Raw genomic sequence first — 144,179 nt, 5'->3', positions numbered from 1 at the left:
GGAATTATAACACTTAAAGCAACCAAACCTTTCAAACAAAACAATCAGTACAATCATAACTAGCCTAAAATTCACATAAAACATAGCTAAATTTTACAGAGAGATCCCTCTCTGAAGCTGGCAGGGCTAGATCCCAGCTTCCAAAGTGGTTTTGATGTTGTCCTATGTGTTTACACCCTCAACCTCAAAAAACCAGAACAACAACATAGTGGCGACCATACTAGGGAAGGAAAACTCTTTATATTGAAAAATCATTATTCCCTGGTATTCAACCGATATTTCTATAAATTGAAGCTTATATATCATAATGAAATACATGATCTGAGGTTGTTATTTTTTATATATTTTAGTTTGTTCTTGATTTGATTTTATGAAGTTGTGTGATGAATTTTAATAGACTTGGCTCCCAAAATAATTTTCACTAGAGCTCACCCTGATCCCAACCCTGCTGAATTTGTAGATAATCCAGAGAAATTGTTGAGAAAGAAAAGTCTTACAGAACTTCAGAGTAGTAATAGTCCTTTGTCTAGTTTTAATTCACTTTCTAAGAATAGCCCTTTGTCTAGGTCTAACTCTCTTCTAGAGAAATTTGAAACTATTCAGGATATAGAGTTTGACTTGCCTTTCCAGCATAGTTTGTTTAGATCAAAATCTGAGACTTTTGTAGATCAGACTATCATTGATAAAGCCGTACTGCAACCATACATACCCCAAACCAAGCTTCTTGAAATAGATCCTGATCTTCAATCCCTACAGCAATTTGATAAATTACAAGGTCTAGTTTCAGTTTTGGACCAAGCTATTGGAGAAGCCTATATTCAACAATCTGTTGAATTTTTTTCTTTAACAGTTGCAGCAACTTCTTTGTCGACCCAATCTTCCCAGTCTATTCATCTACAACCTCCCAGTCCTACTCATTCTATAGTCTCTACCTTTTCACCTATGATATCTCAAACTGTTATTCCTACTGTCCCTGTAGTTATCACAACTACACCTACCACAAGTCCATTTTATAGTCAATCTTCCAGACCAGTTATGGAAGGTAGGTATGCACCTTTGTTATTACCAGTCTAGCTAAATGTTATGCCTAGAGATTACCAATCTAAAATTGTGACCTTTGATAACACTGGTTCTCATACCTCTCAGCATCATGTGGATAAAATGAATGATGTGTTTGACCTTCAAGAAGTAGATGAAGCCGATGTAAAAATGAGATTGTTTTCTCAAAGTTTAGGAGGCAATGTGAAGAAATGGTTTAGGAAGTATAGCTAACCTTGATGCTTTCCATCAAACTTTCTTAGCTAGATGGGAAATAAAGAAAAATCCACTTCAACTCCTAAATGAATATAAAAGACTGAAAAGAAATCCAAATGAAAGTGTGGAAGAATACTATGAACGGTTTAACACTATTTACAATGAAATTCCACAAGACATCAAACCCTCCCCTGGTCTATCTTTGATTGATTTTCTTGATGGTTTTGATGTAGACATGGAATATAAACTTAGATAGAGAGAGCTAACAACTTTGGAAGAAATTCAAGCTAATTCTATCAAAGTTGAAGCTAACATCTTAGCCAAGAAGGCCAAACTAAAATATGAACGCAGGGTTACCATTAAAGAAGAGCCTTCCACTTCTGCCTCCGATCAAAAAATTTATAACCTAGTGAGGGTAATGGAAAAGATGATGCAAAGAGTAAACATAAATGATCAAGCTCAAATAAGAGAGAACCAAAATTCTCCTCAAAATAGAAACCAAAACTTTAGAAGGAATGTTCCCAAAATCAAACAACGAGAATAAAAGGGTCCAGACCAGTAGGTTCAGCCTCCCTTTCATGAAAACTACACTGATGATGAGGGTAATATTATTGATGATTTGGATGATAGTCAAATAAATCTGATGGGAATCAATGATGATGAAACAATTTTTCTCACTCAAGAGGAGTAAGAACTTTTTCTCCTAGCTCAAACTAAACTAGACTCTGAAGAATCAGATGAATATAAACAAGGTTTTGGAAATACCATCATGGATGTACATAGGCAGTATAACCTTAGGAACAAAAATATTTTAGACACTCTCAACACCAAAAAATCTAATAATCCTGCTAAAAAATCCTTTGAAATTGATCCTTGGAAAACCACAGACAATCTTCGTAAGAAAACTGTGGATAATTCTAGTAAAATGAAAGTAAATAGTTGATACTGTTTCTAAAACTACTCAAACATATATCCCAACCACCAGTCAACAAAAAGAGCCTATAACAAGACAAATCATAGATCAATCTAAACTTCCATCGTTCAACATTGAGAATGAATTAGCAAAACTAAAAATTCATATTCCTCTAACAGAGTTAATGAACAAAAACATGTACAAGCCCCAAGTAATAAAAATATCTAAACATAAGGGAAAACACAGACTCTATAAATTTGAATGATGACCAGCCTGAACTCTTATTTGGACTGGAAGTTGAAGGAAAACCACAGGAAGGGGGTGTTCCTCCATTCTATGTTAGCCTAAATATTCTTGATAAGATCCTCCATAATGCTATGCCTAAAGTTGTTATGGAGAAATTAGGACTTGACATTACGAGACCCTATAAAGACCTATATTCCTTTGATTCTAGTAAAGTAAGATGTCTAGGTCTCATCAAAGACTTGTGTGTTACTTTAGGTCAAATCCCAGCCAAAAGCCTGGTAATGGATACAGTGGTTGCAGATATTCCCCCTAAGTATGGAACGATGTTGTCACGCTCATGGGGAGAAAAATTACAAGGAACCCTACAGATGGATATGACCTTTTCCACCATATCAATTTTTGGGTAGCAAAGAAGATTATTTAGGGAAACCTTGATGAAATTCATGATGAGTAGTGAAGAGAAACCTCACAACTATCGTCTTTATTCTGTCCACTCAGATTTAGACTCTTTCATCCTTTATAATGATGGAGACATCAACACTCAGGTGATCAATACTGAAACTAAATTTCTAAAACAGACCCAACCCAAATACAAACGATTGAATCCAATACTCTTCCTAAACCTCTTTGGAACATGATTTTTGATGGCTTTTGTAGAAAATATGGTTCTGGAGTAGGAATATGGGTGGTAAACAAAGGAAACAATCATGTTGAGGGTCACTCATAGAGGCTAAATTTTCAATGTACCAATAACATAACAGAGTATGAAGCCCTTATATTAGGATTGTAGTTGTTGAAAAAATTAGGTGCCAAAAGAATATCCATTCAAGGGGGTGCTGAATTAATTATAAAACAAATTAAAGGAGAATATTCAGCTAAACACCCTAGAATGAGAGCATACAGAAATGATGTGCTTGATTTTCTAGATAGTTTTCTTAAATATGACCTTTCTGCAATTCCTAGAAAATAAAATATCATTCCAAATAATCTAGCTTTTTCAGCCAACTCCTATAAAATGCCTTACCCTTATCGAGAATATACAGTGGAAGTAAAACATCAACCAACTATACCAGATAATATGAGGTATTGGAAGGTGTTTGGAAATGATAAACAAATTGAAAGTTTTCTGCAATCTAAAGATGAATTTCAAGATGATAGTATTGATTTGGAATATGAAGTAGAAAATCAAATAGTTGTACATTCTAATATAGAAAGGAAAATAGAAAAATCAGATGTAAATACACCCATAGATAAAGTTGTAAATAAATTAGAATTGCTTGAAATAGATCCAAAAAAAGAAGAGTTTGAAACACTTCAGTTAAAAGATAGCATTCTACCTAGAGGTCTAGTTCCACTAGAAGAATTATTTGATTTCAATGATGTGGCAAAAAAAACTAAGATTGAACCCACAGGAACAATAGTTGAAGAATGTAATTTAGGTACTCAAAAAGATCCGAAAATCATAAAACTGTCTAAATCACTCCCAGTTGCTGAAAAACAAAAATACATTGCTTTATTCAAGGAATTTAGTGATGTTTTTGCCTAGAGCTATGAAGATCTTAAAACATATGATATACAAATTATATAACACAAAATTCCAATTAAAGAGGATCAGAAACCATTTAAACAAAAACTTTTAAGAATAAATCCAGTTATGATGCCTTTAATTGAGAAGGAAATTAAAAGAATGTATGACTCTAAAATCATAGTTCCTCTTAGGTACTCTAAATGGGTTTCCAATATTGTGCAACTAGGAAGAAAATAGGTGAAATTAGATTGTGCATATATTTTAGGAACCTTAATAAACTCTCCCTAATGGACAACTACCCTTTACCGAAAATGGATCATATTTTGCAGAAGGTAGTTGGGCTTCTCAAATTTCTTTATTAGATGGTTTCTGAGGTTATAATTAGGTTTTAGTTCACCCTCAGGATCAAGATAAAGCAGTCTTTACTACTCCATAGGGTACCTTCATGTATGTAAAGGTTCCCTTTGGGTTAATGAACACTGAAGCCACATTTCAAAGAGAAATGGGTATTGCTTTTGTTGATGAAATTGGCAGGTTTATTGTGATCTATCTAGATGACATCATTGTTTATTCTAAAACTGATGAAGAACATTTGTTACATCTGAGAAGAGTATTTGAGAAATGTAGAAGGTTTGGGATTTCACTAAATCCTAAGAAAACAATGTTTGGCCTTGAAGAGGGAAAGCTTCTTGGTCATATAATATCTAAGGAAGGTATTAAAATTGATCCTAAAAGGATTGAAGTCATTTCGAAAATCAATCATCCAAGAAAAATTAAGGAAATTCAATCATTTATTGGTAGAATAAAATTCCTAAGAAGATTTATCCCTAACCTTGTATAACTTCTCAGAAACATAACAAACATGCTAAAAATAGATTAATAAATCAAAAGGAACATTGAAGCTAGGCAATCATTTGATCAAGTTAAACAAGCGTTGAAAAAAGCACCAGTCCTAATCAGTCCAGATTTTACTAAGGATTTTATAATTTTTTCATTTTCTTCTGAACATACTATTGCAGCTGTCCTTTTACAAAAAAACGATGATGGATTTGAACAACCCATTTCTTTCTTTAGCAAGGCTTTAAGGGATGTTGCACTCAAATATAATACAATGGAAGAATGGGCCTTTGCATTGATAAAAGAAATTAAAGATTTCAGAGTATATATCCTTCATTATCACATAATTGATTATGTCCCAAATGTTGTAGTTAAGGATATTTTAACACAAAATGGACCAAATGGAAAAAGAGGCAAATGGATTGCCATCATTCTTGAGTATGAAATGGAAATCCAGCCAACCAAGCTTATCAAAGGACAAGGATTAGCCAAATTGATGGTTGAATCTAACTTTAATGCTTTGAATATTAACATTGTAGCTGCATTGGATGATCAAGAGGAACAAGCGACTCCACAATTAGATGAGGCTTTCATGACCTCACCCTGGTATGCAGACCTTATTTATGTTTTATTCAACTTAGATTCTCCTCCTTGTCTAACCAAGACAAAGGCTAGATTTCTCAAGTTAAAAGCAGTAAAATTTTGCATCATAGATAATGTTTTATATTAGAATGATGTTGGTGGTATTCTACTAAAGTGTTTGTTAAAATATGATGCAGAAAGAAAAATGCAGGAATGTGATTGTGGTGGACATCTATACTGGAAAACCACTGCTAATAAGATCCTTAGAGATGGTTTTTACTGGCCTACCCTTTTCCCCGATGTTCATAAGAAGGTAACCTCTTGCCATAAATGTCAAATATTTGAGGGAAAAAAAAAATTATTGCCTCTGCCTTTGAAGCCCATATCTGTTGAAAGTCCTTTCAAACAATGGGGATTGGATTTCATTGGAGAAATCCATCCACCATCATCTGCCCAACATAAATGGATCCTCACCGCTCCTGACTACTTCACCAAATGGATTGAGGCCACACCTTCCAGACTAGCCACGAATGTTGTTATCATCAAGTTCTTAGAAACCAATATCCTGTCTAGATTTGGCTGTCTAAACAAGATTATTACAGACAATGCTGCAACTTTTAGATCTAAGAAAATGATAGATTTCTACAAAAAATACCATATTACTTTGGGACATTCAAATGCTTATTACCCACAGTGTAATGGGTTGGCTGAATCTTCAAATAAAAGTCTAGTAAAAATTATTAAGAAGCTGTTAGCAGACAACAAAAATTCATGGCACAACAAGCTGATAAATGCACTTTGGGCTGACAAAATCACAACTAAGAAATCAATTGGCATGTCACCATACCAATTGGTTTATGGAATGGATGTTTTTTTTCCATCTTCTTTGGGAGTTCCAGTCATGAAGATAATTCAGGAATTGGAGGTTGAGCCCAATGACACTCAAAGGAGAATTGATCAGAGAATCTAATTGCAACAATCCAGGGAAGAAGCCTATAATAAGGCTTAGGTCATTTAGGATAATATGAAGAAGGTTTTGGATAAAAGAACAAAAGCAGATGATTTCACTTTGGGTGATAGAGTTTTAAAGTGGGATTCCAGAAGAGAGGACAAAGGAAAGCATGGAAAATTTGACAATCTATGGATGGGGCCTTATGTCATTTATGCTTTCAGAGAGCATAATGCATTCTTTCTCAGAAATTTAGATGGGACAAAAATGCCTGGTGGACCTGTCAATGGTAGAATGATCAAGCACTATTTCTCTGAGCAATAGAAATTTTTCTAGCATTTATCATTGTCTTTATTATTTGGATTGGGTGACCTATTAACAGAAGTTGAAGCCCGCAAAGAAGGCCCTAAGCTTCCATTGATATGTTACCATAAGTAATACAACAAAAGGAATCAAACGTGGATATTGCTGAAATAGAACACTCAAGGCTACTGATCAAATGTTCTTGGCACCTCACAGGGAGAGTGCCATCCCCAGCTGGAGCCACTGTTAGGGTCCTATAATTTATAGGATCTCAAGGTAATTGAGTATTGTATCTCTGGAATCTTATATTGTAAATACTTGTCAATCTGCTAAAGATTTCCAAATGAAATAAAAAATAGAATAAAAAATGAAAAGAGGGTATAAATAAGAAAAAAGAGAAAAAACAAGAATATTGAAAAAAAATGAAAAGATTGAACCCCACCAAAAGAAAGAAAAATTAAAAAAGGAATAATATTGAAAGTGTTGCAAGTCTAATGCCACTATTGATAGTTAGTTTTTTGCATCATTGTTAAATAAAGATTGTGTGGAGTTTGTTCAAAGTGCTGCAATGTCTAGCTACTTGTTTAATCATATAGTGTAATCATGGTTAAACTTCTTTAAATTTCTGTAAGTTAGGTTAGAGAATACATATTTGCCCAACAATTTAATCTGGGTAAATCAGTAGTTAGGTAGAAAATGACATTGATTCAATTGTTTAATCTGAATCAATAGGAGAAATAAGGGATAAAATTTAGATAGTTTTTTATTTTTGTATAAAAGAAAATAATGTGGGTTTGCTAGTCTAAGTGCACCCTTTAGAAAAAATAAAATGGTAGTTTAGTTATGGGTTGGTAGATTAGATGGTTTGATAAATATTTTCCTATGTCATTTTTTATCCAAATTTTTAATCATATGCTAAAGGGAAAATATGCGTGATGGGATAAAATGCTTTCCATGTCTTATTCCTAAAATTTTATCCTAAGTCTGAAAAGAAAAGAATAAAGTGCATGTGGAAAAATCTTCTCTAGCGTTTATGGTTAATCGACATCACTATCAGGGCATCGAGATCTATTCCCGCTCATCATCCACGACCCATGTTATTCTTTGGCCCCCCTCTCCATCCTGCCTTTACCGCTGCCGGGGGGGTCCGAAAAGGTTGTTTCCCCGCCGGGCCCCATCCCCTACGTGTCACCCTCTCTGCATTTAACACCCCCCAGACAAAATCACATACCACTCTCTACCCCCTCCGAAACAACCATCCCCTCGCCCTCTTTACCACGTCCCCACCACGACATCTTCACCTCTCACCTTCCACCACGTCGCCTAGCCGTTAACCAATTGGATGCTCTCCTAGCGAAATGACCGTTTCACATTAAATTCACTTCCCGGGTAACCATTCAAGTTTAACGATCCCACGCCACCTACAACGATTTTCATTTCTCAGTATTTAAAAATCATTTAAAGAATCTCCATTATCCTTTTCACTTCTAATTCTCTGATATTCATAGCTTGACATAACGATCGCTTTCACACTATTCTCTTGACCTGAACCTGATCTGAATTGTCATAATTTTGTTCTATTCTCCTGACGATTCCGTCAACCTCAGCTAATTCCCATTAAGCCATCCTTCCTCTTACTGTTACTTTTGGTTGATACACTCATGCCTCTGAATACCAAATCTCAGGATAGACCTGTTAATCCTTTGATTCCCCCCTCCATAGATCTAGATCACATCCCTTTAGCCAATAGGGATTATCGGATTAGTGAAGCCCAATGTGACTGTGACTTTCTCGAACTATACTATTGGTTAGAAGACAAACATGTAGATAAAACTGATGAAGTTGGGCTCTGGGAGTCCAATATTTCCGATTACATCTTCCCCTTAACCTTCCAAGCCCCTGAGTTTACCAGAAAATATCAAGCATGTTATGTCCTTGCTCAAAGAGTAATCATGGCCCCAATCAGGTGACATCCTCTTTACCATAACTTCCCAATCCATTGACCAAATAATGTTGGCTCCCTTTATGGAAAATAGTACTCCTTTCTCCTTAGAAGCCCTCACCCAGCTTTATCAGAAGTTGGATTTCGCTACTAGAGCCAAAATATTTGAGATCTTCTTGCCTGAGAATGCCCAATTACCCAAGAAGAATCCTCCATATCCATCTTCCCTGATCAAGCCAAACAAATTATATCCATGATTTCCTATATTTTGGGTTATTATTCTGATCAGTGGGTAGATGAGCCCATTTTAGGATTCCTCTCCATATTTTCCACAGACAGTAAACCATCCATTGTGTTCAATTTCAGGCAATTCTTGGTTGACATCATTCATGAGAAATTTATAAAGTTTCCCACAGAATAGGTGTTTAATTACACCTCCATTTTAATCTATATGTTCCTTTACTATCAGGGAGATAAGTTCAATTTTGCAATGCAGAAGCTTGATGATGCAGAAAATCAGTAGCTAGTGATCTTTTGGACCTCATTGGTTATGAAAGAACAACAAGAGTTCTCTTATAAGCAGTTCATTGAGGATTTTGTTCACCCAGCCATGAACATTCTTAATAGTGCAATACAACCTAGAATCAATGAAGAAATCAAGAGAATTATGCATCTAACATATCAGGCCAAGACTGGGGATTGGTATTTATAACAAAACTACACCGAGATCAGGGTTTATGGTTGTGAATTGGCACCCTACAAACTCCCTAAATACCTCCCTATGAGGATTTTTGCCTTGGAGTATATTAGAAAGATGTTAAATTTTGATGACATCCAGTTTGTAGTGGCCAAGAATAAATCACAGTTCCGAATAAAGACACACATGGGCCCAATTGTATGTAATACTAGGACAACAGGTGAAGAAGAAGACAAGATGCTTAAAGAAATGAAGTTCAGTCTTAGTTTTACATGGTCTTATGCCCGTTGTGGAATTATTTCAAAGCTCAGAGTAGAGAATAAAAGTACTCCTTACATCCATACTTCAAGGCCTGAAATTGAGAAGTATGCAAATCAGTTGGAATGGATAGTAAGCACCTTGCAGGAAGCTGAATAATAACTCTTTTCTACTTCCAGTTTGTAGACTCCAACTCCTCAATAGAAATCAAGAAAAAGACAGAGGGAGGAAGGATTGTCATCGACAACAGGAAGTGAATCCAAAGAGTTCAGGATCAGTTACAGGAAGAGGACAAAATTGACTCCCAGGAAAGATGTGGACAAAGATACAGAAGAACAACCTACCATCATAATCATAGATTCACCACCTACAACCAGCAAGTTTACAACATCTCCTATTGGACCTTCATCATCACATGGTCACAAGGAAACAGAACTAGAATCCCAGAATGTCCAAGGAGAGAAAGAGAAGACAGTTTTTGATAGGTACAGGGAGATTAAGCTTAAAAATGAGATTCTTAAAAATAGTACCTATAACCAGTTTTGGAAGCAAACCTCCAACTCACAAAGTAGATCATTGTCAGTTTTTGACACTGAGCATGGAAAGATGCAAATGGCCTTCCTTGAGGCCCAAATTCCACAACCAAAACCAACAACAGACTACAAGAGCACTACATTTGAGTTCAGCACCAAAGACATTCATCCCATTGATCAAATGGAGATTCACAAGCAAACTGGTGAAATGATATCTTCTACTTTAACTAACACTACTATGTCATTGTCCAAGTTGCAGGTTTCATTTGCTAATGTTCAGTCATGGTTGAAAATGGAGAAGGTGTCCTCCTTAGCCAAGGATAGTAGGATCAAGTCTTTGGAAGACTTGGTGCTAAAGATATGATATGATCCCAAAGATGTCAATGTTTTAGAGGATATTATCAAAAGGAAGAATCTGGACATTGCAGCGTTGAGAAAATAGCTTAAGGCGCCAACCACAAAGGGCCCCTTAACCAAGGACATTGAAGAAAATGAAGCACAAAAGGCTGACATGATGAAGATGATTATAGAGTAGAACATACAAATTAGAAAAATGGAGGCAAAGATGGAGAAGATGATAAAGGAGAAAGAACAAAGTCAGAAGATGGCCATTGTCCCCATGGATGCCATTCCCGTTTCTCAGCTTCCAGCAACAGGAACAACCACTGCAACAACTTCTTCCACTCATACTTCAAGCGCTAAACAGGTGACCAAGACACTGGAGAACATGTCACTCCAGTCAAAAGAGATCAAGACTTTGCAGGATCAGCTCAAATCTTTAGAAGTACAAAGGGACAAAGTTGAAGCCTCTCATGTTACTAAAATGCAAAAATCACAGAGACTATTGGAGAGGTTGCAGAAGGTAGAAAGGGACACCTCAATTTGTTAGACCTTGGCCCAAGCCAAGGAAACCATTTCGATGAATATTCTAGATTCTATGAATGAGATTTGGGCTTATATCCAAATCATCTTTGAGCAGAAGGAGCTGATAGAAAAATCGACAGAAAGCATTGTGCAAGGAAGGGAGAAGCTTGGAGAGATGCCCACAAAAGCCTCCAACATTATCAGATTCCTGAATTCTAAGTCAAAATATGAGCTTGAAGAATTAGGAATCAGTGATAGAACTGCTACTATTTTAGAAGTGAAGAAAGTTTTGACTAAGAGGAACCTTATTGATCAGTTGGAAGAAATATGTGAAACATTGGAGTTGCAAGTAAACATGTTTACTAACAGAATTGAAGCATTGATCCAGAAAGGACTGCACGATATTTATGTGATAAATGATAAATTGATCACTTAGGAAGACTATGTCCTGAAGATGAAGGAAATGGCCAAGAGTAGTATCAAATTCTGTGGGATAAAGGGTAGTATGATAGCCAGGGAATTTTTACAAACCTTGTCAAATTATTTCTACATACAGAATTAGGTAAAACAAGTTTTTACAGTGAAGTCAACTTTTTCCAAATACACAGAGGTAGATGAAATTTACCAGAGGGTAATAAAATTGACCGTACCAGATGAAAAGAGATGCGAAGAACTGATCGATTTACTAGATTAAAAAGGTAATTCGGGAGTAGTAATGCATCGGCCAGCACGATAGTCAAATCATCAATGCAACACAATTTCAAGTTGAAAAAGCAACCGAATCCATCAAAAGAGAGCCACCTTCCTTTCCAGATGTCTACGTGGCCTATTTTTCTACCAAGAATGAATCATATTGTTTGTAATTAGGCTAATAATATACTGTCAGTTTGATAGTGATTTTGTAATAATCAGTATAAATACATCACTGTTTGAAGTATTAAGGGTTGATTTATGAATGCAATTTCCTCTGCATATTGTAATTTTTGAAAGTGCTGGAGCATCAATAATATAAGGACCTTTCATAGGATTCATGTGGTGTACCAAATGGTGATGTGTTCCTTCTGTTTATTTGTTTAAGCATTGTTTTTCTTTCTCTGTTATTCTAAATATTTGAATTGCCTAACAGAAATTGTGATAAATAGGATTTGTTACTTAGAACACCCTGTTTTGGTTGTTGGTAGTTTTCATGTTTTTCACTGAAATCAAGTTAAAGAAATCTTAATTTCTCCTTAATTTCTACTGAACCTTACACTTCTGCTATTTCACAATTCATTTAATTTCTGAAAAGATCCAAATAGTGCAACCTAGCTTTCCCTGTGTAACTCCTCTAAAAATTGATGCAAAATCTAGTTTAATTTATAGACTCCATGGCCCAATGGAATTAAAACACTTAAATCAACCAAACCTTTCAAACAAAACAATCACTACAATCATAACTAGCCTAAAATTCACATAAAACATAGCTAAAATTTACAGAGAGATCCCTCTCTGAAGATGGCAGGGCTAGATCCTAGCTTCCAAAGTGGTTTTGATGTTATCCTATGTGTTTAGTACCTCAACCTCAAAAATACACAATGACAAAAAATTCTACAGTGGATGCATGAGATTTGGAGGTAATTATTTCTCTCCTCTGGTTTTTTTCTAGCACCTTTGGGATATAGGGAGATGCACTCTTTAGTAAGATAGGAAATCCTTGTATTATTAATTTATTTTTCCAAGGATGGTTCTAATCTCTTAATCTAGGGTTAAATGTTAAATGATTTCAGGCGTGGAACCTTTTTATTATTCAGCTAACAAAGGCACATATCGATATCAGGGAGGCCAAGAATCAGGTGGTTTAGATCTATCAAAACTATGTTGGAAAATACATGGCCAAATTGGGCTACCAAGTAATTTAGGAGTAGGGAGATGATGTTAGGTGGTGGTTCTATAATATTTGGAAGATTAAGGTTCCACCTAGGAATTTGTTTTATTTTGGGTAGTTCTTAGGAAAAACATTTTCACATGGGACGAGCTTCAACTATTGGGGAAATTAGGACCAATGATATTATTTTGTCTTGTGTATATGAAGAAACAAATTCTCACTTGTTTTTAGAGTTCCTATTCATAAATAAAGTCTGAATTAAATAGAAAACAAAATCCCTAAAGGATCTTCATGGCCACAACCAAGCTTGGAAAATTGTTTCCAGCTTTATTTTGACATAAGAAAGCTAAATGGTTTAGAATCTTATTATCTTGGTGGCATGGGGCATCTAGCTAGTAAGGAACACATATATTTTCAAGGATACTCTTTTTCTGCTCAAATAATATCTCAAAAAAATCTTAAACCACTTTAAAAGAAAAAAGGTTTGGGTGCCAAGGGAAATGATTATTAATAAGAATTGAGCATGGGGATTTTATGATGGGGTGTGTTGGTTATTCTTTCCCTTAAGCATGTATGAAATGGTGAAATAATCACTTTGTTAGATGGTAACATTCGATGGGATGATTGTTAGTATAAAAACTAGGTTAGATCCATAATCCATAAGACAACAAAAGCACACAGTTATTTTATGTAAAGAAAATAGACAAAGATATTATCTTATAAATGCAACCCAATTGAAAAGGCAAGTGCATTCAATACTCATCAAATTTACTATAACTTCACCTCATTATGTAAAAGGAAGAAAGGGGAGCATCTTGATCTCTCCCAAGGTGTTGTAGTGTTTTCTTCTCAAAGATGTACGAAAAGAACCCACTTAAAATTGTGGATGACAAACAATCTCAACAATATAAATGGCTGCTAAACATTGTAGATCTGCAGCAACTGATAGAAACAAAAATTGCCAAAATTCTCATCTATGCCACAATCATAGTTAAACAGCAAAAAGAAAGAGTAATAACTCCAATCATCCAATGGAAACCAGATATACGAAAATTAGTTTTATTATAACACCTGTGAAGGGAACAAATAAATGTTACCAATCCCTCTCTATGGGATGGGTTCTTGGATATCCTCAAACATCTTGATCTTGTGTGAAGTCTCTCTCCTCTATAATGTGTAAACCCAAAAAAATTATGGTGTGCGACAATGAAAATAATCAGAGTTACAACAGTGAGTGCAACAATGAAAATAATAAAAAATGAATAATGAATGGAAAACCCTTCTATTTATAACAAAATATTGACTTATCCTCGAATAATGAACAATAATAAAATATTATTAATCACATTCTTGGAATAACCACTTGGAATATTTTATTATATCTGGTTAGGAGGGAAAAAGTATTTAAAATTTTATTTAGAAATAATAAATAAATCAATGATTTATTTATCATCTCAAAGAATTAGTTAAGGAATAATAAACAAATAAGGATTTATTTAATTATTCCTAAGGGATTTAATCAAATTTAACAAAGAATAATAATTAATTATTCTTAGAGAAAAATAAGATAATTAATGATTTATCTGTTTATTTTTCATGATTGGGTCAAATATGACAAGGAATAATAATTGAACAACGGTTTAATTAATTATTCCTAGAAGAAAATCAAATAAATAGTGATTTATCTAATTATTCTTCATGGGTTTAACTATAAATTACTTAACAAAGGTGGTTTATTAAGTAATTTCTCACTGTGAAAAAAATTTTACCATTGTAAACTTGGCTTTACATGGTGTACTTCAATCCATTTAGTAAATTAGGCTAGATGATCAATTTTTTGGTGATAACAGATTTCCCGCCAACGTACAAGTGTTAGGAGCAAAATGTATGACCGAAGTACGTTGTAAAGACACAATCACTAGACAACATACGATAGTTAGAGAGAGATAGAGAGAGAGACCAATAAAGTTGAATTAAAAGAGGATAGGGACAAAGGGGGTGAGACTAATGCAAGTCTCCTTTTATTTTGTGGTACCGGACCTGAATGAGGTAGGGGAGACATACCCAGACCCACTGAGATAACTTAGTACAAAAATAATGGTTCACCCCGAAATATAAAACTGAGTAATGAAGTACATGTTGAATGGTACATGACATGCTGGAATAATAGAGCCAAAAAATAATACAATGTGTCCCATATACATAATACACCTGGAAAACATGAGCCAAGACTAAATACAATAATATATGAGTACATGAGATACAATGACCCTTCCCTCAAAAAATAGGTGGGAGGGAGGGTAGAACAACCAGAGAAGCCTTGCAAAACAGGGAAAGGCTCTGCAAAACTGAATGGATCATCTAAAGGAGACATGCATGCTATGAACACTGCGATCGATAGGAACCGAAACCATCAAATCTGTGGAAATTCATTTGAGGCTGTAGCATAATAGGAATGCATCTGGGCATGTGGGGGGCTACCTAAAGGGCCACCCCCTCATGAGGTCTGAAACATCTCACACACACCTTGGAATCACTAGTACAATCTGCTGCATCACTGGACCATCAAGTGTATGAATCACGAACATAAAACGACCAAGTCAAAGGGAAATAATGAGTCCCTTTGCTTGATCTGAGGCATCGAACAGGAATGGAATCTGGAACCAAGATACACTGCCCTCTAGGTCATTCTTTTGAAATAAATGAGTTGATGTTGACAGAATAGGGCCTACGATAGATGAGGCAATGAGGATCCTCAACTAAGGCACGAGGTAAAATAGTAATGTGACTGATGGACTGACACCAGGGATAATGGGAAATGTGGGACTGAGGGACAAACAGACGACTTCCCTTGTCAGAGCATAAAGTGCATGGTTGACCTGGCAGCGACTGACTCAACTCCGGAGGGGATGGGGACAGTATGGATGGAGGCCAAAATGGGCAACACAGGATAAACGGTATGCAAATATGGATGGAATACTATGACATGATATAATGGGACATGAAATATACTCCAATACTACAAGGGTGACTCATCGTGGATGCTCTGAACAAGCGTGACTCGATGAAGCTACCACACAGACTAGGCCCAATGGTGACCATCAAAACATGAGTAAATTATGGTTACTCATGACGAAAATAGACATACGGTGTGACAAGTATTAAGAGGAAGTGGACCTCAAAGTACAAGTGTTGCTTTATGACGAAATTCGATTTTGAAAGGCGACGAAGTGACCTTTCTTGAAAAAATGACTTCATGGTGAAGTGTCAAATCATCAAAAACTAAGGAAGACCCATTATAGATCTCGATGAGAGATTTTCAATGGTTCTGACACTTTGTCAAATTAAGCTATGGTTGGGTCGCAATGTATGATATAAAAACTGTGGGTTTTCTTATAGAAGGGCGTTTTCCCTCCAATTTGAGAGGAGGGGAAGGCCCTAAATCTCATGGAGATCGTAGCAGACAAACCGACCATTGGAATTAGGATCTACGAATTTCATGAAAGTGGCCTAACTTGTCTAAAGACAGCCTTAATACTTCTCGGAGCGATGGTCCCTGGTGAAGAATTAAGGGAAGATGAAAACGAGAATGAACTACTAGAGGAGGTCTAGAATCGTTCTCACCCACTAAGTCAAACATGGGGACTATGTGGACATAGAGAAGAATATTTGAATATATGGTATCAAACATCTACGATATGTCATGTGCATATGGCTCGCCGGAGAGGCTGGTAGGACAAACTATCCAAGGAATGGGAGGATAATTGACCATACCTAGATCCGATGTGATGTAGGCCGAGACTTATGTTAATCAATTGAGAAAATGGCCAGGGTAAAATCATCATGCCCCCAAGCATGGGATGTTGATTTGGTATGCAAAGGTGGGAATGATGCCCCCCTAGCAGGAGGAGTTTATGGAGTGCCATTGTGTTCCAAGTGCTCGAAAAAGGGATTCAAGTATCTCGGCCCAACTTGGCACGAGATCCTCCAAAGGAGATGTAGGGGCCTATGTGCCCCCCAGTATGCTATAGGCATACTGGATGTATTTAGAGTTATGGGCTCCAAACACTTATATGTTTTATGTGATACATAATATGATTATGCATTTTTATATGATGATGATGGTTCGCCATTTGTTTTTTTTATGGTTGTCTTCTGTGGTATACATGTGATAAATGCCAATATAGAATGTTGTTTGCAATGGTATCTACAAAGGTATTTTGGGTTCTAGGAACATTACTGAACATAATGGTTTCAAATTCACGTACCAACAGCTTAACTCGTAGATATTTTTTAAATAAGACTTGGTTATGCACATGATACACACCATTCAATTGCATGACAAGTAGCAAGGAATCTAAACAAACATGAAGATGAAGGATGCGATGAGCAAGGGCATCGACTAACAAACCTATCATTGCATCATATTCGGCTTGGTTATTGGTGGCAGATCCAATGCACATGTCGTTCGAAAGGACTAACGTATGAAAGGGGGTAAAAATGGCCCAAGCTCATGAGGCTAGATTTTGGGAGAAGTGACTTGCACTGTCGGCTTGACTGGTATACGGTGTGGATGATGGATCCATCTAAAAGGTGCAAAAGACAATGGATGAGATGATGCAATCTACCTAACTTATGGCAGAAATAAAGACACGCAAATCAAAGGGATATGTTATGAGTGAAATTTCTTAAGGTAGAGTGCACTACGAGGATTAGGAAGGAAATTGCCTTCAGAATCCTCCAAAAATATGCCCCCTTGCCTAGGTGCAAGGGTAATCAAGGGTAGACATAGCTTCCATGGTGTGCTCATTAGAATGGAAGATTGGTGGATGGGAGGAAGACTAACTACATGATGCGATAGTATTACGTGGTGCATCAACATGAGAAAGAAGTTTCACATATGCATCATCTTGAATGGTAGAGGACGAGTTGGTAGATGGAGGATCTACAGATGTTGAGACCTAGGATTCAGTCGAAAGAGGTTCAATAGAAGCTCGCGCAGAAACCTTAGAAAGGTTTGCCTATGAGGAACTCAAGGATGATGACAGGTAAAGGATATGGCCTGTGGTGTCTGTCATCTTGACATCGGGGGAGGGATCATGATGGTGGGACCAGAGTCCCCCTATTCTAGTTGACTAGGGGTACCAGAATCCACGGGTAGAGGAGTAGGGGTTCCACTACGAGTGGACTCGTATTTGTGAAGTGCTTCAAGGCAATCACAAAATTCATCGAGATGAGTGAAACAATGGGAATCATGACCATGATGATCACAAAGGGCACAAGGGTGATTTGTGTGCCACGTTTTGAGTTTCTTAGGTGGTCCCAGTAAGTTAAAATAGACTTCAGGGATATTTGACTTAGGGAACATTTCATGAACCAAAGGTTTAAGTTGAGGAAGCTCGAGATAATTATTGGTGGTGTGCCCAAGACCTTTACACAAAGTGCGCAAAGGTGACGACTTTGGGGCCTTAGGGGCTAGAGTAGCTTAGGGAGCCTTGTCCTTAGGTTATTTCCTCTTAGCTTTTCCCCCCTATCCATATTCTTTCACAACAGGAGTGGGTTCCTATTGAGATTGTGATGGAACTGAACCAATGGCAGAGGCCGTAGGGACCGGTTGAAATGGGGTCAAAGCATGATAAGGTCTTAGCTGACCAGGCAGAATGCTTGTAGGGGGGTCGATGTACCATACTAGGATCGCCAGAGTCATGTTAGGAAGGACCAGTGAATCCATGACAGGGACAAAAAACACTCCCAAAGGGGGGAATAAGAAAGGTATCTAGCCTGCAGGGTAATGTCATAGCGGAATAGCTCCTGGATGGTTGAGACCTCGAGGAACACTTCCTGGTGGAAACATAGGAGAGGCACCCACAAACTGAGGAGGTCATGGGGGGTGGATCCAAAGGGCTCGGCTGGGATTGCAATAGTAGGGTGCTGAGGAGCTAGTTGTTGATTGGATGTGCTAGACTACTTAAGAGCAACCTGTGACGCTTGTAACATGAAAACAATCATAGAGTTAGGCTCTAATATGGGAGGGGGAGGACCAGGGAAAGCACCCAAAAATGAGGAGTCTTTATAGACTCTGGGTGAAACACTGGTGAGGGGAGGTGAAGACTACTTATCGGACATTGATGAGATAATGGACTCGGGGGAGGTCACGAATGCCAGCTCATAGTAAGTCAACTGATCGATGGTAACGATCTTCCTTTCATGGGGGAAGCACATCTTGAAGAACACCACAAACGTGATGAATGACATGGCATATGTGTAACTATGACCTAAGAGAATGTCATAATCTAAAGGGGCATCAATGACTTCAATGTCGACATCGACAATCTTGCCCGTAAGGGTCACTGGATAGTTGTGGTACATGCTAAGGGGCTGGGAGGAGTGTCCGTCCCAAGCACACAAAGTGATGGTGGATGGGGACAACTAAGGTGACTTATGGTTTTTCCAAATAGCAGTGGACATTACACAGGTGGATGCACCTTTGTCAATAACGCATCGGGAGATTATGGCATTACAGACTCTAACTAGTATCTGGAAAGCAACAGACAAAGGCAATGGGGGATGTTCTGATGTATCAACTGGGAAGACAATCAGAAGGATATACTGCACCCAAGGTAGTTAGTAGATCTTTCTTTTGAGATGGGCATGACTAGAGGACTTCCAGTGTCGACATGGCAGCAGGTGATTGCGCCAAGTCGTCTACTACACTGTATGTATGTGCAGCTCGATTAGAAACAACATTACAGTGTAATGGTCCTTTTGGGATCTTGGGAATGGCCTCAATTTTAGGTTGAGGGATCTGTAATGGACCATTTGGTGTCGTAAGAGGCTTAGTAGATGCTTTGGTTTTGGACTCAGTGGCAGAAAAATTTGATGGCTTGTCATATTGATGCGACCGAGTTTGCAGGTTGATTTCGGAGGGATTAACCTCATCAGAATTCATCATAAGGATCTGGTAGTCACCAGGACCAGAAGGTTGGCGGGGATGGCTACTTGACCTAGTTGAGGTTGAGCAACAACAAATCCTTACTGAGGAAAGGATTTGTAAGCATTGTCGATTGAGATGGCGCAGGATTCTGAGGCGATTGTTGACCTCTAGAAGCTGCTTGAGCTTCCCACATTTGGCACATCTGAGGTAAGAGAGGACACTCATGTGTATAATGGCCATGTACACCACAACATGCACAAGGCTTGTTCATACGAATATCCTTGTTCTGCTTGGGCTGGGTGCTCTATTGTTGATTGTTGGTGTTAGGCTGGTTCCTGTGGGGTTCACTAGGTTGATTACCATGGTTACCCTTTTTACCCTTCCCCTTATTCTTTTTCTTAGAATTTTTGGGATTGGTTGCACTCTGCTATGAAAACACTTGACCCTGAAGGGGCGGTGGCTATTGGGGCTGAGGATGCATGGGAGGCTACAACGCTAATGCTTGAGGGGCTGGAATGCTTGGCTGTGCATAAGGAGGAGCAATAGTTTGGTAGACAGGCTCGGGCCCTGAAAACATGTTGCTAGCAAGAGGGGCATAAGTGTTGGAGGAACTTGTTCCCCCCTATGGATAGCCATAACTTTGTTGAGTATATGATGAAGGGTGTGAAAGGGTTCCAACGATATCTTCGGTGGCGTGAGATGCCCCCAGTGCATTGGCACTTCTAGGATGAGGGAGGTCTGGAATGACGATATAGACATAACCGGATTGCGCATAAATCAGGTCATATATTAGAGTGGTTTAGAGAGCTTCTTCCTCGGTCTGAGGAAAATGGGACACGACATCTTTCCCAATGGGTGATAAAAGGCTCCTAAGAAACCAATCTAGGTAGACACGATCTTCGAAGGGTGGAGCACGGTATGTGCTCCTCCTTCGACGCCACTCTTGAACATGGTCGAATAGGCAAGTGGCGGAGGACTGACAAAATGAGGTCAATAGCTCCGTACTAGTGTCGTAACAGAGAGGTAACTGGAAATATGAGAGGAACGCTTTAGCAAGTGTCACAAAAACGGAATGAGATGCGGCGGGCTGGTCTACATACTATTTTGCAGCATCTCCAGTGAGTGTGCGTTGGAGTTGGACAAACACCACATGTGGAAGGAGTGGACATGGTTGGTGGGATCCTCTCCAACATTACCCTCAAACTTTGGGATGTCTGAAGGAAGATTAGTCGGCATAGAAGGCCAACCAGAATCGTGGTGTATGGGGTCATTTATCAACTGGTTAAAATCCGGTAGACTTAACCCAGCGATAAAGGGCAGCATGGGGGTTGTCAAAACATTTCCTGAGACTGTTCTGCTTGATGTGACCACCGGGATAGAACTGGATCCAACACCAGGTTGGGTTCCTACACCAGCTGTGGGTCCAGACATGGTGATGATATGTGGTGAAGGAGGCTCAGAATCAGATGAGGAATCAGAAGAACCAGGACAAGATTTGGTATGGGGACTTGGAGGGCTATGAACTCGAACTCGACGGGGAGGGGTAATATGCCCAAGCGGAAACTAGGGGTGAAGGCCTAATAGTCTTCACGAAAAATGCCTTGGTGGTGCAATGGTGGTAAGACACACATGACATGGAAATGGTGAAGGGAGATCAACAATATTCCTTTGTCTCAATGAGGGGAGATAGATTTATTATGTTAAGTCTTGTCTTAGCAGTGTAAACCAAGTGCCTTCGCTTAAGGTGTTCTTTTGTGTGCAAGTGTATTTATTGATTAAGCCCAGATCGTGTTTGTAAAAAAGAAAAATGCTTGCTGAAAAAATAAACTGAAATTAACAATAGAAAATGAATAGCAAAACAATTAACTAAACCCACCCAAATTGGGTTTGCAAACACTGTGCTGGTTGTTGGCTAAATCGACAAAAAATACACTAAAATAGTCAAGAGATCAAAATTTCAGTGTGACTGGGATCAAGTGACACTAGGCTGCTAGAAAGTGGTGCAGCAACAACAAAAAACCAAAGAGGAAGATCGCTATAAAAATATAGGGAGATGGGTGTAATACCTAGGGCAACCAATGGGACCCTAAGGCCAATGACCAAACAAGTTTTAATATGAAACTATGGATGGTGACAACCTATCTTTATAGATCTAAAACAAAAGGGTACAGATCTGGAAAATGTGGCTGAAAGTGCTGCAGAAACTTAGACTACTTACTCAGCTAAACTCCTCCTATAAAGGTGGAAGTGTACTAGAAGCCCTAGGGGGATAAATTCGACTTCGACAAGTAAATCAGCGTAGATCAAGGACTAAGTGGGATGATACAGAGGTCAGACAACCCAACAGACAACTCTCTGCAAAACCCATAAACAAATCTGAGAAAAACCCTAAAACCCAGAAATCGCAAGTACTGACCTGTTTTTTAGGGGGATTGCACTTTTTGGGCCAAAAAGTGTGATTTCTGCTCCGAGGATCTCGGTCGGCAAATTTTGGAAAAAACTGTCATCTTTGTCGTGGCTGGTTCCTGTGACTTGCAGAAGAGACTAGAAAGCTTGCGGAAGTTAGAAATTTAATAGATGTAGGGTTAAAAAACTAGGAAACATTTAGAGAATTGAAAAAAGAAGAAACCCTAAGATGGATTTGAAGTATACAACCCAGCGGAGTCGCCAATTTTGTTGTAATGTTTTCTTCTCAAAGATGTATGAAAAGAACCCACTTAAGATTGTGGATGACAAACAATCTCAACAATATAAATGGCTTCTAAACATTGTAGATCTGTAGCAACTGATAGAAGCAAAACCTGCCAAAATTATGATCTATGCCACAATCATAGTTAAATAGAAAAAAGAAAGAGTAATAACTCTAATCATCCAATGGAAACTAGATATACGAAGAATATTTTTATTATAACACTTGTGAAGGGAACAAATAAATGTTATCAGTCCCCCTCTATGGGATGGGTTCTTGGCTATCCTCAAACGTCTTCAGCTTGTGTAGAGTCTCTCTCCTCTACAATGTGTAAACCCAACAAAAGTATGGTGTGCGACAATGAAAATAATCAGAGTTACAATAGTGAGTGCAACAATGAAAATAATCAAAAGTGAATAATGAATGGAAAACCCTTCTATTTATAACAAAATATTGAGTTATCCTCAAATAATGAGCAATAATAAAATATTATTGATCCCATTCTTGGAATAACCACTTGGAATATTTTATTATATTTGGTTAGGAGGGAAAAAGTATTTAAACTTTTATTTAGAAATAATAAATAAATAAATGATTTATTTATCATCTCAAGGAATTAGTTAAGGAATAATAAACAAATAAGGATTTATTTAATTATTCTTAAGGGATTTAGTCAAATTTGACAAAGAATAATAATTAATTAGTGATTAATTAATTATTCTTAGAGAAAAATAAGATAATTAATGATTTAACTGTTTATTTTTCATGATTGGGTCAAATATGACAAGGAATAATAATTGAACAATGGTTTAATTATTTATTCCTAGAAGAAAATCAAATAAACAATGATTTATTTAATTATTCTTCATGGGTTTAACTATAAATTACTTAACAAAGGTGGTTTATTAAGTAATTTCTCACAACGAAAGCAATTTTACTATTGTAAAATTGGCTTTACATGGTGTACTTCAATCCATCTAGTAAATTAGGCTAGATGATCAATTTTTTGGTGATAACACAAGGGGTACGCCTTTGTCTCTTTCTCTCTCTCTCACTCCTCCTTTCTTCTACACAAGAATGTCAACATAACCTTAGTCTGGATGTCTCCCTAAATTCCTTTTCCTAGCTATTCTTTTATAGAATTGAGTGGATAAGCTTTTCTAGAAAACCTTCCATAACCACTATAGATCATTCTAATGGAAAAAGCAAAGCTGGGGTCGATTTTTCCTTGACCAAAAGGAGGGAATCTCAGTATGTGAGACTGAGCATCAGTAAATACATCGACTAGATAGCTAAAAATTTGGAAACAACTATCACATGGTTTTTTCTACGATATTTGTGCAGCCATGTGACTTTATTGAAGAGCATACGTGTGGCCCCGTGCGATTAATCAAAAAGTTGTGCAATGAGTGAAATTCCAATTTATTTATGTCTATTTTAATATCTCAGGAATTTGTTTCACCATGGACTATTTTACTTATGTTTGAATATGTTTTTGACATGTTACTATTCTGCTAATGTCTATACAAAAGGTGTATGATATTTTTGTATAATAGTTTTCCCCTTATGTGTAAAGGGGGTGCATGGAAACATACATCCAAAGTGCATCAATCATTGACTTTGTACCTCTAAAGTTGTCAATGAGATAGAGAGTGAGAGAGCTCATTCAAATCCAAGAGTTTGAGTGAGCTACCACCTATGCGAACCAATACAGACAATTGACATATATCGATATTTAATTTCTTGATACAAACGAGGTGGGCATGTCACATGCTCATGGTAAATTTTAACATAAAGTACAAATTACAATAATGGTCATGCAAGGCCATGTACAATGATGAATATTTGAATTTGATGAAATGGATGATGTTGTAATTATTGATTTGAGTAATCCCAAGGGGTGGAGGACTGGGATTACTGAAAAAATCATGCTAATGGTGAAAAAGATCAGTAACCACAAGGGGCATCCCCATTGATGGGGGATATGAATGTAGTGGTTGTACTGAGGTCTTTAAATATTCATGGGATCAATCCAACTCATGGCCATGTGAACAAGTGTAGTTACAGTTGAGCATGGGTGGAGTTGATCGAATTAAGGAGCATTGATTTCTCTCCTAGGACGACCTAAAGCTTCTTGAACATTGAAGGTGAAAGGAGCCAGATAAAAAAGACCAATGGCAGGTGTGACGTATTTCCATGTCAATAAATTGAGTTGAGGTCAAACATTGGGTAATCAAGATGGATCCAGGGGCACTAATGTATCTCCTAGTCCACCCCAAGGAGAACCATGATAAGGCAATGACTAACCAAGACATAAATGATCTTCGACATATTATAACTTTCAGATAATGAAGGTTGACGACGATGAAATTTAACATCACATGAGGGATGTCCATAAATACAAGAGTAACAAGGACTTGTACTGACATGCTGACTTTGAGAAATTTTGGATGAGGCCATATTAATGAGAAGGGTGACTTCCCTTGAACGACAAATATACAATGATGGCTAACGTTGATAGCAATGACAAGGACCATTTGGGTGATGAGAGAGGAATGGTGCCATAATTTAAACTAAGGAAACTGACGCAATGAAATGGAAAAAGGGTGTCATGGGGGTATTGGTGTGCCAAGGATAATAATAGTCATACAAAGGGAGGCCATTATTAACGATGGTTGATAGTTGATCGTATGACAGATGACGCAAGTGGAAAAGTGACAAGGGGTACTAGGGAGGTTGAGGATAGTAAAAGTAAAACAACATGGAATAGTCTTAACAACAAGCTATAGTCTAACCTGCTGAGGTGACCTAACATAGATGCTCCAAACAAAGGCAACACAAGAGTTTTCTGGTATAGAATGGTGGTATCAAGTTATCAAGGTGTTACAAGGTGAAGAAGGTGTTATTTTTAGGGGCTTGAAGGTTTCTGAAAAGAAATGAACAAGTAATACAACCAAAATATATAGGTGCTGGAATAGACCCTTGGAGGTGTCTTCTAGGGAAGGTAGAGGAATCAAAGGAAAATGAAGGGCTCATAATCACATGGGGATAGAAAGTTGTGTGAAACTTCATATTCAAATCCTGATAAAACTAATAGGAAGGGAGTCTAAGGTAGATAAGAAAAGGAACAACTGAGAGGGAATATGTTGTTGGAAGGAACACATAAGGACTATACAAATTCCCAAGCCTACAAAAAATGTTGGCATGGATTCCAAATAATCAAGGGGTTCTAATGGGAGATCCATGTTGGGTAGGTAAATGTGGAGCAATTTCTTGCAATCAGATAACATTGTAGAGGAGCAGTTGCAGTGAACCAAAGTAAATATGAGTATTTAGTTCCAAGAGGATAAAAGGAAACAATGCAATGCATCTTAAGAGGGACACTAAGAACATTTATGCCAATTTTGATTCATTATTCCTGATGATACTATTGAATCCTCATTGATGGCGTGAGAGGTCATGCGGTGTCTATGTGCAAAATCTAGGTACAATTACGTGAGAGTACCACAAGTGAGAGTGCTCAATCATAATAAACTTGAAAAGGAAGATATGAAAGTGGTACACAAAGATGTGTGCACCTGTATAGGCACATGCTGAAATATCTCATGAATGGAATCCATTAAAATATGGAAAGGAAGATATCGTGATGAACGGTTCATTGCAAAGAATCCAATGGTGCAAACGGTTCTAGATTTGGACCAATGAATTGCTCAAATGGGTTAGTCAAAATTCAGGTCAAATTAATATAAAAGATAGTTGGCTTCTTTTTTACTATTTAATTTTACCATTTTAGTTTAGTGATTTTATGATCCCCTTGAGTGATTCTGAGAGTTTGGACAACTGGATTCGAATTGCATTTTTTCTAGGTAAGCCTTGGACTTGAACTATGGTTTTTCATCCAGGTAGCTTTTAGGATTAGGGGAATTCAAACCCTAAAAATCCCATAACCCTTATTTTTAATAAACCATGTAGGAAAGGCACAATTACCTATGCAACACCACATGAAAAAAACCACAGAAAACTGTGTCGTGCGTGTGTGAGTGAACGAAAGCTATGTGGTTAGGCCACACTTAAAATTCAATCAAATGCATGGTAATTGTGCACTTGTGAGTCAAACAAGAGCACGGTGAGCATGAAACTATGAGTCAAATAGGTGAATAATGGTGCACAACTATAGAGTGAATAGTTGCATGGTTGATCAAAGACAAACCATGCAACTTTTCAAGTATTTTCTGTGTGGTGACGCCACAAGGGCTTCACTCAATGAAGCTATGACATAGCACGTGCATTCATGGCATACTAAAAGATATCCCTAATTTGAATACATATTGGAAAATACCTTTAAAAAAACACTTTACTTAACCCCCTACCACTATAAACCCAATACACCTTCCCAATTTAAAAAACCCTACCTTCACTAGATATTATAGATATCCATTTTTTCATTAACAATTTTTATACCCCTTTATATTTTTTCATTAACTTTGAGATCCATTTTCTATACACAACATCTAAAAACCATTTACCCCCTATTATATGATCAATATATTATGTCATTTTTTCCTCAATATATATCCCCCAATATGAATGTATGTGGTATGGTATTCTCCCCAAGTGAACCCCACGTGGGTGACACATAGGAAAAGCGCAAACAAATGTGTGACGTGTAAGATTTTGAGAAAACTTGCGCAGTGGGGTGGGACTTAGTTTTAATAGTAGGCTATATTATTTTGATTCTAAACTAATGATATCATGTTGTTTTACAAATATTGACTATGGTGATCAGGGGGTGAGAGTGATCCTAGGATGATGAGAAAAATTTCGTCTGGGCCAAGAGTTCAAAACATCAGGGACACATCCAACATATTCTAGTGCATATGGGGCTACTGAATGTTTTTTATTGTGGAATTCTCTGAGCGATGCCTATACTATCAAATAAGATAGTGAGTAGATGGCACCTTCATGCTCATGTATTCCAAGTCAGATGAGAGGTCCTAGACCTCACTAGGACAAATATTTACATCTTTATAGGGCTTCCGATTTAAGGGATTGTCACAAAATTGAGGTTTGGTATATAGGGACCTTTGGTGGATATAACTACCGAGTTATGTGGGGATCAACCTGATCCAATTCATGATGGGGTGATCCATATAAAGGTCATCATACTCTTGATGTTACAAGTTACAATAATGAAGGTTGCGAGGATATATGGTTCAATGTCTCGTCATTGTATTAATGGGGGATAGTTGGCCATGGTTCCATTGGTGTATGGTGATGTCCACCACAACTTGGTGGACATCATGCTTTGGAGTATCAGGAGCGAGCTTAGGAATCTCACAGCAGGGTGTCGATCCAAGATTTGTTTCGTATCAATATTATAATCATTTTTCATGGAGAAAATTCCATTGTTTTAGTTGAATTTGTTACTATCGATTTTGGGGTAATCAGTTCTTAGGATACAACAATAGGTAGGACTAATGTGAAAAGTAGGAGTTGGAATAGTAGGGAGGATCTATGATGCACGATTCATAGAGGTATAATGTACAAATATTGGTTTGATTGAATTCTATGTGTATGTCGACATGAATTTCCATTTTGATCCAGAGCTCTCGCTTATCCCAAGTATGTTGTGAAGAGATAAAGGTATGTTTATCTATATTTAGTCTCAGTTATGTTTTATGCGTTTCATTTTTGTCACACATATTTATGTATATTATTGTGGACTGATTCCTCCATGTGTGCATGTGTAGATATAGGTCCCAAACCACTAGATCTAGTGTCAACAAGGCTATAAGTACCACAAGATGTAGCCAATGAGATCAATAAAGCATGTGCAGAGGGACAAAAGAAGGCATGTCATGACCATGAGGCTGGACCATCATAACACTCGTTGGTAGGGATGCCCACTATTATGCAACCAAATCACAAAATGAAAGAAAAGATAGAAAAACAACTTAAAAATTATGCTCTTCAAGGGGGAAACCTCCTTTACATTACATAAATGAAAAAATCTTAGAAGATACAAATGATAAGACCTCCTTGGTATATATCGGGGTCTAAGGGGTCACAATATAATCAGAGCCTACATATCAATAATAATGTAATGCCACAACAATAACAATAGTGGGCTTCTATGGGGCACAACAATAACAACACGGGGGATACATGGGCACAACAATAAAAATAGGGGGATACACTAACAATAACAATAAGTGGAATATACTAGTATTATAGGGACCTAACATGCCCCTATCCTTCAAAAAGTGTGTCCTCAACCCTTGCATATTTTCGGATGCTTCTATATAAAATTATCATCCTCCCATGTGGAATCTTCAATGGGTAAGTTCTTTCACTTAATGAGATACTCTGAAATTAATCGATTCCATAGATGTTGGGTTCTTGTTTACGTGATGACTTCAAGTTCAAATATGATTTTTCCTTCTTCATCAAGTTCTGGCAACACTATTTGAACTGGGATCTTGTCATTGATAACCTTATTTAAGCATGAAACATGGAAGACTAGTTGTACTCAGGAAGATGCAGGCCACTCTAATTTGTATGCCATAGTACCAATATTTTGCAGCACCTTGTAAGGACTGTAGTACTTTAGTGATAATTTATTATCCTTCTTAGCTTGCTTGAGGGACATTTGTTTGTATGGTTATAGCCTTAAAAATACCAAGTCATCTACATCAAAAATTCTTTCACTGTGATGTTGATATGCCTATTGTTTCATTCGATTATTTTCTAGAGAGAGGTTATCCTTTAAGAGTTGTAGAACTTGTTTTTGATGCTCGATGTGATCTTCCATTGCTTGAACCTTAGAATTTTCTCTTAAAGCTGATGTGATGGATGGTGGATGATATCCTTAAAGTGCCATAAATGGGGTCATTTTGGCTGAGTATGGAAGGAAGTAGTATACCACCATTCAGCTAGAGGTAACCACTTGACCCATTGTGTTTGTTTATCAGATACAAAGAAACAATGATATCCTTCGAAACATTTGTTGACTATCTCAGTTTTCCTGTCAGATTGAGGATTATAAGATGAGCTAAGAGTTAATTGAGTACCAAGACAAGAAAATAATTTAGTCCAAAAATTTCCAATGAAAATGGGATCTCTGTCACTTACAATAATCTTTGGGTTTCCGTGTAGCTTTTGAACTATTTCCATAAATGCAGTAGCAATTGTATTAGCTCTAAAAGGATGAGATAATGCACAAAAGTATGCATACTTGGTAATTATATCAACTACTACCATGATGACACTCTTTCCTTCATACTTGGGTAAATCTATGATAAAATCCATTGATACCTCCTCCCAATGCTGACTTGGAATGGCTAAAGGTTCTAACATACCCGGGTCTTAATTGTCTCAAATTTATTTTGTTGGAAAACCAAACATTCTTCCACAAACTATTGAATATCAAATTTAAGGCCATCCCAAAAAAAATTCCTCCTTGACCCTATGGTAGGCTTTTAAAAATCTCGAGTGCCCTCCTGAGGGGGAGGTGTGAAATTCCAAAAGAACCTTTTGCTTGAGTTGTGAGTTATTATAAATATCTAAGCGATCTTTGTACAATAATGAATCATTTTGCCAGCTAAATGTATTTGATGTACTGGGATCTTGTTGCAACTTTTGAATGAGTGTCCACACCTCTTTTTTATTCTTCCATTCACCCCTTTCTTTGGTTATCCAATCAGGTTGGATAATATAAATGGAACAAAGCAATGCTTCCATATCCTCATCATTTTTTAGAGTGCATCTGCAACAACATTTTGCTTCCCTTTTTTGTAGATGATTTCAAAGTCATAATCCAATATCTTTGTGACCCATTTTTGTTTCTCTTCTAATGAGAATATTTGTTCCAAAAAGTATTTAAGACTATCATGATCTATTTTTACCTTGAAGTGTCTTCCCATTAGGTAAGTTCTGATGTTTGGAGGAACACTTCCTGGAATCAACTGAATAGCATGATCATGATCACGAATAGGTGGGAGGCCTTTGGGAGTCTAAAATACCTTAGAATGATTATCCAATAATTTTTGAAGATGTGGATAAATATATGATTTTGATTGTTGAACCTCTAGTGAGAATAATTATGCAATGACAACTTGTTGTTCTTTATTCAGAATATTTGTCATGCCATTAGAGCTAATTATCTTTAATGGTTTCTCTGTAATACCCTTAATTCAACTTCCTTTCCTTCCCAAAAAAAATTTAAGAAAAGTTCTTGAAAATTAAAAGCTATCATCCCCAAATATTGTAACAATTGGAATCCTAGTAGAACATTAGCACCACCCATTGGAATGGAAAGCATTGGAATATTAAATAAATATTCCCCCATGGTTAGATTGATATTATGGCACTTTCTAGAGCAATTTATAGTTCCTCCATTTGCAACCATCACTTGACACTTTGGTGTTGGATATAGGAAGCAATTAAATTCCTTGGCTATAATTTTTCTTTCAAATTTTCTTGCGACCATGAATGCCTTGTCCAATGAATCAGGTTCCCAAAGGAGAACCTCATGTTGGATGTTATATTTTAAAGTCCCTATGAATACATCAACCCTATGCTCCTATGGAATACTGGCTACCCTAATATTCAATTTTCGGAAGTCTTCAATTTGCTCTGCCATTGAACCCTTTTGTTAGAGATTTACCAATTGGCTAAAGAAGGTGTTGTTCTTTGTATCTTCATAATGTGCTATCATTTCCTCCGTAAAAATTGAATAGGTGACAAGTGTTTTATGAGAAAAAATACATATATATCATACAAACTAATTGGGTTCTAAATATAAAGATGCAATACGTACCTTTTGTGAGGGTTGCATATCATGTAGATCAAAACATTTCTCCATCTATAGTATCCATGTTATCGGATCCTTGCCATCAAAATTCCTCATATATATATTTGGAATGTGGTGGTTATTAAACCCCCCATTGGAGTCTCTAAAATCATAATTCATATTTGTTTTTTCCTTATCATCATTTTCATGGATTACCTTGTCCCCACCGAGAAGCATTTCTTGCAACAACTTTGTCAACCCTTCCAACTTGACATTCATCGCATCCATGTCTACTTTGAAAACCTCCATGTTCCCTTTTACACCATCCATGTACCATTTTAAACCATCCATGTCATATTTTATTTCAGCTTTTAAACCATCCATGTCCCCTTTTAAGCCATCCATTTCCCTTTTTAGTTCCTCTTTTGTTGCTCTTTGTGAGAGCGAAATTTGTTGCATTTGGTCCCGTAATTTTGATATATAATGTTGCAAGTATTCCTCTTCATGCATCATAGTAGAGCTTTCTGAGGGCTTAATGGGTGTATAGTTATTTTGTTTGGGAGGAATTTCAAAACCTAATACTGATATATATGCTTCAATATTCCCTTGGAATCACTTCAAACTAATTTTTCAAACAAAAGTTATGCAATTTAAAAAAAAAATACACACTTTTTTCTTTCTTTTAGGAGCTCGATATTTAAATGGATGTAACTCTGTAATTTCGGATCTCCAAGGTATGAAATTCCTTCATGTGTTAGCCCTCTGAAGTATTGTTTCCAATGCCACAAGTCAGACCAAAATTGGATTCTTCAAGATAATGTTATGTCAAATCTCCCACAATGACCTCATTATGGACTGGTTCAGTAGAGCTAAATTGTACGTAATGTCACGTGTCACTGTTTTATGCTTCAACACTGAAATTGATACAAAAGAAACTAAATTTCGTTCTCTTTTGGTCACTTTTTACCAAAATCCAATTTGATGCTTTAAGGGAAAGTTATGATGATTTTCCCTCTATCACGTGTTTAGGACTAAATTCTAGAGCATGAATAAACCCTAACTTCTTCAGGCCATATCTCATAAAATATAGCGAACAAATATTTGAAATTCTGGAAAAATGTTCACCAAGATTTTGGCTCCATGTGGCTTCAATTCCAGCTTCTGAAGCTTCATAGAAAAAAAGGTATAGAGAAAATTCCATGATGACTTGTTTGAAGCAGCGAAACCCTAGAATCCAAAGCTTTGATACCAAATGTTATGCAACCAACTCACAAAATAGAAGAAAAGATAGATCAACGACTTGAAAATTATCCTCTTCTAGTGGGAACCTCCTTTACACTACATAAATGAACAATTCTTGGATGATACAAATGTTAAGACATCCTTGGTATATATAGGGGTTTAAGGGGTCAAAATATAACCAGAGCCTGCATATCAATAATAATGTAAGGACATAACCGTAACAATAGTGGACATCTATGGGGCACAACAATAAAAACATGGGGGATACATGGGAACAAAAATAACAGTAGGGGGCTACACTAATAATAAAAATAAGGGGAATATACTAGTATTATAGGGACCTAACACCCAGATGATTGGTTCGTTGAGATTTTGTGGAGACTATGGATTTTAGTAGAGGATGTGACCCCTAGGGCATGGAATCTATTGGGTAATAGATAGTTGGAATATTGTTCTTTTATGGCAACAGGGGTTCCACCGGTGTGGCAGGACATTCTTCGTCAGGTTGCAGTGGTGGTTGAGGCATGGTGGACACTCGAGCAAGATAGGGAGGAGTTGAGGCATGAGAGGTCATTGGTAGGATGACATGATATAGGGGCAGAGCACTACCTTTAATTTAGGTTAGAGACTCCCCCTCCTTCTCCATCAGAGTGAAGGATGTACTATATGTGTTTTAATATAGGGTGATAGTTCCTTCTATTTTTTGTACCAGTAATGGAGCTTCATTTGTGTGGAGTCTCCATCCTAGGATTATATATAGAGAGAGAGAGAGAGAGAGAAAGAGAGAGAGAGAGAGAGACTTGGAAAACTTGTAGATTTATGGCATTACCCATGCAATAAATTAGAGATGAAACTCTATAACTATACTGGCCAGATAGTTGACATATTGATTAATCATTTGATAGATGTGGATGAAGGTAATGGTATCAAATTGATGAAATAGGAATCAAACATGAAGGTATCGACTGAAGAGATGATGATCGCAGACACAATAGATGCCATTGAGATAGGGAAAAGTATTTGGGAATCCAATTGGATGATCAAATGACAAATACAGAATTGAATAGCATCGGCTAACAAATTGATGACAACATTGTACTCGATATAATTATTTGTAGCTGGTTTTAGACATATACCACCTTGATGCATAAGATAAATTTCTGACGTGTAGATGGCCCAGGCAGCCGAAGCTATATCAAAGAGCCCACAACAAATTTTTTTAGCAAATCCAAAATAGTAGGATGACATCTGCAGGAAACAAGAGAAAAAAGATAAGAGAAGATAAAAGACTAGTAAAAAACATTGAAAAATAAAAGTGCAATGAAAGAAACTATATACATATGGGGGTCAAATCTAGTGAGTTTCATGGGAAGAAACATTTCAAATACAACACGTTCAATGGGTGGGGATCAAACGTACCATCATGGTTGGATTGGACACATGACCCCTTGGGGAGAAACATTTGGACGATGTAGGGGCCATGCCATTTATGTTCAAACTTATCAATCCCAACCTTTGAATTTGGTTTATGATAGGAAAGAACAAGGTTTCCTTCATAAAAAATGTGGGGACAAACCTCTTGGTCATACTAAGCCTTGAAATGACACTTCATGGCTTCGTTTTGTTGTAGAAAAGTGTGTCGATTTTCATCCAAATGTTCCAAGGTAAGTAATCATTTCTTAGTGGGGCACATGTCCGGAAGGAACTCAAATGTGAGGTGTAGTGGATGTATTCCGCATTTTATAGGCAAGGTGGCTTCATTGCTATGAACCGAATGAAAAAGGTGAAACCCATAGCTATTTTAATGGTGGTTCAATAGTTCCATAGAATGAATAAAATCATATGATGCCAATTGGACTAGTATTTATCAAAATAACATTGGGGCATACTTTTGAGAATTTTGTTGACGGCCTCAACCAGCCCATTTGATTGTGTTGGAAAAATAATTTGTTATTGATGTCAAAGGATGAATTAATGAAGATAATAATTCCATAGACTCAAAGAGAAAATTAAACCCTTTCAATGAGCTATATCATGCCTCCTCAATCCTCTCCATTGAGGAGAAATGAATTTTTAAAGTGGAGAAAACAATTCCCCCCCCCCCCCCCTTTAGATGAGCCTACCTTGAGATCAATAATAAATCATATATGTAGAGAAGAAGTATAAGGTTTTGATATCTCATGAACCTAGGAGCTGGATGCAAGAACAAGGCATGGATTTTATCTCTATTTTTGGTTAAGGATTCTTTTTGGTTTTTCTGTTGCAATTCGTTCTCCTTTGTGGCATCTTCTTGGAAAAATAGGAACAATTTTTGGAGTATTACTTCCAGCCTCCTTGTGGAACTAAATTCGGCCCAACACTCATCCTACTTCATGCCTATGACAAATACTAAATTTGGCCTCCTTCTAGTCTGAGATTCGTCCTGTATTTTATCCCTATTACATACCTTAGACCTATGACTCAACCAATGACTTTTTTCCCTATGGAAAAGCATACCTCAACCCTGAAGTATAAGTAGATCTCGACCTTGTGCAAAGACCAGACTTGACCCTCTCTATGGATTTTGGTCCTGTGATAGTTGCAGACTTTAAACTTGTTTAGAGACAACCTTATGAATCAATCCATGAGAAAGTTTGAAGCAAAGTTTGAGAAAATACTTGAAAATTTGTAATATACCTATGAAACAATTTTTTTGTATATTTTGGAATGGTCCTTAAAGACCTTCTTTGAGCATACTTGTAGGGTAATCTTGGAGTAGACCTTGGACAATTTTTTGAGAAACCTTTCAAGTATCATTTGAAGTGATTTTTTAAGAATCCTTGGAGTAGTTTTTTTAATATTTTTGTAGTAGCATCTTTAGAGTAGTTTGTGAAGAATTTTATTGTAGTAGAGTTGGAGTTATTTGATGGTGTTTTGAAGTAGTGTTTGAAGTCATAGAACTAGTTGAAGGGTGGAGCCTAGGAGGATTGAAGTCCTAATTTTGACCAAGATGATTCTTGGATTTGTGTTTGAGGATTTGCGTCCTCATTCAAGGTTGGATCCTTGAAGAAGTTAGAGATTTTGTTGTATAGGTTGAGCCTAATTTTTTGCAAAATAGGATTGGATTCCTCACTATATTCGTCAATAAAATTATTTTTTGTTTTATTTCTTCTATTCTAGTTTAATTTGTGATAAAAATATTAACTAGTATAATATAACAATTGAAATAAATATTGATTCCCCAACCCTCTCAATATTTCCAAAAATTGGTATCAGAGCCAACTTCTTCAAGTTCAACCTAACATCTAGAAGAAGGAATTTTGAATCACAATGGTCAGTAAAGATGGTAAGGTCCCCAATTTGATGGAACAAATTTAGCCTTCTGGAAGGTCATAATGGATTACTACTTAATGTCTCTTGGATTTGAAGTTTGGAAACTTGTCACAAATGGATACAAGGTCCCATCTCCTCTTGCAAAAGATCCAGACATAAAGAAAGCATACGTGGAAAATGCAAAGGCTTTGAATTCTATAGCAAGTGGTTTGTCTGATTCAAAATTCAATAAATTTATGGTTATTAAAATCGCTAAAGATATGTGGGACAAGCTCATTCATATTTATGAAGGAGATGACAAGGTCAAAAAGACAAAGCTTCAAACCTATAGAAGGCAGTTTGAAAGTCTCAGGATGAATGATGAAGAAGATATTGTTGCTTATTTTCTCCTAGTAGATGATATATTCAATTGTCTCAAAGGCCTAGGTGAAGATGTCAAAGAAAATATGATTTTCCAAAAGGTCCTAAGATCTTTTCTAGATCATTTTAATACCAAGTTTTGTTCCATAGAAGAACTAAAAGATTTAGACTCTCTATCATTGCATGAACTTCATGGAATTCTCACATCATACAAAATGAGGTCATGAAATTCAACTCATAAAGAAGTTGCATTCAAGGCATCCAAGACATCAAGAAAGGGAAAGAATTATGATTACAACAACAATGATTCTGATACTAAAATGGTGCAATTTTTTAATAATATGGAGAAATGATCCAAACTCAAGGGTAAGTTACTTCCAATATGCTTTAGATGTGGTAAAATAAGACATTATGCAGAAAAATTCCCTTTTAAATATGACAGTAATGATGAAGATGAAACTAAGAAAAGAACCTTCAAGAGGAAAGACTCAAACAAGAATAATTTCTTCTCCAAACAAGACAATGATGACTCTGAAGAAGAAAAATAATATGGTGGAAATAGTGAAGTATTGTTCATGGCCTTCACAAATGAAACAAATAATCCAAAAGAAGAAGAGAGTTTGGAAGAAGTAGAAGGAAATGTGGAGGGACTATTTATTAGTGACATAGAATGAGAGTCTTATAAAGAAGAATGAAAATTTATCTCAAGAAATCAACTCTCTCAAAACCAAGAAGGAAGAAGCTAAAGGAATAGAAGAAGTGTTGAGAAATAAACTAAAGGGAAAGGAAGAAATTTGTGAAAATTGGCAGCATAAGTTGCATCTATAAAAGGAGAGTTGCATAAATCAAATAATAATTTGAAGAGTTCCCATACCTTGGATGTCATTCTTAGATTGCAAATGCCACTACATGAAAAATATATACTTGGTTATACAGGAAAATCCTCCAACTCCAAGGAAGAAACCAATGTTCATCATGAATAAAAGCCTAGAAGTTTTGTTAATGTCCTTAAAGGATTGTATTATTATAACCTTATAGGCAACAAAGTTCATCCATGGAATGAGAATCATCGACCTCCTAAAAGGAATATCTCATCAAGGAAAACTTATCCTAATAGGTATCCAACTATTTTCCTTGGTCACTATTTCTTTTGTAAAAACTTTGGATAATGTATACATTCTCAATGAAATTCAAGATGAGAGACGTTACATGAGTCAAGAAAATGAAAGTTGGCTATGGAATAACCATTTGGGACACCTAAGCTTTGATAACTTGGTGAATATAAAAAAAACTCAAGCAGTAAGAGATATCCCTAGAATCTTAAAGCTAGCAAATGATATTTGTGAACAATGTCAACATGGAAAGAAAAATAGGACAAATGTCAAATCAAAGGAATGTTCAACATCAAAGCCTTTGAAAATCATTCATGCAAATCTGTGTGGTCCAGCTAGAACTTCAGTTATATAAGGAGGAAGGTACTTTATTTTATTTCTAGATGATTATACTAGAATGATGTGGGAATTTTTCATAATATATAATTCAAATAATATATAAGGATGTATATAATATATAAAATATATAATATATAAGAATATCAAATGCCTAAGAACAAATAGAGGTGGAGAATTTTCATTAGGAGAATTCAATGATTTCTATGAAAAATATGGGATCAAGAGGGAATTTTTTATTGCTAGGTGTTCACAACAAAATGGAGTAGTAAGAAGAAATAATAAATCTGTACAAGAGACTGTAAGAATAATATTTTTGGAAGCTTACTTCAAGGCTAAATTTGGAGGGAGGTATTTTGGGCATCTGTCTATATCATCAATAGAGCGCAACTCTGAGTAAATAATGATAGAACTTCATATTATCTATGGAAAGGAATGCATGCCTCTATGAAACACTTTAGAATATTTGGAAGAAAAGTATTTATGAAGATTAATGATGATTCGCTAGGAAAATTTGATTCTTGTGTTAATGAAGGATTTTTCCTTGGATATTCTTTAAGAAGCAAGGCCTACAAATGCTACAACAATCATTTGTGGAATATAGTCAAAAGCGTTGATGTAAATATTGATGGAGATCTTCTTGAAAAAGAAGTTGAAATCAATGATGAAGACCCTATTCTTGTAAATCCAAAGGAAAGTGTTGCAAAATAAGAGGAGTCGGGAAATCAAAAGGAGGAACCATCTCAAACACCATCAAAATTAAAATTTGTACAAAAACATCATCTAGAAGACCAAATCATTGCATATTTTCATGGAGGAATACAAACTTGAAGAAATATGAAAAACACACCAAAAAGAAGTGATATTGACTTACTATCTCTAGTTGAACCAAAATATTTCACCTAAGAAAGAAATGGTCCACTTGGATAAAGGCAATGGAGGAAGAGATGAACCAAATTGAAAAGAAAGGAACATGGGAACTAATATCTCATCTAAAGGATAAAAATGTCTTACGAACCAAGTGGTTGTATAAGGAAAAAATGAATGAAGATGGACAAGTCATCATAAATAAGGCAAGATTGGCGTGCAAGGGATATAGTCAAATTGAAGGAATTGAATTTGAAGAGATTTTGCTCCTTTTTCCAAAATAGAGGCTATAATAATGTCTTTAGCATTTTCTTGTTCTAAAGGATTCAAATTCAATCAGATGAATGTGAATTCAACCTTTCTAAATGTATATCTAAAATAAGAAGTATACATGGAACAACCAAAATGATTTAACTTGTCAGAAAATAAATATTATGTTTGCAAAGTAAAGAAGGCCTTGTATGGATTGAAAGAAGCTCCAAGAGTTCGATATGCTAGACTGGATAAGTATCTCCAACAACAAGAATTCAAAAGAAGAGTTGCAGGAAGAAATATTTACATGAATATGGACAAATATAGTTTGTTGATCACACTAACATACATGGATGATCTTATTTTTGGCAACTACAATGACGAGATGAGTCACAAATTTTCCCAAGAAATGTCAAAAGAATTTGAAACGTCAATGATTGGAGAGTTGTATTTCTTTCCTAGACTTCAACTAATTCAAATTGATGTTGGAATGTTCATAACACAAATAAAGTACCTCAAGGAGATGCTTAAGCAATTTGGGATGGAAGAATGTGTTTTTGTTAGCACACACATGATTACAGGTTGCAAGTTGAGAGAGGATGATGAATACCCTACAATAGATGCAACTCTCTACAGATCAATGATTGGATGGGTTTTATATCTGACAACTTCATGACAAAACATCATGCAAGAAGTAGGAATGGTGGCAAGATTCCATTCAATCCCTATGGAATCACACATGCAAGCAGTGAAAAGAATATTTAGATATCTAAAGGGACTCCTAATATTGAAATATGGTGCCTAAGAGTAAAAATATTTCCTTCACAACATATACTAATGTAGATTGGGAAGAAAGCATTGATGATAGAAATAGCACTAGTGGGAATGCATTCTTCTTAGGAGATTGTCTTGTATCTTAGCTAAGAAAGAAACAATCATTTATATCTCTCTCCACAATGAAATTCGAGTATATAGTAGCAACATATTGTTGTACACAAATAATAATGAAGGAAGAATTGAGCGATGTCAAAATAGAAACAAAACAACTTATTTCCATCTATTGTGACATACCAGTGTTATCATTCGCTCAAAAAATATATTCATGCATTCAAGACAAATCATATTCCAATAAAAAATCACTTTATTCGAGAATAAGTTGCGAAGAAAAAAATCAAATTGGAGTATGTCAACACTGAGGAAAAAATTTCATATATCTTCATAAAATCCCTAGCTCAAGAATAATTTGAATATCTTCATCAAAAGATGGGACTATTTTCTCTTTCATCCCAATATAGCACCCCTTTGCTATTGATTTCAAAGGGGGAGAACATGAAGATAGGTGGAGCAACATCATGACAAGGGGAGTAACATGATGATAGGGTGAGAAGCACCATGACAGGGGGAGAAACATCATGATAGGGGGAGTAGCATGACGATAGGGGGAGTAGCATGATGATAGGGGGAGCAACACCATGATAGGGGGAGCAACATGATGACAAGGGGAGTAGCATATGAGGATATTTTTTCCATCAATAACAAAGGGGGATATTGTTGGAAGAATAATTTGTTATTGATGTCAAACAATGAATTGATGAAGATAAGAATTCCATAGACTCAAAGATCACATTAAGTCCTTTCCAATGAGCTATAGCATGCCTCCTCAATCCTCTCCAATGAGGAGAAATGATTTTTTTTAGCAGAGAAACTAGTTTTTGTTCCCCTCTTTACGTTGGCCTACCTTGAGATCAAGTTGGACCCCCTATAAACATGATGATTTAGTGTGGGATCAAATGTGTATAAATAAGAGCCAATAACCCTCATTTTCTCATCCAACTCAGCCAAGGAGACAAGAAGAATTCATATATGTGGAGAAGAAATATATGTTCATATCTCATGAGCCTAGGAGTTAGTTGCAGGAATAAGATGTGGATTCTATCTCCATTTTTCTTTAAGGATTATTGGTGGTTTTTCTATTGGAATTCATTCTCCTTTGTGGAATTTTGTGAGAAATATAGGAACAATTTTTGGAGTATCAATTTGGCCTCATTGTGGCACTAAATTCGGCCTAAAACTCATCCTACTTCAAACCTATGACAAAGACCAAATTCAGCCGCTTAATAGTATGGGATTCATCCTATAGTTTAGCCCTATTGCAAACCTAAAACCTATGACTCAACCAATGAATTTTGGCCATATGGAGTAGCATACCTCGACCCTAAAGGAGAAGTATATCTTAGACCTATGCAAATATCAGACTTGGCTCCTGATTTTAGCCTTGTGATAGTTGCATACTTGAAACTTGTTTAGAGGCAACCTTATGAAGTAATCCAGGAGCCATTTTGAAGCAAACTTTGAGTGAATACTTGACAAGTTTTAAGAGAAAAATGAAGTAGTTTTTTTGTATCTTTTGGAGCAGTCCTTAAATACCTTCTTTGGGTAGACTTGTGGAGAAATTTTTGAGCAGACCTTAGAGATTTTTTGGTGAAACCTTTGAAGTATCATTTGAAGTGATTTTTTAAGAATCCTTAGAGTAGTTTTTTGAATACTTTTATAGAAACATGTTTGGAGCACTCTGTGAAGAATTTTGTTGTAGTAGAGTTAAAGTTATTTGATGATATTCTGAAGCAATGTTTGAAGTATTAGAAGTACTTGAAGTGGATCCTAAGAGGATTGGAGTCTTCATTTTGACTAAGTTGGTGCTAGGATTTGTTAAGAGGATTGGAGTCCTCATTTTGACCAAGTTGGTGCTTGGATTTGTGTTTGAGTATTGGAGTCCTCATTCAGGGTTGGAGCCTTGAAGAAGTCAAAGAATCTGTTGTATGGGTTTGTGCTTGAACTTTTGTAAAAGAGGATTGGATTCCTCACTATCTTCATCAAGAAATTTAGTTTTTGTTATATTTCTTGTGTTCTAGTTTAACTTGTGATAAAAATATTAAGTGGCATAATATAATAATTTAAATTTCTCTTAGATTTGTTAAGGACCCTGTAGACCCTAAAGACATGAAAGGGGTCTACTCAATCCCTTATTCCTGTGGGGTTCCCTACATTGGAGAAACGCATTGCTCCGTTAACAATAGAATCGAAGACCTTGAAATAGATATTAGGCACAATCATTCCCTCTCATAAGATCTAGCTGAACATGCGGAGAAATCAAAGCACCATGTCTGCATCTAGGATTCCAAAGTCATTGGTAGGGTTGATCACTTCCACCATAGGAAGCTCAAATAGGCTATCAATATTAAGAAGCATGCAAACGATATCAACAAGGATGATGGTTGGAAATTAAGTAAGAGTTGGATTCTGACCCTCTCTTCTTAATTCTAATCCCCTGCTTTTTCCTTCTTCGTTTTTAAGAATTATGGCTTATTTTAATGTTTTCATATATTGGAATTATCTTTAATTAAAATATTATGATTATTTTTAATATAATTATTAAACTTTTTCTTTTAAATATTCTAATTCTTGGCCCTTGCCATTTTATTATTTTATTTAACTATTTTATTGATTTATTTTAATTTCTTTTAATCAATTAAGATTTATATAATTATAAATAAATATCATTTTAATTAATCTAGTAATTTATTTACCAACGACTAATTCCGAATTGTGTACCCTTGCAATTTTATTTCAATTATTTTTAATATATATTAAAATAAATAAAGAATAGCTAGTTTTTTATTATTTTAATAATTAATCCCTAACAACTAATTTATAAATAAATATTATTTTAATTATTTTTATAACTAATTTACTAACAACTAATTCCTAACGACTATCTCTGGACCCTGATGCATCATTGTTATTTATTCCTTAAGATCGACTGATTTTTTCACCTTTGTCCTGAGGATGAACCACATTAGTTGGTTCGAAACGTCTACCAAATCCTAATGTTGTGATTAATCCGAAAGACACTATTATTCACAATATGGATCACAAAAGTATGAGATATAATAATTTAAATAAATATTGATTCACCCCCCTCTTAGTATTTCCAACAGACTGTGGGTAAAAGGGAGTGAACTTATGCTTGAAGTTGAGTACTACTGAAATTTTCTCAAAGAATTCATTCTCAAAGTGTTTACTATTTTTGGAAACAAGTACTTTAGGAACATCGAAACATGCAATGACATGGCTGAATAAATATTAGGTTTTTGTGTTACTGGAACAATTCAATGTGGGCATGGCTTCAACCCATCTAGTAAAGTAATCGACAAACACAATGATATACTCATGGCCGCCAATGGATGTGGGATTGAACTCCATAAAATCAATCCCCCATTTACAAATGGTCTAGTGGTAATAACAGGGTGGAGTGGTGAACACATTTTGCATGTAAGGGTTTGACTGCTTGTGTAATGTTTGACTACTTCAATGCAATATTTGAATAAGGTGGGCCATAAGTAACTTGCATGAATCATTTTCTAGGTGGTGTCCATGCCAGATACATGGCCACCACAAGTGTCGCTATGAAAATTGGTAATAACCCGTTCAACTTCTTTATGGGAGGTCAACACCATAATATGTTATCCCCTCCTCGATGGTATAAGGTATCTCCAATAACGTGAAATTTAGGCGGTGTGGCAATGAGTTCTATGATGATCATTGCATGTAAGATGGGGTGCAAACTTCTAGGAGTGAAAATATTTCAAGATATCCCCATGTCGCGGATCATTTGATGATATTTGAAAAATATTTTCATCAGTAAATTGGTCATTCGATGAGGGGGACATACTGCTACTTGGTAGTGTGGTGATGAGCTTAGCAATAGTAAGAGATTTCTTACTCTTCGGGGTTGTAAAATCTAAATCATACTCATGGAGGATAACAACCTATAGAGTGGACTTGCCACTAAGGATTCATCGTCTTAAGATGTACTACATATGATTGGAATTAGCGACGACTTTTATGGTGTGTAGAAGCATATAGTGGTGTAGCTTCTGAATAGATAATACAAAAACCATGACAAGTTTATCAACTTGGCTATATCATAATTAAAGTATGGATAATGTTCTAATGATATAGTAAATGACATGTTCCTTCTTTTCATCATCATATTGAACTAAAAATGCTCACAATGGCCAAATCTGAGGCGAGCACATACAAAATGAAATTGTGATTTAAATTAGGAGGAGAGATTAAGGGGGAAAACACAAGGGCTTATTTAAGAGTGTCAAAATATCATTGGGAAATATCATCCCAATGGAAGGGGATGTTTTGGTGAAACAAACAAATAAATCCATGTGCTTTGGTTGCATAAACTGGAATAAATCGATGAAGGAAATTGGCCTTTCCCTGGAGGCCCTGTAACTGCTGGTGAGTTTGATGTGGGGATCGTTCAAGAATGGCTTGAAATTTTAATGGGTAAACCTAAAATTTCAACCTTAATACCATGTTGGGAAATAATAAATCCCAGTAAATGACTGGTAGGAACACAAAATATGCATTTAAGGGGATTTAAATGGATATTGTATTAGTGGCACTAGAGGAAGATAATTGGAAGATCTTCTAGATGAGCATAATGATGCTTTTATTGAGTAGTAAGGTCATCAAGGAATCCAACCTAATAATGGATATATCACGAAAGACATAAGACATAGAGTGTTGAAAAGTAGTGCCAATGGTTTTGAGCCCAAAGGGCATAATGCGATAGGCAAAGGTGTCCCAAGATGTGGTAAAGGCCATTTTATATTAGTCTCCAGAAGGGATATGAATTTGGTTGTATCTAGAGTATTCGTCCATGAGGGAGAGGACTTCATTACATACACATGTATCAACAACTTGGTTGGTGAATGGTGTGGGGTAATTGTCTTTGGGACATGCTACATTGAGATCCCAAAAATCAACATAGACATGTATAGTACCTTGTATTTTATTAACGAGGAGAGGATTACAATCTCGCGAAATGTACTCATTGGGGTAAATAAAACTGGCTAAATACAACTTCTTGAATTCGCCTTTAACGGATGAATATTTTGTGAGGTGAATGTCTTGTTTCTTTTAGAATATGAGTTTGACGTTTGCTGAAATATCAATGTGATTCTCCATTATGGATGGATTAAGTCCTAGAATCTCTAAATACTTCTAGGTGAGGATGTCACGTAATTCCTAAAAGAATGCTTTGTAATAACTGACCTCTTTGAGGGAGCAATATTCTCCGAGGAGAATGTTTTCCATGACACCCATATTTTATGAAATATCCACTTGAATAGTAGGGGATATGTTAGTAGAATTCCCCTCTTTAGAAGCATCAGGAGTTCGTATTGGATTTTTAAAGCAATCAACATGACTGTGTGGAAGAAAATCCTTAGTTTCCATGGAAGGGTCTATAGCGGTGATTGGGTTTGGTAAAAACATGGAACGATGATGCACATCATCTCAAGGATAATCAGGTCCAGTAAGGGCCTCCAAAATATCTTTATTAGATGTGAAGATCGTTGTTTGTGGAGGTATTTCAAGAGGGATATTTGGGATGATGACCTTTTCTAATAATAATTATGGAAAATCAACTGTTGATAAGAAAAAGATAGAGTGATGATCATTGTCACTTGAATATAATGGGGAACAATGTTCCATGGGAGCTTTCCCATGATCGAGTTTTGATGGTGTAGAATTTTCAATAAGTAAAGATGAAGATGAAGTAATTGCATGCCCCCCAACATGGTCCAATATGTTGCAGAGAATGAGGGGGAGAGCCATCCTCGGGCGAGATATTAAGCTACTCAAAGTGGTATATTTATTTAGATCAATTGGAAGAGACATAAAAGAGATCATCATGGGGGGGAACTTCATCTTTGTCAAGCTCATCGTCAAAGAATTAAAGGTGTTGCATTCTTCCATGTCAAAACGAGTTAAAATATTGGAATTCATGATCTTGTTGAGTTAGAGGTTCACACATGAACATGGGATGGTGTAGGTAGTTGTAGATAAGGTAGGTTTGTCTACGAGGGCTTATAGGTGGCAAAGGTAGGTTGCGGTAGTTTCCTCAATTACATGGTATGGGTGCATGAACTTGTGGGGGACATGATGTATGTCCTCACCCTCATGGGGGGCATGAAAGAGGATGGAATCCTTGTGGTATCTCTAGATAAGGTGAGCAGGGACTGATGCTTATGGTGTGTTGTAAAGGGCACTGCTTTAGTGTATGTTCATCTTGATGGCATCTAGAACAAAGCGAGATAATACACTAAGGAGGAAGGGTGCATGTATGCAGGGAATCCCTATGGTTGGTTTCTTCTGATTCTTCTTGGATCATGATTTTTCACTACTAGAGGGTGTGATCGTGGTTCCAGTAGTATGGGAGGGAATATAGGTTGAAATTGGTTATTTAGGTAGTTCTGACGATGGAAGAAGTGGAGTACTCAAAGGATGGAAGATGGAGGAGTATAATCCATCATTCTTAGGAACTAGTTCATCTTCCAAGCTAGAAGAAAGCTAAAGGATTTGATTAACAGGATTTTTTTTCCTATAGACAAGTGTATCCTTGAGGAATGGACATTGTAGGTCAAGTGAGAGTGAGGAAAGTGGCTTAATAATGAGGTAAATCTAGACAATGATGAGTGTGGTGACCATACACACCACATATGCTACATGGATGGCTAGTATGCAACCCAAAAAGTCGGGAGCAACCTTTTGGGAGAGGACCAGATGGCGTGGGAGGTAAATTAAGGGTCTCCCATATTACTAGTAGCTCAGGGCAGAGATTTGTGTTGTGTTCAATAACACCACAAATGGTGCATGAATGAGGACTATTTATAGATGGGCATGATGATTCTTGGGTACTAGCATTATTTATAAGTGGTTTTGGGTTTTGGGGAGCCTTTCCTCAATCCCTTCATCAAGTCACTACAAGAGTTGGGGAAGGAGATTCAAGTGGGGAAGGACTCGAAGGTTGTTAAGTGGATGGTGGTATCTTGGTATAATTAAGAACCATATGTACATATGGTTTAAGAGGATTTTTTGATAGTGACACGTACCAATTGGGAATTCCAAGAGTGATACCAAGGAGTGGAAGACTAGCCATTACAGGGTGCTCATATTGACCTAGAATAGGACATAGAAAAGGAAGTTGATAGATGGGAGGATCACGAGTGCCGAAATAAGTACTCACTATGGGGGGCTTGTAGAAGGCTTCAAAACAAATGGATCCCATGTGGTGCATGAAGGAACATTCATGGAAGTGGGAACCATCATAGGATATTCCAGAACCAAGGGAGTCACTTCAATGTTTGAAGGATTGTCTATGGTATCATATGAAGGACTTTCTATAGGAGTAGGAATCATCATAGAAGGTTCTGGAACAGAGGGAATATATTCAATGTTTTCAGGATGATTAGATACCCAGACCCTGCGCATAGACTTTGAGCATTTGTTGGTATACAGGCAGGAGCATTAAGATGGACTCCAAGTAAAGCAGACTCCTTAAAAAATTGAGGTCCAACATCCTACATCGGAAAAGCAGTCGAGTGTTTCCCAACTGTGGATAATGTATTGTCAGCATTGATGGAGGAATGAGGCTAATAATAAGTGAGTTGATAAACAGTGATAACATGTCCATTAGGGGGAAGCATCACGACACAAAATATAAAAGAAGTCCCTACTTTCATTGCCTACATGAAACTTCATCCTAGTAATATATTGTAATCTAAAGGGGCATCGATTACCTCAATGTCTACTAGGAATTTCTTCCCTGCTAGTTCAACTAACACATTCTGGTATACCTTGTAGGGTTTATATGGTCTTCCATTGTATGCTCATAATGGAATTTTGGAAGAATTAAGTTTAGGAGAACCTAATTTCTTCCAAAAATGTGTGGACATGATGCATACAGATGCATCTTCATCTATGATGAAACAATGGATGATAAGATTGTGAATAGTAACTGGCAACTGAAGAGTAATTTTGGATGGTATTCATGGTTTGGAATTATCCATATCGAATGTCATAAGGCGTGAATCATAGGGTTCAATCACGCCCAAAGTGTTCAACAATGCCTTGCACTAGGTGGGGCAAGATTGGAGAACTTCGAGGAAAGACATGGCCAAAGGTGACTGTGCCAAGTCATTGATGATGTTATATAGCTAAGCAGACCTGGCATGAGGGTAATGCAAATTTCATTGAATAAGAATTATAGGAATTTGAGGTGTAGTTTCTAGGCACAATATTTGCAGTGGGACATTCATTTCAGGAAAAAAAACCTCTTTCTTAGGAAGAGGAGGTGAGGGCAGGTAATTCCAATTTTAGGTTTGTAAGAAAACCTAATCCAACCGCATAAAAATATTTTGGTAGGATGGATCCATATATTGATATACAAATGGTGCATATTGTTGTTGAACCACACCCTAAGAAGTAAATGGACTATGTAAGACAACAATTGAGGGTTGTGGTTGACCCTGAGTGGCAACTTGATGCTACTTGGCTTCTTGTTGTTGGCATATTTCTAGTAGTTGAGCGAAATGGTGAGTATAATGTTCCGTTGACCCACAAATGGCACAAGGAAAATTGGTCCTACATCATGACTCACAATGTCGTCGTTCTTGTCCACAACGATTGTTAATCACGAGAGGATCAGGGTCTTTTGTGGGTTGTTGGTTATCTGCGTTCGATTGGCGCTGAAGACTTCCTTCTAGGGATGGAGTCTGATTGCCTCCTCAGTTTCTATTGTGATTGCACCCTTCATTCTAAGGGTTAGATGGGTTCACAAAATTAAGTTGCTCGAAGGATTGAACATGCTTGGGGATTTCATTGAACAAAATTAACCCCTATATGGGGTTTTTCAAGAGGTTGAGGAAGTCCTAACAAAGGATAATATGGGTTCAAAATGCTAGGGAAAGTTTGGCCAGTGCATGTCACTCCATGAGTATGCAGAGAAGCTGTGGTGGAAGGAAAAGGAGGTTGTTGGGGTGGAGCACAAGATTGGAGTGCTACGAAATTCTGTCTCTGTGGAACAACCTGAGCTACGGGGTTGGTGACTAGGCCAATGAGGCCATAAAATGCATGAGATGTTTTGAGTTTGGTTGATTCAAGGATATGATGTCAAGGTGCATCAAGAATAACAATATATAAATACCATAACTAAGAGTAAATCAGGTCATACTATTGGGCTTTGATGATGGAATCGTCTTTAGTAGCAGGCATGGTCGAAGTGACATATTTGGCAATCAGAGGGAGGAGGGATTTCAAAAACCAATCGAGGAAAAATGAGTCATTGGGTTTTATTTTACAGAGGTTACAGCGTCTCTTAAATTTGTGAATGTGGTCCAAAATGTGGATAGTCGTATTCCAATGGAAATTCAAAAGATTTTTTATCCCAATATTATGGTGAATAGGTGATTGGTAGCAGTTCAGAAACTCTAATGCCAATAAATGGAAAGTGGAGTGTGTCACATTAGGTTGATCAACATACCATTTGGTTGAATCGTCATTTAAGGTTCATTGAAATAAACGAAGTTGAATATAATATTCTATGTAGGTGTTGGATGAACACCATAGATGAAAGGACATCACATGATTTGTTGGGTCTTCCTGGTGTTTAGCCTCAAATTTTGGGATTTCCATGGGAATATTAGCCGACATGGAGGGACAAGTTGCATCATGATGTGTAGGATCATTGATGAGTTTGGTCAAGTATGAAAGGTTCAGAAGTGCCATAAAATGTAAAATGGTGGGATCAAGAGGGTTTTGTTGTTGTCCAACAATGTTGGTGAGTGGGGGTGCTCCTAAAGGAGTCGACGCTAAGGTAGAAGGTGTAGGAATTTACAGGGTAAGTTCCTTAGACAGAACACCAAAGGACACCGCTCACAAACAGATCGCAGATCAATACACCATTACTTTTGACGTGGTTAAAACCCTCAAAGAGGGAAACAGTCCACGGCCTGAGCCAACGCGGCCACTTCAGACAATTTATTAACAAAAGAATGAAAATTTACATAAGCTTCTCTCATGCACGGTTAACCTACAAATGACCCTCCATGCTCTTTAAATAGAGATCATGGACCAATCGGGTGTTAAGCCACGGTTCAAGTGTCGATAATACCGAGGAGAGATTGAACCGTCGGATCACTACATATCGTGACCGTCGAATTGTAAGTTACAAAATGTACATAGTAAAGAAACACACTTTACCTAACTCTATACTAGACCAAGTTATACTTAACTATTTCCTATGTGTCGGAATATCCTAACATCCCCCCTTAAGAACAACTTGGGATAGGATTGAAGGATTTACAAATATGACACAATAGGAGAAGGAAGGAGGCACTAGAGCCTATCCCCCCTTAGTGACAACTTCCTGAACTCCAACCATAAATCGAAGTTTAGTGAACTTCGCCTCTGTGAGAGCCTTTGTAAAGATGTGTGCAACTTGATCATCTGTTGAACAATATTGCACTTCAAGGACATGGTCGTGGATGAGCTTTCTGATGAAGTGCATGTACAGTTCAATGTGTTTGTTGCGCTGATGTTGGACTGGATCTTTGCATAGTTGAATGGCACTCTGATTATCACACCAAAGTGTAGTCGGATGTTGCTACTGAAAGCCAAAATCTAACAGGATCTGACGAAGCCACAAGGCTTCCTTACTAGCTTCTACAGCACCACAATATTCTGCTTCTGCTGAAGAAAGAGAAATGGCACCTTGTTTCTTGCAAGCCCGTGTAATAGGTCCTGAACCAAGAGTGAACACATAACCTGCAGTAGACTTCCGATCATTAGGGTCACCAGCCCAATCAGAATCAGTGAAACCAACCAATAGATCATATGCTTTGGCACTGTAATGAATACCAAACTGAACTGTACCTCGAACATAATGAAGTATTCTTTTCGCTGCTTTCCAATGACTTTCACGTGGGTTTTGCATAAACCGAGCAACAAGGCCAACAGCAAAGGAAAGGTCAGGACGAGTATGGGTTAGATACAAAAGTTTTCCTACAAGTTGACGGTATAAGGTAGCATCAACTTCAGGAGAAGTACAAGTGACTGAAAGTTTGACTCCAGACTGAAAGGGAGAAGGGGCTGGCTTACAGTCTTCCATGTGAAAATGGTGTAGAATATCACAGGCATACTTGGACTGGGAAAGGGAAATACCTTCCTTGGATTGCAAGACTTGAAGACCAAGAAAATAATGTAAGTGTCCTAAGTCTGTCATTTCAAACTTCCTTTTAAGGCTAGACTTCACATGGTTTATAAGGTTGGGATCACTAACAGTCAGGATAAGATCATCAACATAAAGAACAAGGATGATAAGAGACTTGCCCACTTTCTTGGTGTAGACAGTATTGTCAGAATGACACCTAGAAAAGCCAGATTCTAAAATAAAGTTATCCATTTTGGCATACCAAGCTCGAGGAGCTTGCTTGAGACCATAAAGGGATTTCTTAAGCCGACATACAAGGCTGGAGTCTGTTTGTATAAAGCCAATGGGTTGTTCCATATATATTTCTTCATGCAAGTCCCCATGCAAGAAGGTGGATTTAACATCCATCTGATGGACTTCCCATTTGAAAGAGGTAGCAAGGGAAAGAACAAGGCGGATAGAGTTCATTTTGGCAACAGGGGAGAAGGTTTCAGTATAGTCAATGCCTTCAACTTGTGAAAAACCCTTAGCAACAAGACGAGCTTTATGTTTATCAACTTTCCCATCTGGTCCATACTTGGTTCTGTAAACCCATTTGCATCTAACAAGTTTTCGTCCCTTTGGTAGAGGAACAAGATCCCATGTATCATTTGCCAATAATGAATGATATTCTTCATTCATAGCTGCTTCCCAATCTGGATGGCTTGAAGCTTCTGCAAAGGTGTCAGGATCATAATTCACTGAAGCTTGAGCCAGTAAAGAAGAGGCTCTATCAAACTGAGAACGTGTACGTCACTGATCTGTAGGATCACCGGCAAGATCACATGCTGCATCCCGAGTAGCACGGACCCATTTTGGAAGCTGAGGAGCTGAAGGAGGATCTTGAGAAGGTGGGGGAGGATTTTCATCCTCACTTTCATCATCTGAAGAAGAAATATTTTCAAAAGTAGAAGAGATAGGGAGAGGTGGCACATCCGCCGAACTAGGCTCGCAAGCCGATATATTTTCAGCAAACTTTACATCTCTTCTAATGATAACATTTTTGGACTTAAGTGGAATAAGTCTATATCCTTTGACATCTTCAGAATATCCAACAAAAATACTTTTTTCACTGTTTAGGTTCTAAAGCTTTATGTTTCTCATCGGGAATATGGGCCCATGCTTCACTTCCAAAAACACGAAAGTGACTGACATCTGGTTTAATTGAGCTCCATGCTTCTTTTGGAGTGATATTCTTTAAAGCCTTAGTAGGAGTGCGATTTATTATGTAATTTGCACAGTTAATTGCTTCTGCCCAATAATTAAGACTAAGTCCTTTAGATTGATGCATACAATTAGCCATTTCCTTTAAGGTGCGATTCTTCCTTTCAGCTACACCATTTTGTTGTGGAGTATATGGAACAATATGTTTCATTTGAATTCCATGCTCAGTGCAAAAGTTGATGAAGTTATTTTTAACATATTCTCTGCCATTATCAGATCTTAGCTTAAGAATTTGATGTCCAGATTGTTTTTCAACAAAGGCCTTAAAGGCCAAGAACATGTTAAATACTTCACTCTTGAGTTTTAAGAAGTATACCCAAGTGCGTCTGGAGAAATCATCAATGAAGGTTAAGAAATACTTGTAGCCAAAGAAGGAAACAACTGGAAGTGGACCACATAAATCACTATGCACAAGCTCTAAAGGGGCTGAGGCGTGCCAAGAGGCACATTTTTCAAAACTGTCCCGATGATGTTTTCCGAGTACACATCCGAAACAAACACCATCTCTGCAAGATACCATTGGAAGACTTGTCACCATATTTTCTTTACATAGATTCTGAAGAGAGCGATAGTTTAAGTGACCAAATCGCTCATGCCAAAGTTTGCTCACTTCATCATTATGAGCAACAAATACTGAGGGAAGATTTGATGACCCAAAGTTGTGAAACTTATACAACCTTGTAGAATCATCAGCAATGCCAGTAGCTAAAATCTGTCTAGGATCTCTTAGGTCCTTAATTACAACATCGTGAGGTGAAAATTCAACGATTTTACCTTCACCTGAATGAGTTATCTGATATACAGATAGAAGGTTGCAGGATAAGTTTGGAACACATAATACATCATTAAACTGACCATTGTCTATATGAACAGTTCCAGTCCCTACAACACTAAGAGATCTATCATCACCAACATATATATTTTTGGTGTTACAATAATTTAAAGAAGAAAACATGGCTTTGTTTTTGGCCATGTGATAAGAAGCTCCAGAATCAATGAGCCACTCATGAGAATGAGAAGAAGAAGATACATTTAGTGCATAGCCAGACCGAGATGCTTGACAACCACATGCAGAAAGTGCCATTCCTGAAGATGAAGTTGAAGTTGAAGAGTGCTCCAAATGGATGTTATGCTTCTTCATTGCTGCTTCCAAGGCTTCCATCTTCTTAAAGCATTTCGATTCTAAGTGGCCATCTCGATTACAAAAGTTGCAATGTCTATCAGTCTTCTTCCCTTTGTTTTTATTTGTCTTATCATTTTGTTGAAATGATTTTTCATTTTGAGGTTGAAATTGCTTAGGACCCTTGTTTGGTTTAGGACCATTCCTTTTAGGATACAACTTCTTAGGATTCTTTGGATTTGGTTGTTGCTGGGCGGCTAACGCTTTTTTAGAAGAGTTTCCAAGATTAAGAAGACCAAGGTGTAAGAGTTTTTCTTGTTCTCTTATTAAAGAATCACAAAAAGAATCAAAGGAAGGGGACTTGTAATCTTGTCCTTGAGAAATGAAGGCTTCTCTTGTAGAATGGAAGGTGGAAACAAACACAGAGTAGGCTGGTCCCAACTTAGTAAGAATGGAATAGATAAGGTTACTATCTTCTTTCTTAACCTTAACACCTTCCAAGAAGTCTAAGGGTCTTGAATTTGGACAAAAAAACTTCAATGCAAGAAAAATTATTGGGGTCCAATGTAAGCAACTCATTTTCCAGTTGATGGGCTCTAAGTTCATTTTTAATTCCAAAGACTTTAGTAATCTGTTTCATTGCTTCATCAGGAGCATCAAGTTCTGCAATATGGAATCTAAGATCTGGAGAAATAGACATCCCTATCAACCCACGTGCTTGATCTTGCCTATTTTCCCATTTAGCTGCCTTATCTTCATATTTCGGTTTGGTTTCTTGACCTGTGGCTATTCTGTAGAGACCTTTACTTCTAAGTAAATCGACAATGTAAGACCACCATTGGAAGTAGTTGGTGCTGTCAAGAATAACTTGGCATGGAATTTCCATTTTAATGGAAACTGAAGCTATATATGCTGAAACTAAGTGTTCCAATGGAAAGATCTCGAAAAATTAGGCCGTTTAAAAAAAACGGTTCTGAAAACGACTTCTGGATGAAGAAGTTATGGCTTTTTGAAGAAAATTTGATGAAGTCACCGACGAAGTGCGGGAATGTGCGGAAATGAAAAATCCGCCCCCACAAAAAGGAGACTTGAACTCAAGACCTCTACTCTCATAAATTAGCTTTGGACCAAGTGAGCTATACAGAGAGAGAGAGAGAGAGAGAGAGAGAGAGAGAGAGAAGCTTTGGGTTGCGTGCTTGCATTGAGAAAGCTCTTTTTCCCTACAAAACAAAAAACACAAAACCCAACACGGACATACAAAAAAAAAACGAACCTTGCGGCTCGAAGTTAGTTTTAGCCGGAAACTAAATATTTTCCTCATTGTTTCTGATTTTCCGAGATCACACTAAGGCGCAGCGGAAAAGAGCATACGCATGAGAAAAATCCTTCCTTTCTGTTTCTGATTTGCCCAGATCGCACAGAGTCGCGGGGCAAAGAGCATACGCAGAAATGAAAGGTATAGATCCGGTAATAAAAAAAGCTAAATAAACCGAAACTGAATCCGGTAATAAAAAAACCTAAATAAACCGAAACCGAAATAAACAGAGAGAAAATAACTGTAAACTTCAAATAAACACTGTATACCTCCAGATCTTAAAAATGACGTAGCTAGGGCTGCCGGAAACCTTTTCGCGTGAAACGAAAAGGGTTCCTCACTAGAACAGATGCTCCCAACACAATAGAGCATTCCTCTCGGCCTGAAAGCAATCAGAAACAGTAGATCTAGGAAACGGTAGTCGGATGCAGTTCTACCGGCTTCAGATTTGGATCACCAACGGACGCGGCCCTCAAATAGCTCTGATACCATGTAGGAATTTACAGGGTAAGTTCCTCAGACAGAACACCAAAGGACACCGCTCACAAACAGATCGCAGAACAATACACCAGTACTTTTGACGTGGTTAAAAACCTCAAAGAGGGAAATAGTCCATGGCCTGAGCCAACGCGGCCACTTCAGGCAATTTATTAATAAAAAAATGAAAATTTACATAAGCTTCTCTCATGCACGGTTAACCTACAAATGACCCTCCATGCTCTTTAAATAGAGATCATGGACCAATCAGGTGTTAAGCCATGGATCAAGTGTCGGTAATACCGAGGAGAGATTGAACCATCGGATCACTACATATCGTGACCGTCGGATTGTAAGTTACAAAATGTACATAGTAAAGAAACACACTTTACCTAACTCTATACTAGACCAAGTTATACTTAACTATTTCCTATGTGTCGGAATATCCTAACAGAAGGTGACTAAGGGGGAGTCCTTTGGATCAAAGTAGTGAAGCTGCTAGTAAAGAGGATTTGACTACTAATGCTCTATATGGCATCTCTTTTATTATTTTTTTATGGGTTGGAAGGGGAGAAAATCCCCCTTTAATACGAGGAAAAATTTGAAGTCTTCGAGACCAGCGTTTTGGGCCAAGGTCCAGAATGGTGACAATTAAATTAAATGCATGGATATTTCAAGAAGATGTAGTTCAGTTTCCAAATTAATACATGTGTCTATTTAAATGAAAATAAAGCAAGAAATTCAATAAAGATGTTATAAAGAAGTGTGAGGTACTTCGAATTCAAACTTCTACGCAACAAGAAAATAAAGTGTTCCTAGAAACCTACAGTTCCTATTCACTCAATATTGGTCATTGGAACTTTTTAGCAAGACACCACCTATGGGGGTCTCAAGCATGTCATATGGATGGTACTCACATACTTTGTCCTACACGATTAGTCAGAAAGTTGCATGATGAGTGAAATTCCATTCCTGTCTATTTTCATATCTCTGGAAGTTCTTTCACTAAGGACTACTTTTATGATGTTTGAACATATTTTTGGCATGCTATTGTTCTGCAATCATTTGTACAAAAGGTGGACCAAATTTGGATACTAGTGTGTTAAGAAGATGATACTATTTGTAGCAAGAGATTCATTCATTACTTCTCACAGACTCATTTTGTTACTCGTGAAACAAACTTGGGGCATGGTTGGAACATCTAAAGTGAATTTAATTTATTTTTTTTCGTTTGAAGAATTCTTTGGAAAGAAATGTGGCTCAATTGAAAGTGTTCAATGAATTAACATTACCAATTGATTGGGTGAATGATAAGACTAAGGTCGTGATCAATATAGATTTATTGTACATAACTTAGCAACGAAATGATACTCCACATCTATTCCATTAAATCACCTTTTTTTCACGTGTATTTCAAGAATCAGATGGTTTTGGCACATTCTCTCTCCAAAAAAGTGTTCCGATTTGAAACTATTGTATTTGTGTCTAATTTTTTTTTTAAGGTGAGTCAATCTCTAAGATTGCAAACAATGTTTTTGTGTCTTTGAGTGTTGGTGAAACTAGCTTTAGCAATGTTTAATTCGAGGCATATTATTAGACTATGTTGGTTTTCAAGCCTCTGTGGAAGTTTTTTGTAGTTTCATGTTCCGGATTATCCACAGTTTCCAGTTCAGTCTGTCGACGTTTCAAACCCCAACGGGGGTCCATCATCAGGACAATTCTGAAAGATAGAAAAGAAATGAATGAAAGATGATGAGAGAAGCAGCTAGGTACCTGGATATAAATACACAAAGGAACCCTAATATGAGAGCCGACACATGATTTTACATTCTTGTTATTATTTCTTGTTATTTATTTATAATTGTATTTATTAATTATTAATTTTTATATTAAATATTTAATTAATTTTATTATTTTTAGCCTTGATAAATCAACCATAAATTAATTAATTAATTAATCAATTAAATAAAATTAAATTTTTCTTCCCTTTCTTAATTTAATTAATTATTAGACTAGTTTTTATTGACCTTTCTTTAGGGTTGTTTAAGTAGTTATAATAGGATGTCAATATCTTGCTAGTTGAATATTTCATATGTGTGCACTTGGCACCTAAATAATGTAATTTTATTTTTTACTAATATAGGATCTATGTTTTTTTCCTTGGAAAATAAATTATTATATTGGGTTAACAAACATTATAATTGGATAAAACGTTACAATATATTTTAACGCTAGAGTGTAAAATGCACGTAAGTTTTCTCAACATGATAAAATATTAATGTCTATAATATTGTTAATGTCTATGTGTGCATGCTTGTATGCATAGGTTATGGGTTAAAATAAATATAGTGATGATAGAATTGTGAAGGAAAGCACCAAAATTGTCTTATTTTTGGTTAAATTTGACCGTAAATTTAGTTGCAACTAAGTTAGAAGTTAGAATTCCATTTATATGATGGGAAATTTGTTTATGGAACTGTTCTCAAAAAAGTTTTCACTAATTTTAAAATAACCTAGATCATCATTTTTTTGGGAAATTTATCAAAATATATGGAACTTGGAATCACCTAAACATAAGGGGTCACTAGAAATGGAGTGATTTATGTACTTTTTAGTCAATGCCTAAATGGATTAATTTAAGTGGTTAAATATTATAAATTTCAAGCTAAAAATCTCAAAATAAAAATTTTGAATTAGTTAACTTTTTGAAATGAGGAATTAAAAAAAATAAATGGAAATTTGATAATAAATACTAGTAACATTTTGAATTAGTTTTCGGAATAATTTGTGTAATAAATTTGTAATCACTTTGATTTCTAGTCCTTGATGATGAGTGGAGTATATAATTATTTTTTTAACACCAGAATTTCTAATAAATTTCTAATATTTTTTTAACACTAAAGTGTTTAATAAATTAAAGAAAAAATAAAATAACACTTAAAAATAACTAAGGTGCGCTATAAGTTGAAAACACAAACTTATGAGGTGGAGTGGGGGGGAATATAGGGTAAATTATAAGGTTGGAGGACCTAATATTCCCCCACTCTATACAAAATATTCTAATTATGTAATTATAATTAAGTGGGAGGAAATATGGGGTAAATTATGGGGTTAGGGATCTAATATCCCTTCACTCTCATATTGAATATTGGGTAGATTTGATCTGGGCATTGCCTAGATTAGTCCAACAAGTTATTAATTCACTATGATTAAAAAAAAGGAAAAAAAAAAATGGTGAAAAAAAGGGTTATATATAATATATAATTTAAGCAATATTCTCCTCCATCCCCATTTTTATCATTTCAACATGGTTAAAAAAGAAAGAAGTTATATATAATATATAATTTAAACAATATTCTCCTTCATTCTCACTTTCATATTATTGAATGGGAAAATATTTGGTAAATTATATATTAAATTATACCTGTAGAGATGAGAGAAATATTACTGGATTATATATAGGGAACCCAATATTCCCCTCTCATTCCTACCTAATTTACCCAATATACCAGCCCCTAGGGTACCCCAAAATATTGCTCATATGAAATGGAGGTGGGAAAAGATATTAGATAAATTATATATATAATTTACCCTAGATTTTAGTACCCACTCTTTTATAATAAAATAATAAATAAAACATGAAAATAGGAAAAGAAAAAATACCTAATAAAAAATTAAAATTTGAGAACATAAACCTTTAAATTATATTTCTTAATAAATAGATTATCAACATTAGTCAAAATTTTAGATCATATATGAATATACTTATTATCAAAATTAATCAAATTTCATTTTTGTGAGTATACTTTTGATTCATATTTTGTTAGTTTATATATATATATATATATATATATATATATATATTATTCATATTTTGTTGATTTAATAATTTATTTTGCATTTATGGTATTTAGATTACATAATTTTATTAATTTTAATAAAATTATTTAATTTTACTATAGATTTTTCCTTCCTGTCTTGTTTATTTAATCTCCTCTTTGTCTTGATGGTTATATTTTAATCGTGTATATATAGGAGACTAGCACTCTTCACATCAGTAAGCTTCAAGCCCCTGAAAATAGATGAAAAGTTCACCCAAAACGTTGAGCAAACATACACTTATGACACGCAATTCTCTAAAAATCCTTATCATACAAAAATATTTAATTTAAAAATTTAAAAATATAATTTTAAATGATAAATAAAATATTAAATAATTAAAATTAATTATATATAAATAACAAATAATTTTATTAATAACCATTTTTTTAATAATAATTTCTATAAATAAACTACTATATTTAAATATGATATTATTTTTTTAAAATGAAAAATATAAAATATTGAAAATATTTAATATTTTAAATCAACGTCATCATTATTAAAAATATAAAATGTTTTATTATTAAAATATACATGTCATTTTAATTTATTTAAATATCAAAAATATTAAAATATTAAATATAAAATTTATAATAATCCAGAAATTAAAGAAGGGGTTAAAATAACTAGGTTGGACTTTTAGTCGAAAACACTATTAAGGGAAAAATTAAATGGGGGAATTAAATGTGTGTTACTTTAGCGTGACCAATCATTTTTAAAAATTTTCCTTTCGTTTGATTTTAAATAATCGCCCATGACGCGGAAATTACAACCTTTCTTTTTTAAAGTAAAATGAAAAGAAAGATTGACATGTAAAATCTTCCTTTTAAAAGTAATATAGGAAGATAAAAAAATATGTTACTTTCGGGTGATGAAAATAAATAATTCATTTTCCCTTTCGCATTCTTCCACGCGTGGAAAATATTTTTTTTTCCCAAAATTAGAATAAATATATAAGATTTATTGCGCCTAGAGGTGTGTTTTATAGTTTAGTATGATTTTAATATGTAATTACGTTTTTTCAAAAAAATAATAAATAAATTTTTATTAATGTTAGCTAAAACAATAATTTGAATCTTAATTATATATAATTTGAATCTTTAGATTATATATGATTATGTATGATTATATATAATCTGAATAGAGAATAAATTATCTTATATACGTCAATTTGAATAGATCATAAATTCACCTTAAACAAAAAGATTTACCAAATTAAAATTCCAAATTCGAAAAATATTTAAACATCTTTACTCTTTACTAAAGCCAATACCATTTCTTAAATCAATAGAAAAAGGTTAATTCAACACAAAGGATCCAAAATCCCAGTCCAAAATCTTTTAATATTTCTTTTAATTAAATATTGTAAAATGAATCTTTAAAGGGAAAAATCATATCCTATGAAGATATTAAAATCTTTAAAGACATAAATATTTCCACGTCAAAGTTTTAATATTTGAAAATATTAATTTGATGTAGTTTTATTATAAATTTTGCTATCAAGCCATGTAGAAAACATCATTAAAACTAATATTAATATTATTAAATTTAATAAATTTGGATTAATGTAATATTATATTGAATATGATATTCAATTTGTTACATTATAATATATATTAATATATCATGATATATATTAACTCTAGATATATATGGAGGGAAGAACAAAGACATAAAGTGATAGAGGTGGAGAGATAGAGGGAGTGACAAGAGAGAGATGGAGATAAAATGAAGGAGAGGGGAGAGGAGGAATGAAGAGAGAGAGAGAGAGAGAGAGAGAGATGGGGGGGGAGAGAGGGACAAGGTTGGAGCGTAGAGAGAGTGAGAGAGAGATGGGGGGGGGGGGGAGAGAGGGAGGTAGGAGAGAAAAGGAGATAGGGGAAGGACCAGAGAGAGGACTTGAGAGAGAGAGGGAGAGAGGTAAGGACAGAGATGGAGTTGGAGGGGGAGAGAGGGAGTGAAGAAGAAAGACATAGAAAGAGAAAAGTGGAGAGAGAGAGAGAGGGAGTGACAAGGGAGTGATGGAGAGAGAGTGTGAATGTTTTTGGGTGAGATAGAGAGACAAAGAAAGAGAGATGGAATGAATGGGGAAGAGAAGGAGAGAGGGAGGGAGATAGTGACATAGTTGGAAGGTGGAGAGAGAGAGGGGTGGGAGAGACAGAGGGAGGTGAGAGAGGAAGGAAGAGAGAGAGAATGTGTGAGACAGAAGGAGAGAGGGATGGAGAGATAGATGGAGTTGGAGGGAAAGAGAGAGGGAGGTAAGAAGAAAGACATTGAGAGAGAAAGGTGGTGAGAGAGGGGGAGTGATAAGGGAGATAGAGAGAGAGGGAAAGAGGAGAGCAACAGGGAAGAGAGAGGGAGAGATATATAGATATGGAGAAAGAGGTTGTATGTTTTAGGGGTGATATAGAGAGATAAGGGAGAGGAAAAGGGAGATATGGATATAGATGGGAGGTGGAGAGAGAGATAGAGAGAGGGAGGGAGAGATAGATAGATATGGAGAGAGATTGTGTATGTGTATTTGCGGGGGCGGGGGGTGAGATAGAGAGACAAAGGATAGATGGAGTGAGATGTAGATATAGATGGAGGTGGGAGAGAGGGAAGAAAATTTCTTGCACATATTTCTAATCCTATTTGATTGCTTGCACTAGATGCATTTATTTCATTGTAGATGTTGATTTCTAATTATATTTGACTGTTTGCACTAGATGCATTGATTTCAGTTTAGATGTTGATTTCTAATCTTATTTCAATGCTTGCTCTAGTTGCATTTATTTCAGTGTCGATGGTGATTTCTAAATCTATTTGATTGCTTGCACCAGATGCATTGGTTTTAATGTAGATGTTGATTTCTAATTATATTTGATTGCTTGCACTAGATGCATTGATTTAAGTGTAGATGTTGGTTTCTAATCTTATTTTATTGCTTGCATTATAAGCATTTATTTTATGTAGATGTTGTTTTCTAATACTATTTGATTGCTTGCATTATATGGATTAGATGTTGTTAATCTTGAGACTGTAAATTATAAAAATATTTTTCAAGATTGGATGGAGGGGGGAGAGAGGGAAAAATATTTCTTGCACTAGATGCATTGATTTTAGTGTAGCCGATGATTTCTAATCCTATTTGATTGTTTGCACTAGATGCATTGATTTCAGTGTAGGTGTTGATTTCTAATTATATTTTATTGCATGCACTAGATGCATTGATTTCAGTGTAGATTTGGATTTCTAATCCTATTTGATTGCTTGCACTAGATGCATGGATTTCAGTGATGTGGATTTCTAATCCTATTTGATGGCTTTCACTAGATGCATTGATGTTAGTGTAGATGTTTCTAATCTTATTTGATTGTTTGCATTAGATGCATTAGATGTTGTTAAACCAGAGGTTGTAGATTATTGAAAAAAAATGTTTTTCAAGATATATTTAGTAATACGTAGAGGGACACTATTAAGAATTAATTAGTTGTCAAAAGTTGTGATTCTTAGAATTAAAATGAAAAAGATGTGTAGAATCAATCCTCCTACAAAGTGTAAATTAATCCTTGACAAGATTGTCTCCCTTTTTCATCACCAACTAATTACTAATAGACAATTACATATATTCAAAATTACTAATAAATAATTGCATACAACAATGTATTAAAAATATTTATAAGAGGGAAATATATATTTATAGACATGAAAACAAATCAAAGTATTCTTGAAGGAGATGTGATAATTGTTTGGAGAAACAAATAATCTAAAGATTTTATAAATCTGGCCGCTCACTAAAAGAATTCAAAAATACATTATTTCTTGACTTTGTAAAATAAATTGTAGATAAAAAAAAATCATCAAAATATTCTTGAAGGAAATAAATTATTTCAAACATTAGCAAAGAAATAAATTATTTGAAGAGTAATCTTGATGTAGTAAATTATTAAAACTCCTCTTCAAAATATATTTTGTAATACTTGGAGCAACACTATTTAGAATTAATTGGTTGTCAAAAGTTGTGATGTCTAAAATTAAATGAAATAGATGTGTAGTATCAATCCTCCTGCAAACTATTGACAAGATTACACCTCCCTTCTTAGTCACCAACTAATTACTAATAAACAATTATATACAAATAAAAATATAACACAACAACTGTAACATTCACAAACATACCATCCAAATACAAACACATAAACACACAAACCACTCAATGCATCTAAGTACAGACGTATAAACCATTCAAGGCAAACAACACAAATTAAATTAAAGAAGAGAATGATATGGTCATGCCAAGCAATGAAAACCTAATGTGAATTTTGAATTTTATCTCAAACATATACATAATAATGATAATCTAAAAATGTGGCATTGTTTCCCTCAACTGGAACCAACTTAGATCCATCTAACACCGGATCTATCATGCATCGAGAGGGATCAAATCCCTCGAGGTGCAAACATTTCCTCAAGTTGTACACACCAAAAAGAAGGTTTGCACCTTGAGGGATCAAATCCCTCGAGCTGCATGATAGATCCGGTGTTAGATGGATCTAAGTTGGTAAAACATAACCCAAAACACATACTATTATAAATTTGACTTATTATATGTATTGTTATAAACCATGGGAGTGAGTATAGGCCATGTTACGTAATAATGTGATGGAAAGCAGAGACCCTCGTTAGAGTGTGGGTGTACGATGAGATCTTTATTTCACGATTGTTTATTTAAATATTAGAACAATTGTTTAAATGTATTAAATTATAAACATTGTTGAATTGATATTAGGGTATAATTTAAATTTGTGATTCTAGTTGATTGATTGTAATTAGGGATGCCCAAAATTTTTTGTTAGAATTCTGCATATAATATACAAAGACATCATTATTTCATTGTAACCATAGTTTGGGTCATTGCATATATTTAAGTTATTAGTCCTTGTCAATTAGGTTGTAGGGACTCCATTAACTTGCTTTTCTCTTTTTATCATTCAATTACATGTAAATCGATCTGTGTGTTAATTATTTAAATAAATTAAAAAAAAAAATATAAGGAACTTTTATTAACTTTTTTATTTTAATTTTTAACATAAAAATATAAATAATTTTGATGAATTTTTTATTTTAAGTTTTAGTGGATGTTAATCATCATCATTATCATCATATAAAGAATTTTAGATTTTATTTGACCTCATCCCAAAGCAAGGCATGTTCAAAAGTATTGAAATATTTAACGATATAAATATGAAGTCAAGTAATACTAAAGTATTAATTAGACAGTATGCAAATCAAGTATTATGTACAACATTAGTAGGATTTTCAGTCCATAATTTTAATACATGTGTATCATTGCATGTAGATGTCCTAATTAAAATTGCACTATTATGAATGCACATTTCCACTTTAGTTGACACTACACCACCTTGCATTGTCTTTGTTTGATTTTCTAGGGTGTTTTAATGTGCTTTCATTTTCATTTCCTTGCATCCCCTACTCTAGAATGTCTGCGAACACCACCTACCAACACCACTATGATTAATATCTTCTTAACTATGTAATTATAGCTTTATGTAAGTGAAAATGTTTTTATACTTGTATTTGTATTTGCTTCAAAGAATGGAGTGTGTCAATTCCACATAAAGTCGGCTAATGAACCTAATTTTATTGAAAATTTTGACCTTGTCTGCATTCACAAGAGGTTGGTGGAATAGCAATATTTTCTATGTCTTGAACTGAGAAATAATAACAAGAGTTTCCATGAATAGTTCAAAATAATTTACTCTAAATGGAAAACCATGGGACCTATACCAATGTTCGAGTTTAGGTACATTTATAGATCCATTAATTCATCTAATTGAGTGAAATTGTTTATCTATTTCAAAAAGCAATGTTCGAAAAAGTTGGAATATATAGATACATTTCATGTGTCAGTAAAGGCCAAGGAAATCAATCTTCTATTCATTATCAATGGTTGAATCAATATAACCTATTATTCTTTGTATCTAACCATGCATTTACTTATTTTAACTAGTGGATATGGCTTATGTATCGTTGGTAGATCCACCAACAAAACCTAATTATTCAATTGATCCAATACCATTAACACCTACACTAGCAACTACTGGAGATCAATACCCATAACAACTTATGGATCCACCGTAGTGTCCATCTCTTTCAAGATTAAGTTGTAGGAGTGAAATATGGTTGCAAAAGAAGAGAAAATCCAACTTCTGGATCAAGTCTAGATAAATATCAAGCATCAATCATAGATTAAAGCCATGGTCAGCAACATACATAGCTTGGAATGATACACAATCTCCAAATTATTACGCACAAGTAGAAGAAGCAAAGGTAGCTATGATTTATTTAGTAGATTCTAGTGCTTATTTGAACCAAACATTGATCCATAAATATATCCTACAGAGGCATAAGTACCTAAATAAATCACATTTAGCTTTAGAATTATTTTACCTTCCCATTGTCTTATTACTTACATAAAGACATTGATACAATACTTGAAATGATTTATCTATTAGTAGCTCTACGTAAATATGTAGAACTGGTTATTAATTCTCATGACTTAAATGCTTGTAGTTGGTTCTGTCTAGTAAATAAAAAGGTAAAAATTAATTAAGATCTTCACCTTAGCTAGTAGGATTCCTACCAATTTGAAAGCTTGTTGTCTTAGGAATTGTAACATCACCCCCTCCTAATTCCAGCCCACAACATAGGTTAGAAGGAGGTGGTTACTTTGATGGTCCGAGATCCAAGGTAGCGTTATGGAAATGGGGTCTAAAAAAATTGATCTTTTTCAACTTCCTCAAAACTTCTATTGGATGAAATTGTTGTGCTCATATCATCGAGACGATTCTGGCAATATAATTTTTTTTCAATTTGGACTTTAGAATTACCAGTTGTGATCCATTAAAGCCTCATTAATTTAAATGAGTCACCTTTCTTTTTCTGCCACACGATGCTCATGTGGTCCCCATGTGACATATCTCTACCGTTCCATGTCTCCTAGCCATGTTGTTGGGTTGTGTTTTATTCTTTCCATGACTAGTCCATGTGAGGGGCACTGCCAGGGGGTATGCAGGGGGGTGGTATCCCCCCTACACGGGGTCCGGGGCAGCGGCCCGGGAAATTTTTCTTGGACCCTATATTAGGTGGATGGACCTGACTATGGTTTTGTGCATGGATTTTGCACATGGTTTTTGGTCCATGGTATTTTGTAGATCCGGTCAAGGGAACTACGATTATGTTCTAATCCAGGGTTAATGGATTGGGGTTTATGGATGCTTCGACATGTATATATATGTATTGTAACATTGAAAGGAACATAATGAAAAATAAATCTGGTAGTCCCGGTTTTGGGATCTAGAGGAAAATTTTTGTGTATATTTGTTTTATGTTTTATGCTCTCGCCATTGTTTATTTTCTACTTTTAGAATTCGTATGCAAGTAATTTATGTATGGGGTTAAAACCTACACACGTGGTGTACCATGTGCCACATGCTACTATTACATGTGGTATAGTCCATCAACAGTTATTTATATAAATGGTTACACATACAACTATATCTATATATATATATATATATATATATATATATATTTGTGTGTGTGTGTATGTATGGTCCGCCACCATTTGACTCTTAGAAAATTCTAAGTGGAAGCCTATTGTATCAATTTTCCTTTACCTTAATACTTGCTTATGAACTTTGTTAATCTTATTATGCTCTTTAGTTAGATATTCTCATCAAACAAATATCAAGAAAGAAATAGTAATAATAGAGGACACAAAAAATAGGTTCTCATCCAGGGAAAAACCTAGAAAAATCTTCTCTTCTTGTAGAATCTACTTCAAATGAGACACAAAGACCCAAACCCTAGATCAAGTCCTCCTCCAAGTACTAAGTCAGTCATACAACAAGTTCTTCTCTGATTCTGAACCAACTAGCTTCAACCTATGATTTTGACCTACCAGCTTCAATACTGCAACTCGATCTACAATTTTCATCCGGCAACTTTGACCCTTCTTGGAAGTTGCAAAAACCCTAATCCTTTGCACATGTGAGATAGATAGAGCCCAAAAACAAGATTTTCATCCTTCCTTTCTTCTTCTATACCTTCGCTCTCTTATTCTTTTGTTTCCTAGCTATAGATCAAACTTACTCCTTGAGATCAAACTTCTATGAGGTTAAACTGCTTCTTTATATAGCCTTTCCAAGGGGTTGAATTCCCTCCTTTAGGCCAACTAGAAGCTGCTAGGTCTGACTTGTACTTTTGGAGTTTCGAAGACTTTCTAGACTAAAAAAATATTCTTTTTCCAATTACATTTTTCCCCGGAAGGGTCATATAAGCATGATGTTGACTCCTTTAACTCATGACAATGGATCCTAATATCTAACAAACCCTAGAAGCACGAAGAACGTGATTTTAACTAGAAGACCATAAAAATGGTCATGAAATCCATACTTTTAAAATAATAACATTTTCTTTTTTTTCTTTTCTTTGTTACATATGATACATATTGAAATGAGTACAACAATTATGAAGAATGAAACTAGTTACATTTTCAACACACTCTCTTAACAAGGGAGGTATTCATAAGTGTACAACCAGTATAACGTCATTCTCAAATGGAAGGGTTCTCATAAGAAGAGTCAAATTGGTAATTTAAACTGCAAGCATCATCATTATTACCAACATTGTCATTGAGGCCTAACTTGACAAGATCAACTTCATTCGAGAGAATTATGCTGGGAGGCTTTACTGTGAAACCACACTACCTCTACAAGGCACATACCCCATCAGGATGTCTACAAGTTATTTCCTTATAGGAATATTCTTATCCTGGATCTCCAATCTCAGCCCTCAAAGAATATCGATCCTCTTCGACCACTCTTCTCTTGGATATATGTCCTATCCTCAAAGAGTATAAATACCTTTCCTTTCTTGGATTATATATCCTCAAGGAAACCATAGATGCTTATCCAATCCTCCACCATTCTCTCTTCATTACCTAAATATTGGAATGCACATGTGATGTCCAACATCACTTCCTCTCAACTAAAGAGGATAACCCTACTCCCTCCTGTCCATTAAATAGATCCTTGCTCCTATTCAAGGAGACTCCTATACTCCCTCTGAAATGTAGAGGAGATTCCATACTTCCTTTCTATTTGGGAAGTCAACACCATAAGCCTTACATTTTTCCTTCATAAGAGTACCAGCTAGCATTTCCCCATAGTTTCCTAGCTCCATCTTTTCTCCACATCTCATTGTATAGAGCTTTCTTCCTTTCTACGTATCATGGAGCCATCTTCACTCTTCAATATTGTGACATGATCTAGGTCATTTTTCTTAATCATCACTTTCATCTTCAACATCATCGATGAAGGAATTGTATTGAGACTTTGAAAACTTCAAGCTTATCAAAGCTTCCTTATGAAAGTGATCTCCTTTGACCTTCAGGTTATCTTCTTGCACTTCTACCTTTCAATCCCAAGGTGGATAAATCTTGACTTCACATTTGTTAGGTACCATATATTGAGCTTCCCTAATCATTCGTCATACATTACATTCATACAATTGAACTTGCCTCAACTATCATCATGTATTCCTCCAACATTCTTCCAAGTTGAAAAATAATATGTTCACTAGATAACCAAAAATAATTAAGATCAAAACTACTTCATCATGATGACCTTCTCGTTCTGTCAACATCCTCATGATCCATCTCCATATGAATCTTCCTTCATGCATCATAGTTCCTAAGGATTGAACTTGATTACCACGTTTTTCTTCTCGAGATTATATTGGATGTTTAATCATTATTTTACATATTCTAGAGAAAGTCTTAATCTTTTATACATCCTTGAGTAAGTCAAATTCTTCTTTTTAAACATCATATAATTAAAATAAGCATGTTACAAGATTCTATCTATATGAATCTTATTCAAGAGTCACTTCCAATGAATATCCTCATGCCTCGTAGTCCATCATCTAGCTATATGTCTCATAATGAGCTTGCATCCTGACCCATTTGTTATCAGGAAAACTAGTGTCCATTCAGAGCTGCTAGTCCCACTAAGACGGGAAGCTATCTTAGAAACAAACAAACTAAAGTTACTTGTGTTTTCCCTTATGAGAGATAGATGAGGGAGAAGCAGAGAGTACCAACCTCAATCTTTCGCTAGTCTCCTTGCTTGTTTCCTCTCTCCTTTGATAGAGCTTTCGCCACTCCTTTCTCACTTGTCCCGCTTCAAAGAACACCTGTAGAGTCAAAGCAGCAAAACAACATCAAAGAATAGGGATCTATAACCATAAAAAATGTAGGATCAGATGTACATTAACCATATAAATGCATATACAAATACAAGATTCAGAGATATACAAGCATATGGAGGAAAACTCAAATAGCTTTATTGATAGAAGTAGTAGAAGAGAGGATTACAACCAAGTTGTCTGATCCAGCATCATCCTCCCAGCATGAAAGCCCTCTTCACCTCATACAAAGCAAGATCACCCAACAATGTCTTTAAATAGAAACCAACAACACTTCCTTGCAAATTACAAAATTCCAGCGTCTGGATCTCTAGGATGAGGGATCCATATATAGATGTTTGCAGGAGAGTGAGTCAGCTTCTGGGATTTTGATTAGTGTCATTTCATTGATATTTCTTGGTTCCACTTGGAGATTTCATGATATCTTACTCATCCCTGGGTGAATTCAGAGAGGCAAGTGTCATATGAGCAGTTTCTAGAAGATTCTTTGAGTTTCCACCTAGCAACTACTTCTGCCATTTGTCTACTCTCGCTCATCGCACCCTACAGAAGGGCTTTCCAGTATGCATCACACAACCCGTGTGTAATAGGTGAGATGCATCACACCCTATGCACGGAGCAGTCTGTATGGTCCAGTTTTGACTAGTTCTGAGTAGTTTTTCAGGGAGAACTTCTAGGAAATGATGTAATCAACTGACCTTGTTCCTTTAGGGTATGAAACAACACTTTTAGGGGTTTAGAAGCCCTTGTTTTATGGACATATTTGATTGGGGTTGTAGTGCCCAAATATGTCTATAACAGTTTCCCCCTAAAGCACGAGGTCGTAAATCTTTTGATGTCAGGTGAAATGCTTTATAATGAGGATCCGAGGTTTTCCGAATTGGAAGGTGACCTGTAATAAGATACAATACAATACATTGTCTTCATAATATTTTCATGATCTAGCTGAGGTGGGCATTCCCATGCTCAACTTTATAAATTTATTTTCATGTACATAAGACAGACAATCATCTGTGTGGTAGACTGATGATTCTGGTAGAGCCATCATCCCTTAGCTTGGATGATTATCTATGCAACAATGATGTACATTTGATGTCCTTATTTTCCTGAATATATCGCAGCCCGAATGGATGAGACCAGATCCGGGGTCTTCAAACTCATTCAATCTTTGCCTGAAGTACAAGTCGATCCATGTGAGAAGATGTTCTGATGTCGAACATGGAAAGACATCGCCTGATTACCAGCCAATGATGTAAGTTGTTAACAGGCATGAGAGGAATCACCGATAATGATAATGACCCTCAAGGTACTGCAGTAAAATTCATGTGGTGTGAATACATGAGTTGATGTCAAACACCACGCAAAATCTTTCGATCGAAGGCCATTGATGTAAACCTATCACCGGAAGTGAGAAACTTGCCATTGAGGCATGCAAGCTTCAAAGTACTAAAAGGGTTGTTCCTAAGTCAACTTCTTGGATAATGAGATGATGTCGACAAGAAGTGACCCGTCGTAGGAGGGCCTTAATGAATCCCACATCTACAACACGGAATGGAGCAAATGATTTTGTGGAGGTGAAAATGATATGATGATATAAGGTTCAAGGTGGCGGTCATGAAAATAGGAGAGTGAAGGTATTGTAGTGGATGAGGTGTTAGCTAGGTTGGTGAATTCTCTGAGTGACTTCTCTTGAACATATCGGTGACACTGAAATGGATTGGTGGCGTTAACCCCAAAATGGATGGTACGACACACCAATGGTGATATGATCGGTGAACGGAATAACCCAACCCGACTCAATCATGGTGACGGAGTGAAAGTGTCATGTTGAAGAGCTACCTGCTACCAATGAAGTTATTCAAGTTTTCTTCCCTTTTTCCCTAGTCATTGCTGACCAGTACCTCTTTATTTTTGTCAAGCTTGAGGAGGATAACATATGATTGTTCTATAATTTTCCCTTCAGGAAAACCTGTCGTTATGTTTTAACGAGCCTAGTGACAGTGAAACTCGCTCTTGTCTGTATGGACAAGTTTGTCGCTATTGTTTTAACGAGTTTAACGACAAAGATAACTCGGTCCTTTTCTATTTTAGAGAGTCTAAAAAGGGACAAAAAGGAAACTCCAATAGTCCTTTTTCGTAATATAATCCCTTAAGTCCGAAAAAGTATAAAATAATACGAAAGGGATGACTTTTCGATAGTTTTAACGAGCCGAACAAGACAAGCACTTGATCTTTTTGTGTAATGATCCCTCAGGTCCAGAAAGATTAAAATCTAGAGGAGGGGTGGTCCTTCCGATCATTTTAACGAGCTGGAGAGGCCAATTGCTCGACAATATTTTCATATCTTATGAGTTAGATGAAAATAGCTTAAAGGAGACTCGTTGTTTGAGGAACGAGTGATGCTTTTGGATAGCAACAAGTTCTAGGTAATGTTTGGAACTTTTCAATCACGACAGTGTAAAGAAGGTGGCTAATAGAATCACTCGTCGCAGCTGTTCCTCAAAAGGGTAAACAATCAAATGGAGGCGTATGATCGGCTAAAAAGGAGTGGAGGTGATCGTAAGAACACGACCAAGGTTCAAAAGCTGATAATTAAGCGATCGCAATGGTTATTTACCGAAGGTGGGTTCATTTTTTAATGAGGTTGAACTCTAGGGGAACATTTGCTCATTGCTAGGTTTATTTTTTAACGAGCTTGAACTTCGCGTAAAATTGCTCATGCCAGTTGTATAATAAGGATATCTCTCATCAGTAGGTTCATTTTTTAGGGAGCTTGCCCAATGCGCAACTTTTCTCTGAAGCCTTTTGTTATGCAAGCTAGGAACTACCAACCTACGAGTTTAAAGGGTTAAGAGCCTACAAACTAAGAAAATAAATGGTCGCTTTTCACTTGCATGCAAAAAGGTTTGCATGCCCCCAGGTATAACGAAATAGAGCTTCTAGGTTACCATACGAAAGTTCTTGCATTAGCAAGATTGTTCCATCCACGTAGCAGACAAAACACTTCCTTTGCGATGTCCATCGAAACGGACAAAGGTGATTGTTTTCAGTGCCAATCACATAACCTTTGACGGGGGAATCCTTTTCCAGTCTGATCCATTTTCCTAAATGGATAGGATAGTCAGACTAGTCATATTCCTACGCGGAAACCTACCTTATATCTGGGGTTTTTTCTGTCGAAGCAAACCAGGGTGCATGCCTCCTGGGTCTTAGTCATAATCACCGAATCACTTGCGATCATCAGGTGGGCGGACTGGAGATTGATGAGACATTCCTTGTGTAAAAAGACCAGTTAGGGATGGCATTTGACTAATAGTTGTGTTTCAACCAGGGAATGAAAGCTGGTCTATGAGTTGGACCACTATGCCTTCATATGGAAAGCACATCACTCAGAAGAGTGAGGAAACAATAGCTCCCATGCTATAAATGTAGTCACATCCAAGGAGTAGATTGTAGTCTAAAGGCCCCTGGGCTACCATCATGTTTAGATGAATGGTTTTCCTTCTCAAAGTTATAGGAAAATTTGGAAGGATCCCCAACGATCAACTGGTTCCTTTGTTGAAGCCTGTCAGATTTCGAATCTCAGTCAGAAGTGATGGTGAACCAAGTGCTTTCCAAGCAGTTGAGGAAAGGATACTCACAGAAGCCCCTTCATCTATGATAGTACCAACCATGATCATTCTGTAAGCTTGTACTATGATTTGGAATGGTACATTAGATGGTAGGCAGGGTCTCCCTAGTATATTCCAATAGAAGGAAATGACTAGATTGCTTGGAGGAGGGACCAAATAAACGACCGGATAAATCTCTAATGAAGTTCCTTCCTGCGGTAAAGGAATTGGTAGATTTACCCCATTGTTCATCGGATTTTGTGTTTATGAAAAGAATTTAAATGGTGTCGTTCTCATTCTCTTTGGTGACAGTATCATCTGAAGGTGGACTCTCTGAAGACAAGATTGGGTCGATTGTCATCTCGACCTATTGACTTTGGTCTGGTGTGGACTCAGAGGGTTTATCTTCAATGATAGGTACTTCGACCGACAACAATGGTGTGTCAGTCAGATTTTCAACTAGCGATGGACTCGACAAGAGTTTCTTGTATCCAGGAGGAATTCGCTGCGGTGATGCAGGATCGTTATCCAAGACTCTTTTAGCTTCATCTAGGAAAGGACAACGGTGGAGGACATGATCGCCTTCACACAGTATACAATGAAATTTAGATATTCCTTTCTTTCCATTAGCTTCGTTTTCACTAGTTGATGGTGTGCTCTCAACATGATCGTCAGAGGCTGAAGACACCGGATTGTGCAAGCAGGGAGACCAGTCCCTTAGGATCCATGGGATGCAGGGACAATCTTGATGATAGTGGTCTCCCTTGCAAATGACACATGGAGATTTAGGTTTAGAAGGTGCAGTGTGTGGATTTTCACCAGACGATGCACGGTTGCCCCCTTTTGCCGTTGGATTCTTCTTCTTCTTCTCCTTCCCTTTCTTCTTCTTCTTAGTTACTTGGTTTTTAGCGTTACTAGCTTCACCAAGCGAAGAGGAAGAAGGAGAGGGAGAAACAAATGAAGTAGAAGGTAGGGGAGAAACTTCAGTATCATCTGGTTGCTGATTTGATTGCTGAGGAATTGTGGTGTTTTGAACGACAGAGGTTGAGAAAATCCATACTGGCAGGCCAATTGTGAGTCCTGGAAGGGACAATGTGGCCATGTGTGGAGCACCGACATCCCCCCAAGAGGAGAAGGGACTAGGATTTCCTCCAAGGGGAAATCCTTGATTGGTAGAGTCCATTTTTCTCAACCCAAAGACCAATGAGGGAACAGTGACGTTATTCCAATTAAAATAAATTTTATGACGCTTTGACACAACTTGCTTTTTCAATTTTTAAGAGTCGAGAAAAAGCTAAAGATGACTCTAGTCTCCTTCAATTTTTAATGAGCCTGAAGTGACAAGTGCTTAGATGGACTTTTTCTTTTAAGGAGTCTGAAAAGGAATGAAAGTGACTACTCTAGAAATCTGGATAGAGGGATTACCAAACCAATCGCAAAACTATAGAATACTTTTTAAGGTATGGCAGTCAATCTTCCCGAATGTTGTGTTCAATGCATTGTGATTGATAGGGTGGCAGACATGGCTTCCTAAGGATAAAGGATGTAGCCTATTGTGGTCTCCCAATATATACTCGACGGTACATGGGAGCACAAGTCCGTACTGGCACTTGTCATCTCAAATAGGAGGAATCACCCAACCTACGATGAAAGCGATAGTTACCAGGCTTTACGACGCCGGAATACGTCTCTAGCCTAGACTTCTAAATGTTGTGCATTAGGTTCCAAAGCATTTTTTATGTTCATTGAAGTTTATTTTACAGTTGATCTTTCTTAAGAAGTCTTCCTTTAAGGTTCACCGCCTGATGTAGATATACAATTCCTAAATATGCAATCTAAGATGATAAAAATTCGTTTACTTTCTTTTTGCAATGAAAATCCTAGCTACTAAGGAAAGAGAAATGAAATTCTTTCAACATAGAGCAGAGAGCACACACTAGATGCACTTTTCCTAAATCAATTCCAGCATGTAGTCTAAATGCAAATGCACATGCATGTATTGTTTTTCAGTTTCCTTAATGTGAGAATGACAAAGGAAAACTAAGTATAGATCTGAACTATCTTCTTTCAAAGCGATAGTACTAACAATTTTCTCTTCAAAAAACGAAAGGAAGGCTAAGACAACACTTTGCAATTTTGAATTTAAAACTGCTTTCGACACTTGAAATACTAATGATTCAAATCAAATACAATGGCAAAAGTGTAATCGACTATCTAAAAGAGGAATGCTTTGTGACACTCTTTTTCTTGACTGAAAATGACACTTGAACACTTTCAAATCAAAAGACGATAGTTCGATTAAGCTACTATTTGCAAAGGAGAATTGTAAATGATGAAAAATACATAAAAAAAATTCACAATTCCTTCTGATGGAGGTTGAATAATTCAAAGGAAGATGGTTTCAACAGAGATATACTGATCATAGACAGCAAAACTACTGAATAAAGCTAAAGATAATGAAGAAAAAACCAAAATCTGGAGGCAGAAATAGTCTCATTCAATCATCGCACCTATAACATAGGGAAACAGGGATGCATCTCACCTGCAACACACGGGAGGTACGATGCATCTAGATTGCCAAGAAGAGACAGTGCGATGGTCTAGGGATGAGGCTAAGCTTGGTTTTCACTCATAGTCTGCAGCTAAGTTCATGGATTTAGGCTGAGCTAATGATAGTCAGTAAACACAAAGTATAGGGGCTAATCTAATGAGGTTATTTGAGCTACCACTAGGGCACATAGGATGTTTGCAAGCTAGATGTTCAGTTCATAAACCAACCCGAAGATTGACTGAAGCAGCGTTGATCTACTTTGCAGTTGCATAGCAAAATCAGTTCGAAGGCTAGCTGGCTTAACTTTAGGCTCCTTCTATGGTTTATAAGGCAAACAACAGTAGCAAAATGAACAAACTATTCACTCCCCAGCGGAGTCGCCATTTTTTATTGGGAAAACTAGTGTCCATTCAGAGCTGCTAGTCCCACTAAGACGGGTAGCTATCTTAGAAACAAACAAACTAAAGTCACTTGTGTTTTCCTTTATGAGAGATAGATGAGAGAGAAGCTGAGAGTACCAACCTCAGTCTTTCGCTAGTCTCCTTGCTTGTTTCCTCTCTCCTTTGATAGAGCTTTCGCCACTCCTTTCTCACTTGTCCCGCTTCAAAGAACACCTGTAGAGTCAAAGCAACAAAATTACATCAAAGCATAGGGATCTATAACCATAAACAATGTAGGATCAGATGTACACTAACCATATAAATGCATATACAAATACAAGATTCAAAGATATACAAGCATATGGAGGAAAACTCAAATAGCTTTATTGATAGAAGTAGTAGAATAGAGGATTACAACCAAGCTGTCTGATCTAGCATCATCCTCCCAGCATGAAAGCCCTCTTCACCTCATATGAAGCAAGATCACCCAACAATGTCTTTAAAGAGAAACCAACAGCACTTCCTTGCAAATTACAAAATTCCAACCTCTGGATCTCTAGGATGAGGGATCCATATATAGATTTTTGCAGGAGAGTGAGTCAGCTTTTGGGATTTTGATTAGTTTCATTTCACTGATAGTTCTTGGTTCCACTTGGAGATTTCATGATCTCTTACTCATCCCTGGGCGAATTCAGAGAGGCAAGTGTCATATGAGCAGTTTCTAGAAGATTCTTTGAGTTTCCACCTAGCAAACTGCTTCTGCCATTTGTCTGCTCTCGCTCATCACACCCTACAGAAGGGCTTTCCAGTATGCATCACACCCCTTGTTTGTAATAGGTGAGATGCATCGCACCATATGCATGGAGCAGTCTGTATGGTCCAGTTTTGACCAATTCTGAGTAGTTTTTCAGGGAGAACTTCTGGGAAATGATGTAATCAACTGACCTTGTTCCTTTAGGGTATGAAACAACACTTTTAGGGGTTTAGAAGCCCTTGGTTTATGGACATATGTGATTGGGGTTGCAGTGCCCAAATATTTCTATAACACCATTGCATTCCTTCATCCCTTTAACAATATTGTTCCCAAGTTACATGGAATGTATACTAACCTTGTCATAATGCTTCTCCCAAGAACCAGCCAAAATAATGGTCCTTCTAGGATCATGATGATCCATCTAAGCAAGATGATTGCCTTCTAACATAATGTTAGATAATGTCTGGATAAACAATATTCAAAATGGTCTATCCATCTTCCTAAAGACTAGATGATTCTTGAAAAACAACTTAACCAAGTAAACTCTACATATTCTACTATTACATGCTTCTCTCTATGATTTTATGTAAAATCAAGACTCTTCTAAAGTAAAGAAAAATTCGTGTTATTTTAAAGGAAAGGCCAATTTTACCAAGAACTTGAAAAACAAGATGCCCTCTTTAATAGTAAATATCTTTCACTTCTTCTTTCTTTGGCTTCTTCTAGGGTTCTCCTACTTCCTTAACTATGTGAGCCTCACTTTTTTCCTTTATTTTGTTGTTTGGTTCACTTGTACAATCCCTTTTATAATGTCCATGTTACTTTCACTTAAATAATTGAACCTTGGACATATCTTTCTTCTTGGACTTCCCAAACTTTCCTTTGTTCAACTTCTTGACTCAAGCTAGAAAAGCTTGAGACTTCTCATTCGATCCAATGTCATCTTTTACCTTTATCCTTGATTCTTCCAAAATAAATTAATCCCATAACTCATCAAAGGGACTTGAAACTTTCTTAGAATAGATTCTTGTTGCAAAGTTGCTCCATTTAGGTGGAAGTGCATTTAATACAAAGATGGTCATTTTTGAATAAGAAATTCTCTCTCCAAGACCCTATAAGTGATCTCTCAAATGATAGATATTCATTAGATTGGATGCCATGTACTCGTCCTTTTATTTCTTCATCTTGTATAGTTAATTCATCAATGACATATTTTGTCTTGATGTAGTTAGAGAGTACATTTGACTAGCTTTCAATACATAGCCTTCTAATTTTTCAAATTTGCAGCAAATGGAACAAGAGGATCCATGATTTATTCAAATATGATCTTTTGTGCCTTTAATTCCCCTTTCATGTACTTTACTAGTTCTTGAGTCTTGTCTTTCATAGGTTCAGTAATTTCCCCAGTTACATATTCCATTACCTCATGTTCTATTAGTGCCAAGTCAATCCTTTTCTTCATTCAAGTTAATTTGATTCCTCGACTAACTTATTGTTCTCCTTGCAGAAAGAACCCATATGACCTATAGATTAAAAAATTGAGTAATATTATATTACTTACTTGATAACTAATATTCTCCTCTTCCTTGATGAATTCTTCAACCTTTCTTGATGCACTCAAGACCTTTGAAGAAACTTCAACAATGTCCTTGAAAGATGTTTCCTAGGATACTTTCAACAACAACTTTCAATAGTGATGAATGATGCCAATATATTTATGTTTCTTCCTTCAAATATGCCTTTCAATGAGCCTTTAAATAGATCTCTCTCTCAAGAGATAACCTTCCTTGTAGTCTTCCTCTCAAGCCTTCCTTTAATGAGAGCTTGATGTAGTCTTGATCTTCTTCAATGTAGAAACCCTCCTTCCAGATCAATAGGTATTCTACTTATTTCCTTCCACAAATGATTCCCCTTGACAAGAAAACCCTTATTTGTGTCCATGAGAAAATCCTTCCAACTACCCGCTTATTCACCTTAGCTCTGATACCATGTTGGAAAATTCAAAGTGGAAACTTATTATATCAATTTTCCTTTACCTTAATACTTTCTCATGAACTTTTTTAATATTCTTATGTTCTTTAGTTATAAATTTTCATCAAACAAATATCAAGAATGAAATAGTAATAATAGAGGACATAAAAAATAGGCTCTCATCAAGGGAAAAACCACTCCATGGGGAAAACCCGAAAAATTGTTCTCTTCTTATACAATATGCTTCAAATGTGGTAGAGGGAATTACTCCCCTAGGGCTTTTTGGGTGAAACCCTAGCAGACTGAAAGTTTTCTATTCAAAGAAGCATGCATTCATACAGCCATTATGCTATTATAAGCAAATTCTATGATAAGGGTACGTACCTTCGGTCCTACGTTTGAGAAGGCCTTTAGGGTCCAAACCCTTCTTGGAGTTCCCTTCTTCACTTTTGTCCTGCAAAACAAACAATTAAAAGAACACAGTAGTACATGGACAAAAACTTATAAAGAAACCATCTTCATGTCATAAAGAAAGGTAGTTAGTTATGGAATCCAAACAACCATTTACACATGAATTATAAACATGAATATCATTAACATAAAGAAGATTCTCTTCGGGAACCAAGACATGTGTTTCTTTTATTATAGACAAATAAAGTACATAAAAAGGAATATGTTCACCTAAGTCACCTTCAGCAGGCTCCAAGAAAAGCTTCCTTCCGGATCCGTTCCAGCCTCAAGCCTCTAACAAAACTCCTTCCATGACTCTCTCCATGATGTCATAAATGGTGGATGAACATCAACACACAAGGAAACAAAGGTTTCCTGTACAAAATGGGGGAAGTGCAGAAGGCACAAGGGACTTCAGACCTGGTCAAGGGAAAAATCTCAGCATAATAACCTTTCTCTCTCTTTTCTCCTCCTTTAGGCCTTCCCTTTGAGGTCTTTTTATACCATCTCCAAAGTAGTTTTTTAGTTAGGAGTTGGTTGGGAACAGTTGGGCCACGGGCACTAACAGGTGATCGGCAGGTAAAACCCGCGATCTCCGCCCGAAAAGAAGGAATTTTATATTTTTTAAGTGTTTTAATACATACACGCGGGTTGGCTATACACAGACCCGCGTATACACGCGTTTAACTCAGGGCAATGTCGCGTATAAGGGATAAAACACTATTTTTTAAATTTTAGGACCAAGTCTGGAAGGAGGGGTTGCCCTAGGCCATGAGTACAGCATCACAAACCATCAGAGTGAGATTTGGAGCTATAACAGATGCCCCCTAATATATGAGGTCAGAAGGGGTACATGATGGCCGAAATATATTATGTGAGTACATGGAAAGGAAGTCTGTCAAAAACCGAGGAGGACTTCACCAAAATTCAGCCTGCCAAGCCACCAAAGGAGATCAGAAAGAAACACTGTCTGAGGCGAGCATACCCATGCTCAGAAAAAGTAAAGCATGTCCACATATCAAGTACAAGCGGATCCACTAAGTATATAAGTATAAATGACTGAAAGATACATAATGGATCATCTGATCATAATGAATAAGTACATGTCTGAATATCACATATAAGACTGTCAATGATGCTGAAAGATGCAACAGATCACTGATATCAAAGACTGATCCCAAAAGGTACCAACTGAACATGATGGAATAGGATGGTACTACACTGCAAACTCAGGTGCCAGCATATAGAATGTCGCCATGACTGACTGCAACATATAAAGTGGAGTGGTATCAACTAGCAGCAACAGGAGCAACTGTCAAGTGAACCAATGAATGCTGATACAACCTGAGGTCTTCACCGACCGCCGTGGTACATTTCTACATCATGGGAATAAATGATCTGAAGTCGACCATGTGAGAAATCGTTTGATTACCGGTCATTGATGTATACCGTTAACAAACGTGAGACTACTCACCGATAATGATAATGAGCGTCAAGGTACCCAGTACAATCTAACAAGTGTGAATAGATGAGCTGGAGTCGAACACCTGTAAGAATCTATCGATTAGGAGACAATGATGGTTTCCCACTGTCGATAGCGAAGGATCTGCCACTAATGACTGCAAACCCCAAGGTACTGCCAAATGGACTCTAGATCTTTGCCCCAGAGCAATGAGTCGGAGTCGATAGGGAAAGATCCGCTAGAAGGAAGGCATTAAGGCATCCTCCATCAATCTAGCGCGAGTGTAACCCGTAGGCCAATAATGTGGAAGGAATCAGACGAAAAAGATGTAGTAACCCAACCGAAGTACGTTTTCGGTGTACACAAGATGTGGCTAGCGCATGGCAGAAACCCTCTGAACCAACCAATAATGAAAGCTGACACAGAGGCGAGGTATCCACCAATAGGGTCAAATGGAAACCAGGGTACTGCACGAATCACAATGTGTGATAATGTAAGCTGATGTCGAACACAAGGGAAACCACTCAGTCAAAGACCCATGATACTGATCGATGCTGAGAACAAGGTGACCTATCAATAATGAAAATAGGGCCAGGGTGCGGCTCTAGGCCTGTCCTCAGAGCAAGGTGTCATTGTCGATAAGGACAAGACCCGCCAGCAAGAAGTCAATGGGGACCTTCTCAAACCGGCATGAGTAAAGGACCAATATAACTGATGTGATGATAGACATGACACTGACAACCAGGGATGGCCGACTGAAAAATGAGTCAAGAGACACCGCAGAGAGGCCGACTCAGGCTAACTTCCCTTGAACAAAAGCACGACTCAATGTGACTATGTGGCAGCATATGATGACTCTGTATAAGTTTGCCATGCAGGAGGCACGAAAAAACCCTCCATATGATTGGAAGAGATAACCAATCGGGGGAGAACTGACTCAATAACAAGGTTATGGCGTACCTAAGTCAAAGTAAATCCCACCCATGCGGAGGAGACTTTGTTTTGAGTGCTTTGTTCAAGGGCGACACGACTGACTCTAGCTACCAATAATAAATGGAATAACGTCCCGTTCCCACTCTTTTTGGAATATTTAATTTTTTTTGTCTTTTTCAGTTAAGCCGGAAAAAGAATAAAAGAATGCTATGGTATAGTGGAAAGAACGAGTGTCGGTGAAACAGATGATCTAGTTCCTGGGAAAGGAACGTTCCTATGCTCAATGCAGGGAGGTGAAAACTGGTCGGTGACATTCAAAGGTATGTTCCTTCCACGGGTCAAGATGTGTCAAGCTGCAGAAGTCAAAGGTATGCAAGGTTCATTTTGCAGACGTCATGGTCAAAAGTTGGCTTAAACACGAGTCCAAGTGAAGCCGGCTCTAGGCCAAAAGGTGCAAGTGGTCAACATGCAATGCAGTAGTACAACTCAACACAAAGGAGCCTCTAGGGTATAAGGCTAGAACAAAGTGGAGAAGCTAAGAGGAATGAGTCTTCAACGCATAAGTCATGGCGGGACTACAGAGGACTCCCGAGCCTACTCAAATCGGAGCAGCATGGGCAACAAATGTCAGTGAGGTGCTAACTAGGATGCCCATGTAAAGGATGGCTCTACCATCGTGTCATAATTTAAAGAATCGGCGAGTGAAGATGGCTTACGAACCATAACACGATGGGATCGACCCTATGGCAGATGTATCGGTCAAATGGAGGCTAGTATGCATAATGCAACGGAAAAATGGTGTCCCTAACCTATATGCCAGTGAGAACACGATACCTGCCATGACGGGTCAGCAGTCATGGAACCGTCTCGAACTGTCGAAAAACGTCCAAAATGTCCTGAAAAAATAAACCAATCTCGACATTCCAAGCTCCCAAGTTAAAAGTCACATGAGGCCAAACAAAATAAAATTTTGAAAAATTTTTTCATTTTCAAAACTTATAAAAAGCATTTTGGACTCACCATTTTTACCATTTGAGTTTGAGAGCAAAAGGAGCAAACTTCCCACAGCCAGATTCAACCGTTCAAATTCGTCGAATACCTCCAGGTAACCCTTATACTTAGCTTGCAATTGTTTGTGACAAGTTTTAAGATTTATGATTGAGGTTTCACCGTTGAAATTTTGTCAAAAATTCGCTCGCGGCGTATACGCGGGTTGGTAATATTGAACCCGCGTATACGCGAGCCCTACACGCGACTGTGTGCAAAGGGACCCGCGTATACGCCGCGAATCATTTTAAACAAAAACTAATGGTTTAAACTCGATTTTTTCTCAAGATGCCTATCACGTGGCGTGAGAGAGAACATGCAGCGGTAGACAATGAAGTTATGAACAGTCCAGAAGCATTAGATGCACTCCGGGGATGCGGTTTGCTTAAATTTTTCAAATTGCCAAATATGAAAGCGAACACGCGATTGCTTGAGATGCTCATTGATTATTGGGATGTCAATGAGGAATCTTTTATGATCGATCAGATGCCACTCAGGGTAGAAGTGGAGGATATCTATTTTATCACGGGCCTTTCCCGAAGGGGAGAGGTAGTACAGTCCCGGGGCAGGTCACAGAGTGCCCTCTCGATAGAGGACTATGTACAGATATACTGCCAGGGACATCCCAAGAAGGTTGGGAGCTAGATTTCCATCACACATGTGGCGAGTTTGTCACTTAGGATAATCCTGTTCACCATGGCTCGGGTGAACGGATCATCCTCTCTGCATCAGGCATCACAGCAAAACATGAGCGTGGCAGTTGACTGTCTCACTACTGTGTTCGACTGGTGTGCTCCTCTTCTGGCCAACATGAAGAGCCAGCTCACTTCTATCAGGAGGGGTCAGACTAAAAACTTTGGATATGGGAGCATCTTGTGTACTTTCTTTTTCGAGAAGGTTCCCGCACTCCTCCCTAGGGTAGCAGTTTCCATCAGCACCCCACGCGATCCACGCATGGGCCGGTGGGCTGATCTGATGAAATGTCTAGGGGGTGGGGAGGTCCCAAGGACTGCCTTCGACGATGACTTCTTCACCTGGTGGGATCAGCAGATCATCGCCGTGGACGACTACCCCTATGTTGGACTGGATTTTCGAGGAGATCCTGATTTAGCGTTACCACCAAATGCAGCATGGGGCGAGATCGGTAAGATTTTTTATTTTATGATTTTTTGGATTTTTCAAATATAATGATGAATTTTGAAAAATATTTTTTGATGAGATTCAAATGACTGATATGATGATCATGTTCCAGACATTGGGCCTGTACGACCAGATGGATTCCCGCGGCATGGACGGCGTGGCCGAGGAGCCGAAGAGGCGGCTGTTGATACAGAACGGACTCTAAACAACGTCCAGCGACACTTGGCAAGACTGAGCTACCGAGTACCGATGGCCGTCATAGAGGACCTTCCTGAGGATATGCAACGTCATGTGGTTAGCATGCCACGTGACTGGGTTCGCATCTTTCGGCATGTGGCCAATGCTATAGTGACATACTTAGACGCTCATCCTGAGCCGAGGCATTAGATATGCCGGACATGATTATGGGCATTTGAGTCCCAATTTTGTATATTTTTTGGACACACATATGTACACTCGAGACACTTTACGATATATATATATATATATATATACAGTTTGACTTTTTGATGCTTGATTTTATTGTGATGAATGATTAATATGCCAGTCTAATGCTTGATTAGCGATAGAATCAGCTAACCAATTATGAGATCTTGGAATATGCAAATAATTAATATAAGTAAATGATCTTTGCAACAACCTCACCCTTAAATACTGGCGATATAAAGATGGATCCCGTACCCGATAAATGTTATTTAATTGAGACACTATCAATTGAGAATCAAGATAAACTACCAACGAGTCGATCCCATAAGAGATTGCCTCGGATAATAAATTAATAACAGCAGTATACTCGGCCATATTGTTTGAAGCAGGACCGATGCACACGCCTCTTGATGCCATCAATTGACCAGTTGGATAATATAGTACCCAAGCTGCGGAAGCAAGATTCCGAGTGTGCTGACTAGCACCATCGACGAACCCAAAATAGACCAAATCATCCATCAACACCTGCCAAAGCAGACCAAAAAGTGCTGATATCAGAAAACTCTCGATGATATATGTACAAATATACATAAAATACAAAGAAGCCATTGCCTGGCCAAAACTAAGCAAAGTACTTCTTTAGGTAGAGCCCGTTTCGGGGCTCCGCCAGCTTGTTTCCCTCGAAATCAATTAGCTCATACGATCCTTTTTCTAAAACTCGTTTAATAATGAAAGGACCGTAGCACATAGGCTTAAATTTGCCTGCCCCCAAGGCGTCCTTATCTTGGTCATAGACCAGGACAAGGTTACCTTCAGAAAAGACTCGAGGACGGACAGACTTATCGTACTGGGTTTTAACCCTTTTCTTATGAGCCTCATTCACCGTGGCGGCATCTCGACGCTGCTCATCGAGGTGTTCCAAGTGAATTAGGCGCTCTTCGAGACTCGAAGTCTCAGGAAGAAGCTCAACAGCCAACTTCAGAGATGGAATTTCACATTCGACCGGAAAGATAGATTCCATCCCATAAACCAACTGAAAAGGAGTAAAACCAGTAGCCGTTTTGACGGAGGTTCGGTATGCCCAAAGAGCCGAATACAACATAATGTGCCAATTGGACCGATTTTTATCGATTGTCCGTTGGAGTATCGTCTCAAGGGTTTTATTGACTGCCTCGACCTGTCCATTGGCCTGAGGATAGTAAGGGGACGAATTCTCCTGACGGAAACCTAATTTAAGAGCCAATTCGGACATTAGTTGATTCTGGAAATGACTGCCATGGTCAGTGACAATCTCTCTTGGGATACCGAATCTTGAGATAACTTGATTGAAAAGAAACAAAGCTGCCGTGTCACTATCATTCTTATAAGTAGGCATGGCCTCGGCCCTCTTCGTAAAGTAGTCTACAGCCACGATAATGTACTTGTGATTCGCCGCTGAAGGCGGATTACAAGTTATAAAATCAATACCCCACTTAGTGAAGGGACCAACGGTGACAACGGGGAAAAGGGGAGCTGGATGCGCGCGCATCTTGCGAGTAAAAATTTGACATGGGTGACAGCGTTTGACTGCTTCCACAAAGTCTTTAAAGAGTGAAGGCCAAAAATAGCCAGCACGTAAGATGCGCTGGGCTGTAGCAAGCCCTGATAGATGACCGCCACAAGCTCCACTATGGCAATCATTAAGCACAAAATCTGCTTCCTCTAAGGTTAAACAGCGCCGAAGGATTGAATCAACCCCTCGACGGTATAATGTGTCACCAATGATAACATATTTTTTAGCCTGGTGACGTAATTTGCGACGTTCATCCTTGGAGAAAGTAGAGGGAAACTTCGAAGTCTGGAGATAAACAATGATATCTCCATACCAAGGGTCGAGTGAAGAGATGAGGAATAAATGTTCGTCGGGAAAACTTTCCTCATAAATAGTATCCTCTCCACAAGGAAGCTCAGAAATTAGCTCCGCGAAAACCATGGATTTCTTAGATTTGGCAGACAAGAACTCGAGATCGAATTCTTGCAAAATGACTATCCATCTATTATATTTGCCCCCAATCACTCGCCTACTGAGGACAAATTGAAATGGATTGACCGCCGCTAAGACAAAAGTTTTGCGTAGCAAGATATAATGACGGAGCCTCTGGACAGCGTGGACAACTGCCAAGGCCAACTTCTCAATTGGAGAATAGCGGAGTTCAGGACCTATTAAGCGTTGGCTCAAATAATAAATCACGTGCTCGGCAAGAGCATCGTCCTCCTGAACTAGAACCATACCAATGGTTGATTCTACTGCAGCGAGATATAAAAGGAAGTCTCTACTATAATCCGATGGACTCAAAAGCGAGGCAGAGACTAATGCCTTTTTCAAAGCATCAAACGACCGCTGCACAAAGTCGTCCCACACAAATGGAACTCCTTTTCGTAGCAAACGCATGAACCCTTTAGTGATCTCGACATAGTTTGCTATAAACCATCTTAAGAAATTAGCCTTCCCTTGAAGACTTTGAAGTTGAGGAATTGAGGACGGGGGAGGCAACTGAACTATTGCCTCAACCTTGAAGGGATCAACCCGAATCCCTTCATTGGACACTATGAACCCTAACAATCAACCGGATGTAACCGCGAAAACGCACTTGTTGGGATTCAACAGGATTTTATAAAAACGACAACGTTCAAAAACCAATCGAAGATGACTAGGATGATCAGTTCTCTTTCGAGAACGAGCAGCGAGATCATCCAAGTATGCCTCGATGACATGTTTGATGTCGTGGAAAGCGTGTGACATGGCCCGCTGAAAAGTGGCTCTAGCATTTTTAAGACCAAAAGGCATCTTTCTATATGCAAAGGTACCCCAAGGACATATAAAATCTGTCTTATGTTGATCTTCAGGACGGATAGAGATTTGATTATAACCCGAAAAACCATCCATGAAGGAAAAAATTTCATTACCCGCACACTCGTCGATAATCTGATCAATGAATGGCGTGGGGTAATTATCTTTCGGACAAGCCTTGTTTAGGTCCCTAAAATCGATGCATAGTCAGATTGTTCCTTGCTTTTTGTCCACAGGGATTGGATTAGAAACCCAATCCGTAAGAGGAACAGGGTATATAAAACCCGCCCTTAACAGCTTCTCAACCTCAGCTTTGATAGCTGCCGCTTTCCTAGGGTTAACCGGCCGAAGCCTTTGACGAACCGGTTTTGCGTTTTCATACGTCTTGATCTCATGTTGAACTATAGAAGGATCAATGCCAGGAATTTCCTCATAAGACCAAGCAAATACATCACGAAATTCCTTAAATAGGTCGGTGTAAATTTGAACTTCTTCAGGGGAACACTCAATTCCGATGAAGATATTCTCGATGACGTTAGGGTCCCTAGAGATGTTTATGGGTATCGTTTTTGAAATTATCGACATATTACCTTCGGCACGAACGTGTGTTGGAGCCAAAGGGTTCGATACCGTACAAACATCACTAGTAAAGAGCTCGGAGAATCTAGATTCTACTTCCTGCAATGGAGGAAGAAAGTATGAACGATGGTGTAAGTCTTCCCAAGGTCGATCTATACCCATCATTACTTCGAAGATTGCTTCTTCAGAAGGCAGAACTGAATCTAAGCAGTCCAAGGTAGAGGTAGAATCAAGGCTCCAAGCCGGGGCCACATGACCATCTAACTCCTCTTCAGAATAAGGAGTAGAGTGGTTGTCTGCAGAGTCTACGATAGACTGATATCTAAGCTCAGCTGCAGATATAGGGAATGCCATTCCATTTACTTGTCCTTCAACTAATGTGGTTGTAGGTGAAGGCAAGGTCCAAGGGTCTGAAAAATAATGAGTTCAGAAGAACTCTTCTCGAGGAGACTCCTTAGATGATGAAATAGCATTAATTTTAGCGAAAGGAGAGGGAAGATCAAATGTACCCATCAATGAGGAATACATCCCTACTCCTAAATTCTCAGTCGGCGGGCGAGGGTTATCCACTAAAGGGACAGTAGAGTCAGAGCTTGCTTGAGGATCAACTGGACAATAGTCCAATTGATCAACCTTAACGATTTTCCCCTCATGAGGAAAGCAAATAACACGAAACAGAGTCGAAACAACGACATCCATTTCGTATACCCAGTTCCTTCCTAATAGGAGATTATAGTCTAGGTTAGCATCTATGACCTCTACTTCAATATTGACGACATTTCCCCCAACACATATAGGAAAGGCCAGGATAATCCCATGCGGCTTGTGAGAATGACCGTCAAATGCATTCAAGACGGTGGGTGAAGGAACAGCCGAAGGTGATCCAATAGCCTTCCAGCATGACATCGACATAACGCATGTGGAAGCTCCTTCATCTACTACGATGCGAAAAATATTGATTTTCCGGTATGTAGACTTTATTTGAAAAGCCATATGATGAGGGAGTCGCTTTTTGACATTTAACATGTCAAAAGTGAGCACTAAAGAGTTAGCTGGATCGACTGCTCCAATCGCGGAGAGTAAAGCACTTCTCTGAGCCGGACACGACTGGAGAACCTCTAAAGCGGACATGGCACACGGACTCTGAGCCAGATCCTCCACAATGGAGTAATTCTGGGTGGCCCTAGCATTAGGATTAATCGTCGCGCGTTTAGCAGAACCTTTCGGTATCCGTGGTATAGTCTCGACAGGGGGTCGCTCAATATGAAGGTCAATACTTCCGGGAACAGTCTTGTCCTTGGAAGTTTCGGCTTCACCATAATCACGTGACCGAGTAGCCACATGGACGTTAGAACCCATCATGAAAACATTTGACAATTTTTCCCCTTCCTGGTTGCCCCCAGCGGAGGTTCCAGGGTTCGAACTCGCGCCAGCAAGAAGTTGCTGCCCTTGGGGAAACGGGTTGGTTAACATAGCTTGAGAACTAGAAGTCCCTTGCCATCCTAACAAGCGCTGAGCGTCTTCAATCTTAGGGCAGAGATGAGTTAGATGGTCTCCACTGCACAACTTGCATGGAAACTTGACTTTCTTTCTCGACTCATTTCTACCACCACCAGCGTTGTTGCCGGATTTATTTGCATCAGGCTTCCCATCCTGGTTCTTTTTCTTACCTCGTCCTTTCCTTTTCCCATTGGAATTTTGATTTCCTTTGGGATTATCAGATTGGACGGCATTTATTGAAGAAGTTTGGGAAGCGGGGGGATTAGACGATGTGACTTGGTTGTTAGAAGCAGTTTGCAAGGACAACTGTTGCAATTGATTCAACAAGTTCACGGTAGTTGTGTCCACTGACCCGACGATACCATCTGCGTGCGGACCTGGCTTTGACTTAGCTACATCAACCTTAGATCCAGGAGCATCTGGCAAGTACTTTTGTAGGATCCCAGACTGAGAGTAGATCAATTCTAATTGTTGGGCCCTAAAAATGGCTTGCTCTTCATAATAGACCCCAGACATGGAGAAATCTTTGGAGATCTCGGGTTGTAAAGACTTCAAAAACCACTCGAGACGGTACTCCAGAGGGATTTCGGCTTTAATGAGCCTATTTCTCCGTCTCCATTCTTGAATATGGTCAGAAATGTGGGTTGCCTTATCCTGACGAAAGGTGGTCAGAAGTTCAGTTCCGGCATCATAGCGGACAGGCAACTGGAAGTGATTTAAGAAAATATTGGCTAAGTCAGTGAACGATGTAAAGCTACCCCCTGGCAACTCTATATACCATTTGGCCGCATTACCAGTCAAGGTGCGCTGAAAGAGTCTCAACCTAATCGAGTCATCGATAAGGGAGTTAGATGAGCACCACAAATGGAATGTGGTTACATGGTCGCTTGGGTCTTCACCACTCTTTCCTTCGAATTTTGGAATGTCCGAAGGGAGTTTGGTTAGGACCGGAGGCCAGGCCAGATTGTACTTGATTGGGTCATTTGTTAACTTAGTGAGATCTGGCAAGTTTAACGTTGCCAGAAACGGAAGCTTAGGAGGACCTTGGGGATTCCACCCAGACTGGGAAGAACTCCCAAAGCTCTGAAAAGATTGTCCTGGAATTTGGGAGGCACCAGGCTGCCCGAAGTAACCAGTAGAACCGGCTGAACCAAAAGGCAAGCCTTGTGGTCCAGCAAAATTCAGAGTTTGACCAACTCCGGCCAAATAACCTCCATAACCAGCAAAGTTTCCTCCTAAAGGATTGTAGGGAGTTGATAACCCCTGATACGGATTCCAAGCCGAAGCAAGGGGAGGAATACTTTGAAACATACTAACTGTGGAGTACGGCCTATTCCCTTGTTGACCGATAAACGGATTCCCAGTTCCCGCGCTACTAACCCCAGGGTTATTCCAACCTTGGAAAGGATTGCTGCTTTGTCCTACAGAAGAAAAAGGCATGGATCCTACCATCAGGTTGGAATGTGGTATATGACCACTTCCAAAAGGAAAACCCTGGAATGAAGCCGATCCGCCCATCATGGATGTAGCGGCACTAAACGGAACCGATGGAATACCCTGTGAGTGGGTGCCAAAAGGGAAGAATCCAGTACCAAAATGATTGGTTTGGGCATTTCCACTCGTGGACGGAATGGAAGTAGACCCAACTAAAGATGTGCTAGCAAAAGATCCAAACAAGGAAGTAGAGGGGATGGAAATGGTTCCTCCCCCTTGCACCGATGTTGGGGTTTGCATAGTCGTAGCACTCGTAGAAGCCATGCTTCCAGTAGTGGTCATCGATGGTAAGCACATAGCGTAACCTGGACTTGACGGTCTATGCGTCGGAGTCCCAACGTACTGCAGTACGTCTGGATGACTAGATGGTAGTGGAGAATTTGGAGCTGCTAACGACTCTGAAAGATCTTCTACCTCTATGTTATTCTCCGCTTGAAAGAGAACTCGAGAAAGGACTGGAGTGTCCCTCTCTTGTTCAGAAGTGTCAGGCCTTGCTTGGCCGCTAATGCCCCCGAGAGGAGGATCAATCCCCGATGCGTCAACCAGCGTGGGACGGAACCCACCGGTAGTATTGCCTCTGCGCCTTCTAGGAGAAGGCTCTAAACTTGGTGGCGAGAGACCACGAAGTCTTCGAGACCGTCTTGGAGATCGGTCACCCACTTTGAATTTTTTGTTATGATCTAACTAAAGACTCAAAAAATTGAAAGCTAGGCCAACTAGGAGCACAGAGCACACGTTATAAAGTCCCTAAAGATATAGCCAGTCAAACAACTTCCAAGTATTTCCGCTCCGGGTGATTAAGACCAGACACCAAAATACGAGAAAGTGAAATAAGGGGCCTTCCGAAGATAGTCTGGGATGATGAGGGCCCAGTCCTATCAGCGAAGGTATCAGAGGAAGTTACACTGACCTCCTAACAACAGCCTGCGCCGGTGCAAGCCCCCAAGCTTCGCAAGGGTGCCCTCCAGTAGTACTGTCGAGAGTGATGCAACGTCAACCTCAGGTGCCACGAGATTCCCCTTCGCAGCCACCTGTGTAGTTCCCTAGGAGTAGCAACTATGGATACCAACTCGTCGCAGAAGCTAGGCGGAACAGTCGTGAGGTAAGTTCGGACAAGTAGGAGAGGGGGTATCTCTCTTCCCTGTCTTCACAGACCCTCGTGCTTAACTCCCAGATCCGGAGCTTTCCTGGTCTTCCTAACGCTATTGGATTTTCTCTCGTTATTCAGACTCCTATGTTTGACGTTTATATGGCCTTGGAGAGTTAACTCTCCACTCGCCTAATCCAAGGCCCTAAAATCCTAATCTTGTTGGTGTAACTGACTAAAACAAAAATTTCTAGTGAATTTTAGTTAGCGCTTGATTTTATTAGGCTGTTCTTTAAGTCACAAGGTAACGGAAGTGAAACTAGTGGTGTTTTTTGACGCAAAAGAAATTAATAAAAACTTAACTACATGCACATGCACTTTTTCGTTTTTCGATGAAGAGCAATTTCTATAGGGTTCAGAGGTACTTCTAATAAAACAAATTTTCCTTTTCTTTTCGTTAATGCACACTTCACACTCACAAAAGCTAACAAAGCTATATATGCCTAAAAAGGGGATGCAAATCTATCCTAATGCAACAACTATATGTGGATGCAAGATTTAAAACTACTCACACAACAAAAAATGAAAGTTTCTTGCTTATCAATCTTTATCTTGCCACTTACAATGCCTAGATGGAATATGAAATGTTACCATTCATTTTGTCTAAACACTAAAAACAAGTTCTAAGACAAACATAAAGCACTTTCACTTCACTAAAAGGAAATCAAATGAAAAGCAAGTTCAAGAAAGCAAAACTAAGATTCTCAAAAGATTTTCTTCAAAGCAACAAACAAAAAAGTCTTTTCAAAAAATGCTCTCAACAACACTGAAACTTGTGATTGAAGAATAGGCAATTAAACACTTTTGCGAATCAACACCACTCAATGGATGAAAACCCAACAAAAATAAATGTGTTTGAAATCACTCTTAACAATCAGAAGCAGCAATGAAAGCCTTGGTAATGAAAACCAAAAAGATCAAAAAGACAAATTCCAAGAAAGTGTCAAACAACAACTTTCATGAAACAAAGAAGTAGATGGTCACAAAAAGCTATTTTGTCAAGCAAACAAAAAGTCACCAAAAGTAAGATTAACACAAAGATTGAATTCAATCTTCCTACCCTGATGAAACAGAGCAGCCAAGATTCCTAGCAAGAAATCTTGCGTGCTTTAGCAAAAAACGATGACGCTTGCAATCAACAAAAACAAGGCCAATACTCCTTATAATCAGAGAGAATTCAGAACGAGATGCTCATTGTAAAACAAATGACTGATACTGGAAAATGACTGTTTCAGACTGACTCAAACCACCAGACAAACCTCCAGACAAAAAAGATTTATAAATCTTGAAAAATGCAATATATACGCGACTGTACTGTAGTACAAATTGCGTGTATACGCGACTGTGTTTGAGGAAACCTGCGTATACGTGGGTTCACTCAAAGAAACTAGCATATATATGCCTCTGTATCTAAGAAAAACAGCGTATATGGAAAGCTTCAAGAAAAATAAAAAAGACAAACTGAAGAAACTGGCAAAGCTTAAAGTTCAAGAACAGACCAGACAGTAATAGCAAGCAGACAAGGTAGTTGAGCCCTGATTGGCTTGAAAAACACCCAAACTAGGAACAACAAGAGTGTTGTCCCCAGTGGAGTCGCCAATTCTGGTAGAGGGAATTACTCCCCTAGGGCTTTTTGGGTGAAACCCTAGCAGACTGAAAGTTGTCTATTCAAAGAAACATGCATTCATACAACCATTATGCTATTATAAGAAAATTCTATGATAAGGGTACGTACCTTCGGTCCTACGTTTAAGAAGGCCTTTAGGGTCCAAACCCTTCTTGGAGTTCCCCTCTTCACTTTTGTCCTGCAAAACAAACAATTCAAAGAACACAACAGTACATGGACAAAAACTTATAAAGAAACCATCTTCATGTCATAAAGAAAGGTAGTTAGTTATGGAATCCAAACAACCATTTACACATGAATTCTAAACATGAATATCATTAACATAAAGAAGATTCACTTCGGGAACCAAGACATGTGTTTCTTTTATTATAGACAAATAAAGTACATAAAAAGGAATATGTTCACCTGAGTCACCTTCAGCAGGCTCCAAGCAAAGCTTCCTTCCGGATCCGTTCCAGCCTCAAGCCTCTAACAAAACTCTTTCCATGACTCTCTCCATGATGTCATAAATGGTGGATGAACATCAACACACAAGGAAACAAAGGTTTCCTGTACAAAATGGGGGAAGTGTAGAAGGCACAAGGGACTTCAGACCTGGTCAAGGGAAAAATCTCAGCATAATAACCTTTCTCTCTCTTTTCTCCTCCTTTAGGCCTTCCCTTTGAGGTCTTTTTATACCATCTCCAAAGTAGTTTTTTAGTTAGGAGTTGGTTGGGAACAGTTGGGCCACGGGCACTAATAGGTGATCGGCAGGTAAAACCCGCGATCTCCGCCCGAAAAGAAGGAATTTTATATTTTTTAAGTGTTTTAATACATACACGCGGGTTGGCTATACACAGACCCGCGTATACACGCGTTTAACTCAGGGAAATGTCGCGTATAAGGGATAAAACACTATTTTTTAAATTTTAGGACCAGGTCTGGAAGGAGGGGTTGCCCTAGGCCATGAGTACAGCATCACAAACCATCAGAGTGAGATTTGGAGCTATAACAAAATGAGACACAAAGACCCAAACCCTAGATCAAGCCCTCCTCCAAGTACTAAGTCAACCCTCCAACAAGTTCTTCTCTAATTCTACACCAACCATCTTCAACCTGCAATTTTGACTTGCCAACTTTAATATTGCAACTCAATCTACAATTTTCGTCCTGCAACTTCGACCCTTCTTGGAAGCTGTAGAAACCCTAATTATTCACATGTGTGAGAAATCTTGAGCCCAAAAAATATTTTCAACCTTCATTTCTTCTTCTATTCCTTCACTCTCTTATTCTTCTGCTTCCTAGCTATAGATCAAACTTCCTTCTTGGGCTCAAAATTCTTTATGAGTGAGTGACTAATGAGGTTGAACTACTTCTTTATATAGCCTTTCCAAGGGGTCGAATTACCTCCTTAGGTTGACTTGAAGATGTCAGGGATGACTTGTACTTTTGGAGTTTCCAAAACTTTCTAAACTAAAAAATAATTCTTTTCCAAATTACATTTTTTCCCAGAAGGGTGTTATAAACATGATGTTGACTCCTTTTACTCATGACAATAAATCCTAAGACCTAACAAACCCTGAAAGCATGAAGAACATTATTTTACCTAGAATACCATACAAAATGAGCATGAAACCCATGCTTTTAAAATAATAACTTTTTATTTTCTTCTTTTGTTTGTTACATAGGATACATATTGAAATGAGTACAACAATTATGAAAACCGAAACTAATTACATTTTCAACATTGATAACTGAGACTAATCCATGAAATTAACAGTTAACAAGACCTCATCCCTTCCATGCTGAAATCACAGGGAAAAGGCCCCAGTAGCATCCTATCAACGAATGAGATTAAAGCACGAGTTCCCCCTACATTTCTAGCAACACCAAGAGGAATCCCTTCTATGTGTTGGATTCCGATCTCACAATTAGATGTCAAACATCCATTCAAGCCTATGAACAATCTAATGGGTAAACAAGTGTGGGCCCCTTGAAGCCATGTCATTTGAAGATATACATATTATAACAATCTTCTCCTTGGGATGAACTCCAACCTTAGAGGAAACTTTTCTCAGGAAGAACTCCATCTCGGAGGAAAAATTAACCTCGAAGAAAACTAAAACTCAGAGGAAACTTAAGCTCAAAGGAAAATAAACCTCAAAGGAAACTCCATTCTTGGTGAACATCTTTCTTCGTTAAAACCTTTTCTTGAGGAAAAATCATCTTGGCAAGAACCCTTTCTTAGAGAAACTCATCTCGACAATAATCATGTCTTGGAGAAACCTCATCTCGAACATTTCTTTGAGAGATCATGCTCTAGTTCGTTGAGACTTCACTGAGAAGTGTGGAAGTTTCATCTATTGGATAATGGGAAGTACTTTCTGTCCCAGAGATTTGAAAAGTCAAGTGCGATGAAGCAATATGAAGTGAAACAGATGGTAGGAACCATTACCCATCTTAGAGTAAAACCTCAGAGAAAATAATCTCAGAAGATTGGTAGGAGCTACGTTGCACTAACTTGCAAGATCTGAGATTCTGAGATCTCAGCTACAAGCATAAGATTGTATGATTTGGACTTTTTTTAAAAGCACTGAGGGTTGTTAAGAATAGGGGTGTGACTATACTCAGTTATACACTACATTTACAGTGAATTGGCCTATGCCTCGACTGTGGTGGTTCTATGAATGTTTGAGCCTACTTCAAGGCTTGACTTGTTTCTCTTAAAGTTGTTATATGGCCCACAATAGAGCTATCTCTCCTAAGCTTGCAACAGTGCTCTGACTGACCCGTTTGACCTTATATATATTGTTAAGCTATCCTTCGTGAGCTTTGAAACAATCAAACAAGAATAATTGCCAATTCCTTTTGACGACATAATAAATAGGATAGGGACTTGTGCATTCAATTTCAATGAGACCATTAAACAATTATCAACCCATAAACACTTAGAGGTATACCTGCCTCTTAGGTTGATAATAATTGACAAATACCAAACACATATTATCTCAAAGATCTCCTGATCTCTTATGAAAATAAATAACATGTAATAAACCCATGCAAGCACACGGGAATCCATACAATACCCAAAGTCCTACAGAAAATCGACATTCCATCCACATTGCATAGGTAAATAGTAAAACTCATTCTAGATTTGGCTTAGGACATAACCACACATTTGAGCATCAAATTGACATCATCATATCCCTAGATCCAACACAGTGAACACATTTTATAAATTTAAAAACAAGGGCTAGAGCAACACTTATCTTATGTTCCAACTGAGAGATGGACTTCAACTCTCCACCCAACCATAGATAAGCTGCAACCAATTATTTCCTATAGCTGTTACCCACAAGCCAGATTCCAATGCTTGAGTTAGAGTCCTTTCAGTAGAGTTTAAAACCAATATTATTAGTTGAAACATGGAGTCTCAATACTACCTCATATCCACCCACTAGCTATCAAATTAAAATAAATATAATGAACCATGTCATTGACACATATACATCTTCTACTCAAGGGATTAAATAAGTATCATCAACTGAAACATGGTATCTCAAGGGCACACTACCTTAACCCACTAGCTATTTAAATATTTCACGTTAGGAAGGGAACACTTCCCTTTAGTCATATGGACTTATAAAACAACATCCAAACATCTCCAAGGATTTGGACACAGAGAGTCTCATTTCAGATGTGGAGAGAGATATATAGTTAATGACATGGAGGTTTTATCAGCTATGTTACCTCTGAAGAAATAAGAGTGCGCTTTCCATCAATTCAATGGTATCTTCCACCTGCGTTCTCAGCCCAAACCTTATGGAACTACCATCAAGTGTTATCAACCCCAGTAGCCTTGTGTGTATCCACCTCTCATAGGTTTTCAACCAGCAAAGTCTCCAATGGATTTATCATCCCTATAAGACACAACCATTACTTTGTGAGTATCAGTCAATAAAATTTTTGGGTTTCTCAGTTGGTTATCATTAGATTTATTCTCAGTGATTATCAATTAGAAAGCCCATGGGTTTTTAAGTTGGCTATCATCAGAATGTATCCCCAACATCTAACACCATCAATTCTATGTGCTCCCTTCTTTGCATTCTTTCGCAGGGATTTCTATATGCTCCCTTCCTATGCTCCTCCACACCTTTTGTGTGCATAGGAGTTCATTCCCTCTGCATATTCATGTGTGTATGTGTCATTGAGAGAGAGATTGAGATGCACATGTATTCATGGGTGTTTAATTTCAAGGTCCTCCTCCCCCTTTTACAACAAACTGATTTTCCTCTTTCTCCATCATTTTGCAACAATCAACCACGTGGAAAACACAACCCATGTTGCCTTAATGTTTTTTCCTATTATTTTCTTGATATTAGAGCCAAAGTGCTCCTTCCCTTGTCCCTTCTTCTTTTAGTCAATTTATGGGTTGGTCAGCCCACTCAACGAACTAGGACCGATAATTAAAACAACAATTCCCTCAAGTGTTCTCCCACCTCAAGAAATATAATATGTGTCCTCTCTCAACCATTTTTTAAAACAATTAAAATTATTTACAAGAGACAAATATTAACCAAGGGATGTCAAAATACCCTCCCTCTCAAGGGGGAACACCATCCTCGATGTTCAATAACCATATACAACAAAACATGCTTTAAATCAAGCATAACTAATTATGGACCTTTACATATGTAACTTTATATAATTACAATTCACATATACAATTGCTTGCCCAACACGCACACACACACACACACACACACACACACACACACGAACACACACACACACATATATATCTATATATAGATATATATATATATATATATATATATATATATATATATATATATATATATATATATATATATATATATATATATATATATATATATATATAGATATATAAAGAGTAGTCTACTGAGGCCACAAATTCACCTGGAAAATTGTGGAAATTCCAACATGATTTTTGCCAAAATTCGGTAGAAATTTTGGGAAATATGGGTTATAGCTATTAAACTTCAGGATTTTGGGTTCCTGAAGGGTTTTTCATGGTGCTAAATCCATTTCCATAATAAAAAAAATAGTTCAAACACTCCTATGATTATATTTTTTGAAAAAAAAAAAAAGAAATCATTGGATTCTGGCGAAAAATAACTTTCCAGGAAAATTTGTGGCCTCAGTAGAAAATTCCATATATATATATATATATATATATATCCACCGACTCGGCCATCCTTCAATGGCTCTTTGCAGTCTTCTTGGTGCCTTTACTACGCATTGGGATATCTTCAAGCTATTGTAGCCCTGTTTTTAGTCAGCTTCATTCACCCCTTCTGGAAAATTCCCATGCTTTATTGCAACACAACGTATAATATCTCATAATATTTATCATAAAGAAAATTCAAAAAATTAAATTATACCTCTTGACTTGTAATTTGAATGGTTTCTCAATTATTTACACCCATATCTTTAACAAAGCCCACTTCTTAGGTGTTTTCAACAACTCCTTGTCGTTACACCACAATGGCCACAATTCAACACAAAGGTTCATGCCGAGCATATAGAGTATCAATTCAACCTTGGAGTGAGAGATATAGTTAATAAAAAGGAGGTTTTATTAGCATCATTACTCTCGAAGTAATGAAAGTGCACCTGTCTACACTTTTCAGTGGAACTACCACCTCTGTTATCAACCGAACCTCCTCAAACTACCATAAGGTGTTATCAACCCACTAGTCCTAGGTGCATCATCCTCCTAGGATTTATTAACTAGCATAGTCTCTAGTGGATTTTTCAGCTTGTATGGAACAACCACTGCTTAGTTTTTATCAGCCAACAAGCCCTTTTGGTTTCTTAGTTGATCTATCATCTAAGCTTGCTCTATGATTGTCAGGTAATAAGCCTAATTGGTTTCTTAGTTGTGTTATCATCAGAGCTCCTCTGTTATTATCAGCCAACAAGCCTTTTAGGTTTCTCATCTATGTTATCATCATAGTTATGCTCCATGATTATCAACCAATAAGCCTCATGGGTTTATCAACTATGTTATCATAAAATTTACTCTACTCCAACAAACTCTCTTTTGGCATCAACACAGTGCTTAGTGGAGTACATATCCAATCCTGCAATCAAGAATTTTTCTTATTAGTTAATATAAATGTTTCCATAACCATCATCATTTCCTTTTCATCCACATGACACAACATGAGCATATACAATCATATTCTTGTTTAAAATCGTTGGTAAGCTTGGGCTTCCCTTCCCCATCAATTCCTCTTTCAACCAAGAATCTCATTGGAAAACATATCATGTCATCCCATATATCCATATATACTTGTATGAATTAAATTTATACAATCATTCTTCGACAAGAATGACTCTTGACAAGACCTTGTTATACATAATTGTGTTTACACATATATATGTATATATTAGCATGACTATGAACACACAATTGTATATGTACTTATAGTTGGGGTTGAGAGAACCTCCTTTGAGCCATTCTCATGGTTGTCATTGTGTTTTCCATTATCCCCATGGACTAAACCAACCTTATTGACTATAATATTGGTGTCCACTCAGTTAAGGACATATCATACATTAACACATATAAGATAAAACCATAGTTTTAGATAACTCCCTATATTGATGTTGTTATTCACACAACAATTTTGAGCCTGCACTTAACTTCCTTTCTACCTGTTTTCATATTTAGGAGAAATGCCCCAACATACACTAGTGATGGTATTTCCTAACCTCGCCCAAACCAAACCTTTCTAATCATTATTTTTGGTCCATTCTCTTTAAGTATTCGCACGACCTCTTTTAGGTCATGTTTTTGTTGGTCCTACTTAGCTCTCTTACCAGATCTCCATGGATTTCCTTCCACCCCACCAATGTTCCAAAGGGCCAAAAATCATGAAGTACAAAAGGAAAAATTCAAAGGAAAAGTGGGTAACTACAAAAGAAAGGAACCCATGATAACAATCATAAAATAACACAACAAAAATAGCATGGTCATGTGCAATCCAATAGTAAAAAGTGAAATTGAAACATAAATCAATCGAAAGCACAAACACAAAATATTTAAAAACATAACAACTCAATTATCATGAGTTCTAGTGTCCCTCAATACTTCAATAGTAAGGCCCAACTCACGCCCTTTGCATGATTTCATGAAGTATCTTCTACTACAACCAACCACAATAATTAACTCAACAACTGCACAATTTATTTACAATTAATTATATTGCTTCAATAACAACGAAATGGATACATAATACGTATCTAATCATCCATCTCGACCCTTGATTCTAGTTGGATAGCGTGCCTATATTCTACAACTGAGTAGGTCCTAGGCACGTTTCGAGCTACGCCCTCCACCGTCTGTGCTTCTTGCACAATATGAAATCTTGATTGATTTCTCTGTATCTAGGGGTAGTCTCTACGCAGGTGGTTCTCCTTTCATTTCCATCATACTATGGGCTTCTTTTAGGACCCATCCTCTTATTCGGCCTAAGCACGTCAACCTTCATAAGCTATGTTGAACATCTGTTGGGTTTCACCTCTACTTGTGGTAGAATCTCTTTCCTTCTCCTTAGGCCTTTAACCAGAACTTCCCTACATTTTTCCTCTAATTTTAACCATTGGGAGAATCAATAAAGAGAAGTTTTACTATATTTATATGTATCTTTTCCTGGTTTAATGCATGATTGGATATAATTTGCAAGTATACTATTTATTTACTATGCGAACCTGTATGAATGTTTTGTATAACTAATTATAACTTAAGACATTCAAGTAGGTGAAGGTAATTAACTAGTACTGGAAGATAAGTAAGATCTCAGGTAATAATGCAGAGTGTGGCTTAGGAGCTCCAGAACCCCTGGTTAGGGTTGTGCGAAGGCAGTGTATCAGGCCGCGAGGAATGGGAAAGTGCGCAAAACAACTTGCACGCAGGAACAAATAGTGGACCAGTCGAACCTCTCAGACATCTCAAGGGTGCGGAAACCTAGTTCTAGCACCCTCCCATACTACTTCGGGTGAGACCTCAGTCTGCGCTCCACAGACTGTTGCCGAAAGGGCCAGTAGTACAGGGATTTGTTTGGCTAATTAACTCTGAATGATCTGAAATTGATCGAAGACAAACAATAAGGTATTACAGACTCATGTGCATGGATGTGTCTATGTTATTTTATGCAACAGATCGATAAGATTGTGAAATACATAGACACTGAAGCAATTAAAGAAAACACAATAGGAAAACATATAAACGCAACAAGTTTAATAAGGAGTTCACCCAATACTCCTGGGCTACGTCTCCTGGTCCATCCTTCAGTGGTGGCCTCTCTATTATGTTTTCAAAGCAGAGTTTTTACAACAGTGAGCTCAATTTGAGTCTCACTCAATAGATATAAATCAGCAAGACTGAACTTGGATCCCCCAAGTCTCTAGAGTACACAGACTCTCCTTACTGAATTTCGACCTCTATTGGTCACAATGGTATGAGTCCAATCTGAGACTCAATACATGAAAGGCATATACAGAGGAGCTCGCTTGAACCTCTCAAGCCCTTTCTGGAGTACACAGACTCTCTGTCTCTCTCTTTGTCTCTGTCTTGATGCTGCCTTTGCTCTTACAGGCCAGCTCGACTTCTTCTCTGTTCTCTACTCTTAGCTTTCTTAACTTGCTTACTGTTTTACTGCTTTTTTCTCTCTGTTAGTTCGTGGCTTTAAAGCCAATCTACTTTCTGATTGTTCATTCTGCTTCCCGACTTTCTGGTTCTCCTACCTCTGTCTGTTTGAATTCCTTTGTTCTGCGTCATCATCACTGTGTAACGCCTCACAGGGAGGTGGCCACCTGTTTCATAATGAACTGAGTGTTAGTTCTCTTGGAAATGTTTGAACGGTCGTTATTTCCATTTGCTCCAAGATTTTCCCGCGAAACACGAACCTTTGCCAACTCATCATTCATGCCGGACTTCAAACCTTATACAATTCGGCATGTTTACCCCGTTGAATCTAGTCATCCATCGGATCGCATTTCCACGGTCAATCTGGAGCCCCCAAATCCTATGATCTCCATCCATATCAGGTGGGTAAGTAGCATGACCTTTACCCATCCGATGTGAGCGGTTTTCTCTCTCTTTTACCAGACGCGTGGCACCTACTGTGTGGCATCCGGCGAGACTCAGTTGAAACCGCTTACTTCTCGAAGCCCTTTCGATATCCTGCCGGTTTTTGTGTGGGACCCGCCTCTGACGAAATCAGCGTGATATCTATATGGTTTTATGACTTTTCGGGTCTGGGTCGCTCAGGGCTTTTCCTTCACTGAGGGGTTTTCCCAGCGATATGTCGCTAATCACATATTAGAAACCACCCCCGTTTCTCAAAAAGACCTCCTTTGTTGCCAATTCGTGACAGTGCGTGTTACCATGGGCCAACGATCTGTGCGCTTGACCGAGGGTCCTCGTTGCTCTGTGCTGCTCACAAATTACAACTGCTCCGAAGATATTTTTGATAAGCTCAACCTTTGTAAGTCTTTGAAACTTTGGCATGAACTTTTCAGAGTTATGAAAACTTAGAGAGTGCTTTAGGATCCAATTCGGATCACCGAACCCAGGTCAGGCCCCAACAACCCAACAGCCTTGCTATCGCGCAACAAGTTCGTGCAGGTCTCTAGAAAGGTCATAAGCATAGAAGGGTCCATTTCCTGAATAGGTTTATCCTAGCTCCCTGATGTAGAGGCCTCAACGAAGCTCTTCTTTGCTTCCATGAATGTTTCATGTGCACGCTCCAAATCAAATTCAGCCTCCTTCGTCGGAGCTTTGTGAACCCATGCGATGTCTTTAGGTTGTTTCCCCTTATCATCGCCCATTGCAATTCCACTTCGGAGAACTATATTCACATTTGGATCCTCTTCGCAAAGCTCAACCCTCATCATATGCAGGTTCTGAGTTAGCTGCGATGGTAGCACCCCTTTGTCGCATATCCTCTCTATTAGTGTAGGACAGTCCTCCATCTCATGATCAAACTGAGTATAATATTTGCATGACGGACACGTTGGGTTAGTGCATTCACGGGAATAGTGTCCTGGTCCTCCACAATTGTAACAGGTCAGCTGTCCCCGACCTTTTCCAGGTCCTCCTCCGCCTTCACCTCATCCGCACCCCTGAAAGCCTGTTCATGCCATCCCAGTGCTCTGGTCAGGAGGCCGCATTTCTACCTGAACTATATAGGCAGGTGTTTTGTCCATCATTAATTCATAACATAGGCAGTTGCGCTCATCATGCCCTACGGACCTGCAGAAGTTGCAAAACAGTTGTTTTGATGTTTGTACAAAATTTTGCAGCAAATGACAATTATCAGTCACATGTTTCCCTGCTACCTGACATATAGCGTACCACAACGTAGGCCCTGCGCTCGGTCCTACTTGGGCTTCCAATCTCAAAGGCATTGGTCCTCCTCTTGGAACATAGTTTGCAAAGACCGGGCAGTGGTCTTTGTCATGCCCCTGACCTTTACATTTCAGGCACCATATCTCTTCGCGCGCCTCCAGTCAAACTATTCTATCCTGCTTCAAAATTTTCATTTTGAGGCAAAGATTTTGTAATTGCACATGGATCTGATGAACTCCCAAACTCAGATATTGCATCGGTGTTTCATGCAGTCTTATTGCAATCTCCAAGGCCTCTGCCTGAGTCGTAATCTTCTGTTGTGACAATGCAACCCTTAGGTGAGGCAAGAGCAAAGCCACAAACCACTCATGGTGCTGTCCATCTGTTAAGTTCATATTAGCTTCGTGGATTTTACACTTCAATCTCTGATCCAATTCCCAAGGTGTCTCACCTGGTTTCATCGCGATTTCCTTGAACCCCACAATCGATTGCACCTCGGATTTAGGCCTACTGAACTCTTTATTCAGCGTGTTCTGGATCTCTGCCAACCCAACGTTTGGGTTATCAATAGAGTACTTGATGTACCAAGTTAGTGCGCAATCCTGTAAAGCACTAACCAATGTTTCCTTCTTCATGTGATCGTATGTGACGCCCTGAGCTTCCCATACAACATTTACGATGAACCAGAACTGGTCTGGGTCCTCATTTCCCAAGCCCTTAAACAAAGGCAGCTTCACTAAATTCACCATGTTGAACTGGGGTGGAGGTGGGGGTGGTGTGGGCGAAGCCGCAGGTGGCGATGGTGGTGAAGGTGGAGGTGGTGTGGGCAGAGGTGGTAGTTGCCTGAACCCTTGTTTTATCAACTGAACTGCACTTCACAGAGAAGCATGCGCTACTCCCTCTTCGTCACTCAAAGGAGGTGAAATAAGTGGGTTATATTCAGGACCCTTTCTTCCTTCGTTCCTTTAATTCATTCCACTTCGCGTAGCTCTGAACATCAAGGTAGCTGCATAACCCGTTTTTCGCACAATAACATCTTAATCCAAGTATTTAAAGACTTCAAGTACTCACCTCGCTTAACTTTATAAAATCGTTGCTCCGCCTCGATGTAATTGACTAACATATCGACCACGAATTCAATCACAAATCCTCCTATGATATGATCGATCCAATGATTGATAGCGTGGGCAATCTTATCCTCAAAATCTTCTAGTCTTTGTACTAACTCCAGGGTCTAGACAATATGACCGTCAATCCTCCACCTTCCTTGGCTATCCGCTAGCTTCATGATCCACTTGTATAACTCAACTGGAAAGGAACATAAAAAGATCTCATGGATTTCTGTATACAGGTACCTGTCTAGCCACTATTCCTTTGTCAGTTGCAGATTTCTGTTCTCCTGTGTCACGAATTTGTGGATATTTCTATCCAACTAGTCTTCGATCTCTTTCTTAGTTGGATTCCAGTGATATGACATCACACATCTCTCATGCAGATTCTGGTCCCAATAACGGAGCCATTTGTTGGCTTTGTGGGCCTTGACCCAGGTTCAGCGTTAGTCAGCCAAACAAATCCCTACACTATTGGCCCTTTTGGCATCAGCCCGCGGAGTGCAGACCGAAGTCTCACCCGAAGCAGTATGGGGGGATGCTAGAACCAAGTTTCTACACCCTAATATGGTCGTGATGTCGGTTTATACCCTCTACCCCTACTTTCACGCAAGTCACTAAGCCTTAGGGCTCTATCAGTCTACCCTTTATTCCACCCTTGAGTACCTCCACAAAGGTGTACGATTGACCTTCGCATAGCCCTAACCCGTGGTCCAGGTACTTCGCGCAACTATGACAATGTATTGTATAGGTTCCCAAGTTATCTAAAGTGTTTTACTTATTCTACCAATCAATTACAGTTATCGTTGTGTAAACTGATATTCTTACTTGCGTTCAATTAACAAATATAACCACATAAATTTGCGCATCAAATAAGCATTGTAATATAAACCCAGATCGTAATGCAATATAATCAGATGCTTTAATAGAGACTTAAATACACAGTAATTGCATAATACTTCTCTTTATTAATATCTTCCAGTTTAATATAGACTCTATCCACCCTACGCACACAACTGCAAGGGTCCGTGCACTCAGCTGCGGACTTCCACCCTAGGCCTCTGTGCACTCAGCTACAGAGCCTCTACCTATGCTAAGACCTAAAACACTTAGACTTCTCTACCAAAACTCCAATGCTTCTTTCTTCTCCTTTTCTTACTGCCTAGAGCTTACTTACTTAGCTCTTTTTTATACAATCCCATGGTCTGCGGACCATGGGTAGATCTTTACAGCCGACTTGATACTTTACAAAATAAGGGCGGACAACCCTTTATGACTCTTGACACCTTCACGCTCTGCGACCACAAAATGCGGAGACTTTACAATTTTATTACAAAATTTTCCCAAAATATGGGCTTTTAGCCCCAAAACTACTCTTGGGGGAACTCATTCCCAACAAAGGATGCATCAATGGATGCAGATTGCTAAATCAAAGAAAGTAAAAGACGTGGGCCTTATGGAAGAAAAACTCCTAGAGATGGGCAAGGAGTTGAGTGAATTTAGAGATAGAGAACACACCATCAAAACACAGCTTCACGCAAAAAACACATGGATGACGAGGAAATTGCAAGAAAAGGTGACCCAATTGGCCATCATGGAAAGCCTTTCCATGGAGGCACTTCAATGCAAAGTGCCATCCAAATCCTATGCACTTTACCTCAAGGACCAATGGATGCAATTCCAAATTAAGACATTGGCACAATAGGGGACCATGCCATTCCAGGATTACAGGAAATTCATTGATTGGTGTGACAAGAGTACCCTTGAGGACAAGGCCAAGGTATCTGAATTCTACCTGTACAACCTTGCCTTAGCAGACCTGAATATTTGTGACCCTAATGCAAAATTGGGAGACTTGCCTCTGATGGCCCTTGCATCATGGATGAGTCATGAGGAAGTCAGGGATGAGGAGGTGAAGAGAATAGTAGAAAAAGAAGAAAAGGAACCCCTCTACATTAGGGCAAAGCAAATAAATTCAAGTGTTGTAATCAGTAACCAAGACATCATTTCCAATTATTCTCAACTTGAACCAAGATACCTGGCTACCCAAGAACAAGCCATATCCCATTTTGAGGACACTCTAAGACGATTGGGGACTGAGAGCCAACAAGCATGCCAAAGGAGATGGAATAACATGCCACACAATCTCATGATCACGGAGTATCACTCTCCTGAGAGATTGAGGAATGCATTAGAGAGAACACCCCTGTATAAAAAGGCCATGCAAAGACTGAAGATCAATTGGATTGGACTTAAGCTCAGTCCACCTTTGATTTTGAGTTTACTAGAAGGTAGGAAGGAAGAAGAGGAAATAAAGCAGTGGTAATAGATATAGAAAAATGTAGTGTTCTATCCTTAGGAAGAGAGGCCATCCACAGAAGCTTGGGATATCAGGGAGGCCACGAGGGCTATGAAGGATATGGATATAGATGATTAGGTTTCCCAAAGGATGAGAAAAAATTTCAGTGGGGTGGTTATGATGAGGCTCATCAATAGGTAAACTACATGGGTCACAATGCCACTCTCCAACTTATTAAATTGTCTTTTCTCACATTTGTTTACAGATTTTATTATATTTTTCTTAGTGAGAAGAGTAAAAGTGATTTACTATGTCCTATGGCCTAATGTGTGTTAAATGAAAGAAATTGCAGCAGTTTTGAGTTGACTTGAGTGCAGGGACTCAGAGTAGACAAGAAAGATAGATTATAGGAACTGGTCTCCCTCCTTAACTCCTCAAATCATTCAAAGATTCTCCCACTCTATCTCATCAGCTCGGTGTCACTGGTAGCCAAGCAAGCCGAGTTCATTGGCAGCCAAGCCCGTGCTAGTCAAGGAAGAGTTATTCTTGAGTTAGGGAGCCTAGTATCCCTATTTTCTAGGGGGATTTTGGTAGCTCCCGTTTTGTATAAATAAGATAGCTAAGGGACTCATTAGGATTTGAAAAACTGAAGCCATAATGATTTTGGTAGCTCCCATTAAACTGAAGCACATTTGACTATTATTGTTATGATGTATTTGACATTTTTATGATAATGAGAAATTTCGTTTTGATCCAGCACTGAGTTGACTCAGAGGGTTGAAGCTCTTGGGTTAGGGCCCAACCCTAGCAGTAGAAGTTCCTCTCTTTTGTATTTGTATTCTTAGCTTAGAATGTTGATTTACTGCTGAATTTTATTTATGTTTTTTATTTAGCTTAGAAAGTTGATCAAAGTTGTTTCTTATCCATGCTTTCATTAGCTTAAAGAGTATATTAGTGTTGCAATCTAATGAAGGAAAATATACCAGAAAATCTTGTGACAGTGACCCCTATTCCATCTCCCTTATCGGATCATGATTAGGGGACCCCACTCTCACAACCCAAAAATAGAGTTGTCCTTTATTCATTGCCTAGGTTAAGTTTCATTCTTAGCTAGATAATTGTTTATGATTCCTTGGAAATAATTGCAGTTGTTAGTTTGCTTCTTAAGTTTGTTGTAGCTTAGAAGGTAGTCTATTCCAAAGATCTAGTCCTTAACAATAGTTAGATCAGACTTTCTAAATTCAAATCATTTTTTCCATGTTGACATGTAATAATTTGTAAATTAAAGAGAGACATGTTTTATTGCAGGGATTGTTGATCTGCAGGAAGGGACACCTCTAACCAACTCCACCTAGGTCTCCTCTGCCTTCTGTTGATGCACACCAACCATATTCCAAACCTCTATTTTCCAGCCACCTTGAGAAAGTTGTCTTAGGAAAATATTTCCTTCTGGGACTGATGGGCTTGGCCTTGGGTGATGTTCACCTTCCCTACACCTTCCACAACTGTCATGCACCCTTCCAACACTTCATCTCACCATTATTGTCCTTCAAAACCTCTCAGCTTCATTGGCCTTCCAAGGTAAACATGAGAGGAGGAGGTACTATAATATGACTCAACCTCATAAGTACAATTAAGGAAGTGGAATCAACAAACTGAAACCTTATTGACCTTCCTCGAAAGCTACAAGACCCACAGGAGCTAAATCACCCCTCTAGATTCTGAAATCCCGAGTTAACTTTCTTTTTCACTGACCTAAACTCCCAATTGGATACACAAGCCTACATCAATGCGACTGTAGACCTCTAGTCACATGCATAAGCCTACAAGGGAGAAATTGTAGTCTTATTTTCCCTATTTTGTGCCCATGACCTCAGAATCTGAGCCACCTTTTCAGGGCTAGTCTCCAGACCACTTCCCAGAACTTGATGAAACTTTCCAAAACAATAAATTACATAAAGATAAAGATTATAACACAAAACGTGATCAAGGACTTGACAAAACCAACCCTAACCATCACAAAAAATTTGTTAAACATATGGCAGACATGTAATCTAAAGGTCATGAATGCACATCTGAAAATAGGAATGTGAAAATTATCTTAGATTCACTAAGAAGGTCGAATGGCCTCTCATAATAGCTGCAATAACATTTTTTAGTCCATGCATTCATCAAGCATTCATATATTCATCAAATATGCCAAGAGACAAAGACAATATACATCATATAATCAACATATAACCAACATATAAACCAACAATAACCAGCATATAAACCATGGCAACTCATCCATAATATCACCATCATAATCAATATATATGCTCATATATCACAATATAAAATATCTCTTATTAACATGAAAATTCCAAACAAGTTAGGGAATTTCACGTTCCACCCGATCAAAGATTGGGCTGAACCAAATATTTATTTTAGCTAGTCACCCCGGTGCCATATTCCAAGCATGAATGTGTGTCTCATGGAGTAACCAAAACAAAACCAAACTAGGGCTTCCAGAGGTGAAACCATGTCAGCCCTCAACCGGTGATTCCACCTCATGGTTAGGCATCACTAACTATCACCAGATTGGTCTCTACCTAAGTTGTCTAGGGCTCCAAAGCATTTATTCCAACCCAGCTCCAAGATTAGTAACTCAACCCACATCTCCCGCAGGGTTCCAAAGCATGTGTCCAACCAAGGATCTAAGACTAGTAACTAAACCCACAAAGGGCTCCAGAGCGTTTGTCTAGACAAGGCTTCCAGGACTAGTAATTCAACCCAAGTTTTTCCAAGGCTTCCATAGCATTTGTCCAACCAAGGCTCTAGGAACTAATAACTCAACCCACATCCATAAGGAACATGAGCACCAATCAGAAAACAAATGGGAAAACTCACAACACCATGGATATATAGGAAATGGAAAGGTTAGGAAAAACCACTTTCAATCCAGGCAATCCTCCATGCCAATGAAAACTCATAACCAAGAAACCAAAAGCATGTACTAGCAAGGAAACCATACATGCAACTCAATACTTGCAAAGCAATCTAGTTGTAGCCGTTGATCCGGGCCTATTCCCTTGCACTTTCTTGCTTTCCATTTCCTTCCTTCTCCAATCCAAGTGGATACTAGAGTTCTCCAAGCATGCTCCAAGAATAGTCTAAGTGTGCAAGTGTATGATAGAGAAAGAATAGAAAGAGAGAGCCTCTACTTTCTTCATTTTCCTTCATTTTTCCTTCAATTTCCTTCTCATGCAAATTTGTGACCTTTCACCTTCCTTTTCTTATATTTTCCTTTATTTTCATAAATAAATGCTAATTAATGCCTATTTGCATTTGCCAATGCCTTTTCCATAATAAACTGAAATGAACACACACTAGGATATTTTTACCAACATTCAACTTGGAATACATGTCCCATGACCTTGGTATTATTTGTTTTTACATGGAAATTCAACCGAGGGTTGTTACAGAACCCTCCCCCTTGGGGAAACACCGCCCTCAGTGTTCAATGACACTTATATACCAGTAAAAACATACTTCGTATGGAGCTTTATAACATAGCTCGTTGTAGTATTTCTAATGACCATTAATGAAAACATGACAAACATACTGTTTACTGGAGATATATAACCCAAATCATTATGGTATTTACAATAACATCCACATATACTCATGCACATTTTCTTCAACCAACAAATAATCATATTGTCTATGGAGCTTTATAAACTTAGCTCGATACAATATTTCTAATCATATACATGTTGGAAACAATGTTAATACTGAGAGGGGGCTGAATCAGTATTAAGGCTAATTTTTAACTCTTTATGCCAATTTATTTTCTTATTCAAACTTGGAAACCATCCATATAATCAACAAAAACATATCATATGGCAGCAATATGAAAAAAAAGATACAAGCACACACCATGAGCATCATACATATGAGACATAAGGTTTTCCATGGAAACCCTTTCGGGAAAAAACCACCAAAGCTTGTTGTTGTTATTGATGTAAAATAAGAGTGCCTACTCTATTACATCAATCTGTTTTGTGAGCCACCACTTACAAGAAGCACCAAATCCCTTTGATTGTTTGCTAACACCTACTAGCAAGAAGCACCAACTCCCTCCTTTTGTAGACACACCAAAAGAACCATGTGAAGCACCAACTTCATGGATTTGTTGCAAGCACCAACTTTCTTCTCCTTGGATGTATGCAAGCACAAAATTTCAGGAGGCACCAACCCCCAAGCCTTCCCAAGCATCCACTAGAGATGGAAGCACCAACTTCTAGTATGCAGGCTCCAATGCACAGTCAATAGGAAACTCAATGTTCTCTGTAATTGGAAACCACTCTTCCTGATATCAGCTTTGTTCTCTTCACAACCCTGCTCACTCTACTCATTCTGTAACAACCCATTGATCTGCTCAACAACAATCACTCATCACATCTCCTCGCAACACTCTATTGTTCTCAGTCCTTTGCATGATCTACAACAACTCATTGTTCCACTCACTACACTCAGCAACACACACAGTCCACACATTCCTCTCTACACTCTACTCTTCGATTGCATAGAGTTAGCTCTCAACCTCTTTTATTCATCAGGACCTCTCAGCCTTACACACTGTAGCACTGACTTGATCGACCTTATTCACATAGCACAGACACTTTTGGCCTTTCTTACTATAGCACTGATTCTCTCGAGGTCTCTTACTTCTACTTTTGCACTCTCAACAGTGCACTCAGAGCAACGAGGTCTCAAGACGGATCTCTCTACAATTTTCTATTCCCCCTTTTTTCGCAATTGGGCTTCTCTATTTTATTCCTCTATTATTCATTGATCGATGTTGCCACTCCTGTCTTGTATTCACATTTCCCGAGTGTACCTCGGCATGGCTTTTCCATTCTACTGTTGCATCTGACTTGGTCTCTACCATGATATTAAACATGAGAATGGCCACTTGACTATTTCTCCATACTGAGATTTAATTATCAGTCCACTTGCACACTTCAACCAGTAATTGTCTTTTTTGTGGACAAATCTCCTATCACTGAGGCCCTCCATTCTTATTCATGGTTTCACACAGCTTGGCTGAAATTCGGCATGGATTCTCTATGGACCTTTGTCCTTGTTACCTTGTCCCAATGCTTTTTGTAGATACATCTTACTCCATAAACCAACTTCGCCTATTTGTGTTTTTTCTTTAGCTTCTGACCCATTCATCCATTTAACTCACTAAGGCATGCATCAGAGCACAGAGATGGCTTGTCTCACTTCAAAGCAGACCCAACAATATTTTTTTTTATCATGGTCCTTGCAGCCTTAACCCATCGATCTTTGACAATCGTTATTACTCCTACTACCAACTCCTCTGCATGACCATGGTCCTTGCTGCTGACTAATCCATTTTCCATACATCTTTTTAAAATCATATCGGAACCACAACATATCTTAACTCATACAAGAGAATGTTACTATATCACTAAGTTCAATACCCTTAGCCCCTTGGCACTTAGCTCCTTTGGTATTTTCTTTCTCATAGGACCAAGACCAGTGCCCGTCATCTTAGAGCTATATCAGATCCCCTCTATATCGTAACTTCAACAAGCAAGATGTTACGATATTACGCAGTCCCGATATCCTTAGCTCTTTTTGTTCAACCCTTCTTCCCTTTAAGCTCCATACGACCATGTGTCATGTAATATCAGAGCCCCCTTTATCATAAATTCTCAACCTTCATTTGCACAGTAGTCACAATGTTCTTATCCTTTGATATTCCAACCTTCGATATGTTGACATCGCTTCCACACTTGGCGACTCCTAGGAGGCAACACATGTCACGCTGATTTGTCCCATTGGGCCACTAAAAATGCTAAAACAGGATGCTACGTGTCCACCATACTGTCACGTCATGTTAACATCACTAGCCACTTCAGTTTCTTGGGCCCACTGACATGTCGCCATGTGTCTTATGGGAGGAGAGAGAAAGAGTCCCAATTAGTCTTGGTTTGCATCAATTGCTTTGTTAACTTTCTTGGCATTCCTCGACGCTTTTAGCAATATCGGCCCTGTTGGATATCGTAACTTCTTAAAATACCACTGTTAAGAAGTTAAGATATTCTGATATCCTAGACCTCCGATATTCCGATGTCCTCCATCCTCTGATATCCCAATATGTCATGCTCCGATGCTCCAATATTCTAGTCTGTAGGGTTCCAATATCGGGTTTCGAGGTGCTCCGACCTCCGATATAGCCTTCTCCGATGTGATGACATTTGATATAGCCTGCTCTGATGTGCTAACCTCCGATATAACCTTCACCTATGTGATGACCTCCGATACTTCAATATTATTAGGACTTCAAGTCCCTAAACTTCGGCAAACCATAACTTTATATCTGAGAGGCCATTTTTAGACTTCCACACATCGTTGGAAAGCCCTTTCAGAGAACTTTCCAACGAAGAGGGTCCAATGTAGACTTTGATCCCATATTCTAACTCTAAAATGGTTGCAAACTCTCTGCCACTCTTTTTTCCTTGACTCTTCTTCTTGTGCCTGGAATCCTCAACTCCCAACCACCATATTCATCATTTTATGGATTCTCTTGTAAGCCTGCTACTATGATGATTCTCTACAGAGCACTACATCAACCAGGGATTCCTCCTGGGTGATCACTATAGTCATCATCTTATGGATTTTCCAATAAGATTGCTACTATGATGATTTTCTACAAATCACTGCAACAACCATGGGATTCCTCCTGGGCCATCACTGCCAACATCTGCTGCAACAAGCATCCATGCTAGTCTAGTTGACATCAATTCCAACACTCTTGCCAATAGTTAGAGAATGCCATATTCCCAACACATCTCCGAGCATGACTGTTGACATCAATTCCAATAATTTCAACACATCTTTACTAAGAAACTAGCCATCCTGACAATGCCAATTGTCCAACAATTTCCCCCTTTGGCATTAATGGAAACACCTCATCCTTATCTTCACTTGGATGGCCACTCCACATGTTGCTTCCAAACTTCTCCTAGCATGAGCCACCAATGACCTTCTCTCTTCTGCACAAGCCATCATATCTTCTCCATAATTTATCTCCCCCTTTGACATCAATGGAAAGGGGCTACACAATTCCTTTTTCTCCCCATGCAATCACTAGCCATGAAGACGAAGGTCTAGTTGTTGAGATGTCCATTCTGCTTTGTAGACATCTCTTCAAGGACTACTGCTATTTCTACTCCATACACTAGTCATATGTGATATGCTTCCCTTGAACATATACTACCTCTTCTTTGTGCTTCTAGTCTCGAAAACCTTATGGTTGCTGGTTGAATATGTCTCATACTAATGCACCTCTTGTATCGGTTAAAAACAAAAAATGATACCAATTAAACTGCTCATGATATTTCTATTGTTACAAATACCAATCAATGATGATGCATTTCATCTTGCTCTTCTTCGATGCTACTACTTCATATTCTATGCTCACTTCTCCTGAGAATCTTTACAGTCAACACTTCTCCCCTTGAGTTCAAGCCTCAAAAATATGGACCACTGCTTAAAAAATACCAATTGTTAAAAAAAAAAGGATAGAAATGGAACAATGTACCAGGAAAACTCTAATGCTTCCTCTCAAAAATAAATGTCCTTTTGCACACAAGGTTACTCCACATGAGCCCAAACTATCAATTCCCATAGTGATACCAATTGAAATACTAAAGGACATTGAAAGATTACACCAATTTTGTTTCATAAACATAAGATTGTTAGGCATAATCAAACTCACAACTTAAATAAAATAAAGGTATTTCAACCAAGATGCAAACATTTCATTTTCTCAACAATCTTCCTTTTTGAGGCTGACAATTGTTTCCTGCTACTACTTATCAAATCATCTCCCCCTGAGCCAATGATCTCTGATATCCTACAACTACTTTCTTGCATATGCATGGGGACTGATGTTGTGGACCTCACATGACTGTTGGCTTGCTATCATTCCACACTTCTGATGCATCAAATCTTCCTCTTGACAATTCTTTTTTCAAAACTCCTATTGTGGCTAACATGCCTTCTCCTAGCCTTTTTATTCATCCTTGGGTTGCTACTACACAACACATCTTGTTTTCTTGCATGCCATCTACAGTCTATGGCTTTATGTCCAAAGTTATTGCAAGAAAAACAATACCATAAAAAGGCTTGTGATGACATAGATTACCTTTTCTTTGAAGGCTCTATCCTTGAGGAGGAAGGGACCTCTGTTAGTTCTTCATGTGCCTTCCAAAATAGCTTGCATTACTGCCTTGCACTCTTTCTTACAGTTGCCTAGATTTATTCTACTGCACTACTTGTTGTTGCTCCTTATGCTTTTGTTGTTGCTATTTTATTCTCGTGTTTCTTATGCTTTCCTTGTCAATTCTATTGTTCAAAAACCCCTTTTCCTTTGTTGTTGTTGGAACCTCAAACTCCCTTTCCTTGGGAAGTTGACCCTTCAACATTTTCCTTATTGGAGCTAGATTTTTCCTTGAAACCCAAACAAACCTTGATGAGAGGGGATATTTTCTTTCCAATAATCTCATCCAATAATTACTTTCTCTCCTCAAGCTTATTATACTAAACAACCCTTTATTTTATTTTTCTAAGCCATGTCTCAATGAGACTACTTCATTTTGTAGTCTCACACAATAAGCTTCTTTCTCACTCAGTTGATTGGTTAACTTTCCATTTAGTTTGCTAGCCTCTTCTTGTTGAGAATTTAGATCAACTAATTTTTTTCTCAACCTTTCATTCTCAAGCTCATAAATTTTTACTTTCTCCTCTTGCTTGATATTTTCATCTGATAGGTCCTTTCTCTCCTTTAGAGCAAAGATCAACTTCTTTCTAAAAAACATCATTTCATATAGATCCTTATCTTCACTATCAGAGATGCTTAGATGAGTCACCACAGAGATCTAGAATCATCTATGTGTCAATGGAGTCTTCCAAAGGCCTAAGGGATGTTCCATCTTCATCACTTTCAGTGATACCCCTATTCTCTTCACGGGATATACTCTCTTCTCCTTTAGAGGATCCCTCATTTTCTATTGATACTAAAATAGGTTTGCCTTCATTACAACTACTAGATGCATGGCTATCTCTATATTCAAGTGATTCAAATGAACATCTAGATAATGAATGAATTATCTCTTTACATTCATCACAAAGCAATACCTTACCTTCTAAGTAGCATGATATCCCTTCTGAGTCTTCTTGGTCCTCAACGTGAGTGTGATGAGAAGAGACTTCTGCATGTTCTGATTCATTGCTAGAGTAGCAGGGCTCCTCTGCCTCTTCTTGAGCCACATGGATAACTCTTCCATACAAACATTGAATTCTATCCATCATTTCCTTTGCTATCTCACAATTCCTTACTTTATCAACATATTGGCTTAGACAACCCTTTCATGATAACCTCCTTGGCTTCTTCATTCTACTCACTCTTTTGTCCATTCAAGTAAGAGTGCCATATGTCAACATCCAAGGCCATTAAATAGGCTTCCATTATGAATTTCCAGAATACATACTTTGATTCACTTAAGAATGGTACTCCTTCATATGTAAGCTGAGATTGGTTAGCCATAGTTTCCCTTTGATCTACCTTCTAGCGGTTAAGTTATTCCTGAAGGAACCTCATTCTGATACCAATTGTTGGAAACAATGTTAATACTAAGAGGGGGGTGAATTAGTATTAAGGCTAACTTTTAACTCTTTATGCCAATTTATTTTCTTATTCAAACTTGGCAACCATCCATATAATCAACAACAACATATCATATGGCAGCAATATGAAAACAACATACAAGCACACACCATGAGCATCATATATATGAGACACAAGGTTTTACACAGAAATATTTTTGGGAAAAAACCACCAAATCTTGTTGTTGTTATTGATGTAAAATAAGAGCACCTACTCTATTACATCAATCTATTTTGTGAGCTACTACTCATAGGAAGCACCAACTCCCTTTGAGTGTTTGCTAGCACCCACTAGCAGGAAGCACTAACTCCCTCCTTTTGTAGACACCTATCTAGCTTACCAGAAGAACCATGTGAAGCACCAACTTCATAGATTTGTTGCAAGCACCAACTTGTAGGAGGCACAAACCCCCAAGCCTTCCCAAGCACCCACTAGAGACGGAAGCACCAAATTCCTGTATGTAGGCTCCAACCCACACTCAATGGGGAACTCAATCTTCTCTGTAATTGGTAGCCACTCTGCCTGATATCAGCTCTATTCTCTTCACAACCCTACTCACTCAGCTCATTCTACAACAACCCACTGATCTTCTCAACAACAGCCACTCATCATAACTCCTCACAACACTCTATTGTTCCCATCCCTCTGCATGATTTGCAACAACTCACTGTTCCACTCACAACATTCACCTACACACACAAACCATGTAGTCCTCTTTACACTCTACTCTTCTACTGCATACAATTATCTCTCGACCTCTTTTATTCATCAGGCCCTCTCAGCCTTACACACCATAGCACTAACTTTCTCGGACTTCTTCACACAACACAAGCACTTTCGACTTTTCTCACTACAATAATGATTCTTTCAGGGTCTCTTACTTCTGCTTCGACACTCTTAGCCTTTCACAGTAGAACCATAGAAGAAAAGGCTCACTTCGCCTCACGCACAGTAGTGCACTCACAACAACGAGCTCTCAACATGAATCCCTCTACAATGTTGTATTCCCCCTTTTTTCTCAATTGGGCTTCTCTATGTTATTCCTCTGCTACACGTTGATCAATGTTGCCACTCTTGTCCTGTATTCACACTGGTCGAGTGTACCTCGACATGGATTTTCCATTCTATTTTTGCGTCTGACTTGGTCTCTACTGATGAGCCTCAGTATTGCTACGAGGATGTTGCAACTCCCAAGGCTACCAACTTTAATTATCAACCCGAGGTTTGTACAAACTTAAGAGGTATAGGCATTGTTAATATTATTAAAAAATCTACCCTTGATGGGTTGGATGACTACGGTGAGATTTCTATGAGGTTCAGGCACTATCTGTGCAGCATACATTGTGTCCTTCCTTTGTTGTCATGATGTAATGGAGTGCATGTAATGAAATCAAATCATAAACTAATTGCAGAAAATGAATGTTAGGTCCCTAATACTAGTGATTCCCCCATTACTATTGTCATTATAGCCCTATTGTTATTATTGTTCCCTTATATTATTATTGTTATGTCGGCTTTGATTATATTGTGACCCCTTAGACTCCTATATATAGAAAGGAGGTTTTGGTCATTTGTATCATCCAAGAATTCTTCATTTGTGTAATGTAAAGGAGGTTTCCCCCTCAAAGAGGTTGATTTCTAAGGCATTGATCTTTCTTTTCTATCTTTTTGTGAGCTGGTTTCATAACATTTGGTATTAGAGCTTTGGATTCTAGGGTTTCACTACTCCAAACTGGTCATTGTGGAATTTTCGCTATAACTTTTTCCTACGACGTTTCAGAAACTAAAACAAAAAACCCATTTGCGTTGAAATCGTTCTGAACATCAGGTCCAAATTTCATATATTGTCTCGCTATATTTTTGGAGATATGATTTGAGGAAATTAGGGTTTTTGCAGACTCCCGAATTACATTCAAAACAGGTGACCTTGGGAAAATCGTCATAACTTTCTCTCTGAAGATCAGATTGAAATTTTGTAAGAAGTTACAGAAAGAGGATGTACTTTAGTTTTCTGTGTATATTTTTCAGGTCCGAAGGTCGAAACAGTGACATGTGGCACATCGTACACGTTATCTCTACTAAAATATTATATAATCAGGTCATCTTAGGAGATTGGGCATAACTCTTTCTTGGAAAATCTGATTTTGATCAAACTGGTGGCATTGGAAAGAGGATTTAGAGGGATACCGTAGGAAGAAATTTCAGACCTTGGAGATCCACAATTATAGAGATACAAAAGATTGAATATCAAGCTTCTACAAAGTGAAAAAAGGTGTGTAGTCTTTTTAAAATTTTGCATAAGTTTGGGTTGAAAAATTAGTTTGAAGTTCAAAGGGCATAGTGAAGCATAATTATAATTAATTGATGCCCTGAAGAAAGAAAATGGAAACACCTAGTAAGAAACCAAAAAGCTCTAGCATGACTCATGAAGAAGAGGAAGAAATGCAACATGATATATCTAAATTACGAGACCAAGTGCAACAAATTTCACACTCACAAAAGGTAACAAAAGCTAATATTGATGGTTTAAAGAAAGGCGTGGAAGCTAAGATGAATGGGGTGGAAGCTAATATGAATGGCGTGCAAGTTAAGATGGATGGTGTGGAAGATAAGATGGATGGCATGGAAGCTAAGATGAATGGCATGGACGTAAGATGGATGGTATAGAAGAAAAAATCAAAGGCAGCATGGAAGATTTGAAGATAGATTTGACTAAGTTGCTACAAGAAATGCTTACTAATGGTGAAAGAGTAGTAAAGGAAACTCATGATGAGAACAAAAGAAATGTTAATCATGATTTCATAGACTCTAATGTTGGATTGAAGACCCACAATGTTCTAAATATCGATATGAGGATGGCAAGGATCCCGCAACATGGATACTACAGATGGAGCAATTTTTCGATCTACATAATGTGAAAAACACACAAAAGGTACGCATTGCAACTTTATATTTGGAACCAAATTAGTTTGTATGGTATCAATGGATTTTCTCTCACAAACAAATTGTCACTTGGGCAATTTTTATGGAAGAAATGATAGCACATTATGAGGATACAAAAAGAAACACTTTTTTTAGCCAATTGATAAACCTCAAACAAAAGGGTTCAATGATGGAGCACATTGAGGACTTCCAAAAATTGAATATAAGGGTAAAATATATTCCAGAGGAGCATAGGATTGATGTGTTCATAGGGACTTTAAAGGATAACATCCAACATGAGGTTCACCTTTGGGAACCTGACTCATTGGAGAAGGAATTCAGGTTGGAAAGAAAAATGGAAAGAAAAATTATGGCAACAAGGAAGCCTACCACTCATAACTATAAGGATGGAAGTGTTGTTTCCCCTATACTTCCACAACCTACAAGGTTGACACCCCAAGAATTGGAAGAAAAAAGAGCAAAAGAGCTTTGTTATAGTTGTGATAGAAAATACACTAAAGGCCATAAGTGTGCTGAGAACAAATTATTTTACATAGATTGTGAAGAGGATGAAGAAAAGGAACAAGAAATGTCAAAAGAAGAGGATAAACACCATGAACAAACCCGATAGAAATAAGAAATGAATCCGACCATATCTTGTAATGCATTGGCAGGAATTACCACTCCTCAAACAATCAAGATAGAAGGAGATATCAAGAAGAAAAAGGTAACAATGTTGATTGATTCGGGCAGTGCCCATAATTGTAGTCATTGTAATATAGCCAAGGAATTGAATTGCTTCCTATATCCAACACCAGAGTGTCAAGTGATGGTTGCAAGTGGAGGAACCATAAATTGCTCTAGAAAGTGCCATAATATCAAGCTATCGATGGGAGAATATGTATTGAATAGCCCAATGCTTTCCATTCCAATGGGTGGTGCTGATGTTGTACTAGGACTCCAATGGCTACAATCCTTGGGTACAATAGCTTTTAATTTTCAAGAAATTTTCATCAAATTTTCTTTGGAAGGAAAGGAAGTTGAATTAAGAGGTATTGTGGGGAAACCAAGAAAGATAATCAGCTCTAATGGAATGACAAAGCTTCTAAAGAAAGAACAATGAGGTGTAATTGCACAATTATGTTCACTAGAGGTTCCTGCATCGAAATCATCTATTTATCCAGATCTCCAAAAAGTCTTGGACAATCATTCCAAGGTATTTGAGACTCCCAAAGGTCTGCCACCTATTTGTGATCATGATAATTCTATTCATTTGATTCCAAGAAGTGTTCCTCCAAACATCAAGCCTTAGAGATATCCCTATACCCAAAAGAGTGAAATTGAATGTATGGTTGTAGAAATGCTACGGGCTGGTATAATTCAACCTAGTCAAAGTTCTTTCTCTGCTCTAGTAGTATTGGTGCACAATAAGGATGGGTCATGGTGCATGTGTCCGGATTATAGGGAGCTCAACAAGCTCACTATTAAAGATAAATTTCCCATTGATGTCACTGATGAACTATTGGATGAATTGCATGGATCAATTTACTTCACCAAGTTGGATATTTGTTTAGGATATCATCAAATCAGAATGAAGACTGAAGACATTCCAAAAACTGCATTTAGAACTCATGAGGGCCATTATGAATTTTTGGTCATGCCTTTTGGCCTTACCAATTCACCTTCTACATTTCAAGGTTTGATGAATTCCATTTTCAAACCCTTCCTTAGAAAATTTGTGTCAATATTTTTTGATGATATACTAATCTATAGCAAGTCTTGGAAGGATCATGTTCAACATGTTGACAAGATGCTCAAACTATTGGAGGAGAAAAAATTATATGAAAAAATCTCCAAAGGTTTCTTTGGAGTATAAGAGGTGGAATATCTAGGGCAAATTGTATCTCATGAAGGTGTTAAGGTAGACCCTAGCAAAATTAAAGCCATTAAGGAATGGAAAATCCCCACATCCATAAAGAATCTGTGAGGATTTCTCAGGTTGACATGGTATTATCTCAAGTTTTTTAAGAATTATGGGAGAATAACAGCACCTCTAACAACATTATTGAAGAAAGATGCATTTTTATGGACTGTAGAAGCAACGAAGGCCTTTGAACATCTTAAAGAGGAAATGTGCCAAGCATCGGTCTTAGCTACGTCAGACTTCACAAAAACCTTTATTTTGGAATGTGATGCCTCAGGAAATGGAATTGGTGCTGTTTTAATGCAAGAAGAAAGACCCATTGCTTTCGAAAGCCTTCCAATAAAAGGAAAGTATTTACACAAAGCTATTTATGAGAAGGAAATGTTGGCAATACTACATGCACTTAAGAAATGGTGAAATGTTGGCAATACAACATGCACTTAAGAAATGGCAACCCTACCTAATGGGAACACACTTCAAGGTAAAAATGGATCATGATAGTCTTAAATACTTTTTAGAACAAAGATTATCTTCAGAAGAGCAGCAAAAATGGATCACATAGATGTTGGGTTATGACTTTGAAATCATATACAAAAAAGGGAAGAAAAATGCTGTGGCAGATGCACTCTCAAGAAAGGATGAGGATGTGGATGCATTTCTTTGTGTCATTTCTATTATCCAAGTAGATTGGATAAATGAAGTAAGGGATGAATGGAAAAATGATGAAGAAGTGTGGGCACTCATTCAAAAGTTACAACGAGATCCCAGTACATCTGGTACATTTACTGGAAAAATGATTCGTTATGGTACAAATATTTCTTATACCTATGTCAGAATTCCCAACTCAAACAAAAGATTCTTATGGAATTGCATGCCTCTCCCTTAGGAGGGCACTCAGGATTTTTAAAAACTTACCACAGGGTTAAGAAGGAATTTCTTTAGGATGGCCTTAAATCTCATATTCAAAAGTTTGTGGCGCAATGTTTGGTTTTCCAACAAAATAAAGTTCAAACAATGAAGACCCCGAGTCTATTACAACCTTTATGCATTCCAAGTCGACGTTGGGAGGAGGCTTCAATGGATTTTATCATAGGTTTACCCAAGTCCGAAGGAAAGAGTGTCATCATGGTGGTAGTTGATAGAATTACCAAGTATGCACACTTTTGTGCATTATCTCATCCATTTAAAGCCAATATAGTTTCTACTGCATTTATGGAAACAATTCAAAATATACATGGAAACCCAAAGATTATTGTAAGCGAAAAAAATCCCATTTTCACTAGAAATTTTTGGACATAATTATTTTCTTGTCTTGGTACTCAGTTAGCTCATAGCTCATCTTATCATCCTCAATCTGATGGGCAAACTGATATAGTAAACAAATGTTTGGAAGTATATCTTCATTGCTTTGTATCTGATAAACAAACACAATGGGTCAAATGGTTGCCTTTGGCTGAATGGTGGTATAACACTTCCTTCCATACTACAGAAAAAAATGACCCCATTTATGGCACTTTATGGATATCACCCACCATCCATCACATCATATTTAAGAGAAAACCCTAAGGTTCAAGTAGTGGAATATCACATCAAGCATCAACAACAAGTTCTCCAAGTCTTAAAGAATAACCTAACTTTGGCACATAATAGAATGAAACAACAGGCAAATCAACATCATAGCGAAAGAAGTTTTGATATAAGTGACTGGGTATTTATACAGATACAACCATATAAACAAATGTCCCTCAAGAAAGCTAAGAAGGATAATAAATTATCACCAAAGTATTATGGTCTGTGCAAGGTGTTGCAAAAGATTGGTACTATGGCATACAAATTGGAACTTCCTGCAGCTTCCCGATTGCACCAAGTTTTCCACGTTTCATGCTTAAAGAAGGTTATTGGTGAAAAGCTCCCAGTTCAAACAATATTTCCAGAACTTGACGAGGAAGGAAAAATCATATTGGAACCTGAAGTAGTCACAGAAACAAGAACTCGATAGTTGCGAAATTGATCAATTCTGCAGTATCTTGTCAAGTGGAAGAACTTACCCGCTGAAGATTCCACATGGGAGGATGATAATTTTATACAGAATCATCCAAAACTACTCAAGAGTTGAGGACAACACTTTTTTGAAGGGGAGGGGCATGTTAGGTCCCTATAATACTAGTGATTCCCCCATTACTATTGTCATTATAGCCCTATTGTTATTGTTGTGCCCTTATATTATTATTGTTATGTCGGATTTGATTATATTGTGACCCCTTAGACTCCTATATATAGAAATGAGGTTTTGGTCATTTGTATCATCCAAGAATTGTTCATTTTTGTAATGTAATGGAGGTTTCCCCCTCGAAGAGGTTGATTTCTAAGGTGTTGATCTTTCTTTTCTATCTTTTTGTGAGTTGGTTTCATAACAATGAAATGCTCAAAATGGAAACCTTAACCTATTGTAAGAAAGATAATGCAAGGAAATAAACCTATTCTAATTACATAAAGTAAATATCATGAAATAAATTTCAACCATTACATTTCAAATATTTTAGATCCATTAAGAGAGTTCATTGGATGTGGCAATCAAGAAAATCATCATTGTATTATCTAATTCATAAATTTGTCCATTAACCCAAATCGCTGAGATGTTTTGCATGGATAAAAAGGCATGTCTTAAGTGGTGTTTATTCTCCCTCAACCATTTATTTAGAGCCTAGGGGTCATGATTCACCCCTAAGGGACCAAAACCAAGCTTCTTGAGAGAATCTAGGCAAGTATATACATGTTGGAATGATGCTATAGGAGATCTTGTAGCTACTACAGGATGTTACAGATTTGCTACTGGAAGTTATAATTCACCGAATGACCAAGAAAATAAAATCCAAATTGGATGGGAAATTTTTTTTTATTGACTAGGATGTCTTAGGTCTCCATTCCAAGTGGAATCACTCAAAACGACCTTTGTTAACCCATGGTAAAAATAGCAGAAAATTACTAGTCTAAAATCTAGAAATTCGAGAACTAGTGAACTATTAAATCTATCAAATGCCTAACCTAATAAAGTGAAAATTAAATGGGGTAAATTTTTTTATTAAATAGAATGTTTTTGTGATATAATGTAAGTGGAATAAACTCAATTGAATCTCAGTAGCATGCTCTAAAAAATAGTAGAAATTCACTGTTATTTGCCACAAGGGACTTCCAAAAATCTAGATTTGGGAATAAGCAAACTATCAGCGCTTTGAGGAACATTGCTCTGAACTTGGCCATGCTCCCTAGCCAATTACTTCACACACTTCAAGCAGGTGTGATTGCAGAGACTAGGGCCCAAGAATAGCGTGTGCTGAGCTTGATTAGCAAGAAGAAAATCAACAACGAACAGATGTTCGTGGAAAAAACATCGGCGATAACAGCATGGAAAAAGGTTCAGGAGCAAAACAAGCGCACTGCAGCTGTGGTAGCACTCCAGTGCATGGTGCAGTTGGGTGGTCCAATCGAGTTGAACAAATCCAAGGGATCCTACGGTATCCTGAAGATCGTTGCCTTGACTTCCTGCAAGTCCTCATCAATACATTGAAATCCATCCTCAAAGTTGAATGTCATCAAGAATCCCTATCGCAAAATGTCCCACTCTTCAGTGCCATGCTAGAGCTTTGTTTTCAAGTACCAATTCATTGGTATTACATCCAGAGTATGACAGAACAAATGCACCCACTCAGGTTGTGGCTCCACTCCATAAACTTCAGTCCATTTTGCCAAATGATCACGTGGATCATTCCTCCCATCATATGTCTCTGTTAACCGGACTTTTGGGCGACCAAACCATAATCTCATCATTTTTCTATACATGTGCCATTCATAAAAACTATCTTTGTGCATACCCCACCATCTTGTGGGCGTAGCACATAGTGCCAAATCCAAGGCCTGGAAGCGATGTGTTTCTGGAACTTCCCTTTCATATGCATCCAAAAACTTATCAACATCAGTTAGACCATCATAACAAGGAAAACTTTGTACCTCTAAGGATACACAACACAGCATAGACACTTCGTGCAACCGATTCTGCCAGTGTTCCAACTCCTTGTCTGAATCTGATGTGCAAGAACTTTCACGATCCCATGCAATACGTCCATCAACTATCAGATTCACCCAATCTTGATCTTGTGCCATTATTTTATAAATCTAGTCCAAATCATCGTCACTTTCATACTCGTGGATCGGTTGAGTATAGCGTGGTCCTTCTGCAGCGTCCAAAGGTACTACTACGCGGAGTGATTTCCTTTCAAATGACATCGTCCGCTTCTTCAAATTGATTACCCCATTCATGTCAATGGCCTAATCGATCCCAAAGAGCATAGGGTAGGGATTGTTGTCATTCACAATCTCTATCACTTCAAAATCATCCAACACGCTCACGCCTTCAATATCCACTGTTACCCCCTGCAGTCTTCCCATGGGGATAATCTTTTGTTGATTTGTCATCCTTAATTGAATTGGAGACCACTGCAGCATAGGACTCCCCATTCTCTCCCACGTTTGTTTAGGAAAAACATTCACATCTGACCCCAGATCTAGAATAACTTGATCCATCTCATACTTCCTATCTATGTAGAGAGCCTCATCTCACGCCCTATTCTTGCCTTATGCTTGCTAATTTTTCTGACTATGCATGGTCCCTCATGAGCGTTTTATTTTCCGGCACACTTATCTATCAGCTCTTGTAATCCTTTTACGGCCTTGCTATCAGGCAACATCTTCATACAGGTATCTAAGAAGGTAGTAAGCATAGAGGGGTCCATTTCATCGAATAGCTTATCCTGACTTCCTGAGGTAGAAGCCTCAGTGAAGCTTTTCTTCGTTTCCATGAACATTTCCTTCGCGCACTCCAGATCAAACCCCACCTCTTTTTCTGGAGCTTTGCAGACCCACTCACTTTCTTCAGGCTGCTTTCCTTTATCTTCACCAGTCGTCATTCCATTTCGCAGCACAATATTCACATTAGGATCTTCTTCACAGGGTTCAACCCTCATCATCTGCAAGTTTTGAGTCAGATGTTGAGGCTGTGTCCCCTTTTCCCGCATCTTATCTATTAATACAGGACAGTCTTCAACCGCGTGATCAAAATGAGTACAATATTTGCATGATAGTCACATCGAGTTCATACACTCTCACACGTAGTGTCCTGGCACTCCCTAGTTGTAACAAATAACTTGTCCCCAACCTCTACTAGGTCCTCCTCCACCTCGGCCTCATCTGCCTCGTTGATATCCTCCTCATGCTCCCCCAGCACCTTGATCCAGAGGTCTAGTTTCTACCTGCACTTGGTATGTGGGCGTTCTGTCCATCATTATCTCATAGCTATAGTAGTTGTGCTCTTCATGACCCACCGACTTACAAAAGTTGTAGAAGAGTTGTTGCGATGTCTGTACAAATTTCTACAGCAGGTGACAATTGTTTGTCACATGATTTCTAGCTACCTGATAGATAACGCACCATAGCGCAGGCCCTATACTCGATCCTCCTCCTGTAACATAATTCGCGAAGACTGGGCAGTGATCTTTGTCATGCCCCTGACTCTTGCATTTTAGGCACCAAACTTCTTCGTGCACCTCTAGCCGAGCCACTCTATCCTTCTTCAAATGTTGAAACTCTAGGCAAAGGTTCTGCAACTCTGCATGAATCTGCTGAACTCCCAAAGCAGCATCTTGAATTGGCATCTGATGCAATCTCATCGCAATCTCCAGGGCTTCTGTCAGGGTCCCAATCTTCTGCTGTGATAATGCAACCCTTAGGTGAGGCAAGAGAGAAGCTACAAACCATTCGCAGTGTTTCCCATCTGTAAGATTCATGTTAGCTTTGCGGATCTATCATGTCAATCTCTGATCTAGCTCCTAGAGCATTTCACCAGGCCTCATCATGATTTCCTTGAATCCAACCATCGATTGTGCTTCAGACTTGGGCCTACTGAATTGCTTATTCAGCGCTGTCTGAATGTTTGCCAACACAGCCGTTGGGTTATCGTTATAGTACTTAATGTACCATGTTAGCGTGTGATCCTGTAACGCAGTAACAAATGTTTCTTTCTTCATCTGATCATCTATAATATTCTGGGCTTGCCACATAGCCTTTGCAATGAACCAGAACTGGTCTGGGTCCTCATTTCCCAAGCCCTTGAAAACGGGAAACTTCACTGTATTCTCCATATTGAACGATGGCGAAGGTGGTGGCAGTGTGGGTGAAGGTGTATATTGTGGATGTGAAGATGGAGGTGATGTGGGTGGATGGGGTATTCATGGGAACCCTCGCCTTATTAACTGGACAGTGCTCTACGGTGAAGCCTGTGCTTCTCCTTCGTCGTCACTCAGAGTTGGTTCAATCAGCAGGCTATATTCAGTGCATGTTCTCCCTCTATCCCTAAAGATCTTTTTGCTTCACGTAGCTCCAAACATCAAGGTAATTGTATAACCCGCTTTTTACACAAGAGCATCTTAATCCAGGTATTCAAAGATCTTAAATACTTACCTTGCGGTCCCTTGAAGAAGTGTCTCTCTGCTTTGTTGTAGTTGACCAAGCTATCAACCACGAATTTTTTCACAAACCCTCCTATGATGTGATCAATCTAGTGATCGACAACGCATGTGATATTGTCTTCAGAGGCTTCCAATATCCGCACTAACTCCGGGGTCCACACTATTGGACTGTCAAGCCTCTACCTTCCTTGGTCATCTGCCAATTTAGCGATCCACTCGTATAATTCGATTGGTAAGGAACATAAGAATATTTTGTGTATCTCTGTGTACAGATATATTTCCAACCACTATTCTTTCATCAATCGTGGATTTCTATTTTCTTGCACTATGAATTCATGGATCTTTCTATCCAACCAATCTTCAATTTCCTTCTTAGTTGGATTCCAATGATGCGACATCACACATCTCTTTATGTAGATCCTGGTCCCAGCAATGTAAGCATTTGTTGGCTTAGTGGGTCCTAACCTAGGTTCAGAGTTAATTTTAGCCAAACAAATCCCTACACTACTGGCCCTTTCGACATCAATTTGTGGAGCACAGACTGGAGCGATATGGAAGCGGACCTGAAATATTATATTTTGTAGCCTAAACCCTTATCAGATCCGTAAGATGTATCGGATCGGAGCTTTGAAAGGATGAAGGCCTAGCGGGAGGACATTGGGATATGCAATGCACCGATAGTGCGATCGGCGATCAGATCGCAACAATGCAAAGGGCTATTGACATATGCGACGTGCGATTGTGATTAGCGATCAAGGCACGGACCCGATGAGTTTATGAATGCGATTTCATATAATTTGAAATCTGGGTTATGCAGATTTCTTTGTATTTCGGTGTATTTGGGTTTTTTGACCTCCCACCTATGCGATTGCGATTTGCGATGACAGGACGGACCTGACGGGTTTATAAACGTGATTTTATAAATTTTGAAATCCGTATTTTCAGATTTTCAATGTATTTTCACGTTATCTTTGTGTATTGGAATTTTGTTTCGTTTTCAGGAATTTATCCGAAGAAAGGCCGCCTGTTTCTTTTCATTGTGAAATGGTCCCTATTCCCACAGCGTTTGGTTCCACGTTGTAATGGGGCATTTCTGTAACAATGATGCATTATGTAATACACAGAGCCACAGAGACAACGAGCCAGATGGCCAGTCGCAGAGCCACAGAGACAGCGAGCTAGATGGCTAGTCGCAGAGCCACAGAGCCAGAGAGCCAGAGGGCCAGTCAAAGAAATGCAGAGGCAGAGGAATGATTACACACAGAGAAACAGACAGGAAGTCGCAGAGCTAGAAGGATGCCTCACAAAAGCCAGAGAGCACAATTGATAGGGGGAGTTTTGGAGTCGCTTGGAGGTCGAGCAAAACCAGAGAGTTCAATTGACGGAGAGTTGCTTGGGGGTCGAGCGAACCTAGAAGCTCATGAGAGCTAGAGCCAAGAGCCAGAGCCGAGAGCAGAAGCAGAGGCCGCTAGAGGTTGGAGGCAGTTGCAGAGAATAGAGCTAGCGTTCATTCTCAAGGTTCCAATAGTCGAGGTGACTGTAGGGGACTGCTGAATCCATTGAGATGGAGTTCAGAAAATCCTGAAGACTTCTAAGAGCCATGGAGCGGTAATGAAGTTTCAGAACAACAAAGAGATCAAATGATCAAGCTATTGCTGATGTCCAAAGTGTGCTGAAGACAGAAGAAGGAATTCCAGAGACAGTAAAAGAATTCTGAGGGAGTTGGTGCAAGCTAGAGCTCAAGATAGCTCAGAGCACTGATTGAAGGAGTCTAGTCCAGAGAAGCCTAGATCTGTCTGCAGAGTAAGGACAGCCAGGGGTAAGATGGTATTCTAAGCCCATAGGTACAGTTGTAAACCTATGGAGTTAAGTGTGGAACTTGTAAAAGAATCATTACCATAATCCCAAAGAGCCTAGTCAAGTTGATTAGTGCTCAAGGAGACGTAGCCTAAGATATCAGGGTGAACTCCATATTACATTGTTGTCTTTTGTGTTTGCTTATTTGCTGCATTATTTACTGTTGCATGTATTTAAATATCAGCATAAGCAAAGAACACAAAGCACATAAACAGTCTAAAGACAAACATAAGCATACACCTCTTTCAAGCACTTTTAATTCCTCAATTGTCAATTATAAGCATAGATATGGGAATATATAAGCTTTGGAGTGGGAGAGGTTCTTGTAAGCATGACAAGAAACCTTTAGTTCCCCATTTCAGATCAGGTGGTATGAGAGCATCAGGTTGATTAACCCCGCCTTCAAAGAAGGTTATATCACATTAAGTTATACCAAAGCAGGTTATATCATGATGCAGGTGTTATCGGAGAAGAATGCTTGATTGACAGAGCAATCTATATGCTTGTTTGACTTGAAAGGTGTTCAAACAGTAGAAAGAATTCAGACTATTTTATTGTTTGTAAACTCACTGTTGATCGAGTTTGCAGAGGTGAAGGGAAAGCTACTGTTAGCTAAGTCCAGGAGAGGACAAGAAGGAAGAAGGGCTGAAGGCATTCTGCTTATCCCAAAGGACCTCAAGGCAATCCTCGAAGCACAATAGGTTTGTTGCAAAAGGTTGCTTGAATAAGCTCTTTGTTAATCTTGTTTGAATTTCTTTTGTTCATTCTGATAATGACAACTTCTACAAGTGAGTCCTCAAATTCTTCTTTCTTCACAAGAGTCTTTGATGAAGACAAGAAGCAAGACTTGTTCACCATGATGGATATGGTGAGAGAAATGTATGAGGATGGAAGGAAGAGCATCATACTTAGAGAGCAGTTGAATTCCATGAAGGAAGAGAAGCAGTTGCTTTCTGACAAATTGCAGGAAATGGAGAGGAAACTTCATATTGCAAATATGAACCTGAAAAGGATGCATGAGTTGGAGACACAGCTCCTTGTTGCCAAAGAAGCCTTAGTCAAGTATCAGCTTGAAGAAGAGGTAAACAATTCCTGTTTGTCTTCAAATTCTTCTAAGAATATTTATGTTGGTTCTTTTGAAAAACATACCAGAGGCATAGGGTCCAAGTTAATGTCCAAGATGGGCTATGAAGGAAAAGGCTTGGGCAAACATGCATAGGGTATTGTTGAGCCAATAATAGTTGAGGAAAGGCCTAAGTATTTAGGTCTTGGCTATGGACAGTCTTATGGAGAAAGTTACAAAGATGCCATGAAGACAATTGAAACAATTCGAAGAAGGAGTTTCATTTCGGGTCTTCTACCTCAAGAGTGTGAAGATTGTATTCTTGGGGAATGCAATAGTGTGAAGCATACTATGCAGAAAGAAGGTGTATATCAGCATGCACTTGAACCAGAGAGTTGTGGAAACTCTAAAAGCATTGAAGAGGTTGATGGTGTTCCAAAGGGAGCTACTTCTTCATTCAATTCACCTCCTCATGAAGGTGATAAAGGTGAAAGAGAAAGGTATAAATCTGGTTCTAATCATATTCCTTTTGATTATGTAAAGCATGATAAATTTTCATATAAGTATGGGAAGAGAATTGCATGTTCCTTTTGTGGTTTGGTTAACCATAATGTTTCTAGCTGTTGGAAGAGGATGGCTGCATGCAGGAAACTTTGGAAGGAAAGGAAGCAAGAAGCCAAAGGTCCAATGGACAAGGAAAATCATGCTGTCAAGAGGATGCACATGTGTTGCACTTACTACCATAAGCAAGGACATATTGCTGAAAAGTGTTGGACTTTGAATCCAACAATTCTTCCACGAAACTTGAAGAAGGTGGAAAGAGAAAATGGTAGGAATGGAAAGAAATATTCCATGAATGATGTGGTTCAAGATGATTCACATGTTGTTGTTGATGTGTAGACAAAGGAAGGACCTTTGAAATGGATTGGTAAGAAATTGTTAGAATTCTTATCCAATTAAGATTGCATGTCTATTGATATAATGCATCTATTTGCATTTCTTTGTTAATGGAATGCAAGTTGTAGATTTTTACCAAGAAGTTGAATGGAAAAAATTTGAGTAGGAGACTCACTTTATTGCTGCAACATTATGTTCGTTTCAGCTTCGAAAGCACAATGTTCTTAAGCGAAAGTTGAAGGATGAAATGCATGCATGAGAATGATGTGCATGAACATAGGGATGTTGATGATTCCCTTGTATTTAGACATGTATGTTTGATTAACTTGAAGGGTTGATTACTTTATGGTAAACATGCATGTAATGTTAATGTTGACTTGGAAAAAGTTGATTTGGTCTCCAAGATGGAGATAATGATGAAGTGTTTCATCTTTGAAAAAGAATCCTAAAGTTCTTTTTCTACATGCTTGACTTGAAGGGTCAATTGTTTTAAAGGCATGTTTTCTTGGCTTGTTATCTATTCAATCATTTGTATGTAGATGTAAAGACATGGAGGTGTTCACAAGATGTGAAATCTGTTTCTTTTGTTGAAGCAGGAGTTTAGGCCATCCAGTTGTTCTCTGTAATCTTGTTGTTGTTAACAGTTGTTGTTGACAGTATGTCAAACAGGTACAAATAAAATTTTGTGAAGAAAATGTAACTTCACATTGGTTTGAGCCACCTTGGATCAATGATCAAGGCAGAGAAGTTCAAACTACCTTCTGTGACCTTCTCCGAGGAGTTCTGCAGGAAGTCAAGGAAGAAGACAATTCTTCCCAGGAGGACAAGCACATCTAGGAAGGGAGTGTTCAAAGGCTTTGGTTTAGAGGCACTATGCAAGGCAAGTGTACGGAGGCTGAAAGAAGAGGGTGAGGTACTCTCATTTAGTGTTCAGATCAGTATATCAGTCTTTTGGAGTCCAAAAGCTTTTTAGTGGTAAGGCGTGATCCAAAATGGATCTAACATAGACTTCTAAGTCTAAGAATTTTCCTCACAGAGGAAAATGAAAGTCAAAGGATGCTCTTGGAAATAGTCTCATTGCATAGATCTCTTCATTCTGAATCTAATGCAATTTGAATGGGTGAAAATGGACTTCGGACGAAGAATTTATTGTAAAAAGAAATTTGCCCAATGTCCTTAGAAAAGGAGGCAATTTCTCATTAAATGGGACTTAAGGGAAATACATGTTCCTTAGAGAAAATTGCATCGGAAAGGATCAAAGGGAGGACTTAAATGAAGGCGGAAGGACTCCCCGATAGCGATCTCAAATATATTGCATCGAAGGAAGGCCTTTGTGCGACATCGGAACCCTGGGTAAGCTGAATTGCAATGTGCCGATATTGCAATGCGTGATAAAGTGATCGGCGATGGAGCGATATGGAAGCAGACCCGAAATATTATATTCCGCAGCCTAAACCCTTATCAGATCCGTAAGATGTATCAGATCGAAGCTTTGAATGGATGAAGGCCTGGCGGGAGGACATTGCGATATGTGAGATGCGATGCGCCGATAGCGAGATCGGTGATCGGATCGCAACAATGCAAAGGGCCATTGACATATGAAATGTTCGATTGCGATTAGCGATCAAGGCACGGACCCGATGAGTTTATGAATGTGATTTCATATAATTTGAAATCTGGGTTATGCGGATTTCTTTGTATTTCAATGTATTTGGGTTTTTCGACCTCCCACCTGTGCGATTGCGATTTGCGATGACAGGACGGACCCGACGGGTTTATAAATGTGATTTTATAAATTTTGAAATCTAGATTTTCAGATTTTCAATGTATTTTCACATTATCTCTGTGTATTGGAATTTTGTTCCATTTTTGGGAATTTGTCCGAAGAAAGGCCGCCTGTTTCTTTTCATTGTGAAACGGTCCCTATTCCCACAGCATTTGGTTCCACATTGTAATGGGGTGTTTCTGTGATAATGATGTGTTATGCAATATGCAGAGCCACAGAGACAGCGAGCCAGATGGCCAGTCACAGAGCCACAGAGCCAGAGAGCCAGAGGGCCAGTCGAAGAAACGCAGAGGCAGAGGAATGATTACACACAGAGAAACGAATAGGAAGTTGCAGAGCCGGAAGGATGCCTCACAAAAGCCAGAGAGCACAATTGACAAGGGGAGTTTTGGAGTCACTTGGAGTTCGAGCGAAACTAGAGAGCTCAATTGATGGAGAGTCACTTGGAGGTCGATTGAACCCAGAAGCTCATGAGAGCCAAAGCTGAGAGCCAGAGCTAAGAGCCAGAGCCAAGAGCCAGATCCGAGAGTAGAAGCAGAGGCTGCCAAAGGTTGGAGGCAGTTGCAGAGAATAGAGCTAGCATTAATTCTCAAGGTTTCAATAGTCGAGGTGATTGTAGGGGACCGTTGAATTCATTGAGATGGAGTTCAGAAAATCCTGAAAACTTTTAAGAACCATGGAGTGGTAATAAAGTTTCAGAATAGGAAAGGGATCAAATGATCAAGCAATCGCTAATGTCCAAAGTGTGCTAAAGACAGAAGAAGGAATTCTAGAGACAGTAAAAGAATTCTGAGGGAGTTGGTGCAAGCTAGAGCTCAAGATAGCTCAGAGCACTGGTTGAAGGAGTCTAGTCCAGAGAAGCCTAGATCTATCTGCAGAGTAAGGACAGCCAGGGGTAAGATGGTATTCTAAGCCCATAGGTATAGTTGTAAACCTATGGAGTTAAGTGTGGAACTTGTAAAAGAAGCATTACCATAATCCCAAAGAGCCTAGTCGAGTTGATTAGTGCTCAAGGAGATGTAGCCCAAGATATCAGGGTGAACTCCATATCACATTGTTGTCTTTTGTGTTTGCTTATTTGCTACATTATTTACTGTTGCATGTATTTAAATATCAACATAAGCAAAGAACACAAAGCACATAAACAGTCTAAAAACAAACATAAGCATACACCTCTTTCAAGCACTTTTAATTCCGCAATTGTCAATTATAAGCATAGATCTGGGAATATATAAGCTTTGGAGTGGGAGAGGTTCTTGTAAGCATGACAAGAAGCCTTTAGTTCCCCATTTTAGATCATGCTGGAACCAAGTTTCCACACCCAGAGATTAGTGTAATGTCATTTTATGCTCTAATTCTACCTTCGTGCAGATCGATAAGCCCTACAGGGCTTATCGATATACTTCTCTTAATCGACCTCTAAACCTTCGCGAAGGTCTAAGACTATCTTTCACGGACCCTAAACAGGTGGATCGGCCCCTTACGTGCCTCTGCGATTGTTCCTACTTCAGTGTTTACCCATATTGGCTTAAGTCTATGATAAATTCAACATGCATTAAGATATTCTTCGCGTAAACAGATATTATTACTTGTGTTCGTATAACAATGTAAATCATGTAGAATCATGCATCAATACAATATTAAATCATACACCCATTATTCATCATAACATAATTGCATTCATTCATAACAGAAGTAGAATAGATAAAACACAGATATTTCCAAAATAATCTCTTTATTGATGCTTTAGTTCTTCTTACAGAAACGATACTACCCTGTGCACTCAGCTGCAGACTCTACTCTAGGCCTCTATGCACTCAGCTGCAGAGCCTCCCTTCTACTCTAAGACTCTTCATTCTTTACTTCTACTAACCCATTACATTTGTCTTCATCCAAAACTACTTAGTTTCCTTAGACTCTCTAAGACTCTCCTTGTTATACAATCCCATTGTCCACGGACCATGGGTAGATCTACTAAAGCTGACACAATTTACATAAACGAAGGGTAAAACCCTTTATGACACTTTACCATCTACATGCTCCACAACCACAACTTGCAGAGAATTTACACTTTACATACAAAAACTTGGGCTTTCTGCCCCCAAAACTGGGGCTCTTGCCCCCAAATTGACCCTAGGGGACCTTGTCCCAATAGTAGAACCTCAACTTGACTTCTATGCCCCTCAATTCCATTTTGGATCGGCTTTTCCATGCCTTTCTCCCCTTTATATAACATCTTTTAGGCCTTGGACAAAAGCTAGAAAAAGATTAGAGACCCCTTGGAAAGCCTCTTCTCATCACTGCAAGTTGAGTTCTTTTTTGATGGTGAATGCCTTCTTGCCTTTTGTTGTCTTCTTCTTCTCTTTTGTGGCCTAGATGATTACCTAATGGGCTTTGGATTTCTTTATTTTGATTAGGTCTCTCTTAGGCACTTCCATTTTGGTTTTTAGCACAATATGTTCATTTCTTCCCTCTTGTAGCAACATTGTGCCTTCTTGTAGTAGTCATTCCTTCTCTTTTGGGGTCTTCTAACTATATGGGAGTGATGAGAAATGATGTAGAGGGTTTGGAGGATGATGCTAGGGCTCAAAGGGAGTAGTGTAGGTTTGTGAAAATCGAGAGGATGTGCTCTATGTGTTTTTTTCAAGAAATGTTTAGGGTGAGATAGAGTGTAGGGTTTGTTCTTGAAAAATGTTAATTTTTTCTTATGAAATGGGATGGATGAATGATGGATAGATAGTGGGTATGAAGTGGATGGAGGGCTTGGAGTACTTTGGTGACTTGGCCTTTGCACAAATTTCCTCTTTTAATTGTTGTCCCCAATCCTCAAAATCATCACCCTTCCTAATTTCGATTTTCCACATTGCATGAGTGGGAGAGTTAATTGTAATTAACTAGTTGAGGGTGGTTGAGACTGTTGACCCATCCTTAGCTTTATAAAACCTCACCTCTCATGTATTAACAAAAAATTTCTAACTATAATATGCTCAAAAGAAGAGGTCAAGAATATTGCATACCTGTACCTACCTGATGGTTGTTGGAGAGGCATGCATGATGCTGCTAAGTTGATGATCGATCCATGCTTCCTTGGAGGTTCTAATTTTCTTTGCTTGCTTCTACACAGGTCTTCATAGCTTGCTGATTATTTTACTGATAAGGTTGTTGTGTGCAATTTTCTTTTCAGTGTTCAATTTTTTACTCATGGATTGGATGGATTACTTCCTAAGGAGGGTGTGCCCCCTTTTTAATATTCAGAAATGGCTTCATGCTGCTCAAGGTGGCTAGATCTTCTACTGTGTGAGTGAAAAAAGAATTGATGTTGAGTTCTGTTGTAACTGTGCAGGCTACTTACAGGAGGAATCCTCTTCCTATAGTAGTCATTTAATTCCTCTTCGAGACCTCATTGATGCATGTGGTATTGATGGAAAGTCATAATAGGTATAAGGACAGGGTTAAAATCATCAAGAGGTGGTGTAGGTGGTGGAAAAGTTGATGACAAAGTTTTTTCTGATTTTCTTCGTGTAAGTGAAGATGGATTTTGGTTATATGGAGTGGATGAGTGATGAAAGTGGTGTTGGGGGACCTATATCAACCTTACCTAAATAATACATTACCTTTTGACCCCTTTCTCCAATCAGATTTCCTTATGTAGCTTCTTCTCAGCCATCTTGTAGTACTATAGGATCTTCCTATAGTAATTCAGGACAACCTCCTGTAGTAGACTTGTTTTTTCCATATCTCCCAAACAATAGAATGGATTAACCTGAATTTTTCTAAGCATGTTTCCATCATTCTTATGCACCTCCCCATAAACAACCTTGGCCAATGGTTGCACGAATCTCGAGAAAAATAAAAAATGGTTGTAGGTGATGGAGGTCGATTTGTTGAAAACTGTGCACTGGAATTTGCTAACATTGCTTGGGCATGTTACCATCATCCATATGTATCTCCCTATGAAATAGATTTTCCAATGGATGCACGAATATCGAGAAAATTTAAAAATGGTTGTAGGTGATGGAGGTCAATTTCTCGAAAAGTGTGCACCAGAATTCACTGAAATTGCTTGGCCATGTTACTATCATCCATATGCATCTCCCCCTGAAACAACTTGGAAAACGAATGCATGGTTTTCAAGATATGACAGAAATAATTTTTTTCTTTATGTATTTTTGTTTCTTGTAGTAACTACAGGATATTCTTGTAGCATTTTAGGACAACACAAAACATTAGTGGTAAAGGCTTGGGAATGATGAGTGGATGGTGGAAATAGATGAGGGTGATGGATTGTCACGGCCTTGGTCTTTCTGGAGCATCGGAGCAAAGGAGGAGAAATTCCAAGTTTGACTAGGCTTTTGATCAACTTTTCTTTTGGTGGCTAGCTTGATTTTTTTGCTTGCAGAGGTTGGAAAACATCTGCATTCATGAGAGAGAGATACATGGAGCAAAGATTTTTATTTTTTTCTTCTTTTTTTTCTTCTAGGCCTACTAGCTGCCTCAATGAGGTTTTCAACTAGTAGGTCTGCCTAGGTGCCTCAAAGGAGGTTTTCACCTAGGATATTTTCTTTTTCTCTTTTTTTTTCCCAACCCATTGACTCCCTCATGGAGTTTTTTCAATCAATGAGCCAACCTTAGGTGCCTCAAAGGAGGTTTTCAACTGAGATTTTATTTTTTCTCTTATTTTTCATTTTTATTTCTTTTCCTATCCTACTCTACTTGAAAAAACAAAATCATTTTCAAGTGTAGGAATACTTCCAATGGAGCCACTTGCATAACTGGATGACAGATAAAATCATGTGTAGGCTCGAAACATATTTTTTGATATGTACTTGAATGTAAGAGATCAAATGCTTTGACTTTGATGATATCAAGCACAATTGAAGAAGAGAGTATTGCTGCAACTTAATGATTGCCTGGAACCATATTTCAATATAGTTTTGATGCCCCTAGTCCACTTGCTAATTTCGATCAGCTTTGATGTCTTCTTCTTCCATGAAATTCAGATCTTCTTCTTTTTGCTGATTATTCTCTTGAACACATAGAGGATATGATGGTAAACATGAGGGCACTTTCCCAATCTATGATTCTGATGTCTTCTCTTTGTCAAGCACAACACATGATTCTTTGGTCTTCTCATTTGAATATTATTTTTCTGCATGTTGTCCTTCAATGATATCAAGAGAATCTATTTTTTGTGATACTCTTCATGAGATAATATGAATACCATTTAGATCAAGGGGAGATGTTTGGAAGTGTTGTACCTCAACATTGTAAGTGGACTGAGCTACTTCTTTGTGTGGGTTCAGAAATGGTGGTACAGGTAGTTGAGTGGGAGTGGATATTTGAGATGGATGTGGTTGGGGTTGTGGTTGTGGTGGAGGTGAATGGTAGGGATAACATGGAGTTGGGTATGGAAGATATTGAGGAAAATATTGAGCATATTGTGGATGGCTCCGATAAGTTCCTTGCCAAACTTGTTGCCAAGATTGGTTTTGGGGTTGAGATGGCCAAGGTTTCTAAGGAAAGGGTATGTTCCAATTACTTTGAGATGGATGTGCATAATCTTGAAATTTTGAATTAGGCTCTTGCATCATATAAGGTTGAATAGGCTTCCATGGTCCTCTTGGAGCTACATAACATAGTTGCATTGGAAATTTACTTGCTCCATTGTCCTCTTGGCAAAATTCCTTCAACCTTGGTAATGAGGGGCAATATTTAATAGCATGTGATTCTACATGGACAAAAAAAATCAACATCTTCTTTTTCCTCATCTTACATTCTTAACATTTCTACTTGTTTGGTTAGATTGCTAAGCATTTATGTTTTAAAGTCATCAAACAAATTTCCAAGTTTAACTTGACTTACTGGTCTTGATGCTGATTTACTTACTCTTGTGTTTCCTCTTGATATGTGTTTGAATGTTTCACAAATTTTTTCAAATGATAATTTATATACATCACCTCTACTCATGAGATCAAGGAGATCAATCCACTCATCCCTAGTTGTTCCAAGTAAGAGGGTTTTTAGTGTGCCAGATCCTAAATGATGTAATTTTTCCCTCTTAACATTATACATGAACCTCTCTATTAGATCCTCAAGGCTCTCATATTCCTTTTTATTCATTCTGAATATTTCTTCTATAATATCATGATCTTTATATTTTCTATAAATATATATTTTTCATATGATTTTGTGATATTATTGAATTAGTCCCTAAACTCATGAACCATTTAAGAGCTCTATCCTTCAATGTTGCTGAAAAGAATCTCAAATTTTGAGTGTTTAGTAAGTAACCATAAGATCTACAAACAATTTCAAATTCAAAGAGAAAGGTTTCCAAATCATCTAACCTTAGACCATGAAATTTTGGAATAAAATATGTAGGGATGTTTATCATGTGCGCACTAACATCAGTATCTTGAATAGGAAATCCGAGAGGATCTTCCTCATTGTCATCATGTGATGACCCCAGAGAATGTAAATATTGGAATTTTACTGTGGTAAAAGACAGAATTGGAAGACTGTTTTAAAAAACTTTAATCATATTACTTTTATTATTTGTGAATTAAAATATATATTAAAAAATATATATATACTTCTTGAAATGCTGGCAACTTTTGAAAGGAAGTTGGAAGAGGGAATCAGTTGTGAAAACTGCACAAAACTACCTTCCCTAACTGGAAAGGCCTCTAGGGAAAAAGGGAAGGGAGAGACAAAATTATGGGTTGTAAGGACAGGCAGAAGGAAAAAGGAAAAAACGAAAAAATTGGTTAAGTCTGGTAAGGACCAAATAACCAGGCACAAGTTGCATGCATCTTGTTGAGGGCTTTGGGCCTGCAAGATAGCTCGGGGGGAGATCCCAGTCCTGGCGACGGATCTCATGGTTGGGTGGTCAAGAGCAAACAAAGGATACAGGTGAACTTCTGTAGCGCATCTACAAACCCAGGCGGACCAGGTAAGTAGAAGCTTCTGGAGAAATTATTTTCAATGGTGAATATACTTCCATGATATTATTGTCAAACTGAAAATTACAGTAGCCTAAATACAGTAGAATAGCTGTGAAATTATTTGAAAATATACATTTCTTTTATCGTTATTATGCATGCTGTAATGCTATCTGCTCAAAACAAATATTACAGAGGTACCAATAAATGACTGATAAGAAGGGCCTAATTCTGTTACGGTTATTGGTACTACAAAACACAAAACAGAGGTCAATCATCACTGTATAGAATACTGAGGAATTAATTTACATATATAAAGGAAATAAATAAGCTTTCGATGACTATGAGTCTGTTCATCTTAGCAGAGGGTAAGGTAGCGGGTCCCGAGCCGGGATTACCAGAACTGTGGTAGAAAAACTCACCGGAACTAATAACCTTAACGGCCACAGTGTGAATGTCCATTAAAGGAATTCGGGAGACCATACGAGATTTTATCATATATGACAGTCTGCACAAACTGTAGAGCGAATATATATATAACATAAACAAAAAAATACATATCGCTAGACAGAGGTAACTGGTAGACAGTGAAGGCGTGAGTAATCCTAAGGGAAGGTTCGAGAAAGCAATGAACCAGACCCTAACTATATCATTAGTTAATAAAACATCGAAGTTGCAAACTGCATGTTTTCACCATAATCACAGTAGCAAAATGCGACAGCGGTAAGGAAATCTACCGTTCGAAACCAACTGCACATTTATTTTCAGTAATAAACATAACCCTTCCATCATAATTATTACATCTCGATAGTAAGGAACCCTAGCAGTTCGAAGAAGAACAATAAGTCGAAACAGAACAGAAAGCCTACGTTTTTCCCTTAAAGACAATGGCAGTTCCGCCGTAACATAGAATCATGAGAACATATATACGACTGTAATGATATTATAAAACACATAAATTACTTCAGAAAGTCGAGTTCACAAAGTACCGGAGCCAAGGCTCTCATGAGTAAAGTTTAGTCTGCTATTAAACTTTCCTGAAAAAAAACCCAAGAAATAAATTTACATTTACAGAGTTAAGCAATCATTCCAGAGAACGGCGAATTCGAAATAAACAATAATATTCATTGGAAAACAGAGAGGTTCCATATTCCACGACCCGGTCCAAGCTAGTAGTCTTTACTACTCTGTTTCTTAAATAATTACAACTGGATAATGGTTTATAAAATACAGAAAGGAAACCGAGATAATTTAAACTACTGGGACTGCCAAGGCACCTCCCGTTTGAAAGGAACTGACTGTTCCTCACAACCCAATAGGGCAAGCCGAGACAACGAAGCCTGAGAATATGAAAAACCATGAGTAGCCTCGGAGGCAAACCCCAAGGACCCTGTCCTGGGTAACTTCTGTCAAGTTATGGAAATCTGAAAGCAAGTAAAAGGAAACGAGTATGTATAAATCTCGTAGCCGCAACAGTCAAAAGGGAAACCCCAAATACCGCACCCAGGAATTAATCGAGCATGAATTGCTTACCTGATATGCGGCGAAGAAGGTCGGGTTGCCGAGAGCCCATCGTCCTGCATATCGGAAGATTTCATCACCGTAGCATCCACCTTCATGCACCAGAGAAATACGAAAACCATTAACACACATATAAAATTAACGGTGAGATCTGTAAGAAAAGAATATTCATAATAGGAAAACCTTGAATTCAACTGTGAGAGAATGCCATCACCTGCATGGGTAAACCATGCCATCACCTGCGTGGGTAAACCCCTAGGAAACGGATGAATAACTCATGGGTAGCGGATGGAACCTCGGTGGAGGAGTGAATGGGAGAAATCCCCTGTGCGCGGAGAGACAAGCCAAACCTGGGAGCGGCGCCAGGTCCAAATGAGCTGAGCGAAGACTCAAACAACTTAATATGAACCCTAAAACCCTCCGGCAAACCTCCACCCTCGGATCCAGATCGGTTGATCCGCACCGTTGAATTGAAGCGGGAACCAAAGGTGCGAGGAATGAGGGTACGGGACCCTGCCTATTCATATGGCCGAGCAGGAAAGGCAGGCCAGTTGTACTGAGGAACAATAAACGGTTGTCCTTAAAATTTAATGTAGTTCAACAACTCAACGCCGGATTATTACTCCGGTCACAATGTAAACATGCCAGCGCACTTATCCGGTTGCCAAGTATCATATCCGATGCATACAAACAAAACCATAATACAGACATTTGATTAGACTTTCGTTGGTCTGAATATTCCCTAACGATATTGACGGTCCGAGTAGACTGTTTGATATGGCAGAGGGTGTGCGGATTAAGGGGTATGGTAAAGTTGAGAATGTAAAGATTAATAATTTTTTTTTTTATATATCTTGGGTAGGATTGTGACACATCATCTCCATCCATTTCTTCTTCCTTCTCTACCACCTCTTCTTCTTTTGGTGATGTGGCTCTTACTGCACCACGTGATCAAATGGGGGTGGGGGGTTGGTGTTGGAGAAGTACTTTTTTTTTTGGAATAAGAATGCTAATGCAATGCAATTTTCTGTTTTTGAAATGAAATATGCCTAATGCAAATTTTTTGTTTATGTAGATAGTAAAAGAAATTAATCAACTAGGGAAGAAAACAATGCATACTTTGACACCTCCATAGCAACGACGCCAAAAAGTGATGAGCCTCACTATTGCAACAATAATGTTGCAACTCCCAAGACTACCAACTTTAATTACCAACCTGGGGATTGTACAAACTTAAGAGGTATCAGCACTATCTTTGCAGCATAAAATGTGTCCTTCCTTTGTTGTCATGATGTAATGGAGTGCATGTAATGAAATCAAATCCTAAACTAATTGTAGAAAATGAAATCATCGAAATGGAAACCTTAACCTATTGCAATAAAGAAAATACAAGGAAAGAAACATATTCTAATTTCATCAAGTAAAGACCATGAACTAAATGTCAACCATTACATTTCAAATATTTTAGATCCATTAACAGAGTTCATTGGATGTGGCAATCAAGAAAATCATCATTGTATTATCCAATTCATAAATTTGTCCATTAACCCAAATCGTTGAGATGTTTTGCATGGGTAAAAAGGCAAGTCCTAAGTGGTGTTTATTATTCCTCAACCATTTATTTAGAGCCTATAGGTCATGATTCAACCCTAAGGGACCAAAACCAAGCTTCTTCAGTGAATCTGGGCAAATATATACATGTTGGAAGGTTGTTATAGGAGATCCTGTAGCTACTACAAGATGTTACAGATTTTCTACAGGAAGTTATAATTCACCGAATGACCAAGAAAATCAAATCCAAATTGGATGGGACAAATTTTTTTATTGACTAGGATGTGTTACATCTCCATTCCAAGTGGAATAACTCAAAAAGGCCTCTGTTAATCCATGCTAAAAAATAGCAGAAAATTACTAGTCTAAAATATAGAAATTCGAGAACTATTGAGCTAGTAAATCTATCAAATGCCTAACCTAATCAAGTGTAAATGAAATGAGGTAAATTTTGTTATTAACTAGATTTTTTTTTTGATCTAATGCAAGTGGGATGAACTCGATTGGAGCTCGTTAGCATGCTCTAAAAAATAGCAGAAATTTATTGTTATTTGCCACAAGGGACTTCCAGAAATTTAGATTTGGGAATAAGAAAACTAATCCAAGTATATCAATGATTATTATCACCTTCCAAAGTTGTTCCAATGATGAAGTGATGCTTGTGATCCTGAAAAATAACTTACTTAAACCATT

Source organism: Pinus tabuliformis, chromosome 4_1, assembly GCF_031772625.1.
Source record: "Pinus tabuliformis cultivar Carrire ecotype Pingquan chromosome 4_1, CPIR1, whole genome shotgun sequence".
Classification (NCBI taxonomy): Eukaryota; Viridiplantae; Streptophyta; class Pinopsida; order Pinales; family Pinaceae; genus Pinus; species Pinus tabuliformis.
Note: the sequence above shows the minus strand (reverse complement) of the source record.